At 56.2% G+C, this 108,189-nt stretch overlaps 6 protein-coding genes across 14 annotated transcripts; 2 read left to right on the top strand and 4 right to left on the bottom strand.

The window, feature by feature from the left end:
- The first annotated feature begins 5,006 nt into the window (after window positions 1-5,006).
- Window positions 5,007-45,989, top strand: ANK1 (ankyrin 1). Of its 7 annotated transcripts, XM_072845989.1 has the most exons (44): window positions 5,187-5,290; window positions 6,620-6,912; window positions 14,563-14,664; window positions 20,254-20,352; window positions 21,454-21,552; window positions 22,251-22,349; window positions 22,463-22,648; window positions 22,787-22,885; window positions 23,475-23,573; window positions 23,927-24,025; window positions 24,482-24,679; window positions 24,763-24,861; window positions 25,246-25,344; window positions 25,600-25,698; window positions 25,890-26,087; window positions 26,263-26,361; window positions 26,451-26,549; window positions 27,656-27,853; window positions 28,082-28,180; window positions 28,585-28,683; window positions 29,005-29,103; window positions 29,208-29,300; window positions 29,483-29,555; window positions 29,954-29,977; window positions 30,889-30,991; window positions 31,280-31,427; window positions 31,645-31,742; window positions 31,831-32,055; window positions 32,475-32,629; window positions 32,808-33,019; window positions 33,146-33,350; window positions 33,536-33,632; window positions 34,012-34,240; window positions 34,425-34,550; window positions 34,638-34,757; window positions 34,976-35,060; window positions 35,321-35,395; window positions 36,002-36,133; window positions 36,327-36,473; window positions 38,155-38,707; window positions 39,348-39,606; window positions 40,917-41,000; window positions 41,275-41,436; window positions 43,697-45,989. In XM_072845989.1, exons 4-44 carry the CDS (start codon window positions 20,302-20,304, stop codon window positions 43,721-43,723), a joined length of 5,550 nt encoding a protein of 1,849 aa, XP_072702090.1. In that variant the 5' UTR covers window positions 5,187-5,290; window positions 6,620-6,912; window positions 14,563-14,664; window positions 20,254-20,301; the 3' UTR covers window positions 43,724-45,989. The 7 variants fall into 7 exon arrangements, with proteins under 7 accessions (XP_072702091.1, XP_072702087.1, XP_072702090.1 ...); XM_072845990.1 differs by lacking the exons at window positions 5,187-5,290; window positions 6,620-6,912 and adding an exon at window positions 5,007-5,109; XM_072845986.1 differs by lacking the exon at window positions 6,620-6,912 and having other exon boundaries at window positions 5,136-5,290.
- Window positions 45,990-46,718: 729 nt separating this feature from the next.
- NKX6-3 (NK6 homeobox 3) lies at window positions 46,719-49,409 on the top strand. Its single transcript, XM_072846071.1, has 3 exons — window positions 46,719-47,390; window positions 48,424-48,593; window positions 48,670-49,409. The coding sequence occupies exons 1-3, from the start codon at window positions 47,009-47,011 to the stop codon at window positions 48,898-48,900; spliced, it is 783 nt and encodes a 260-aa protein (XP_072702172.1). The 5' UTR covers window positions 46,719-47,008; the 3' UTR covers window positions 48,901-49,409.
- Window positions 49,410-54,633: 5,224 nt separating this feature from the next.
- GPAT4 (glycerol-3-phosphate acyltransferase 4) lies at window positions 54,634-62,143 on the bottom strand. Its single transcript, XM_072846405.1, has 12 exons — window positions 61,979-62,143; window positions 59,106-59,175; window positions 58,471-58,768; window positions 58,215-58,289; window positions 57,681-57,770; window positions 57,469-57,562; window positions 56,858-56,973; window positions 56,563-56,618; window positions 56,140-56,225; window positions 55,793-55,921; window positions 55,632-55,711; window positions 54,634-55,017 (listed from the first exon to the last, which is right to left on the bottom strand). The coding sequence occupies exons 1-12, from the start codon at window positions 62,141-62,143 to the stop codon at window positions 54,909-54,911; spliced, it is 1,368 nt and encodes a 455-aa protein (XP_072702506.1). The 3' UTR covers window positions 54,634-54,908.
- A 2,988-nt stretch (window positions 62,144-65,131) lies between these two features.
- Window positions 65,132-66,650, bottom strand: LOC140643990 (protein phosphatase 1 regulatory subunit 3C-B-like). Its single transcript, XM_072846406.1, has one exon. The coding sequence runs from the start codon at window positions 66,648-66,650 to the stop codon at window positions 65,784-65,786; it is 867 nt and encodes a 288-aa protein (XP_072702507.1). The 3' UTR covers window positions 65,132-65,783.
- GINS4 (GINS complex subunit 4) lies at window positions 66,555-75,393 on the bottom strand. 2 transcript variants are annotated; one of them, XM_072846408.1, is made up of 8 exons: window positions 75,239-75,393; window positions 74,918-75,004; window positions 74,493-74,606; window positions 73,910-74,007; window positions 73,490-73,578; window positions 73,015-73,105; window positions 72,804-72,903; window positions 66,555-66,693 (listed from the first exon to the last, which is right to left on the bottom strand). In XM_072846408.1, exons 1-7 carry the CDS (start codon window positions 75,335-75,337, stop codon window positions 72,807-72,809), a joined length of 675 nt encoding a protein of 224 aa, XP_072702509.1. In that variant the 5' UTR covers window positions 75,338-75,393; the 3' UTR covers window positions 66,555-66,693; window positions 72,804-72,806. The 2 variants fall into 2 exon arrangements, with proteins under 2 accessions (XP_072702509.1, XP_072702508.1); XM_072846407.1 differs by lacking the exon at window positions 66,555-66,693 and having other exon boundaries at window positions 72,792-72,903.
- A 382-nt stretch (window positions 75,394-75,775) lies between these two features.
- Window positions 75,776-83,159, bottom strand: GOLGA7 (golgin A7). Of its 2 annotated transcripts, none has more exons than XM_072846180.1 (5): window positions 82,938-83,159; window positions 81,407-81,559; window positions 80,949-81,050; window positions 79,717-79,780; window positions 75,776-77,097 (listed from the first exon to the last, which is right to left on the bottom strand). In XM_072846180.1, the coding sequence occupies exons 1-4, from the start codon at window positions 83,046-83,048 to the stop codon at window positions 79,733-79,735; spliced, it is 414 nt and encodes a 137-aa protein (XP_072702281.1). In that variant the 5' UTR covers window positions 83,049-83,159; the 3' UTR covers window positions 75,776-77,097; window positions 79,717-79,732. The 2 variants fall into 2 exon arrangements, with proteins under 2 accessions (XP_072702281.1, XP_072702280.1); XM_072846179.1 differs by having other exon boundaries at window positions 75,777-77,100; window positions 82,938-83,157.
- Between the last annotated feature and the right edge of the window lie 25,030 nt (window positions 83,160-108,189).

Raw genomic sequence — 108,189 nt, 5'->3', positions numbered from 1 at the left:
GATGGAGAGGCAACTAGGGAGAGAGCAAGAGCTGGAAAATCTGTGCATAGCAAATCTTTGTCCCCCTCCCACCACATAGCATTGCACAGCTCCTCCTCTGACAGAAGGCTGAAGAGCAGGTGTCGGTGTGGACCTTTCACATGCCTCCTCTGTTGCTCATGGCTGATGATTCCAGCACTTTGGAAGCTGAGGGATTAGCCATCCGAGAGGTGAGGCACCAGCAGCTCCTATGGACTTCCTGTGAAATTATGGATTGCCGTGCCAGAAACTACAAATGCCACAGGAAAGCAAGCCTCAGCCTTGCTGTGCTCAGAGGACTGCCTGCTCTGAGCAGCAGAGTGTCTAGCTGAGCACTGCAGAGCATTGTTATCTGCTTATTTATGCCTACATCACTGCTGTTCTCTCTTAACAGGAGGAAGCAGCCTGACAGCGGCACTGTTTTTCATCCCAGCTCTCTCCTTGCGTGAATCTGAGTACCTTCTGATATCCGTGTCTGGGCAGCAGTCACAGAATTGCTAAGGATTTAAATTATTCAGCTTCTGTTGCTGACTCAGCTGTAAAACTGCATTCATGTTTCCTCAGATAACAGCTTGTTGACCAGAACCAGGGAGCCTGGCTGCTCCTTGGAGCCTCAGCAGGTGACAGGAGCACAGGGAACGTTTTCCTCTGTAAGCAGAAAGGGGACATGCTGGAGTAAGGTGAACCCCTCGCGTACCCTCGTCCTCGTGCCAGGAGGGCACAGTGAGCGCTCAGAGAGGAGCAGCTCTCCTTCAGTGACTTCAGCCCTGGACCCGTCCTGGCATCGTTTCTCAAACTGCTGAATGCAGGGAGGGCTGCACTTCATTCCCTGAGCAAAAGCACATGCAGTTTCCTCAAAATATTGAAGCCCACTGTTAAAGAAAGTTATTTACTCTTCTCCAAGGTAATGTGTTTAAGGTTCTATGCTGCACACACTACACTCCCCATTCCCTTAAATGAATGGAAAAGAACAGCTGAGGACAGACTAGCAGCAGCCAGCGAAGCGTCTGGTGCTGGGAGATCACTTCTCTAGTTACATGGAAGATAACAACACAGAGGAAGGAGCCTTGCATTCCTTCACAGCTACATCATAGTGCAGTTGAAGAATTTCTCCAAAGGTCAGAGGCAGAACTTTGTATCCTGAAAAACAAAACTCTTTGTAGCTGAAGGAATAGTTTTCTTTAGAGACCTCCTCTTCCTTCTAAATTTCTGACAGAGAGCTTCTCTCTGCCCCATGACTCTGTCTGCAGTCGCTGCTGGAATTCAATGTTTTTATCTCAGGTGTAAACCTGGAATGCAGTGACACTGAGGCACCAGGGCTGCTGAGTCTCATCCCAGGAGGATGAGACAGCAGAGGGCGAAATTATTTTTTCCTGTGGGTATGATGGATATCATAGCATCCAGGGAACAGCACTTAAAACAATACTGGAACCCTGGCTCACAGAAGTCCCCTGAAGCCCACCGGGGTGCACAGTGGCCTCAGTGGGAGTTGACAGCTATTATTCGCTGTAACTCTTGGCCACTTTTTCTCAACATGAATTTGCTCTTTCTTAGAGAGTATTCCTGCTGTGTCCATTGTAAATCATTTCCCTTTGCAGAGCTCCAATTTAACTCTGTGTTGGCTTTTGTGGGTGCAACATGACACTGACCTGTACAATCTCAGAGGCCTTTAAGGGGACATTCATATGCTCAGATGTCACTAAGGAGAGGACAGAGTATAAAATCTTAGGGAATGAGCAACCCAGCCAGTCTCAGTTCAGGGTCTGGAAACAGGTAAGTGTTAAGCAACTGCCTGAGACCTTAGTCTTTTGAGGTGTTTTGATGGAAATGGAAAGAGCTCTTGGGATTAAGAGCTATTAATTTGTTAGAGCTGTATTTGTTATTTTTCAAGCTCTCCCAGGCTCTGATTTCTCAGACAGGATTGTGCCCATACTGTTGGTTTCTCCAGAACTGCAAGCTGTGTTGAAGACATTACTGTTAGGTATAACAGGCAAGATGATGGTGACAAACTGCTAGTAAAGCAAGTTGCTCTAGGATATTAGTTTTCAGCACTGATACATGCAACTCACTTGTCTGCAGTTAGTTAGGGGGAACTTCAGAGATGCCTCAGGTGAGGTGGTAATGAGTGAATGAGACCTAGTAGAGGGATCAGTGGGAAGTGTTCCGAAAAATATGATTAACAAGGGACAGCAATTAATGTAGCAAAGAGACCAGTTCCCCTAGAGATGGAGCCTGCACCAGCTCCACAAACAGCCAAGGAAATAAATGGTTATTAGTGTATTACATACTTCAAGGCAAAGTGCTCTGTTCTCCCCCTTCTTCAGGGAAGGGAGGAAGCGGGCATGTACCTGTCACCTCACAGGACCCTGTTCACTCATGTTCCTGCAATCGCCTTCACTTCTAGAGCTATAGCAAAGTGACTGATAGTAGAGTTAACCCTGTGAGCTCCATACAGTTGCCTCAAGACAGGTATCTAGTGCCCTGGGATATGCCCATCTGCCTCAGCTGCTGCTCCATGCGTCTGCTACCATCCAGTACCTGCCAGCCCATGTGGATGTCACCGATAGCCTGGGGTACCTCAGTGACCTGAGCTCTTGCTGCCTCCAAGCACCTCCTCTGAGGCATGGAGGAGGCACTGGAGGGCTGTTTGCAGGCAAAACTCCAGGTCTCAGTGGGGGAGCAAAGGCTTCGTGGCTTGGCCAGGCTTGCCAGGACCATGCCTGGTGGTAATGTTTCTCTGTCCCTCAGAGGAGCTCTGACCTGCAAACATCCCTGTTGGGGGCTCTTGAATTTAGGCACTTTTCTCATTTCTCATGGCTGCAGAAAGGCTCTGCCTCAGTGGTAGGGACCTGGGGCAATTCCTTCTTACCGCCCACCACATGGCCTGTAGGCATGTGCCAAAGCACCCTGCGGTTACCATTACAGTACCCCACAGTAACCACAGCTATTTCCTGCTCTGTACACAGTCACGGGGTTTCCCTCCCTCAGCCATGCCGTGGCTGTCGGCATATGATGTGCAAGAGGGAATCCTGGGCTGCAGCCAAAAGGTGAGCACCATGTCCCCTCCTGCACTGTGCAGGGCTCACCTCTCCACCCTCATGGGGAGGACGTGGCATCACTGGATAGCTAGAAATCTGGAAGACTGAGCCAATCTGAGACTGCTCATCCCTTGCAGCCAAAGGGTTTGCCACCCCAGAGATTATCCCGTCCCTGAGTTTGCCTGTAATGGGTTTGTGAAAGTCACCGCTGCTGGTGCTCACCGGTGCCAGAGGCTGCACAAATCAAATCAACACAAATCCTAGTCCCTGCCAGAGAGAGCTCTTGCAATAGAAGTGGGGGGGAACCCATTCGGGAAACAGGTGGATCAATCTCATGGGCACTTTTATACCGCTTTTCCCTGAGGTGTAGTAGGAGGTAACCCCAAATGGATTGGAGGGCACAGGTCTTGTTTCTAGGGCTTTGTCAAGTGTGTCTGTTATCCTGGTGGCTGCAGGACTTGGAGAAAGTTTGCATTATGCTGAGGCAGCAACCCTGAATAGGCTTATAAGCTCTGGCTGGTAAGGTCCTGTCTTCAGGGTGCAGAGGACTCATATTTGCATTCATGACATGCAGTTTTGCGGGGGGGGAAGCAGGATCTGAGACATTGATGATGTTGCTCTGTAGGTTCAGAGCAGAACGCTTTTTAGAGCAAATGTAGTGTGCCAGCCAGCAGTGGCAATGCTCATCCTTTTGACAACGTTTGAGCTCTACCTGAACTGGAGGTGCAGTCTATTATAGCTTAAATACCAGAGGGATCCCAGACTTCCAGGGAAGTGCTGAATTGCACCGGACAAGGGGAAGGTGTTTTCCTTAGACTGAGGTAAGGACTCCGCTTTGCTCTAATGCTTCAACATGGCCTTTGCTCAGTATAAAAATCTCAATTTCTATGTAATGCAAAGCATTTTTCCATCCTAACAGGTTCTCTTGATCTACTTTTCCTGCCTCTCAGCTGATATAAGCTTTCCCAGTGGTGGGCTGGGCTGTTTTATAGGAATTCCCTGGGGAGATACAGCTGGCAGAGCGGTTGTTTTTTCTCTCTGAAGCTGCAAGTGTCACAAGCCGTATTTATCTGTATGCTGCCCAAGCCTTTCCAGGTGTGATCACCTCACGGCCTTGCATTCACTGGTTTGGCCCCAGTGCCTGGGAGGAAGTGCCTTGGCCTTCTTGAACCTGTAATTGGCAAAAAGGGCCAGGTGAATGGTAGCTAGAAATAGAAACCGAGCCGTGCGGCTCCCCTGCAGTCCCCCAGTGCTTTCTCAAGATGGCCCCAGCTTAGCGTCTGATCCAAGATAGGGTTAGCAAAACACAGGCAGAAGGATGCCTCCTGCCAGCCGGGAGTGCAGGCGAGCATGGCTCTGCGGTGTGTCACCCGGAGCCTGAGCACGAGGAGAGGGTGGGACGGGAGCGGTCTCCAGGAGGTCTGTTCCTTTGAACAATCGGTGTGACTCCCTTGCGTGTCTTTCAGAGAGGGCATGCACCAACCACTGTGGACCCCTTGCCTTCTTGCTGCAAGCAAGGATCTCCTGAAGGGATGCTGGAGCAGGAGTCTGCTGTGCAGGTAGAAGGGGGGAAGGGGCGCGTTCATTGTATTGCAGTAGGCTCCAGGCCCTACAAAGGGCCAGGAGCCACTGTCACTAGACCTCATTTGCCACTTCAGTTCCATCTCGGTGTCCTTCATTTGGGACTGTGCCCAGCCAGGTTCTGCAGACACCAGTGAACAATCTGGGGTCTTCTGCTGACTGCCTCTGGCCCAGCCTGCTTTGTGCAGCACAAACCAAGAGACAGCGTGGTTCTGGCCACAGAGCTGTTTCATTTTGCTTTGTGTTTCTGAAGTTTCGTCTTCCCTGGTTCTGTTTGAAGAGCAGGGTTCACGCACGTGGGCTCCTCCCTGTTTACAGCTCACAGATATGTTTATTAAGCGTGCCTCGGGCATGACACTCACTAAACACTTCGTGTCCAGCCTGGCAGCTCTCCCCAAGCCCCTGACGTGGGACAACCTGTAATCACCAGACTCCAGGCAGGAGCCTCCCCGTCGTGCCGCCATGCAGGCAGGCAAGTGTGAGTGGTGATAGGGTGCAGTCCTGCTGCTGATAAACCCTCTTCCAGGCTGGCTGCGCACATTTGGTTTGGCTGCAGCATTCAGCGTAAGTAGGCTGATCAGAGCTGCAGACCCTGGCTGTCCAGGGTGAGCTGACTTTCTCCTGCAGCAATGCCATGCCTGCATTGCTTGAGGGTGAGTACTTGGGCATGGTAAGGGGCTCGCTGGGCAGCACTGGGGGAGAGGAATCAGGTCAGTTCTCAGGGTGTTGGTTTGCACGCAGGAGTTTAGGTATATCCTAGCCAGTAACATGGACTTAAGTCTGGTCCAGAGAAAATGGCCCTTGTCCCCAAAAGATTGCAGATAAATGGACCATAGAATGGCAGGAAGGGTTTGCTGCCCTTCTCAGGTCACTGCGAGCTTGCCTAAGGTCATGCTGGGAGCCAGTGGCAGAGCCTGGCGTTGAATGCAGAATGGCTAGGACCCCTGGTGCTGTACTCACCTCATCCTTCTCACCACTGCTTTGTGGGCAGAAGGGAGGTGCCCCCAAGTGTTGGGGTTTTGTGCTATTGTAATGGTACATGTTGATTTCTGTGTTATCTTTCTTATTTTACCCACCCGAAGCGCTGGGACAGGTGCACAGGATGACGTTTCTTTCCAGGCACAGTGCTGCACTAGCTCTGCTGAGGAGCAGGTGGCTGTGCTGCTATGGCTTTGCTTGCGTGTCCTCACCAGGGATCAGCTGGCAGAGATATATTGCCAGGCCTGTGCTTCAGGTGCTTTCCTGTCAATGCTTTCTTCCCTGCATGGCTTCTGGAGGCTGCACCCCGAGCGCTGGCCAGGCCAGGCTGGCTGAACGCTGCTAGCAGTACGTCTGTTGCAGCCAGGGCGCAGGGACTGTACTGCGATTCCTCGCTGCGTGCAGATCCTAGCAGAAAGCCCCCCTCGCAGCGCTTTTGCTCGTGCAGGCAGGCAAAGCAGGTGTGGACTAGCCCTGCTGAAGCAGAAGTAGAGAATGAGTCAGAACAGACTGCAGAAATTAGGAGCAGTTTATAAGCACCACTAGAAAAGAGAAGGAAGTTTCTCCACAAGGCACCGGGCAGACCCTGATGGCACGGTCTGGACTCCAGCACATCTCCTGAGTGCAAGGGCACTGCCCAGAGCCCACAGCAGGCTGGAGGCTGGTCTGCAAGGTACGCCTCAATCCCTGGCTTGCATCAGGCAGGCTCAGAGCATGTCTCTGCTTTCCCCCTTGCACTGGCAACCTGCTAGAGCCCTCTCAGCTCCCCAGTGTTCATTGCACATACCTGCCTGAGCCATGTCATGGTCCAAGGGAGGAAGTGCATTAGGAAATGCATTAGGAGATAAAAAGCAGTTACAGTGCTGCTGCATCTCTCTCAGCAGCTGTAAGCCCTGTTATGTTGTTAGAAGAGGTGTAGTGCCTGAGTGAAAAGCTCTCATGTATTGTCTTCAGTCACAGTCTATATATTTTCTGGTGAGGTAAAAATAGCTTTTCTTTTTCAGGATATGCAGAGAGCAGAGGCTCCTGCTAACATCAAAGGAGAGTGACAGCTTTCCCCTGGGTGTGCGTGGCCTCAGCTGTCAGGAGCAGTGGCTGTGTTAATTCTTGCCTTGCTTTGGCTCTGTGTGAAAGGAACAATGTCCTGGTCTCCAGCTCCCTGTTCAGACCTCTGGACCAGCCCCTATTCCTCTCTCCACTCATTGCTGCTGGACCAAGCACTGTACTTCATTGGGGAAGTGATGGTTTGCAAATGACAGAACAAGACGCTACTACTTAGAAAATCCATTAGTAGCAGGTGGGAACTGGCAGAGGCAAGCTTTCATAGAGCTGTAGGCTGTAGCACCGGGGGATCCTTATCAGAAGGATCAGTCTGCTGTGTAGGGCAGCTCCCAAGTCCTTGTTCAATGCAGATTAAGCTGCTTCTGATATCTACCCTCCTCAGAGTCCTGAACCTGTTCCAGCTTCAGCAGCTAGCAAAGGGGACCTGTGAGGGGGGAAGAAAGGAGCCAAGAGGCAATGCAGGTGCTGTCTGTATCTGAATATGCTCAGCAGGGACCGAGTTCACCTTGGCCCTGAACTGCACCACCAGTGACAGTCCAGAACTACCTCTCCTGTTAAGAGTGCATAAAAATGGGCTTTCCGAAAGCTAGTTACTCGTGTAATGATGGAGGATTGTGCATGATGGAGGGGCCAGTCTGGTGCCTGTGCCTGAAAGCTTGCCCCCTCTTCAGTACTTTCAAAATGCTAATTGACAAGTTGCTTCCTTTCCCACAAACCTGCCGGGGCCCTCCTTCTTTTGCTTCCGGATTTCTCCTCTGCCAGTTGTGCTGAGTTCTCTTCCAGTTCTAACAGCCCCTTGCTGCCGGAACATGAGCAGATCTTTCATTTCCTGCATGCTCCAGTTCACCTGCTGCAAGGTGGTTGGGCTCCCCCCTGCACTGGGGATCTCTGCTGGGCATATAAGCCATTAGCCTCTGTGGTACATACCCTGGGGAGGCCTGGGGCTATTGTGAAATCTCCACTCAGCAGAAGGGAGCATGGACAAAGGATTTACTCAGGCTGGTGCATGAAATGAGAACAAACTCACTTGGCAGATGCCTTCCAGAGATGACCTCTTGTGCCTTGACTCTCATCAGTCCTATTAAGATCTGTGGACCTATCCTAAATCGTGTGGGCAGGGGTGAGGATGATTAGAGAATAGAACTTGGGCATATGGATTTGTCCTTTGATCTGATGAATTTTCCCGATGCTTTTGCTTTTCTCTTTCATCTGGGTTTGCAGTATGTGCCTGGTAGCCTGTTCTCTGTGCTCCGCTGGCTGCCTGCCTGAGGCTTTGCTACTATGGCCTCTCTGGAGATGCTGTGCTCTGCTGAATGCTGTCTTCTACTCAGAAGGCAGAAACCTGCCGGTAGGTTTTGTTTCCACTGTGGGGACCACTGGGAGTGTCAAGTTTCTGTGAATACAGATAGGAGAGAAAGTCCCTGTAAGGCAGACAGTGAGATTTCTGTTTCTGGGCAGTTTGAGTTGAATCTCCAATTCAATTCTCCTGATCTTCCCTGATCATCTTAGAGAGACCCTAGGTGCCATCTTTGCTCTTAATCTTAGCAGCTGTTTTGGTGTGTTTCCAGGACTGACATATTCTTCTCATCTGATGAGAAAGGATCCAGGTTATTACCTGCATACCGGGGCACTTGATGTCTGCAAGGCAGGGAGGTCCAAATGAGCTCTGGCTCCAGAGAAATCCCTATGTTGGGCAATTGCTTAAAAGTAAACCACTACACTGATGTAAGGTTTTGCTGTCTCTGCTGGAAATAATGCCTCAAAAGTGAGGATCATGCCCACTACTGGACACAAGCCCATGTGAGCAGAGAAATGTCAAAGCAAATGTCAAGGGCTGTTGCAAGGTTTATTGCACTACCTCCCCAGCCGGCAGCACTGACCTTAGGGTCCAGCACCCTGGCACTAGCAGCTGGAAGTGCCTGGATGACCTCCTAGATGTGAGCTAGACCTTTCCACACTGTCTAGGTAGGATACCCATAACAATACATGGCTTTGGTGCCAGGATTCAGGTTTGCATCTCACCGCCGGTCCTGGTGCTCTTTGGTTGTTGGGGTGATTGTGTGCTGCCCAGCCTGCCAGGTGTTTCCTTGCTGGACCTCCTCTGTCCTCTGCTCCATGAGCCCATGTCAGTCTGGCTCTGTTTCCCCCTGTTCACTGGCAGACTGGACACGTACAGGAGGAAGTGTGTCTGCTTGGCAAGGCCGAAAGCCACTGCTGCCTGCCCCAGGTAGGGCCAGGTAAAACTGTGCCTTTCCCCTAGCAGCAGCACATGACGTTCGGCAGGGATTGTGGCCCTCCTGTTGCCGTTTCTCTGCTGTTCACACAGTTTTTACATCCCAGTTTGCAAGATGCCTCGACTGACTTTGCTCCTAATGCATCCCAGAGAAAGGGTGGCACATGTTGCTCCTGATAAGGGGTTTCAAGCGAGTGTTAGAACAAAGGAGCTGCAAACAGATGCCTGCAGTGGAGCAGGAGCTGCTAAGCTCCTTGCTGGAAGGAGCGCATGGCTTCCAAAGAATACAAAAGAGACAAAAGAGTTTGAAGATGCAGAGTTATCATTAGTGGCAAAACTCGTGAGATAGCAAGAAACCCGTGTAGGGGTGTAATTGCTTTCAAGATCTTTGCTATAGAGCAGCCATAGGAAGCTTTTCATGCAGCAAAGCCTGCTGCTCCTCACTGGCAATGTTTTCCAGGAGCTAGGCCTGGAAGAAACAAAACTCAACGAGTGCCAGGGCTGGCAGGAGGGTGCCTGCCCCAAGGACGGTGTACATGGGCCTGGTTTGCATCCTTCTGCCTCTGGCATGCAGGGACTAAGGCAAAACCGCCACACAGCCAGCTTCCCTCTCTTCCCATGTAGACGTCAGCCGTGTGGCTCAGCAGCAGAGCAGACCCAAACTTCCTGGCCACTGGGTCTGACTGCTGTTTGGCAGAAAGCGTTTTGCTCCCCAAGGCGTGGGAAGTAATTTGTTATTTGAAAGTTTGCATTGCAATTCCTCTGTTCTGGTGTAAGAGCAGCACTGTTCCTCAGTGAGGCCAGAGACTCTGAAGATATGCAGCAGAGACCAGGGAAGGGGAAAGGCAGGGGCTGAGTGATGTGACTGACAATTGAGACTCTGGGAATTCCCTGTAGCACTGCGTGTTTCAATTGCAGCACAGCTCTGGCTGTGTGATACCTCTGGGTAGAGAGTGAAGAAAATACAGCCCATTTCAAAAAAACTCACAGTGACCGCAGGCTCCCCTACTCATCCCTCTCTGTAACTAGTCCTTGCGGCTCTTCCAATGGAGCAGGGAATCAGCTGGTTTCAAGCGTCAAAGCACTTTGTTTCTGCAGGCAGTGAGAACGTCTAGTGGATGCTCGCAGCCTCGGACTGGGGGTGCTGCCCCTCACCTGCCTGTACTGTGGCCTGGTGGTCGTGCGGCATGGGCAGGGCTGCTCTCCAGGGACTGCTGGAGTCAGAGACTTGTTTGGAAAGGGCACCCAGTCCCTTTCTTCTGGCATCTTTGGCCCTGTCCATAGCAGGACATGTTCCCAGGCAGTCCCACAGACCTGTGTGCGCATCCTTGCAGTGAAGGGGTCCCACCTCCTCTGGACCTCCTCGGCAAGAAGACAGTGCAGCCCTTCCTCATGCCGGGTGCTGTATAAACAACGATGGAGTTGCAGTCCCTGCTCAGGCTGCCTCATCATTCCAGATAGAAGAGACAAGTGAGCAGATAGGGTAAAGAGGGCAGTGTAGCAGGATGCACGTGTGCCTTTTGCCAGTCTGGAACAGTGTAGCAACTTGCTTCTTGCCTGTCTTTGTGTCCCAGAAAACACTGTGAGATCAGCACAAGCCCCTGAACTCATTTGCACTTGGGAATCATCTACTTGCAGCATTTAGCAGCTTGTATGGAGTGGGCTCCTGACAAATGTGGCCACCTTTCACAGAAGGAGGCAACGTTGAGGCCCTCCCTTCCTTTATCAGTGATGTGCAGAAGGAGCTGGTGGGAGCTCCTCCCTGGGTGGGAGTGAGAGCAGGGCACTGCCAGAAGAGATTAGAGGAGGACTCCGACCATGGCCAGAAGACAGAGCAGGATTACTGAACCTCTGACTGAGCCTCTGGTTTGGCAGAACTTCCCCTTTGCTTATTGCCTTAGCCACGGCTACAATGCAACGGGCTTGGTCAGGTCCAGGCTTCTCATGTTGTGGTGAAGGGGCTGGGACATTCATCCAGCGGAGTAATGCTTTGAGGGGTGAGGCTGTGAGGGCAGGAAGACACCTGTGAACAGGAACAGAGGAAGCCACTAATCAGGGCCAGGAGAGGGAAAGGGGAAAATTTAGATTGTCAGCAGACAAGGGGAGCTTTTTCCTGAAAGAAAAGAAGGAAGGAGAATAGAAGCACAGTCTGATGTGCTGTGGTATGTTTTTTACTTTAGAAGGTCTTGGAGCACTTTGCAAAGTCCAGATCTGAGGCTTCTCTCTCGGGGAACTGCCGGCAGCAGCCTCCTGACACTTCACAGCTTGAATGTTCACAAGTCTGTGGAGCACGACACCTGTGTGTAGGATTTAGCAGCCGTGTAAGAGTGCAAGCGGTACACAATGGCAAGTGAGGCAGTTTATTTTCTCCCCTGGAATAGCTCCTTCCTGGAAAATTGCTAGGAAGGCAAAGGAGAATGGAAAGAAACAATACAAACTCCCCAAAGAAAGGAAAACCAGTAGAGGCAGTCTCTGCATCTGGAAGCAGTTGCTGTATATCCTGGGGCCCATGGATAGCGAGTGACTGCGTGTGCATCTGTGTACAAATACCGGGGGGTGCATGTAGCATGCCCACGCTACGCTTTGTGCTTATTAGTGGATGGTAACTGTGCAATGTGCGTGTGCCTGTGTTTAGGTACGTTGGTGTTGTGCTGACTGGGATGTGTGTGTGTATCTTTTTGATACGTACATCTGCTTGTGTCCATAGGGTCTCTGCATTTCTTGCTGTCACTGCTCCCTTTTGCTGAAATTCAGGAGATGGCAGTGAACCAATCCATACTTCAGTTCCCTGGCTAATCTAAAGTTGTCTTGATCTCCGTGACACCCCAAAGTAAAGCGAGCTCTTGTGAACAAATGCCCTCTGAGTGATAGGTAGGCAGTCCCAACATGCACGCATCAGAAGGGCAATATGACTGCAGATCTATTTCCTCTGCTTTTACCATTTGAGCTGAGCTATCCCTTCTTCTCTGGCTGCATGTGTTGTCTGACTGCTGGTGTCTGATGTCCTCCATCTCTCTATGCATCTCTGAAAGGTGCATGCTGAGCACAGGGAGCAGAAGGGCAGTACCTCTGAAGCCCTCAAGCCTCAGCACGTTCTCCAAGGCCCTGGCCCCCAGCATCCGGAGGGCTGGGAGGGAAGCAGGACCCCTCTCCTCTGTGGCAGGTGTTACCTGTGAAATGCCAGGCTCCTGGGCATGTCTGTGGGGCTGTCCTTTCTCTGCTGTTCCCGAGGTGGTACCTGCAGCTCTGACCCGCTCCCTGCCCTTGGCAGCAGTCATCTGCTTTCCAGAGGCGGCTTGGTATTAAATATCCTGTCTGACACAATAATGGAGAGAAAATGAACAAATTCCATTAGCGGCTGGCGATCCCTGCAGGGTCTGCGTTGGAGCGAGGAGGGAGCCTGTATTTTTAGATAGAATGCAATGTAACTTACTGGCTCTCTCAAAGCTGGGGAGTAGATAACCAAGGAGGGAGAGAGGGGACACCAGGCTCAGGTTTCAGCTGAAGTGCCGGACTATGGCAGCACGAAAGGGCAGGTCCGGTCCAGACGTGGCTGTGAGTATACAATGCACTTCTCCTTCGTGCCCACAGAGACCTCTGCTTTGCTTTTGTGCTTGCTTTGTGCCTGTAGTCTCTGCTGCTGGGCGTGCTGGGGCCTCGGGAGCCCCTTTGCTGCTGGAGCCTGTAGAGTTTTACCATTTTAATCTTCACAGCTCCATGTGTGTCCCATGGGTGGTAGAGGCTGGCTGAGCTGTGCTTTGATTTTCCAAGGGGTTTGCTGTCAAAGGTCTGTGCTGTGGCTGGCATGCCGGCAGCATAGCTGAGGTGCTGCCCTGTCATTGATCCTGACCTGAGATGCAGAGGCTTCTAGCAGGGTCTGGAGTTGGAAAAGCTCTTTGCATTCAACCTGTTGCTTGAAGCTGTCAGTGTTTCCTCGCTAGACCCCAGACAGCACACAGGGCTCAGAGCACAAACATGCACTTCTAAGCACAGCGCTGGTGCTGCCTTCTGCCTCTTACAGTAGATCGTCCTGTATGAGCAGAGCACTGAGGTGCCACGTCGTGTCTCCTCTGTGCTCACAGCCCTCCACAAAGCCGGCAGCTCTGCCGTGAATCTGGGGGCTCTTCCCAGATGGACAGGGCTCTCCTCTGAGGTGGCAGCAAGCGGAGCCAGCTGGCACAGGCGGTCATGCGATCAGCACGTGTTCCCCCCACACGCGGAGGCTGCGCACCGGGACAGGGCATGGTGGTGCTGCCCTCCACCACCTGTCCCTCTGACGCTGTGGGCTGCCCCAGAAGGGGCCGTGGCACCCGGCCACTGCTGCGGGAGCCCGGGCTGAGTTCTGCGGGGCATGCCCGGCACCGTGGGGGCCAGGACACTGTGTCTGTGGGCCTTCCTTCTGCAGGGGGTAGCAGGGAAGTGGGCCCGGGACGTGGCTACGTTTCTCTGGGGTAGGAGGGTCGGGCAGAAGGGATGGGCTGGGGGAGGCAGATGGTTGAGAGCAGAAGGCAGCCAAGTTGTGCTGCTCCAAAGTCCAAATTCGAATGGCTGAGGCTGCAAAGAGAAGGGAATAGAGGAGCCCTGAACCCGTGTGGTGCATCACCCTGCCTAGGTCTGCCTCCCGCTCTGTCCTCTGTGGCCGTGCTACTTCCGGCTCCTGTCCAGGAGCTTCCTCATCCTGGGTGCTCCTCTGCAGCCAGGCTGTGGGCACTACAGGATGGCCTGGGATGGCAGGACGTAGGGTCTCGTAGCACAGGAGGTCCCTTGGTCAGTCCCGACGTGAGTGGTACAAGAGGGGTTCCAATTTTCTATTGGAGCTGAAGGCAGAGCAGTGTGTCCTGCGCCCTTGCCATGGATGTCTCACGGCTCTTTGCTGCAGAGAGCCCTTTGGGCTGGACCTAGCGGGCAGGCACCAGCTCGTAGTTGCTGGTCCAAGGTCCCAGCCTCACAGAGCCACATCACTGCATTTCCGCCCTGTTGTTCTCCAGCTTCTGGTGAGCCATCCCATGGTCCTCATTTGCTGCCTTACACTGCTAAATAGTGTTGCTCGAAGCATTGCTGTGCCTTGCCTGGGGTGGCTGTGTTTTAGTGGTGCAGGGAGGCACTGCCTTGTTTCCGTCGGAAAAGAGAGTTGCGACTTTCCTGGCTGCAGGGCGCTCGGCCGGGGTAATTGTCCCTGGAGCCAGTACTGGAACTCGCTGCTGCGGCTACCCAGCGGTTTCTGGAGGACGGCAGGGGTGGGCTCACCACAGCCGTAGTGTAGGCCTCGTCCATCGCTGCAGTCTCTCAGCCAGGACACAGAGGCGTTTCCTGGGCCAGGGGAGGCGGCCATGGTTGCAGGAGTGCCCTTAGAGCTTCTTCCCTGCCCCACCCGCAGTGCTGGGATGAGCTGCAGGCCTCACGTGGCTCTCCTGCCCCATCATCTGGATGCTCTTCCCTCTAAGTCCAGGTCCCAGCCCTGCGTCTTCCTCTCTGATTTGGGGCACCTCAGTCTGTCCCAGCAGTTCCCACCTTGACCTGCCCAGCCTCTGCCTTTTCTGCCTGGTCTCTGTAGTCATGTTCTCTGCAACCGAGTGAAGAGCTGGCCCTGCGCTGGTGATGGGGGAGAACAGGGGGACTCTGAGTCTCATGTTTTTCCTTTTTTTCCCCAAGGCCGATGCTGCAACCAGTTTCTTGAGAGCTGCAAGATCTGGGAATCTGGACAAAGCCTTGGATCACCTCAGGAATGGGGTAGATATTAACACCTGTAACCAGGTAGGTGAAACCCACAGGGCTTCTGGTACCATCTCTAGTTCATGTCAAAATGTGCCACGCGGTGGCTCCCCCAGGCCCGGTGACAGTCCCTGCACCCCTTCCTTACACTGCTCCCTAGGATGGGATGGAGGCAGGGAGGTTCCCGTGGCTGCTCGCTTGCTCTGCTCTGCGTAGCTGATTGGGAGGACCTGCCCTGATCCCACCGTCCTGCCTGCCCTGGAGCAGAGTATAACTTGGTTGGTAATAAATTGCCTGGCAGAGGAAGTTTAAAAACTTTATGGGAGAGGCTGCCTGTCCTGGCCCCCCTCCCCTCCTGCTCCTGATGAAGCGTCTGGGCGTGAGACACAAGCGGTGCTGCGTTAGGTGGAGTGCAACGGCAGCTTTGCTGTGGGGAGGTGATTTCCTGGGGATGATCTGCCCTGCAAAGGCATCGTGCAGTCTCCAGGCACGTGTCTCCAGAGCTGTGGCATGCCCAGCCAAGGGGTAGGTGCGCACCGCCCTGGCAGAGCATGGAGCCGTGACTGCCAGCGTGGTGGGGGCATCCCTGGGGTGCGGAGTTGAGTGTCCTGGCAGACGCCATCCTCCTCTCACCACCTCCACCACCCCCTACCAGGCTCCAGGCAACCTGCAGCCCCTTGTCCCTGCCTGTGCCAGGCAGCTGGCCTAGGAGCTCCTAACCAGAATTGAGCTCAGGAGAGAGGCCACGCAGGACAGACTGCAGCATGGGAGCAGTCCCTTGCTGGGAGGCGTCCCCAGCTGAGCTGGGTGGAAACAGGTCCTCTGCTGGGGAGGAAAAGGGCTGACCAGAAGGCAGATCTGGACCAGTTGTCTTTCTTAGGGGCAGGAAGGGCAGCAATAGCTATAAAGATCTGGGGAGCCTGGCAGTACTGCCTGAGGCGTAGCAAAGGGCATTAACAGGTAAGCAGAGAGGGAGATCTGAGGCTCCTTTAGGGTCACGAGCAACTGGGACAGCTGGAAGGGGCTCAGCTGCTTATCAGAGAGCAGAGCCGATAGCTGTGAAGTGCAGCTCAGTGGCTGGGATGTCGCAGTAATCACTCTTGGGGGTATTCCCCTTGCCTGCAATGCTCAGGCTTTCAGATTCCCAGAAGCTGCAGCTTAACACAAGGAGGGGGTGTTTGCAAAATGCTGGTCTTGGTGGCTTGGGAGGTGTTGGGCAGGTGGAGCCCCTCCTAGCCCAGAGCAGAGACAGGTCTGCCCCAGGAAAGGAAGGCTGCAGGCACAGAGGAACTGTTTGCATATAATCGACAGAACATTTTGTATCTGTGTAGCTGCCAAATGCAAGTGGCTCAGCCTGAATCAGGGTAGGTGCTATAGGGAGAGACTCAGGGGGCTTGGGCTGAGCAGGGGGGTTGGACAGACGGCACTGTCGGCTGCTTTCCAGAGCAGCAGTGATGCTGGGAAAGCTGACTCAGCAGGTAGCACAAATGTGTATTCACCTGGTTCAGTATCAAGTCCCCAAACCAGGCGTAGTTCAGACCTGCTGATTTGTGCACTGCAGTGGCCAGTGCAGTTACTGCAGACAGGTTCCCCCAGGAAATGTCACCGTCTCCTTTTCTTTTCTGACTGATGGTACCGCGGAGGGATGGTGGGCTTCTGCAGGCCCCTGGGGCATACTGCAGCTTGCATTCTCCTCTCTGGGACACTAGATGAGGTTTGGGGAAAGCTCAGGAGATGCTCATTTTGTTCATCACTGTATTATCTGGATTATTAGTTCATAATCAGCTTGCAGATACTCTCAAAGACTTCTGTCCTGAGGCTGTGTGGGGACATATGGGATTTAGATCAGAAGGGTCTTGTAGGGAGAAGAGGTAGAAAATTTTCAGTTTCAGAATCCTTTGAAGATGAGCTTTTCCATGGGGTCCTGTTGGTGGGTTAGAGACTCTGACCCCATAACCATTTTGGAGATGTACAGGGCTTGAAAAAGGAAAGGCTGTGTGGCAAGCTCTTAGCACCAGGCTGCAGGACTTGGCTTGCACTCGGCACTGAGCAGATCGCGTGCTTGCACCTGGCAGGATCTTCCAAGTTGCTGTGCTTCATTTCAGAATTTGGACCAGTCATTAAACCAACTGCTGCTCCTTTAGTCTCTCTTGGGGGAGCAGAAGCCCCTGTAATTGAGCCACAGCAGCGGGCCAGTCGCTGGAAGCAGTCACACTGCTCCCGCTTCTAAACACTTAGCTGCAAATGAGCAGAGACTAATAGGTGTTTAATGCACCCACTGCTCCCTTACAGAGCTCTGGGAAAGCAAGTCACAAGGAGCAGGGAGATCCTGCTGCTGATGTCTGTGCCGCTCTCCTCTCCAGGAGGGACTGGGGATGCTGCCATGTGTGGCACATTCGTGTATGCCCTGTGTGTGCAGAGCCTGGAGCAGAGCCTGGCAGGGAAAAATCGTCTTTCTTTGCTTGTTCACCAGTGTCTCAGAGAATTCCCTCCTGCCGGTTTCTGTGGGTGTCTGGAGGAGAGGGGCAAGCGTAGGCGGGGGCTGTGTTTGGCCACGCTGGCCCATGTCTTCTGAGATGGGAGACTCCACAAGCAGAGCGCGCCACGGATGTTCACTCATTTCCGATGACAAGCCTAAAAGCAGAGGGAAGATTTCTACGTCTGCTGCTCCTGTACCGCTCTAGTGCAGAGGAATATGTGGTTCTGGAGAGGGCTCTGCAAAGAATTAACACAGGGAGACCCAACCACAAGCTAAAGACAATGGCTTTGAACTTCTTCCTCACCCGGAGAGACAGTCAGTCATCAGCTGTCTCCACTGACTGGCTGCAAGTCCTGTTTCCAGCCAGATTTCTGGTGCTGGTGAGGAGATTTAACACCTTGATGGGGAGCATGTGGCTACAACAGTATGAGGCACTTCTTTCAGTGATGTCTTTGCGCTGATTCCTGCCATCTCCCTGAGGTTAGATGGCACTTTGGGGTTTACTTCTGAGGAATATCAGACCTGTGGGAAAGGTCCAACCTCACATGTCCTGTATAGAATAAAGAGGGATATATGTGGTCAGACCTATCCCACAGGCCCTGTATTCTTACTCAAGTGCAGAGACCTTGACATGCCATCTGATCTTCATCCCGCCGATTTCATCCCCTTCATTGCTGCCATCCGCATCAGTGTCTTCATCATCCGCTTCTCTCGTGTTTCAAATTCCTGCATGCTCCCATCTCATCCACGAGCAGCTGGAGGCCTGAGGATGAGCGCACCTTGGCCCCTCACCAGCAGGGAAGAGTGCTGTGCTAGCACAGGGTGCCAGGAGATAGTCTCTGTTGGGGTGGCCAGTCACAGTCCTGGTGGGCAGTCCAGGGCAGGGCCCTGCTTTGGTACAGCCTAAGTGCAAAGTCCCAGCTTTTGTGTTTTTCTGTACAGCTGCATTTGTCGCATTGACAGCCAGCGACTGGGATTTCTGGGAAGCGTTTGCGGCATTTAGTGAGGGGAATACAGCACCTTTCAAATTAAGCACATCCTGTGGTGGTTTTGGGTCAGATGAGCTGTCAAGCCAAAGCAAATGTGCAGAACAGCCTGTATTGTTCCTGGAGCAGAAATACTGATGGGCCACTGGGAAACGATCTTCTGCAAACATTGTGCTTATTGCTGTAAAGCCAGAGAATAATGATTCCTCGCAGGTTTTCAGCACTGAAAAGGTTATTTATGAATCCCTTGCATAAAAGGGCATATGTGCTGAGGAGAGCAACTGAGCATCTGTGGTCTTGCACTCCAGGCGTTTGTTGCATGAGTGTAACTGAGAAAAAGCGTGTGTGTCTGTGGCCACATATCCAACTTGTGAGCTCACGAAGGTAAGGGTGTCAGTGACCATCTGTATGGGGTTGTGTAGGTGTGTCTCACTTAAAGAAGCTGGGCTTGACCGAGGCGATGGGCTCAGTGTACCCAGGCCTGGTTGGGGAGCGTTTCCTTTCGGTGGCTCTGTTCTGTGGGTGTTGCAGCATTCCCACGTCGTTTTCTCTTGGAAGCAGGCCTTTTGTGCTTGAGGCTGTAGGGGACTTTGGAGTTGGTGTGCTGAGGAAGCCCTTGGATTTTTAGGTTTTTGCTCTTTGTGCTGTAATCAGAGTTGAGCAAAAGAATCTGTGACTCTTTGACTATGATCCTGGATAGCTGGTGCTTTGAGAGAGAGAGGGTGGAAAACCTTTTTCCAGTATGATAACGCTCTTGAAGCTGTTCTAAGTTTAACTGGAGTGTTGAGGGCTGGAACTGGAGCCTCCCCAGGCATTTTCTGCTCCCCTACCTATATTCAGATGGGGATGAAGCAATTCTGTGAAGTGACCTTCCAGTGCTCTACAGAGGCCGAAACAGATGGTTGGGAGGTGGAGTGCTTGGGCAGGACTGTGTGCTCCCAGGGAGCTGGCGTCTCCCTGCCACATGACAGCATTGCGTAGGGGTGAGTGAACGCAGTGCATCCACCTGGGAGAAGAGAGGGACAAGGAAAGTTTGCCTTATGGGGAAAATGTGACATCTGAAATTGCCTGCAAGTATTTAACCTCTTTGCCAGCAAATATTCCAGCCCTTTTGTTCACATCTGGGAAGCTGAAGAGGGTGTCAGAAATAATGGAGCAGAAGCTGTCTTAGGAGCCTCTAGGGTGCTGACTGGCCTGACACCTCCTTCTGACAGCCCAGGGATGCTAAAAGGGCGCTGGCCATCCCTTTGCTCCTAGTCCTCAGGTTCCATGTGTAGCAAAAAGATGAGCTAAACTGGGGCACACGCAGAGATGTTACTGAGAAGTCACTTCAGTTGTTTGGGAGCTTCCTGGAACCAGTAGAGCTTAGCAGTGGCACAGCCGACACTTTCTCTGCACCCTTTGCTGCAGCTAAACTCAGAGGGATCAAAGCCAGCCCTCTGCTGAGCATGAGCTGCAGGATGGGGCTGTTGGTGGGCAGTCTGCAAAGCCAGAAAGAAGCCAGCTGCTGGACTGGAAGCTCCTGAATTGTTGTAAATTAAATTTGGCTGCTGCTTGATACAATCATTGTCCCAGGCAGAGCTTCTCACTGCACTTCTGTTGGTGTAAATGTTAAAGTTTAAGGTTTATATGCACACTTACACAGCAGCTCTGGTGCATCCTCACTCTGGGCCATACACAAAGCTCAGTTCTGTGCTTTAGGTTTGAAAAGCCTGACTGCGGGCAGGTGATTGCAGGGAGAGGCACCCCCAGAAAAGTCACTTGAGCAGAGACGGGATTTGACATGAGGGATGTGTCATGAGCACTGAAACAGTGCCTGTGGCACCAAACACACGCTGAGCTGTGGTGCCACCCATCCGTAGGAAATCATCTATGGGGGCTGCATGTTTTGCTCATGGAGAAACCCCCAGCATTAGTCAGCAACTCAACATTCAGCTGCATGCAGTTGCCCTGGCAGCACAGAGACAACCACGGCTGTCGTGCTGGACACCAGCGCAGGACTCGAGGGCAAGGCAACGGCTCCTGCTCCCACCAGCCTGGACTTTCTCCAGCATGGGCCAAATGCCCACAGTTGTGTCTGCACAGGAGCTCCGAGTAGGGGGTTCCCCGGAGAGCCCCAGCCCCAGCAGGTGACTAATGCCTCTCTCCCACCTTTGCTCCCTCCAGAATGGACTGAACGCCTTGCACCTGGCCTCCAAGGAGGGCCATGTGAAAATGGTGGTGGAGCTGCTGCACAAGGAGATCGTTTTGGAGACAACGACCAAGGTGAGGAGAAGGGAGTCTGGTCGCATTAGTCATAACTCCGCACCCTGCCATTGCTGCCAGACACACCAGCAGCAGCGGAGCAGTGAATCACGCTGTTTGCTTTTGGCCCCTGGAAAGGCTGTGCTGGTGGCAGTGCTGCTGGGCTGGGGCCTGGGGACCAGGCTCTGATTTCAGCGCAGTCGAAGCCATGCTGGGCACCTCCAGGTGGGTGGGAGGTTCCTCTCCACCCATGCGTCTCCCCGTGGGGGCCATGGGGGCCACTGTGAGCTCAAGAGGGGAGTAAGAGAAGCCACAACATGTGCTAGTGATGTCTTTAGTCATGTCTCCTGCCAGCACTGGCTGATGGCTCAAGTCAGCCCTTGCTGCCCCAGGGCAGCCCCTGCATGCTGCAACACTGAAGATGGCCTTGGTACCATTATTGCAAGCCTGGAGAGCTCTGGTGCTCCGTAAATAACCTATAATTCTCTCCTTGCATCACCACGGTGGGGTGTGGTTCTTGCTCGGTGGCAAGCGAGACAATGGCACAAGCAAGCAGGGCTGACAAATGAGCAGCCTCCAGCACGGTCTGAAGGGCTGTGAGAGCAGGAGGGGGCCTGGCTTGCCACCTCCCCAGTGCTCTGGCAGGGCTTGGGGTGCGGAGCAGAGTCTGGTGTTCTGCCACACTGCCCAAAGGCACAAGTCGGAAGAGCCTGTGTCTGCATTTTCCAGCCTGCTTATCATCCCTTAGCTCTGCTGGGATGCCTTGGCTACCAGGGCGCACACTGCAGTTTTGCCTGAAGACTGCCAGCTCAGCTCCCCCATCCTCCCTCCCCTCCTCATCTCTTGGTGCTGGAGATACACAGAGCCTGACAATGCCTACAGCTTTTGCTGCCAGTAACTTCATGGGAAAGATGAAATCACTCTCTTCCCTGGCCAGCAAATGTGAAGGGTAGCTGCCTGGTCCACAGCAGGGATGGGGCATGGAGCAAAGGCTGCATGGCCCCACAGGCTTCCCCTGGCCAGCTGCTCTGTTTGCATGTGTGTTAGCACACGTCAGGCCCATCTTTCCCCAGCATCCTGGGCTGCTCCAGCCCCTGAGTGCTGCCCTGTGGTGTCTTTCAGAAGGGAAACACAGCCCTGCACATTGCTGCCCTGGCTGGACAACAGGACGTGGTCCGGGAACTGGTGAACTACGGGGCCAATGTCAATGCACAGTCACAGGTAGAGTGACCTGGGCTGGGGTGGGAGAAGCACCCAGCATGCATGATGGCGGTGTCCTCATGGCGGGAACTGTGCCCAGCATGGGCCCTTCAGCAGTTTCTCTCTAGTCCTCTAGTCCAGGGGCAAGGACTGCTCTGCCAGAGTCCTGAAAGAAGACGAGTGTGCGAGTGGTGGGGAGGGAGTCTTGAGGGATATGGCGAGACCAGCATGGTCTCTCTGCTGAGGGAGTCCATGGCAGCACACACAAGCACGCTGAACTCATCCTGGGAAGACTCATGGCCAATGCCTCCCTAGCACAGCCATGAGGTCTCCAGCAACCCCTGCAGCTCTGCACACTGTGCCTCCTTCGTTCTCTCTTTCTTGGGCCTGGTGGGGCTGCAAGCTCTTCAGCTTTTGCCTGATGGGAGAAATGTCCCCGAAGCAAGGGAGAGTAGTGGCAGTGAGTGGAAGGCAATGTCTCCTGGGTTGACTGTTGTGAAGCATCCCCTGGTTCCTTCTGGACATGGGGAGCCTTGGGCTCCAGCACTCTGTGATTGCTTCACCGTTGCCAGTTTTTTCCTTTTTCCCACCCCCACTGTGTATGCTTTTGCCCCAGTTCAATGAGCTGGGGGTGTGGGTGTTGATGGAGTGTAGGTCTGCAAGGAGCTTGAGGAACTCAAGAAAGAGTTGCGTTGATGTGCATGGCCCTGTGTTTGCAGAAAGGCTTCACACCCCTCTACATGGCAGCGCAGGAAAACCACCTGGAAGTTGTCAAGTTCTTGCTGGAAAATGGAGCCAACCAGAATGTAGCCACAGAGGTGAGATCCTCGGGGAGGACCCTAGGGCCTTGCTTGTTGGGGCTGCTGCTGGATGTGCCAGGTGCTGCCATGGCTCCTCGGCTCTCCCGCTCTCACCTGCCTCTCCTTGGCAGGACGGCTTCACGCCACTAGCTGTGGCTCTGCAGCAAGGGCATGAGAACGTGGTTGCTCACCTTATCAACTATGGGACAAAGGGTAAGGTCCGCCTGCCTGCCCTGCACATTGCAGCCCGCAACGATGACACTCGCACAGCTGCTGTGCTGCTGCAGAATGACCCCAATGCTGACGTCCTCTCCAAGGTGTGTGGCTTTCCCATCCTGTCTCTGGGAGCTTTCCCACATCCCCAGGGAGAACAGCAGCTTGGTATGCTGTATTTATCCATCCTTTCAGCAGGGAGCATGTGTCTGGCTGGGCTGATCCCTCCTTCTTTCCCCTAGACTGGATTTACCCCCTTGCACATTGCAGCCCACTACGAGAATCTCAGTGTGGCCCAATTACTGCTGAACCGTGGAGCCAGTGTCAACTTCACACCCCAGGTGAGTGCAAAGTGGGAAGGCTGCTGGGACTGGTACTGCTCCAGCACCAGAGGAGGGTGCTGTGCCTCCTTTCCATGTAGGTGCAGCAGCAGCTGCCAGGGTACACCGGTGAGGTGGGCCCATGCAGAAGGTAGCACACTGATGCATGTCTGGGGAGTTGCCATTAGTAACCAGCGTGGGCCTTTTCTGCTATGTCTCCGCTCTGCCGGATGCAGCCATGCATCCCTGGAAACTCTTGGGACGTTGTGTCCAGGCTGAGGGAAAGCTGGTGCTGTCACTGCAGGGCAGAGCTTATAGCCCCTGCAGTTGGCATGGCTCTTCCCGTCCCATGGGTGCAGCCAAATCCATGAGCTGGTGCTTTCCTGCAAGCTCTGTGCAGCTTCTGTCCACAGCCTTTAGCTGCAGGCAGGAGCAGATGCCCGCCCTCTCTCCCAGCCCTGTTAAACAAGCTGTTCCCCTGCGCTGCTCCTGGGCAGGGATTTAGCTCTCCCCTGCCCTCTGTCCTTTGTTCACCCCATGCCTCCCTGCAGCCCCAGCAGGGAAAGAAAAGGGATTGCTCCCTCTAACAGACTGCCGTTCCTTCTGTCAGAATGGGATCACTCCCCTGCACATAGCCTCCCGCCGGGGCAACATCATCATGGTACGGCTGCTGCTGGACCGCGGGGCCCAGATAGAAACGAGGACCAAGGTGAGACCGTTTTTGAATCACCAGCAAGTAAATGGGCTGTCTCCTTCCCCGAGCTCCTTGCGTCCAGGGAGCACTGCCGTGCTGCACTGCCCAGTGCATACCCTGTGAACATCTTGCTGGGTGTGTGAGGGAAGGTCCCTGGTGCACTAAGGGGATGGTCCAGGTTTTTCGTTGGTGCATGTAGAGGTGAGAGGAGGCTGCATGGCTACAGTGGATGTGCCCTGGGGGCTGAGGGCAGGCTCAGTTTTGCCTTATTTTGCAAACAAGCCCCAAGTCCCTGTTACTCTCCTGCCTGAGGGGAGCCCTGCCCTTCCTTGCCCACGCTGAGCCTTTGAGCTCTTCTCTCTCCTCAGGATGAGCTGACCCCTCTCCACTGTGCAGCTCGCAATGGACATGTGCGAATTGCAGAGATCCTGCTAGACCACGGGGCTCCCATTCAAGCCAAAACCAAGGTACCCATGGGACTCTGTGGGGCTGTGCTTGGTGCCAGGTCCCAGGGCAGCACAGAGGGGTAACAAGCTGTGCGCGGTTGCTGGATGCCACCCATGGCTGGGCTGGGGCTCAGGTTTTGGCCTGCCAAGGGGCAAAGACCTTCCTGACCTCCTCCTTGGCCCTAGCTGGAGCCCTTTGCCCGAGGGCTGCATGCTTCTAAGGGACCAGCCCTGAGAAGGGGATGGCCTGGGGACAGCCTGCCCCATGGCAGCAAGTTCTTCAGACCCTGCCCTCTGCTCAGCATTGCTCCCCTGTAAGTCTCGGTGAGGAATGTCGGGGCTCCTCTCTGGTAGCACCCTGGGGAATATGCCATCTCTTCTGCCCCAGAGCTGTGGCCAGGGGAGCGAGGCAGGGGCTGGGTGGGATGCCTGGTCCCCCTCCTGGCCCAGCCCTGAGGCCCCGCTCTGTGGTCACAGAACGGCTTGTCGCCGATCCACATGGCAGCGCAGGGCGACCACCTGGACTGCGTGCGCCTGCTCCTGCAGTACAGTGCTGAGATCGACGACATCACCCTGGACCACCTAACGCCGCTGCACGTGGCCGCGCACTGCGGGCACCACCGGGTGGCCAAGCTGCTGGTGGAGAAGGGGGCCAAGCCCAACTCCCGAGCCCTGGTGAGTGAGGAGGGGCAGGCAGGGCTGGGGCGGGGGAGATGGAGAGTGTTCTCGCAAATGACTGTCCATCTGTCCGCCTGCAGAATGGCTTCACCCCTCTCCATATCGCCTGCAAGAAGAACCACATTCGGGTGATGGAGCTGCTGTTGAAGACGGGTGCCTCCATTGACGCCGTCACGGAGGTGGGTGGGCTGCAGCCCAGCCCCAGCTCTCCTGCTGCTGCCTGTGCAGAGCAGGCAGTGCTGCAGGGGTTGATGGCCCTGTTGCCTCTGCTGGTCCCCAGGCACCTTCTTCGTTGTGGCTTAGGGCTCTTTGCAGCTCAGGACCTGTTGAACCTGGCAGCATCTCCCCACAGCCTGCTCCCTACAGGGCAGGGGGACTGCAGGGGAGGCAGCAGCTCTCCGTGTTCCCCTCAGCTCACCTGCCAGGCTGCTGGGGCCAGGCTGGGGACCCAGAGTTTGCCTCTGTGCTGGAGCGTGCCCTGGGGAGGGGGAGGAGGGGGCAGGAAGAGATGTTGGCAAGGCCATCAGACCCCATCTTGGATCCTGGTCCCTTTCTCTCCACAGTCCGGCCTGACCCCCCTGCATGTGGCCGCCTTCATGGGGCACCTGCCCATCGTCAAGACCCTGCTGCAGCGTGGAGCCTCTCCTAATGTGTCCAATGTGGTGAGTCCCACCCTGGCTGGGGCTGTGGGAACTCAGCATGGTGGGGTCCAGCAGGAGGTGGGGATTGCCCAAATCCTGCTCTCTCTGCTCTCCTGAGCAATCCCTGGTGCCCCTCCGCTTTGTGCTGGCAGGAGGAACCGGTAGGGGCCAGAAAAGGTTGTGGGCACTGCTCTCCTGTGCTCAGACCAGAGGAGCGACTTCAGGAAGGCATATCCCCTCCTACGGCCTCACCACTTTGTCCTGTCCTTGGTGCAGAAAGTGGAGACGCCCCTACACATGGCAGCCAGAGCTGGGCACATGGATGTGGCAAAGTACCTGCTGCAGAACAAAGCCAAAGCCAACGCCAAGGCCAAGGTAGGCACAGAGAACCTGTGTGATAGTCCAGCTCTGGGAACAGCCGGTGCTGGTTTCTTCACTCTCACCTGCCCCAGAGCCTGGCCTGCCAGGGGCCATGCAACAGCAGGAGCAGGGCCAGGGCCCCTTCGGCATGGCAAGCAAGGGACCGGTCCACATCTGCCAAAACATCTTCTCTGCCTCCCTCGCAGGATGACCAGACTCCTCTGCACTGTGCTGCACGCATTGGCCACACCGGCATGGTCAAACTCCTGCTGGAGAACAACGCCAACCCCAACCTGGCCACAACAGCGGGGCACACGCCCCTGCACATCACTGCCAGAGAGGGGCATGTGGACACGGCCCTGGCCCTGCTGGAGAAGGGGGCCTCACAGACCTGCATGACCAAGGTAGGCTGCTGTAGCCACTGCCGCTGAAGGCGTGACCTGGCTGGGCCAAGGCCGGGCAGGCTGGTGGCACAGTGTCCCTGTCACAGGAGGGACAGCCTCCTCCTGTGCTGCAGCATGTGCCAGTGCTCTCCTCCTCATCCCTGTACACCCTGTGATGGGCTGCCTTTCTCCTCAGAAAGGATTTACCCCTCTCCACGTTGCAGCCAAGTACGGGAAGGTGGATGTGGCAGAGTTGCTGCTGGCACGTGACGCTCACCCCAATGCAGCAGGGAAGGTGAGTGCTGCTCCTGTGGCAGTGGGAGGAGTGGTGTGGTACGGGGAGAGGCTCTGTCTTACCTGTCTGTGCCCTCTCCCCCTCCCCAGAATGGCCTGACCCCGCTGCACGTGGCTGTGCACCACAACAACCTGGAGATCGTCAAGGTGCTGCTTCCCAAGGGGAGCTCCCCACACAGCTCAGCCTGGGTAAGGCTGGACTGGGTGTCCCTGGGGATGTGGGGATGTGTCATGTGTCCAATGCATGCCAGCTTGGGGCCTGCATTGCCCCTCAACCCCGACGCTCAGGGAGTGCACAAGGAACCGATCACCACCAGCCACTCTCCACGCCTGCTGCTCGTGCCTGCCGGTCCCTCGCACCAGCACGTGGGGCAGGCAGGGGAGCCGGGCAGCCGGTCTGCTATGCCAGGGATAGTCCCCACTGGCAGCCTTGTGGCTGTTGCCTGGGGACGTGTTTCCATGGCAAGCCCTGCAGAGCAGCGCTGCAGTCTGGCAGTTTGGGAAACCACACACGAATGTTTACATGCAGCTATGAAGCAGTGAGCCAGAAAACCCAAGAGCTTGTGAGAGTCGCCTCGCTGTGCCTGAGCATGGGGAACATCTCCCCAAAGAGCAGAGCAGCAGCCTCGGTTTCCACATTGTTTGCAGAAGCTGCATCCTCAGAACAGACAAGTGGCTGCTGGTGCTGGCCCTCCCCATCTGGCACTCTCCTCTCCCCCTGCGCAGGCTGCCAGCAGACTTGCTGGGCAGGCATCGGGAGCAGCCGGTACCGGTGCCAATCCCCCGTTGGTCTGCGTCACTGACAGCCTGCGCGTCACCCCGGGCAGAGGGTGTCTGCCAGCTGCTTTGCTCCTGCAGCGTGGCAGCAAAGGCAGAGCTCGAGGCCCTGCAGTCGCTGCCTGAATACTAATCCTGCATATTGGGAGTTTTGCTCCACACCTCAGCCAGACACGTTCTAGGAGGTGTCTGTCTGCCCTGGCCTCTTACAGCTCCAGGTGGCTGAATACTGCTGTAGAAATTCATGTGTAGAAAACTCCAGGACAGCCAATGCCAGTCAAACCTGAAGCAGGTGGTCTTTGAAACCCCTGTGCTGACTTGGCTGGAAGAGTGGGATTTGGCCTCGGGGTCAGGGCTGGATGCTGTCAGGGAGATGGTTCGTGCGTGAGCCTGCATCCCTGAGCTCTGGAGATGACTAGGAAGGGCAGGCCTGGCCTGGAGAGGCAAGGTGGCACCTTCTGTCCCCGCTGGCCTGCTCGGCAGGGGCTGAACACTGCAATGAGCCTCTCTCCCTGCAGAATGGGTACACACCCCTGCACATTGCTGCCAAGCAGAACCAGATGGAGGTGGCCAGCAGCTTGCTGCAGTACGGGGCTTCTGCAAATGCGGAATCTGTGCAGGGAGTCACCCCCCTACACCTGGCTTCCCAGGAGGGGCATGCAGACATGGTGGCACTGCTTTTCTCCAAACAAGCCAACGGCGACCTAGGCAACAAGGTAAGTTGTCCCAGCGTGTCCTGCCAGGCTGGAGGCGAACACCCCAGCAGGGAGTAGCAGACAGGGTGGTAGTCCAGGCCCCAGTGCCTCCCTTCATTCGGGCAGCAGTGCGCTGGCCAACAGCCCAGTGTTGGTCGGTTTGCCAGGTTGGAGACCTGACTTAGGGTCTCTGCTGGTAGAGCTGCAGTGGTGGCATTGCCACTGTGCTGAGACCTCCTCTCTTTGCAGAGTGGCCTGACTCCTCTCCATCTCGTGGCCCAAGAGGGGCATGTGCTGGTTGCTGATGTTCTGGTGAAACACGGAGTCACGGTGGATGCAATGACCAGGGTAAAGTAGTGCATTGACCATGGCTGTGGTGAAAAACCTGCGGGGGAACTACCTCTAGGCCTGCTCCAGGAGGAGCATTGCTTTTCTTTTCCTTTGTGCAAGAGTCTCCCCTCTCGCAGGCATCCTTACCAGCTTGTCTGTGTCTTGGGGACTCTTCCTCCTCTTCCCCCCACCTCCCTGGAGGGATGATTCTTGCCTGCTCCCACAGCTCACCCCTGTACACCCGGGCACAACGTGGTGTGCTCTGCAGTGTACCCTCTGCCCTGGTCCTGGGCTCTCAGGCAGCACCCGCACGCGTGCCCCATCCTTCAGCCATGGGGGTTTGCCCATGGGATGAGCATACACAAGCCAGAAGGGCAGGAAGCACCACTGAGGGCAGGCTGAGACCTGATTTCGTCTTTCAGATGGGCTATACCCCGCTGCATGTGGCCAGCCACTATGGGAACATCAAGCTGGTGAAGTTTTTGCTGCAGCACCACGCTGATGTCAATGCCAAGACTAAGGTACAGAGATGTCCTGTGCTCCAAGGACCCTTCTGCCCTGGGCAGCAGCATGCAGGTTGATGGAGAAGGCTTAGCCTCCCTCCCTGCTTCCACTTCTCCCCCCAACATTGCCCCAAGCCCTCCTGTCTCCGTGGCTGGAGGTTGCTGTAGTCTAGCTACAGCCCTGGGCAAGCGCTGGGTTCTGCAGAGCCCTTTGCTTACCCGGGAAAGGAGGGAGCTGCCCTCGTGCTCCAGGCATGAAGCACAGTGTGAGGCCTGGGGACACTTCTGGGGCAGCAGACTCCCAGAGCTGATGGCAGCACCCTCTGTCCTCCCCTGCAGCTGGGCTACACCCCTCTGCACCAAGCGGCACAGCAGGGCCACACGGACGTTGTGACACTGCTGCTGAAGCACGGTGCCTCTCCCAATGAGATCAGCACAGTGAGTACGGCGCTCGCCTGCACCTCCTCGCCCCATGGCAAGCTCAGGCGCCTGCCCAGGCTTCCCTGTGGCTGCTGCTGACGCAGTCCTTCCTCCTTGCACAGAACGGCACCACTCCCCTGGCCATCGCAAAGCGGCTTGGCTACATTTCTGTCACAGACGTGCTCAAGATCGTCACAGAGGAAACCGACATCCCGGTGAGCCCCTGGGGACTGGGACCAGGACCCTGTGGAGGAGGGCTGGGAGCAGCCAGGCAAAGGTCCGCTGAGCACAGCTGGGCAGGGCCAGCGCTGGGTGCCCAGCCCGGGCGTGAGGAGGGGGCTGCAGGTGACTGCACAGCGAAGGGCTGGCCTCCTCTGACTCCGCTCTGCTCCCGCAGTCAGTCGGTGACAAGCACCGCATGAGCTTCCCGGAGACTGTAGACGAGATTCTGGACGTGTCAGAAGATGAAGGTGAGGGGCCGGAGCTGGGTCACACCATCCCAGAGATCTGCCGGCTGGGCCAGTGTGGCAAGCAGCAGCCCCGGGGACGGGCACTGGCGTTCCTGCCGGCCAGGGTGGGGGAGCTGTGTGGCCCCACAGTGGTCTTGCGGAGAGGAGTAGGGGAGCCCACCAGACTCCTGGGGTGGCACCTCCTGGCTCGGGCGCTTCCCTGTGCTATGCAGGAGGGATATGCCTGGACCTCTCATGGTCCCATGCCCCAGGGACAGTGCACAGAGAGCCCTTGGGCATGCAGAGCCCCCCACCGTGCCCTGCTCCGCAGAGCGGTACCAGCTCCCAGCGCAACTGCAGCTGGTCCACTCCTGCTCCCTCCCACCGAGACCTCACCTTTGCCTCTTCTTACTTTGCAGGCACTGCTCATGTCACAGTAATGGGTATGAAATGTGTCCCCCTGCCCCAGCTCAATGGCCCATTTCACCCCATGGCCACTAACCATCCGCACGCCACATCCATCTGCTGAGCCTTGCTGCTGGGCTGGTGCTATCCAGCGCAGGCCCTGCCATCCTGCCCTGCCCATCTGTGTCCGTGCTGCTTGCTGTGGTGTGACTGCATGAATGGGGCCGTCCCCTGCTGGGGGGGAGCCCTGGCTCCCTGTCGGCCCCAGGCCCTGACCCCTGTAGGCGGAAGAGCCTGGTTCTGTGACAAACTCCGGTGCCCTTCCACAACTGCCCCGTGCTGTCCTGGCCAGGACAGGGATGAACCTGAGTGCTCGAGGGTCTCCATGCTGCTACAGTCCCCTCCCCATCACTGGGGCTCTCTCCCTGCTGTGGGAGGTGCTGGACTTCCTCAGGGCATTGGCGAGAGCCGAACCCTGGTGGACTCTTTAGCAGGCGTTAATTGGGCCAGCAAGCAGTGCTGGCTGGGCTTGTGCCTCCAAGGGGTGTGCGCGGATGCACTCAGCAGTGTTAGGGTGTCCTTCCCATGTCCCCAGCCCTGCCCATACTCCTGTCCCCAGCATCAAATGGCAGGGTGTCCCCGGCAGGCTCTGCTCTGTGCTTGGTGCTGTGGGAAAGGGGTCGGCTAGCAGCCGAGGCTCCTGACAGCTACCACAGCTTCTGTCCCACTGACCCGCAGCACGGGCCTTGCCCCTGCCAGCAGACCCCATCTGGCAGAGGGCAAAGCCGTCCTGTGGCTGGCTGAGACCCAGGGGACAAGTGTGTGTGGCCAGCAATGGGAGCAGAGATGGGCCCTGGCTCCAGCCCTGAGGAGGGACAGGGGCAAGGGCTGGGCATCTGTGCTCCCTTGCCCTTCTGCTTCTGCACGCTGAGCCAGCTCTCGCTTTCAGAGGAGGAGCTGATCGCACCAAAGCCCAGGACACCCGATCCCAGGGACCAGGAGGGCAAGAGGGACATGCTGGCATTTGTGACCACGACGACACTGGAGCAAACGTAAGAGGCACTGGATCATGGGGAGGGACCGGGTACAGGGCACGGGGCCAGCCTCGTGCTGGGCTGGGATGCCAGCAGGGCAGGGACAGCTCTGGGCGAGGAATGGATCACTGAGCCCCCACCAGCTAGCATAGCAGGCAAAGCTAGTGGGTGTTGTTCCTGCACCAGGACATGGGTCTGCTGCTGAGTTTGCCTTTGTCCAGTGGCCCTGGGACTCCCTGGGAATGGCCGGGGGCTCAGGGGCCCAGGCCTGCCACTTCAGTGGCTATCACCGCCCTCTCCTGCCAGGGTGGAGTCTCCAGCTGTCCTGCAGGTCCCCTGCGTCCCACCTGAGACTGTGGTGACCCGAGCGGAGGAGACTGAGCAGGTAGGACCTGTGGAGACAGAAGCTGAGCAAGTCAGCCTGCTGCATGCGCCCTCGGTGTCCCCACAGGAGGTGAGCATGAGACACAGCCTGCCACGTCCCCCCAGGCATTCCCTGTCAGGGGGGAGCCCCCCATCACCACAGAGCCAAAACGTCGGGTGGGTGGTGGGGATGGACCTGGTGGTACGGGACTGCCCAGGGAGGGTTGTGAGACTGCGGAGGAGTGGGCAGGCTCAGCACCCCCAAATAGGACCCTGTGCCCATGGGGGCTCTTCCCTGCCTTACGCAGCCCTCCAAGGAGTTCGACGAGGACTCCCTGATCCCCAGCAGCCCTGCCACTGAGACCTCGGATAACATCAGCCCAGTGGCCAGCCCCGTGCACACAGGGTGAGTGTCCAGCCCACGCGGCATGCGCACGCTCTGCGCATGAGCTGGCTGCAAGGTGCCCACCTGCCCGTGCCTCTGCCCGCTCCAGGTTCCTGGTGAGCTTCATGGTGGACGCCCGTGGCGGCTCCATGCGGGGCAGCCGGCACCACGGGCTGCGCGTGGTCATCCCGCCCCGCGCCTGCGCTGCACCGACCCGCATCACCTGCCGCCTGGTGAAGCCCCAAAAGCTGTCTGCACCCCCACCGCTGGCTGAGGAGGAGGGTCTGGCCAGCCGGATCATCGCCCTGGGGCCCGCCGGCGCCCAGTTCCTCAGGTGAGCACAGCTGGAAGCAAAGCGGGTGCGGCTGCCCACACCGGGGCCATGCCTCAGGACTGAGGATGGATCCAAGCTCCTGTAGAGTCTCTGCCAGCTGGGGCAAGACCTCTGCCCATCTCTGCTTCTGGGGGTCTGGTGCAGGAGAGATCCTGCCTCCGGACAGGTGCAGCATGTTTCTGGGGTGGGTCATTCCAGCATAACGGAGCAGTGGCTGTGCTGTGCTAGGAAAAGCCCTGACCAGCACAGTCCTGCTGGGCACAGAGCTCCATTTCCCAGAGAGAGGGGTGTGAGCAGGCCTGCCTTCCTCCTCTGGCAGCTGTACAGCATGGGCAGGCACTCTGCCCATGGCCACCTTGCTGCCTGCGTGTCCCAGCGGCAGTGAGTGGGTGCAAGCACCCTTCCTCTGCTGTCTGCAGCCCCGTCATTGTGGAGATCCCACACTTTGCCTCGTATGGGCGCGGAGACCGCGAGCTGGTGGTGTTGCGCAGCGAGAATGGCTCTGTCTGGAAGGAGCACCACAACCGCTATGAGGAGAGCTACATGGACCAGCTGCTCAATGGGATGGATGAGGGTGAGCGTGCTGGGCAGGCGGGGGCTCAGCACCATGCCGCTCCCCATAGGCAGGGCTGCGGCTGGCCTGGGTGGTGGGATGGGGCTGAGCGTGGCATGGTCGGTGCAGCTCGGAGTGGGTGGTGGGTGACAGCCACAGACTTGCTGTGTGCACATTGATGGCTGTGCTGCCCTTGCAGAGCTGGAGAGCCTGGAGGAGCTGGAGAAGAAGAGGGTCTGCCGCATCATCACCACTGACTTCCCTCTCTACTTTGTGGTCGTGTCCCGGATTTGCCAGGACTGTGATCTGATTGGCCCCGAGGGAGGGTGTTTGAAAAGCACACTGGTGCCCATGGTACAGGCCACCTTCCCAGACACTGCTGTCACCAAGAGAGTAAGGCTGGCCCTGCAGGTGAGCCCCAGAGAGCCTGGCCCAGGGCCCAGCTGGGCTCCTGCAGGCAGGGGTGGGCAGCCGGCCCAGGCTGTGCCCCAGCCCGGGGGAAACCAGCCCTGATGTCCGCGGTTGTGCTGCCTGCAGGCGCAGCCCGTGCCCGACGAGCTGGTGACTAAGCTGCTGGGGAACCAGGCAACTTTCAGCCCCATCGTCACGGTGGAGCCGCGCCGGAGGAAGTTCCACCGCCCCATTGGCCTCCGCATCCCGCTGCCACCGTCCTGGAAGGACAATCCCCGAGACAGCGGCGAGGGTGACACCACCAGCCTGCGCCTGCTCTGCAGTGTGATCGGTGAGGCTGCCAGCCCTGCCACGCAGGCGAGCGTGCTCTCTGGTGGGGTCGGGCTGGGCCGAACCTGTGGGATGCAGCTCCTGGGAGCTAAGGACAGGTCACGGCGGTGGAGAGAGCAAATGCCTGGGGGATGCAGAGCCCAGGCTTATGGAAGGCAGCACGCTCACCATTGCTTTCTGCTGCAGGAGGGACAGCCCAGGCCCAGTGGGAAGACATAACAGGCACCACAAAGCTGGTCTATGAAAACGAGTGTGCTAACTTTACCACCAATGTGTCTGCCAGGTGAGTCCTGGGCGAGCATGTGCTCGTCAGGGGACATCTGCTGCTCCTCAGACCCTCTTGGGGTGCAGCATGTGCCAGGAGGAACCTCCCACCCCTGTGCTTGTCGTGGTGCTGCCCCATTCCCACATGCAGGGCAGTTGCCTCCAGCCTTGAGACCCCCATGCTGCCTCGGCATGCGTCAGGAAACACTCCCAACAACTGAGCGTGCAGACGGAAGGGGCCATTCTTTGTGCTTGGGTGGGTCCCCATCACGGATGGGGCTGCTCCTGTACCCAGAGCTCTTGGGGCACCCTCTGTGGTGCAGTTTGCTGTGGGGGGGAGCTCTCCTGGTGCCACTGGGGAACCTGCCCGGCAGCGCCCTGACCCAGCCCTCCCGCAGGTTCTGGCTGGCCGACTGCCCGCGCACAGCCGAGGCTGTGGACTTTGCCACAATGCTGTACAAGGAGCTGACGGCTGTGCCCTACATGGCCAAATTCGTGGTGTTTGCCAAGATGAATGATGCACGGGAAGGCCGGCTGCGCTGCTACTGCATGACTGATGACAAGGTTGACAAGACTTTAGAGCAGCATGAAAACTTCACTGAGGTGGCCCGCAGCAGGGACATTGAGGTTTGTCCCCAGCAGCATGCCTGGGGGGCAGGAGGGAGAAGGCTGCCCAATCGAGGGGAGACTGTTGCCAGTGGAGGGGCCTGGCCCTCTGGCCCAGGGAGGAGCGCTGGGGTTACCTGTCCTGTCCAGGGGCAGGAGAAGCAGCTCTGGACAGGGTCTGAGTCTGTTTTCTGCTCCCTGCTAGGTGGTAGAGGGGATGCCTTTGCACGTCGAGCTCTCAGGGAACCTGGTGCCTGTCAAGAAGGCCACTCAGCCCCGCACCTTCCTCTTCCAGTCCTTCCGGGAGAATCGTCTCGCCATCCCCATCAAGGTAACGGCAGAGTGGAGGGCTGGGCTGCAGTTGGAGCCCCTGCACCTGCCCTGTGCCAGGCCACCTAACCGAGCTCTCGGTGCTCAGGTTCGGGACAGCAGCCGGGAAGCCAGCGGCTCCCTGTCTTTCTTGCGCAAGGCCATGAAATACGAGGACCTCCAGCACGTGCTCTGCCACCTGAACATCAGCATACCACCCTGCACCAAGGTCAGTGCCGGGTCTCTGGCACCTCTGGGAGGGGGAGGCAGGGGCCCATCCCTCCCCCAGCTGCAGGAGACAGCCCTTGCTGTTGGCTTTTCTTCCTCAGCTGCTCCACATGGCTGTGCCACGCTGCTCTGGGGCTGCGGGAGAAGCGGTGGTGCCAGGGCAGAGCTGCTGCCCTCTTTTCAAGCTGGTGACCCCTTGGTTTGTCCCCACTCTCACAGGGAAGTGGCAGTGAGGAGCGGAGGAGGACACTGACGCCATTGTCTCTGCGGGAGCGATACAGCATCCTAAGCGAGACCAGTTTCGGTATGCAGCCTGCTGGGACTGTTCAAGCCCGCTCACCCCCTGCACTTGCGGTGCCCAAGCCCGGAGGAAAGGCTGGGCTGACCCTGTCATACTCATGCTCGTGGCAGCTTCCCTTTCCCTGAGGGTTTCCTTGGTCCTGCCTGCAGGGCAGTGTCATGCCTACAGGGCTGCGCGACCCCCGCAGCCAGCACCCCTTTCCCCTCCCCACCCCGGTGCAGGGCCCTGCGCAGCTGCAGCTGTGACTCCCTCTTCTCCTCCAGGCTCTCTGAGCAGCACGGACAAGGCAGACCAGAAGATGGTGGACATAGCAGAACAGCTGGGCCTCAGCTGGGCCGGTGAGTCCACACCTGACAGCTCTGAGGATGCACAACACTCCTTGGAAAGCTGACACTTAGGAAGGCTGGAAACATGCTGCAGGGTGGAGTGAATATGCTTAACACTGTCCAGACAGCTGGGCCCTGATGCAGTTGGTATGCATGCAGTCCGCCCTAGCTCCTCTGGCAAGCTGGCCTTGCCTCCCAGCACTTCTGCTAAACTGTGAGCGTACCATGGCACTGAAACGAACCTTCTTGCAGCTGTGCATGCGTTCACACGCATGCGCGCAGATACCAGCCTAGGGTTTTGTTCCAAGTCGTACGTATTGCTGCTGTTTGTGGAGTCCCAGCACTGTCATTGCAGCCACACACCCAATGGCAGTACCCACGCTTCTCCTTAGCATGAGACACTGCTACGCTGGCCACAGCCAGCCTGGGCAGAGGGGCTTCAACCTCTGCCTGTCCCAGCTCCTGCTCCTGCATGTTCTGCCGTATTCAGTTGTATGTGATGTGGGGGACTCTGTGCTGGATCTGACTGAGCCCTTCACAACATCCCTAGCCTTTTTGGCACGGGACCTGGCGGTGGGTGCCGGAGGGTGTGATGCTGAGATGTGGTGTCTCCCCCAGAGCTGGCACGTGAGCTGCAGTTTGGGGTGGATGACATCAGCAGGATACGTGCGGAGAACCCCAAGTCCCTGCTGGAGCAGAGCATAGCCTTACTCAACCTCTGGGTCAGCCGTGAGGGCAAGAGTGTCAAGAGTGAGTATCTGCGGTGCCCTGTTGCAGGCATGGAGGTGGCAGGGCTGGCTGCACAGAGAAGCATGTGCAGGCTCAGGGGTCACTGGCTGGCTTCACGCCGCTGGTTCACGCACACCTGCCCACCTGGAGCGTGTCTGGGGCATGGCCATGTTCCCCCAGTGACCAGTTTGCTGACACTGGCTTCCCCCTGCAGTTGAGAGTCTGTACACAGCGCTGAGGAACATCGACCGCAGCGAGATTGTCAACACACTGGAGGGCTCCGGCCGGCAGAGCCGCAGCCTGAAGGGCAGCTGGCGGTACACAGACAGAGACTACTCCCTCTCACCGTCCCAGATGAATGGTGAGTCCCGGCTCCTGGCAGGGACTGCAGGAGGGCCCTGGGGGCAGAGTCCGTGCAGACAGATCGAGGCTGATATCCTGCCTGACCAGGGTGCGCCAGTGGCCCGCTGGGAGCTCAGTGGGCACAAGGCATTGCCGACAGACGTGGCCTCTTCACTGGGGCTTATGCTGCAGGAAGCTTGGCCCTGCCATACTGCCTTCTCAGAAGCTCTCCAGGTGGGGTGGACGCACGTTCCTTATCCCGACATGCCAGTGAGAGGTGCCTCTGGCCGTGTGAGCTGAGCGGTGGCCGGGAAGCTCACAGAGTCCTGGCTGTCCAGCTGTGGTGGTGCACCCGGGCTGGGTCCCAGGCAGAGCGTGCCTGGGCGCGGGGACACAGCCAGGGTCCGCTGCAGCGTGTGCCGTCGGAGAGCCGGCACACCGTAGGGACAGGGCTTTGTGCTGCTGCAGCCCTGCACCGTGGCGCTGCCCCTGCAGCCCTGGCTCATTGCTCTCTCCCTCTCTGTCTCTCCCCTTGTTCTGCTCTCTCAAACATGCCACCTAGCGCCATCAGGTGTGGGCACTCCTGTGGGTCACTTCTTGTCACCTCTCTTCTCTGAGCTCATCCTGGCCTCTCCTTCTCTCATCTTCCTCCACTGCCTGTCTCCACTGTCTCCACCTCAGCTGAGCCCGCCGGGAGCCGCGTCCTGCTCCAGCGACTGCATGTCACCAGGGACTGCCCCTCTCGTGGCTGTCGTGCTTGCAGGCGGCCACCCCAGGCCTTCTCCTCTTGCACTGCCCTGCCCTCCTTCCCTCGCTGGCCCTGCACTGCTTGCCCCCGGCCAGGCATCCGCACAGGGGAGAGGTGTCCTTTCTGTGCTGGGGGGTCCCAGCTGTCCCCCATGCCTTGGCTGTGGCTAGGCAATCCCTGGCTGCCTGGGGAGCAGAGGAGGTTCTCTGCTGATCTCCGGGGGTGGAAAAGGGGCTAGTGGCTCAGAGCTGAAAAAGGCTGAGCAAAGCCACCTGCATGGGTGGGAGTGCCTGGCTTGGCTGTAGTCCTTATCAGTGTGACTGGGCTGTGCACATGGCCCTGGATGACAAGGACATGACAACTGCTTGTAGCCCCGGAGATGCCAACAGGGTTGTAGGGCCCTGGCTGCATTCCGCAGGGCCTTGGGGTTGCATGACATGTACCCAGGGCCATCCTTCCCTGCTCATGGTACTACTTCCAGCCTGCTCATCTGTGCTGCAGAGAGGGGTTGACTTTGGGAGTCAGTGTGTGCCAGACTTGGCCACCTGAACTCCAGGCTGACCATCAGCCAGCTGATGCTGGATGGGGACTGTGGGCAGGGACCCGGAGGGCTGATGGAGCAGGGTAGCAAAGAGGGCACTGTGTCCTGCAGTGTGGATGGGGCATCGTGTGGACCCCAGGCCAGTCCTCCCCACAGGGAGCGGGCAGCCCCAGGGCCTGCCCGAACCAGCCCCAGGACTTGAAGGGAGGCATGGCAGCACTTGCAGGGACCGAGCAAAGGCAGCACTGCTGTGAGCGCAGCCCTGCTCAGCCCAGCCACTGGGGTCTGTGGCATGACCATTGCTGTCCCTGGGGCAGGCACCTTCCCGGAGGCTGTTTCCCTTCTCGCCCCACTGTGCTTGTGAGTGTGTGAGACGCCTGCTGGAGATGTTGCCTCTGTCTGCCCATATAGGTTATGCTTCGCTGCAGGACGAGCTGCTGTCCCCTGCCTCCCTGCATTACACACTGCCATCCCCGCTGCGTGCCGACCAGTACTGGAATGAGGTGGCCATCATGGATGCTATCCCCATGGCTGCCACTGAGCAGGACGCCCTGATGGAGATGTCCGACATGCAGGTGTGGTCCTCGGGGCTCACCCCCTCGCTGGTGACTGCTGAGGACTCCTCTCTGGAGTGCAGCAAGGCCGAGGACTCGGACGCCACAAGCGAAGGCCGGTTCCCGGGGCAGCTTCTAGCAGACGCGCATGGCCCGGACCACATGGGCTCTATGGACCTGGTTGAGGATGACACAGTGGACTCAGATGCCATGAATGGCCTGATTGACCTTCTAGAGCAGGAGGAGGGGCAGAGGCCAGAGGGGAAGATGCCAGCCATCGATCGCCAGCCAGGGACCGGGGAGCAGGACCAGGAGAGTGAAGTCTCTTTTGTTTCAGTTCAGCAGAAGGTGCAAGCCAGGATCACGGCATCACCTACTGTTAGCCACGTTGTGGAGAAGAGCGCAGACAGGTACTGCGGCCTGGGGCACCAGGGTGGCTGTGGGAGGGGAGCAGAACTGCTTCGCCAGCTATTGCCCTGTGCTGGGCCAGCTGCAATAATCTCCCAGCTTTGCTTGCTTCTCTGCTGGTCTCCAGCTCTGGAGCCTCGGCATCCCCGGCAGACAGAGCAGTGGCTTGGGCCAAGTGCCTTGCACCTCTCTGGAGGTGCTCTGGGGGGCTCCTCGCAGAGCACCTGGGAAGGGACCCCAGGCAGACAGCCAGGCCCTGCATGTAGGTTGTGCTTACCGGAGCCATCTCATCCTGGGCTGCGTCCTCCCGTGTTCCCAGTGGCACTGGTCCCGTGAGGGCCCTGGCAGAGCCCAGCTGTGCTCCACAGCGTTGCCTTAGACCCTTGCAAGGCCGCGAGGCTGTGGGGTGGGCAGGGAGCGTGGCAGGGAGGAGGCCTGTGCCCTTTGTGCATCTGCGTTTTGTGCTGCTTGTGCCGGGCGCCCAGCAGTGCCGTGAGCCGGGGAGCCCGGCACCTGGCGGGGTGCAGGCTGCGCTGGCGTGCCTGCCAGAGGTAGGCTGGTGCTGAGGGTGCAGCACTCCATGGCAAAGCTGACTGCCTCTTTCTCTCTGTCTCTCTCTCCCTGTCCCTTTCCGGTGCCCAGGCTGAGGGACTGGAATGCAGAAGGCTCCTTTATCTCCTGCCTACAGGACCTGACAGCGGGCTCCTGGCAGGAGGGGGTCACCCGAAGGCTGCTCCCAACGCACACCATGGCCTCCGAGGCACAGGACCAGGAACAAGAGCAGGTCCTGGTGCCAGCCATGGAGCTGATGCAGGTCAGCTCCGCAGAGGACAGCGACTGGCAGCCCCAGCACCCCACGGGCAGCTGGCAGGAGGAAGCAGACAGCCGCTTCTTTGGGCAGGTGAGGGTAAGAGCAAGGGGACCTGGCCCTGCAGGAGGTGGAGACTCTATGGACAGCCCTTTCCTGAGCTTGCCACAAGGCCAGCCAGGCAGACCGGGTGCTAGAGGAGGCACAAGTCTCCTGGCACACTTCCTGCCCCCTGCCCCTGGGGGTGCCTCTCAGCCCAGAATAGCCTGCTGTGCTTGATACCTGAGCTCTTGCTCTCCATTTATAACCCAGCCAGCCTCTCTGCCTGCTTCCTTATTGAGTATCTACCCTGGCCGCCAGCCCAACAGCCTGCTGCAGCCAGAAATAGAGGTGGTCTGGGGGCCAGGCTGGGTGGTGGGCATCCTGCCATGGCCACTTGGAGCCGGCAGGTACAAGATGAGGGCAAGCACCTTTCCCTGGCCAGGGCATGCCCAGCCACCCCGGCAGCATGGCCATGCTTGGAGGTGGTTGCTCAGCTCTGCAGTCCCTGTCTCCCGAGTCACGCGTGATTCCAGTGACACCCCAAACCCCTGGCTCCGGCCCGGGGTTCATTTGTCCCGTGACAGAGGACTGCACGCTGCCCTCCCACCACAGCCAGGAAGACAGGTTGTTGGCGAGCTGACGGAGAAAGGGGACAGGGCTGTCCCTGGCTGGGGACGGGTGGTGCTGTTGTAGTCGTGGCCTCATGACTTTGACAGAAGCTGTGAGCGCAAAGGACGCCCCACCTGCCTGCTCCCTTCTCGCCGCCCACAGCCAGCTGGGCTGCGGCAGCTAGGGTTACAGCAGTCCTCCTGCAGAGCCAGGGCACCGCACCGGGCAGGCTGCAGACCCGCAGGGCTGCTCCTGCCCCGGGGGCTTTGCCTGTCCCAGCCAGAGGGCATGGCCGGGCTCTGAGCAGCGGGCTCAGACCCACAGGGCAGAGGCGCAGCTGCGCACGCTGAGGCGGGATGTGGGCTTTCCTGGCCCAGTTGCTGATCGCCCTGGTGCTGCTGGCCTTCTTCCTGGTCAGCTGCCAGAATGTCATGCACATCGTCAGGGGCTCTGTCCGCTTCCTGCTCAAACACGCCCACCGCGAGCTGGACAAGGAGCTTGGGGAGAGCCAGGGGCTGGCGGACGACGAGGAGGCTCTCTCCACTAGGGTCGTCCGCCGGCGCGTCCTTGTGAAGGTAATGAGCAGGGAGCTGAGAGACCAGCCCCGGGGCAGGTGCAGAGGAGAGCAGTGAAGGGACGACGCAGGGTGGGAGACAGAGGCGGTGGGGTGTGTGTCAGGTGTACTGTTCTGCCTGCAAAGGGGTTCCCCTCACCCCCCCTGCAATGCCCTGATGTCCCTCCTGTCACTGCAGGGGAACGAAGTCCTTCATCTCCCTGGAGAGCAGGTGACTGAGGAGCACTTCACAGATGATCAAGGCAATATCATCACCAAGAAGGTGAGTGATCAAGGGCATGGTGTGGGCAAGGGCATGCCACGGCCTTTCTCCTCTCCCCTCTGCCCGGCTGCCCTGCTCTTCCCTGCAGCCCAGGGGCCCATGCAGGGCACCTGCGTCCTGCCGTCTTCGGTTACGGTCACGGCACTTCTCTGGACAGACCCTGCGTGTGGGACAGAGGCTGCACGCCACATGTGGTTCAGGGCCAGACTGGGCAAAGAGGGAGGCATGGTGCCTGGGGGCTAGTTGTGATGCCCGGCTGCGTGGGTCTCCACAGGTCATCCGGAAGGTGGTGCATCAGCTGGGTGACACGGATGACAGGCAGGAGCAGGAGGAGCTGATTCTGGAGGGCTCCCTGCAGGACCCCCAAGACCTGGAGGCTGAGGACGATCGCTTAATGAAATACTCCATCCTGCACCGGGATGGTCTGGGGGCCAAGGTACAGTGTGGCTTATAGCTAGCCCTGCCTTGCAGGCACCCTTCCCGGGGCCAGCACCACCTCTGCAGGACTCGCAGGCTCTGGGGCTCTGCCATCCTCTATCCGTTCTTCTGCCCTGCTCTCCTCTCCTGTTTCCCCTCTAAGGCTTCCAGGGGCAGCTCATGCCCACTGCACCAGTCTTCTTGCTCAGTGTCTTCTGCCAACTGACTCTGCCTTTCCCTCTCCTGTCCTCTTCTGTATGTCTGTCTGTTCACCTGGGTGATGTCCTGCTTTCTGCCCCTGCGGCTTCCTCAGGAGGAGGTGCGAGTGCGTGTCCCGAAACCGGAGGTCTCCGGGGGCAGGATGGGGGCTCAGATAGTGAAACGAGCCAGCCTGAAAAGGGGGAAGCAGTGACCCCTCAAATGGCCTCTTTTGAGGTAACCCCACCTTTGCTCTTCCTTCTATCCCAGCTCCCCATGCTGCTGCCTGCACTGAGCTGCTGGTCATGCACATCCTCCTGGGGAAAGTGTAACAGGGCTGTGCCCAGCTCTCGGCCTGCAGAGAGGGGTTGCTGTGCTGCAGCAAAATGCTGAGGGTGGGCAGTGGCGTGCCCCTGCTGCTAACCCGCTCCTGCACCCACGGCCTGGGTGCAATGGGCACAGGGCGCCCTGCTCTGCTCTGCAGCAGTGCTCCAGCCAGCTGCTGGCGCTGGGTCAGCCTCTGTGCTCAGCACTCCGCTGCGGCCACAGCATCCTGGGTACTCAGGGTCATGGTCCCCAGTGACAGGGCCACGGGGTTGTTACTCCCGGTTATGCTGGGCTACAGCGGAGGGATGATCGTTGTCCAAAACCGCTCCAGGGAGTGGACAGCATTTGCATGGCGTCTGAGCAGAGCTCTCCCCTTCATCCACGAGCACTGACTGTGCAGCCCTGTGGCAGACGAGACCAGCCCTTGGAGCCTGGTGCCCCTGCCTCCCCTTCCCACGGGGTGCAGCCGGGCACTGGCAGAGCCGTGAGCCAGATGAGGGGTGTCGGTTCTGCTGGGCCACGGCCTGCTGCCTCTGCTCGCAGCACTCCTGCTGGGAGCTGCCAGCGGCTGCCGCTGCCAGCCACGCATCGTGGCGCGAGAGGGCGGCAGCGAGGTCTGCTGAAGCTCCTGCGGCCAGCAAAGGGGGTGCAGGCCACGGCAGGATGCTGCTGGCGGACACCAGGGCAGCAGGGATGCAGGAGTGGCGGTGTGCAGGAACACGATGCTTGCAGGGGTTGAGGGCAGGGGACCCGTCTTTGGCCCAGGACATTTCTTCTATTGATCGCCAGCGTGAGCGCTGGATCATCCCTTGAGTCTTGTGCATTCCCTGCACCCTCTGCCCTCCCTGTTGGGTGGGACTAGACCAGGCTCAAGGCAGGGTGCTTGGCACAGCACACTTGGACCCAGCTGCATCATTGTTCTCTGCACGCTCGCTGCTGGGCTGGCAGTGCAGCACTTGGGGGAAGGTGCTGCAGGCGTGCTCCCCACCTGCCGGGCACCGCCTGAGCCAAGGAGGAGGCTGCCAAGCAGGGGCGGGCGGTCCTCTGGCCTCTGCTGTACATGCATGGCTGTGTCTGTCTGTCCTCCCTCTCCCTCCTCTCTCCACTGTGTTAGTGAGCTCTCTGTGGGTGCATGACAGTCAAGAGGCTTGTGCTTGTGGACACATGTTCATGCAGATCGTGTCCCCACACCTACTGCCTGCCCCACTCCCCAGACAGTCCTTGGGTCTGCCTCTCTCTGGGGCAGTGCTCCTGCTGCTTTGCTCTTGCTGTTTTCCGTAGCGTGCGAAAGTGGCCCAGGGTGTGCATTAGGAATGTATGGGGTCTTACCCACTGCTGTGAGAGTGAGGTGCAGTCGGTCACCCTAGCCGCGGCTGGGGGCTCAGGGCTGGCCTCCTCTATCCCAGAGCCTACAGCAGCCCTCCCAGCTCCTTCCCAGTGCCACATTGCCTTTGGTTCGGCTCAGCTCCTGCTTGTTGCTGCCCTCTGCAGCTGGGACAGCACCGATACTATCTATGCCATTGCTGCTGGTTTCAGGCAGGGCACTTATTGATGCTCTGTCGCTGTCTCTCTGACACCCCCAAAAACTTGTCTTGTGGTAGCTGGGCAGGATGGGTGCATGTGGGACAAGCTCAGGGTGCAAAAGGGGCTGGGACTGCCACGTACCTGGCTGCCCCCACCCTTTCTCCTGGCTGTGCCACCACGAATGCCTGGTAACCCTGTCTCTCTCTCTCTCTCTCTCTGTGTCTCTCCAGGATCTCACCTCAACACCAAACCACTGAACTCCACACACGTTCTGACACATACCTGAGAAGAGTGGAGAGGAAAACGGAGAGTGGAGGGGAGCAGGGCTGGCTGTACATGTTTCTATAGGCTAATGGCATGATTTCTGTATGAGACATAATTATCGTCCTATCCGCATGACTGACTGACTGCAAGACGCATGAGCTACAGTACTTAAAACTGACGGAGGGGCCTCCGTCCCTGCCCCGCTGCTGCCAGGAGCCCAGAGACAGCAGCACGCACGAGGGGCATCCTCTCAGCTCCTCTGGGAGGCAAGAGCTGGACTGGCAGAGAACGAGAGGGCAGGAGACTCCACCCTTGCGTGTTCACGTGTGTAAATGCATCCCCATGCCTGTGCTCCAGCTGCAAGAGGGAAGCTGGGGCAGCACGGTGCTGCTCACAATGGAAGGAGAGGGGCTCGACCCCCCATCGCCCATGCTGTCTCTGCTGGACTTCCTTCTCATCTCTCTCAGTGAGTGTTGGGTTATGGGGAGGGCAGCAGTTGCCAGGGGGTGGGCGAGATGAGGGCTGCAGGGAGCACAACTGCCCTGGGCAGAGGGGTTGGTGCAGGGCTGCCCTTCCTCTCCCCAGCACGTGCAACGTCTCCCGCCAGGGCAGGGCTCTGGGCTGAGCACTGAGCTCGTTGCTTGTGTTGAAAGTGTAAACTGTACAGCAATCAGCCTTGTGTATATGAACCAATAAATACTATGCAAACCCCTAGGGACACTCTTAGCAGTATGTACAAAGCACTAACAGCTCCGCTCCCAAATACCTCTTCAGGCCGCAGGACGGGCAAAACCTTTCGAGTACGTGAGCAGCTCTGGTGAATGGAGCTGGGAGGCTATAGGCATAGAAGGGCAGCAGACTGCCCCTGCCCTGTGCCCCTCCAGCTGAGCCCGGTCCCTTCCTGGCCTGAAGAGAGGGGTCCACAGGTGCAGTCCCATGGGCCTATCCATGGTGCAAGCCCCAGCTTGTGTTGGCTCCAGCTGGGGTGAAGCTGTAGGCCTGCACTGAGGTGCTTGGGGCCAGGGACGATGGGTAGTGAGACAGAGCGGGGGATGCTCGTGCCACACGTGGGGTTGTGCCTAGCTCTACTCAGCACAATATCTGCTCAGGAGATGAGCCAGGAGCTGGCAGGAGCCAGCAGCCCTGCACTACACACCCCATGCAAGGGCTTTGCAGGGTCCCCTGGCCTCCCTGCAAGGGCACAAATGAGCATAGCCCGTGGACCCTGTGGATGCCGACCCTCCCAGGACCAACCCCAGCGACATGGGGGGCTGCTCCCCTGGTGGCTGCACTTTGGCCAGGTGAAACGCCCTGCTGCAGCAGCCTGGACCAAGCAGCCACCCTGGGAGCTCGGGCAGCTCTGGGGCCAGCTGCTCTAGCAGGAGAGCAGTGATGGGCAGAGCTGCCCAGGCAACTCCGAGGTGTGCAGTAGGTTGAATCTGCTACAATACTTGACCCCAGGAGGGCCAGATGCAGGTAGTGGCAGTAGGTCCCACGTCCCCGACTCTGTCCTTTACCTAACCAATGTGGGGGCCTGGTCTTTGTAGCACAGTGGTGTGGGGACCCCCTGCTCTTTCCCCTGGAGGTGGCCATGGACCTGTTTCACAGGGCCAGAGTTTGCTCTCTGTGGCCACATGCAGAACAAGCCCACCTCCAGCTTCAGGCTGGTGGCCCTGGCAGGGCTGCCCTGTCTCGCAGTGGGTGCGCATCTGCCGGGAAAGCCCCTGGCTCCCCTGCAGTCAGGAAGGAGCCTAGCTGCAGCGAAGCAAATGACCCAGCTTAGCCTTGGAGAGCAAAGCAACCCCTTCCCCACCCCACCCCACCCCAAAGTTGAGCCATATAGGCACAGACTCTCCATCCATCACCCTTGCTGTGTACAATAACCTTCCTAGACCCACGGCGACAGCTGACTCCGTAGCATCACTGTAGAGTTGTGTGTGGGTCCTGTGCTTTGGCCTTGTATACGCCTTAGGGAATGTGCTGTGCCGCAACCGTGCCAGGCACCTGCAGTGACATTGCTTTGCGCTCAGATTGCTCGTAGGGCTGGTAGGGGGAGGCTGCACCCGACATTGAGCCTAGAGAATGCTGCAGTCTGCACACTAGAAGCTTTTTAGAAGTTTTAAAGATTACTTTTATTTCCTTTTTTTAATTGTTATGGAAACAAGCCTTTTGGATCTCCCTGTCTTAGCCCCTGATGTATAGATCATTTCCCTGTACACCAGCTATCAGACTATGAATTAATAAAGAAACCAACACGGACCGTGTCTCATCTCTGCTTTTGCAAGGGTGCGGGGGGGACTGAGGCTCCGGGGTGCGTGGCCGGGTGGGGTTCCCCTCTGCCCCTACCCCGTTGCCAGGAGGGCAGGGGGCTGTCCTGGGGGCTGGCAGCCGTTCGTGCTCTGCCGTTCGTGGGGGAGGCCGAAGGGTGCAGAAACGCGCGCACCGCCGGGCAGGTCTCGGGGCCGATCCGGCAGCAGCCGTTCCCCGGTGCCACCGGCGCCCCGTGCTGCTGCGGGGGGCGTCAGCGGGGGGTCTCGCAGCCGCACCGGGGGCAGCGGCGCTGCTGTGCTGTGCCGTGCCGTGCCGCGCCGCCCGCGGGGCCGCGCCGAGGGCCCCGGCCGGCGCCTTCCAGCGCCCGTGGCGCCCCCGCGCCCTCGCCCGGTCCGTCCTGTCCCTGCGCACTGTCCAGCGTCCGCGCCGCTCCGCTCCACTCCACTCCACTCCGTCCAGCGCCGCGCCGCGCCGTGCCGCTCCACTCTGTCCAGCGCCGCGCCGCGCCGTGCCGTGCCGTCCAGCGCCCGCCGCGTCCCCCCGCCGCCGGCTTTCAAAGCGCGATTTGTCTGGGCCGGGCCAATCCCGGGCTGGCCCTGCAGCGCAGCCAATGGCGGCCGCGGCCGCCGGAGGCCCGGCCAATGGGAGCGCCACCTGCGGCCGCCCGGCCAATGGGGGCCCCGTATTCTAATAGCCCTCAGCTTTATCAGAGAAATGTTGGCGCGCCCCGAGCCCGAGCCGGGCGGCCGGTGCCGGTGCCACCGCGGCGGGGTCAGCCGGGGCCGCTCGCCCTGGCCCTGCCCGTGGCCGCCTGCCCGCCCAGGACGCGGCCCTCACCCCACCCCACCCCACCCCACCCCGGCCGGCCCGCCGGGGTCCCGGGGCCAGGCGGGTGCCCGCCGGCCAGGGCGGACGCCGGGGCCCGGTAGCCCCTGGGCTGGTGGGGATGGGCCGGCTGTCGCACCCCCGGGGAGCCGGGCTCTGAGGGCCGCCTCGGCGCCGGAGCCATGGACACCAACCTGCCGGGCACCTTCCTGCTCAATGGCCCCTCGCTGGGCCCCTTCCCCGAGGCCAAGGCACCCGTCTGCCAGTACTCAGTGCAGAGCTCCTTCTACAAGCTGGGCCCTCCCGGGCTCGGCGCCCAGCTGGCCGCTGGCACCCCCCACGGCATCTCCGACATCCTCAGCCGGCCGGCAGCGACGCCGAGCAGCAGCCTCCTCCCCGGCTACCCCCACGCGGGCGGATTTAACGGACTGAGCTCCCCGGGCGTCTATTACGGGCCGCAGGTGGGGGCCCTCCCCAAGGCCGGCGGCGAGTACCTGCCGCGGGGCCGGAGCTGCTGGGCAGAGGCGGCCCCGGACTGGCGGGGCGGCCGGCAGTGCGGCGGCCGTAAGTACAGCGGGGCCGGGGCGGGAGGGCGGTGGGTGGGTGGGCGCCACAGGCAGCGGGCGCCCCGCAGAGCCGCCAGCCCTTGGCACCGGGGCAGCCGCCCAGGCCGCGTCTTCTCCGTTGCCCTGCACGAGGCCCGGCCGATCACCCCGCCTGCTGCCCCAGGACGGTGGGAATGGCCCCGGCACCAGAGCCGCCGGACCTCAACCTGCCGCAGAGGTTTCGGCTCAAGAGCAGGGGCAGCTCCAATGGCAGAGCTTAACTCTTTGTTTAGCCCCCAGGCAAGCCACAGCTGGCAAGGACAGGCAGAGCCCGCTGCCCTGGAGATCCCCCGTCCCTCCGGCCAGTGCCCGGCCCAGCTCGGGGCAGAGACAGGCAGGACGGCCGGCCCTGGGCTGGCAGCACTGCCTGCCTGGTGGAGAGCTGGCAGAGGGATTGCAGAGCATGTGGCTGCTGTGCCAGAGGGTGGGCGGGATGGGTGCACCCACTGTCCCATGGGGAGCCCCGTGAGGCTCTGGGCCAGGGGCTGGGTGCTGCTGCTCAGCACCTGCAGCCGCGGTTCCCTTCCCCCCTCTCCAGGTGATGGTCTTGGAGCAGACAGGTCAGGCAGCTTGGCCATCCGCTCCCGGCACAGCTACGAGCTGACCAGCTCTGCCTGCCTTCCCATCATGCATCCCGCAATGTGTGGGGCATGGGGGCACCGTGTTCCCGGTGCTGCGTGGCTCTGGGGTCATGCTAACGACCCTTCCCCTCTCAGCACAACAAATTAGTGCTGTCCCCGAGTCGGAGGTGTGCAGCCTGGCTCTGGCTCTGTGGGGCCCGCGCAGAGGGCAGCTCAGCCCTCCTGGGATGGGGCTGAAGCCTTGAGGCTAGAATGCGGTCTTAATTTGGAGGGGAGGCAGCGTAGAGGGAGTCTGTGGGTGCTGAGGTCTGGCGGGTGTGCTGGTGCCGTGTTCAGAAGGGGGGAGCTGCCCAGAGCCGTGCACTGCAGAGAGCCCAGGTGCTCACCCACCTCCCTCCTCCTCTCCCGCAGCCCCTGCTCACCTGGCCGACAGCATCCACAAGAAAAAGCACACGCGCCCAACCTTCACGGGGCACCAGATCTTCGCTCTGGAGAAGACTTTTGAGCAGACCAAGTACCTGGCGGGTCCGGAGAGAGCACGGCTGGCCTATTCCCTTGGCATGACCGAGTCCCAGGTGAAGGTGAGTGTGGGTCCCCGCATGGCACGGGGCGCGTGGCGTGGTGGCTGCTAACTGAGCCGGTCCTGCGGGGCGGCAGGTCTGGTTCCAGAACCGACGGACCAAATGGAGGAAGAAGAGTGCCCTGGAGCCCTCCTCATCCTCACAGCGGGCGGGGAGCTCTGGTGGAGAACGGGCGGCTTCTGAGACCGAGGATGATGAGTACAACAAGCCCCTGGACCCTGACTCAGATGATGAAAAGATCCGGCTGCTGCTGAGGAAGCACCGCGCAGCCTTCTCGGTGCTGGGCTTGGGCACGCACAGCGGCTGAGTGCCGGCACAGCCTGCCCCTCTGCGCCATGGGGCGCCCGGCCCGGCCACCTGCTTCCTGCCGGGGGAGTGACCCCCCCCAGCAGATGCCCGGCTGTGGGGATGGGGCGGCTGCCACCCCCCTCCTGGTGGCTCCTGCCCAGGGACCATGGCTCGCAGGGCTGGGAGCAGCACGCGTGCTGTCAGCATTGATGAAATAAAGGTCCCAGCCCCAGCCAAGTCCCAGTGCTTGCTTTGTGGGTGTGCGGTCCAGGGTGTCCCCATGAGGCTGGGCTGGAGAAGGGGCTGGGATAGCACGTATGGGGCAGGGTCTGCATGCCAGGCAGGGGAAGGGGCCGCGGCTGTGGGGCAGGAAGGGCCCACAGGAGCGGGGCAGCCCTGGGGACATTTCCCAGGGTTTTCCCCGGTTTGGGTGTGCACCGGCAGCAAGAGGTGCTGGTTCAAAAGTCACTCATTGGAGCCTCTTGTTGGAACCTATTAGCAGCAAATAAATATCATTTATCTTAACAGTGTGAGTGAGAGCCCATTCACCTGTCGGGGCTGCAGGATTGATGTGGCATCAATAGCCCTGGTGTGTTTGCTGCCAACCTGGTGGGCCTCCCCACTCTGCTGCACCCCTGTGCAGCAGGGGCTCTGTGCATGCACACGTGTGTGCATGTGGGTCTGTATGCCCCCTGCTCCCGCTCCCCATGGCTCAGCCCTTGCACACCAAAGGTGGGTGCCATAGGGCCATCTGTCCCCCATGGCTTGGGATGCCAAAGGGACTCCTGCTGGCACAGGCATACTGCTGGGGCCCAGCAAGCTCGGCAGTTGTTCCGCAGAGAGCCAAGTGCCAGCCAGGTGTGAGCAAACAGACCAGCCGTGTCCTGGGAGGAAATCAATAGGAGATAAGGTGCTGCTGACCCATCATATACTGATTAGCAGCGTGGCACAGGCACAGAGGAGGTGCTGGGGGCTGCAACCCAAGCAGCCCTGCCCTGCAGCTGCAGGCAGCATCGGAGGACAGGCCAGTGGCCAAGTCCACCCCTGGGTATGGCCAAAGCCCCCAAAGCACTGGGGCTTTGCAGCAGCCCCAAGCACCAGCCTTGTGGTAGGGAGCTGTGGCGTGGGGCTGCGGACCATCACTGCACAACCCGCCTGCCCGGGCCCCAAGGCCTGCATTTGGTTTTAAGTCCTCTCTGATCTGTCACTTTCCACCACGTGCTGGGCTGGGGGGACTTTGCAAGGAGCCCTGATCGCTTGGCAGCACTTTCCCAGGGCTTAGGGGAGACTGATCTCCCCCCATAGGTCCCTGTCCAGCTCCACAGTGAGCGTGGGGCTCGTAACGCTTCCCACTCAGATATGTAGCCCCTCTGCTGCCTCGATGGGACAAATTCTGGGGGTGGCAGAGCTGATGGACCCTTCGGAAGGACGTGGGAGGCCAGGTCCCACAGGCAGCTCAGTGCGCGGGGCTGGGGCGGAGGCTGCATGCCCCACACACCCCGACCCTGTGGCAGGGCTGGGAGAGCCACGTCAGCGTCCGTGGGCAGAGCCAGCGCTCAGCAGGAGCAGGCTCCGCACGACGGGAGAAGTGCGGGGCTGCTGTCGGGATATTTTTTTGACATTTTCTAAGCTGCCCAGCGTGGCTGACAATTTTTAATGTACTAACTGCCTGGTCCAGTGAGCTGATTAATTGGTGCTGTGGAGATCAATACAAAACAGAAAATTAAAACAATTTTAAAGTGATTAAGTAGTTTAACACCTGTCTGATGCCACGTCAGGGCCGGGAGACAAATAAAGCAGGTGGCAAAGGGCCTGCTGCAGCCGGGGAGAGTGACAAATTGCAGCCGCAGCCTGGCTGCCCCGTGCATCCCTGCAGCTGGATGGGTGCTCCGAGCAGTGCTGCTCCGCGCAGGGCCCCGGGGCAGCGGCCAGGACCACCCTCCTCCTCTCCTGCCCGCTCTGCCACCGCTGCTCCCGCGGTCCCGCTTCCCACGCAGATGGCACTGGCCACTTGCTGCTGTGGCTTGCAGCAGAGCGGTCCCCCACCAGCGCTGGGGTCTCGACAGGGAGCCCGGAGCCTGGCCAGCCCGCGGGGCCTGCCTGGGGCTGGGCAGCCCCGGGCCATAAGGGCAGGGCTCCGCCAAGCACGCGGCAGAGCTTGGGGCCGGCCGCTCCGGGGGGGCATGTGGGTGTGAGCGCAGGCAGGGCGGCCTGGCAGGCAGATGGATAGCAGCTCCGCTTCAATTCTGCATCCCTTTTCTCCCAGACAAACCCCGTCAGATTTTCATAAATCAAAGCGCCACACTGTTTAATAAAAATTTATTGACTTACAAGTGATTATTTATCAAAAGGCCATTAATAGCGGCTCTGGGAATGATGTGCTACTGGGTGGTGCGGGGAGACTAATAGCAAATCAATGCCAGCATCTGGGCAGAATGCATATGAGGGCCCCCAGCCCCAGCGGGCTGCATGGCTGCTGCAGCCAGAGCCAGCAGCCCCTACCCCATGGGCCGCCCAGCGCTCCCCCCAGTTATTTATCGCTTACAAATGAAATGATCGATACTTTTAATCTAGAGCTAAATTTATTAACTTTCCCATCGGAGAGAGACATATTGACTGGGGGTATGGGGAGGGTGAGCCGAGGCGAGATGGATGTGTGCCTCCTAACCTGTCCAGCCAGCTCCCTGCCTGCTGCGGAGCATCCCGGCAGCAGCGGGGCTGCCGGGGATGGGGCCCGAGCACAGCGGGGCGGTTGGCGGTCCCGCAGAGCTGGGGAGGCAGGCAGGGGCACATTCCTGCACATCACCACGGCACCCGTGACAAGGGGGAGCAAGCTGTGGGCAGCAGCCTTGTGGGCACCCGCAGCACGGTCCAAGCGCCTGGGGTGCTGCTGCAGGCACGCTGCGTGCGCGAGGCCTGCCCTGGGGAGCCCCTGCCCACGCTCGCAGGGGCTGTGGAGCGGTGTTTGTGGGGCCTGACGTCAATGCCCGCACCCCCAGCAGAGACGAGAGCTCTGGGTGCACAGCCCTGGAGGACGGGAAGGGTGTGGGTGAGTGCTCGGGAGCACGCTGCTGCTGGGGAAAGGCGAAGGAGAGCCTGGAGACCCTGCCCAGACCGGGGGGACAGGCAGGCAGCGATGCCCACATCCCCAGCCCAGTGCTGTGTCCCCTGCTGCAGCTCAGCACATGGGGAAGGGGCACCCACGGACCCAGCGAGTGCGGCACTGCCTGGGCACCCCACAGCTCTCTGGGGCCGGGGCACCCTCCAGAGCCGGCCAGCCCACGGCACGGTGCGGGGGGGCTCAGTCCAAACGGCCCCCTGAGCAAGGGAAAAGCTTTGGGGCCAGAGCAGCAAAGCTCAGTCAGGCAAAACTGGGGCCGGATCAGGCCACTGCCCCAGCCAGAGGCTGCCATGGAGGTCAGCAATAGCTTTTTGGGCAAGCATGTGACTCAAGCAGGAAGTGGAGCAAATACAGCTCGTAAAATGTTATGATTAAATGGTATAGGCAAGTACTACAGGGTTACACATGCCTGCTTGGTAACTGAAGCTTCACCATGCTACAGGTTAACAACTCCCACAAGGCATATGCTATACCCAGCACTTCTTATACAACTAAAAGATGATGGTCAAAAACTCTGCATAAATGTAACAACTGCCAAGGAGATAAGGGTTGTGCTTTTCTTTTCTTTTCTTTTTTTTTTTTTTTTTTTTAATGTAGCAAAGCAACAGCCCCATCAGTTAACAGACACGGATGGAGGCTTGGTGAACTGGTGATAGGTGCTGTACCTAATAAGTTGGGTGAAACAAGTAAACCAAAATGCTGGTGAATAGACCCTTACTGCCCTAACAAACTCCAAATGAAGGAGGGGTCCTAGCCCAGGTGACTGCAATATCTCTTAGTAATGAGCAGCTGTTTTGTCTTCTGTTGGCAGCCCAGGAGCGTAAGCAACACACTTCAACCCTGTAGATGTTAACTACCTCCTGCTTGGCTCCAGCTGCTTTTGTTTTGTTATCTTAGGTGGAAAAGAAAAGATACCAGGCTTTGCTTCTCTTTCTGTTTTTCCCCCTAGATCAATTGCCATAGCTGAAGTTGAGCAGAAGAGAAGAATAAGAAATTGGGGTAACAGTGAAAAGCATGGGGCCAATAAGGGTGCCTCCGAATCCACACAGGAACAGCCTGGTTTCTCTTGGAGAGGCTGGATGTTAACGGTGATCGTGTGCAACAGATCACCGATAACTGAATGCCATGTTTGTGTAGGTAATGTGTCTGTATGTGTATATTTATAAAGATCATATTTTCAGCAATACAAGAAGCAAAGGTAAATCAGTTCAGTATAGAAATATTTCCCATAACTGTACGTTACCAGAGCGTACGCTATTAAGTGTAGCTTTACATCACTGTGAGTAAGGAAGACTGTCCCCTCTCAGGTATCGTACTGGGAACAGTTTAGTTTGTTTGTGTGTAAGTGGACGGTCCTGGGGTAGGTGGAAAACGGCACGCCATGGAAAATGGGGTTCCTCAACTCTGAGGACAAGTTGTGCATACCCTGCTCGCACGTTGTCTGTGCGCAGGTAAAGACGACCAAACTGACCCAAAGAAGGGTTTTGAAGCCACTAACGTGAAGCAGGGAGGCCGCACAGAACTGAATAAGAGAAGTGAGGGTATGTGCATTATGTCTCTTGGGAAAGCTTAGGGGAGCTTCTGGACTCTCTTTCTCTCTGTTGCTTTCTTTTCTGTCTCTCTTTCTTGATATAATGGTGTTTCACCCAAACAAAACCAAGCAGGAAGTAAACTACCTTGAATCGGTGTTGGTAGCTAGTGCAGGGAAAGTCAAATTTAAGCACACTTACACAGAATAGCTGTCCTGACCTGGGGGGTAGCAGATGCCGTCCCCCAACAAACAACACTTGGGTACAAAGGAGGCACTTAAGTATTGCCTTCTCGAGTGTTCTAGAAAATGCAAGCAGGCTTCTGCAGGTAGCAGTGAAGCAGCATTTGCTTATACAAGCAGGCAGAGGACCCAATGAAAGTGCTAAAATTTGTGGGAACATCAGGAAAATTGGAAAGTACACGGGATGAATGCTCAAATGCAAGTTGTTTTACTGAATAATACACTTGCAGAGCTGACAGGGAAAGGTGTACCACCTCCAGCACAAGATTTCAGCTTCCTTGCAACAAGCTGAGATTATATATGTGCATGTTGGTGCGTAACAAGATCAGATCCCACCGTTTCCCTCAGGAGACATTTCAAAGGGGATCCCCTGCCCCAGCCACGGCGTCTCAGACTCTCCTACCCACCCTGGGCTCCCACCATCGCACATACGGATTCCTCAAGAGCCCCACCTACCACACCAGTGACAACTGCCTGGCAACTTGCAGTTCCAGGGGATGGAGGAGGCTTCCAAGGAGGCTGATCCTTACCGCTTGAGGAACCCCAGCAAAGAGGCTGTTACTCAGATGCTGGAGAAGCAATGGTCTGGGTCAGGCTATGACAGGAGGGTGGCAAAAGGAAAAAGGTTTCTCCTTCTGGAAGTAAAGCTGGAAATGGCCTGAGAGACCACATACTGCTCCTAACGGGTTTATGCCGCAGACAGGAGAGGCACAGGCTCATGAAGGCTCCTTTGGTTGTCAATGCAGTTAATTTCAGTGCAGCTCACCAGCTTCTGTGCTGTGGGAGACTTGTGACTGACACACATGCACATCAACATACCAGTCCTCCCCCTGGGCCTGTAAACACCATATGGAAGCATATGACACCATAAGTGTTTCATTTAATATTGCCCCTGCAAGAGGCTTCACTGTAACAGTAACAAGAAGGCATCTTTGCCAAGAGCTGCCCAGGGCCTAAAGACTCTCGGCAGTAATAGTGCCTCCGGGAAAGAGCAGCCAGAGGATGAAGGAGCAAGTCCAAGCAGCTCTGGAGTAGCCAAAGTCCAAAGATTTGGAGTTGCTTCAGACAAGCCCTGGCTCGTGCTGGAGGCAGAGGGCTCTGGCCAGGCCCAGTAACAGTGCTGGAGGCAGAGGGCTCAGGAGCGGCTCCGGTCTTCATGGTTGCCTACAATCATTTTGCTGTAGAGTTTCTGTTGCTCCTCCTTGAATGCATCTTTCACCTTCTCCCTCTTCAGTCCTCCATCCCTGGGGAGAGTCATATCATCAGAGGAGCTGCAGGCATGCACTGTCTGAAACTTCATCTGGGGCTGCTCAGGGCAGGTCAGAGCTCCCGCAACAGCCGGACAGCTACACTTGTTCCTTATGTTGCCAGGGCACACTGCAGACCAGCTGTCCCCAAGGGGAGTTACTTTCACAGCTTTCTCTGCCAGGAGCTGCACCCATGGCCCCGCACTGGGCTCATCACAGCAGTGTGAGCTGCTCTGATACCACTACAAGCAGACTGCCTGTAGAGTCCCTCTGCCTCCCAGGCTCTGAAGATCTCAGTGCCTGAAAGAGGAAGTTCCCAAGCCCAACCCACTTTGCTGAGCAGCATCAAGTCAGAACCAGGGCATCCCAGTGCAAGCTGGAATCACAGAATGAAGCCCTGGGGCCCAACACACCCAGCAGAAGCAAAGACTTTGGTCCCTGCTACAGAAGAGCAGTTTTGGAGGTCACAGGCAAGATGTATCTCCATTTCTCCATAGGCCTACTCTGCCCAACACAAGACACAAACTTAGCTCTACAGCCCACAAGCACACACCAGGACCCAGGAACAAGGAACCCTGGCACCAGGAAGAGAAAAGCCTGCCTGGACTCACCAGAGCAGATCCACAAGGCCCCCCTGCCTGGCAATGGCTGACTTCACTCGATTGGCAAACTGGACAGCGTCCTCTTTGGGCTGTGGCAAAATAACACTGTTCAGCAGGAGCAAAGGGCCAAACAAGTAGCAGATCAGACAGGCCAGGTTCACCTTACTTACCTGCCTGGTCATTGGGGGCAAGTACCAGACACTGCAGACAATGGCCCAGCTGGTCATCATCCTAAGGAGGTAGGTTACCATGCCATACTTGCTGCTGTTCCAGAAGGCATCTCCAAACTGCGGGTCATACTACAGAGGCAGAAGAGCTCATGAAAGTCAGGCAGTGGTTGCACCCTCCCCGAGGCTCCAAGTTCCACCCCAAGCCCAGCTACAGGCCAGCCCTCCCAGAGCACTACACGGAGTGACCTCAGCTTCCCCATGCCCTCAGACCAAGCTGTTCACCCAGCAGTGCCAAGATTCTCACGCTGAGAGCTCCTTGTGCTGTAAGAATGTTTGCCTTCTCATACCTTGATGGCTACAGGATAAACTGTGGCTCCAATTTCAAAGCTCCCCTTTTTGAACATCATCACAGACGTGTTGTTGATGCAGGTTCCTGTAAGAGGGAAGCACAATCTTCTCAACTTCCCTTTGCAAGTCAGTTCAGAAGTCTAAGCCATACACCTAACAGCTAGGCCACAGGCACCCAGCAACTGCCCCCTAACACGCACTCCAAACCCTGCTCTCTGTGTGCACAGGATGTGTCACCGGGACATCATATATCTGACTTCCACATTCTGGGTTCAGTCAGCTCTAAAGATGCAATGTCCCCTTTGTCTCACTGAAGGGTCTCAAGGCCCTTGGCTGCATAAGAAGGGAAGGAACAGAGATGCGGTGCCGTCCCAGGGTGCCCTCTCCACCAGGTGCTTGTCTGGCCTTGCTCCACAACTCACCTTCTGGAAAGATGAGAATAGGCAGTTTGCTCTTGTCCTGGACATGCTCCGTGAGCCTAAACAGAAGAGTGTCACCAATTAGCATGGGGCACAGAAGCTATCACTAGCAATCCACACAGCATACAGACTTTATCCTGCAGTCGCTGGGGACTATCTGGGTGCCAGCAATAGTGGCACAGTCTCCCAACACCCACAAGGCAAGGCAGCGTCCTCACCCAAGGGAAGCAGGCAGCCTCCCCTCCTTTTCCAGCCTCCAGACCTCCCCCTGCAGACCTCCCCCTAGCAACTGCCACACCTTTTGGCGACGAGGTGACGATCTTTGACCTCAGAACGTTCAAACCAGACGTGGGGGCAAGCTTTCACCATGGCTCTCTGTATCACACCCATGAGCCCTCCATGGATCTGACCCACCTGAACAGGGCAAGAATACACAAGTTACAAGACCTGAGGACATGTGGAAGGCCGAGGCAGCTCCTAGCTTCACAGACAAGTTGAGGTTCATCCTTCTACCCCTGCCCTGGAAAGGCTGAGAGGAAAAGTCCCAGGCTCTGACTGGAAGGACAGATGTAGCAAGCCCCAAGTGCTTTCCACGTTGCAGGAGATCCAGCTGGGGAAGTGCTTTTCTCTGCCATGAATAGCAAAGCCCAGAGCTCTACTTGCAAAGCAGTGCCCAGAGACCCCTGGTGCTCCTAGTCCCAGGCCAAGCTTGCTGGAAAGCCACGCACAACAGCGTATCTGTGCACAGGGTCTGAGAGTGCCCTGTGATGTCATGCAGGGAAAAGTAGTTCTGCATGCTCAAAAGCCTCTCGCTGCCTGCTCCTTGTCCCATGCAATATACTGGCTGCTCCCACCACACATGTGGCCAGGCCCTGGCAGGCAGAGCTGGGGCTGAGGTGCAGACCTTACCATCGCATAGTAGCCATCACTGGCCAGGATGATCACATCAATGGGAGATGTGTGATTGGCCACGCAGATGCCTCCATTTCGGGGTCTGTTTTCTCTAAATGCAAAACAAAGGTACAGATGGGGACAGAGGAACCAAGTGTGAGGCCTGCAAGAGGCATGGCATGTAGCAGCCAGTGGGAAGGGACACCCTGCAGCAGACAGTGCCTCCTTACCGGTCATGGTAGGTGATGATGGCTGTGAGGGCACGCACACAGATCCGGTAACACATCAGGTGGACGTGCTTGCTCAGGAACTCCTTACACCTGCAGCCCAGGACAGAGACCATCACCCCCTAGTTCTACAATCTCCCCTGTAACGGTGCCTCTCAGCCCAGCTGCCCCAGGCCATGAGACCCAACCAAGACTTCACATTTCTCCCATAGAAACATGTCTTGTCCTAGGTTTTGCCATCAGCTTATGACCGCTGATTCTTAACTCATGAGAACCAAACTTTGGCCTTTGCTCTTTTCTGTTCTTACTCCTTTCAGAGCCCAGGGTTGAGCGCTCTGCCACGGGCTTAGTGCTTACATCTAGGCCCTTTGTTTAAAATTAGAGGGTGTCTGTTCCTGAGAGGCTACAGACGCCAGGACCACCTGCCTCGTCTGCAGCAGGCAGAACAGACAGGCCTTGCAGGAAAGCTTCAGGATTATCAGGTCTCAAACTGCACCAGGGGCTCCCCATCCCCTCTTCCCTCAAAGACCAACTCACCTTCCATTTGGCAAATATCCCACCACTGTAGTACCAGTCACCAACAAGCTGATGCCAGTAAACGCCAGGGCTACCCTGCAGAAAGAGGGAACTACATGCTAGCAAAACCAGGCCACAGACCCTACTCATCAATTAGCCTGTCTCTCCTGATCACGTTGAACAGGGTCCAAGGGGCTTGGAGACCAGTTGCCCTTGCTGCAGTGGGAACAGGCCACCAGCAACCCCTCGGCAGGCAGGTTCCCACAGCAGCACTCACCTGAGGGGCAGAAGGAAGCAGTAGCGGATGAGCACACCCAGTCCCCAGAGTACAGTGAGGCGCAGGCTGATATACTGGAAGTTGTAGTTGGTCCTGCTGAGCAGGTTCCAGGACTCCAGCTCTTCAGCTGAGAACCTCTTGGTCACTTCATCATCCATGATGGTCTCGATGCCTTTGCGGCAGAAATAGAAGATGTCTGAGAGCTCAAACTCAGGGGTGTCCAGGGCTTTGCCACTGCCACTCCGGCGGATCTCCTTGATCTCCTCTTCCAGTGATGTTGGATCCTTTGCAATGATACCTGCAACATGCAGCAGGCAGCTCTGAGCAAAGTGCAACTTGCCCACTCAAAGAGAGCTGAGAACCAGGGTCCTTACTCGCCTGCCCTCCACAGGGCCCCCTTCCTTTCTCCAGTCCAGACAGGCATAAACTAGTCCTCCCAACTATAGAGAAATGAGGGACTCCCTGGGTGCTTCCCTCCCCTTCCTCACGAAATGGACCTCTCCGTATCTCCCTCTAATCCATCTACATGGAAAAGGCTTCCCAGCATACCTCAGCTGCTCAGAGACAGCACATTTACCCCATCTCCCATAAAGAATTTTGAACTTCATACGTACCCACGCAGGGCAGGATCTTACCATTGACATAGGGCTTGTATAATGGATGGTTCTTCTCCTTGGCACCACGCTCTATTCTCAGTGTCGCCCACTGCAAGAGACACACGACAAGCAAGATTCGCAGGGCCGGTAGCTCCACTTCATACTACCCTTGTTTTACAGTCGACTTCCAGGGAAGACCATGGTTAAGGGGAGAAGATGGGGCTAAAGCAGGAGGCTTCTGTACAGAACTGAAAGAGTGATGAACACAACTGAACCGAGGTGGAAGCAGAGACTGGCCTGGGAGGAACATTTTACAGCAGAGGTCTGCCTGCAATGGGACAAGAGGACTGACGGGGAGGTGACTAGCACAGGCACAGGACAGCCATGATGTGCACACATTTGTGTGCCACTCTCCACAGCAGAGCCCCAGCGGGAAGCAGGGAGTGCCAGAGGGAAGAAGAGTGCTCAGTAGCAAGATGGCACAGCAAGATTTTCTGCAGCCTCTGTGTCCTGTAGGCCCTGTTGCACCTGGCATGTGGTTGCCACTCCACAACTTCTGGGTGGACCGTGCATCCTGCTGGGGTGGTCCGCATCACAGCGCAGGAAGCCCATCATGGGACCAGTGCTATTTTTCAACCCTCATTTCTTCCAAGCTCAAAGCTTGGACTGTGTTTTCAGGCTGCTGCTAAGAACATCAGGCTGATGACAGGATGGGATCCTTCCCTCCCTGACTCAGCTAGCAGCTGCTGCTGCTTCTCAGCTCCACCAGGCAGTCCAAACCAGCAGCAGCAAGCACCCTCAGACAGCTCCCTGGCAGCTGGCTGCCAAATCCCATGCCCAGACTACCTGTTATCCGCAGAAATCTCTCTCATCTAATTCTCAAAGGCTCCAGTAAAAACTGCAAGCTGGATTTCTGGCCGGTCTTCCTGCCTGCCCTCCAGGCAACCCTCTCACCCTCACACTCTTGTTAGGAGAACAAGCTTGTTAGGAGGACTTGTGTACAACACGCTTATTGCTCCAAGCCAGCCTGCTCCACCAGGGATCTGTGAAGAAGGGGAAGCTGCTGGGAGCTCCTGGCATCCCCGTCTCAGCCCATGCCAGCATCAGATGAAGAGGCAGCGATGTGGGAATGTTAATTGCATATGGAGTGTCCGGCTCATCTAGCAGCCTCCTCTGCCAGCAGAAGGAACTGCAGGATTACAGAAGATTGTCTAGACAGTGCCATCCCAGGAGAAGTCAGAAGAGGAGCTCTGACCCAGCAGGAGCTGGGCAGCCTATGGAGAAGGCATTCCTCACAAGCCCAGCACATCTCTATCCTGACTGCAGTAGCAGAAAACCCAGACTCCCCCCTGGGAAGCACCAGGCAAGTCTCTCCCTCACCACCGACAGAGATGTGCAGCTGCCACCCCGGGCCCCGCAGCTCTGGCTGTGTCCCACAGGTTGCCAGGCTCGAGCGCTGCTCCTCTGGGCTAGGTTCGCAACACCGGCCTTTAGAGCTGGGAAAACCTTTCGGGTGAATAACGCTCCCCAAAAATACAATTCTGAATGACCAAACCTAGTGAGTGAATTTTCCACCAAATCTGTGAGCAGTTCTGCCAGAGTGCTCCTCTCTCTCGCCACAAAGATTCTTTGATAAAAGCTGAAATAGACTTCAAAGTCTTTCCAGAAAAATAGTTTCAAAATTAAACACCAAAATAGGTGTTGAGATTAAACGTTCCTGAATTGAAGAAAGAAAAAAAAGAAAACAAGGTGAAAAGTTCCATTTCAGATAAACCAAACTTCTTATTAATTTTTTTTCCCAGTTCAGTCACTAAATCTGAAGTCAGCTCTTCAGACATCTGTGTCAACGAAGCACCCCACAAAGCCCAAGGTCTTCCCATTCACACCTCAGGGTTTGGGAGGACTCAGAGTTTAAAGAGCTGAACATTGCAAGCTCCAGGGCTGCCTTCCCAAGCCAGCCAGTACAGAGATACTCCTGGGGAAGACCAGTCCTGTTCAAACAGCAGTTGCTATACCATAAATCCTTTAGCAGCTTGAACTCCACATTTAAGAGCCTAAAACCTCCCTATTGAGCACAGGGCATCCCTTTTCCTTTTGCTCAGGCTGCCAGGGTAGGTTGGTGTAGGCTTTATCTACTAGGAGTTTGGCAAAAATTCTGGTCTCACCAGGGACTTGCTTCAAGGAGAGGTGTTGGCTGTGAGACAGCCCATAAAATTCATCTGCCAACGGCAGGCAAGGGAACAGCGTGACCCCAAGTTGGAAAATTCCACTTGGCCTCTCTGTGCCAAGAGGGTCAGCAAGGGCTGCTGGTCGTTCTCAGAGGCTGCAGGTCCAGACATGGCTGCTGGGCTCAGCAGATAAGCAGCCAGCCCTCGGGGACAGAAGGGTTTTGAGAGCTCTGGGTTGTGCCAGACCACTCGGGGCTTGCAGTACAGAAAGTCCTGCCTTACCTCCTGCTTTTGCTTCATCCAAACACGTGCTGGAGGAGCAGCCTGCTGACTGCAGCCTTGTCCTTCCCCATTACACCCTACACCCCTTTTGGCTTCTTTCCACATTGAACTGCAACAGCACTCTGCCTTGCCTGGGACATTAACCCATCCAAGCGCACAGCTTCTCTCAGCACACCTACAGATCCTACTGTACTACTGCATACTTATGGGCCACACTATACTTGAAGACTTACTGGATTAATTACAGGGAGAAAACAGCCCACGAACAGAGGTCTAGTAAACTGCATTTGGCTGAGATGACCCAAAGAGGTCATCTGGCACCAGCACATGTCACCAACAAACCAACCTCCCACCCCAGTCATCTGCAATGCTCTGCTGAGGGCCAAAAGCCTCTCTTCCTAGCATGACCACGCTTGACAAGACCCCTGTAAACACAGAGAAAATTCTGAAAACATGACTTACCTGAAAAATCTTTAATAATGTTTTCATGTAAACCTTGCGGATGCCAAAGGAGACTCCAAAAATTGCTGGCACAATGATGAAAACCAGAAGCAGAGTGAAGAGGACAGTTATGGAAATCCCCAAGAGATTAACAACCAGGCTGTCAAAGGGGAGCAGGAGGAACATGGTGAAGGGCCCAGGCAAGGCTGGTGCCCTGCAGCCAGACAGAAAGGCTGCCCGCAGCGATTAACCAGTCCTCCTGTTATTCAGCAACAGTCTCACACATGCACTGAGTCCACAGCCTGCTAACAGACCCCATTCCAAAGTTCACATCCTTTTTGGGCTCTGCGAGAGAGGGAATGCAACAGGATCAGGGAGAGCAGTTGGGAAAACAACCAAGCAGCCTGCCAGGAGCCCAGGTGAGTTCAGACAGCGTGGGCTGAACAGCTCAAAGAAGATGGAACATGCACACAGGTTCCTCCATGGGCGTGCAGTGGGCACTGCGGTGACACAACTGCGTGAACAGATATCCTCCCCAGGCGCTGCTGAGCAAGTCCTGCTGTGGGGCAGCTTGTGAAGAAGCTGGCAGCAGAATACCCTTCTGGCTGCTGAGAGCATGCAGGGTCTCTTCACAGGGACAAGGTGGAGTCCATCCCTGAGCCTGCATTGGAGGAGATCGAGGGAGTTGGCACTTGCAGGAGCCTACCGTATGTGGAGCTATTATTGTTCTTTCCGTGAGGACACAGGCACTAGCGCAGATCCTCGCATGACGCCTGGAACAAGTTTAATTCCGGAGGCCCCTGGCATCCACTCACGCTGAAGGGTCGTTACAGACACAAATGATGCCTGCGTCCCTGGAAAGCTCTTCAAACAGCAAGTTGGCTTCTTGGCAGACAAGGCACTCGCATGCCACCAGCACTAGCGAAGGAAAGAGAAACCGAAGTCAGGCAAGTCACGCAGCTCAGTGAGACGTCAACTCAGAAAGGGTGGCAGGAGGCCAGGGACAGTGGGCTCTGAAACCTGGAAGGCAGTGCTTGGGCTGAGGTCACATCACTCAGAGCAGCTCCTGAGGCAGCAGACTCGGACTGGCACTCCAGCTACTGCCTGGCACTGTCACAGACTTGGGAATCACCCCCTGCTGCCACTCGTCCTGTGTTTTCATACCATTCGCACCTCAGATTGAGCAGACTCGTCCAGAACCACGCCTAGAGCACAGGACGCTGCAATCAGGTCCCAAGTACAGGAAAGGAGCCAATGGAATGACAGAAAACCCTTCCTCCTGACAAAGATCTTATTGCCTCTCTCATTTCACAGGCATCCGAGAGCACTGAGCCAGCCAGGTACCCAGATTCCTGGGAAGGAATCACTTCCTCTACTCCTGTACACACACCTCACCCCCAGCCACACAGGGCAGCTTCACAGGACAGGCAGTTAGCCCAAGGGGAGAATTACCGCTGATGATTAGACAAAGTGGAACTTGTTGGGGCATGGGGACCAGGCAAAGGTCAAAACCCAGCACTGCAGCCCTTCCGAGGGCTCTCCGCAGCACGGGTACACACAAGGCCAACTGAGGCTACTAAAGAGACGAGTCTGCTCGGGGGAGACTTCCCTCCGGATACCACCTTCACCTGGCTACGGAGTGTCAACTTGAGGATGGGATTTAACAGGTAGCTGACAAGCACAGAGGAGCAGAGGAGAGTCTGGGAAGATCCTCTTGCTGCCCTGTGCAGCATGTTCCAGCCGCTGGCTTAGCACTGCTACACCAGTAATGCTAAGAATATTGTCAGTGCCTCAAAGGACCACGCGCGCCTGCACAAACCATGTCCTGGGAGAGGCAGCTCTACAGCCACGTGCGTAACTGCCCATTACGCCAGAGCTGCCACCCATCAGAGCCAGGACTCGTGCTGGCAAACTGGTCAGACCGGCCGTCTGAGCTGGCAGCCGCTGCCCTTCGAGGGGCTCAGTTATCGCATTCCTTCACCGTGTCACCCAGCCGCGGCCCGGCAGGGCAGGCCACGCACCAGGCAGCACGCAGGGCCAGCAGCCGCGTGTGACGAGCCCTGGGCAAGCGCAGGCAGCCCTGCCTGCTGGCCACAGCCTCTGGGGCTCCCGCCAGGACGGTGCTGCTGACGCCCCCGGGCTGGCAGGTCGCCCGTCGGGCCCCGCCGCGGTAACGCCCCAGGGCAGAGCCAGAACCCGGCTGCCGGCGCCGCAGCGATCGCACCCCGCGCCGGCTGCCTCCGGGCGGCAGCTTCAGGTTCGGCACCCGGCGGCGGAAGCCCTTCCACCCGAGCCGGGGGACGCCCGAGGGCGCAGCCGGGGCCGGGCGCGGCGCGGCTGCAGCGAGGCCGGGGGCAGCGGCCAGCGCTGTTCGCAGCTTTGTTCACCGGGAGCGCGGCGCCGGCGCACCGGGACACGGCCCACCGGGACACGGCCCACGAGCGCGGCGAATCAGGGCAGGGCCGGGGCTCGGCCCGGCGACCTTCGGCCTCGGCGTGTGCGCGCCAGGCAGCGGGTGCTCGCCGGGGAGCGCGGGCGCAGCTCCCGCCGGCAGCGCGCGGCCCGCCGTGCCGGGAAGGCGCGAGGAGCGCCCCGGAGGCCCGGGCGGGGACGGCTGGCCCCGCCCCTCCGCCCGGGCCGGGCGGCGGGGACCGGGCTGCGGCAGCAGGGGCCGGGGTGCTGCGGCGCAGCCGCGCGGCGGGCCGGGCCGGGCCGGGCCGAGCCGATGGCCGGGCCACACCGCACCCGACGCGGGGGGGCGCTGCGGCGCGGCCCGCACCACGCCGGGGAGGCCGCGCTCCCCGAGGCGGGCGCCGGTTAACGGTCCGCGGCCGGGCCCCGCCCAGGCGCCCCGACCCCGCCGGTCGCGGCGGGAGGCGGTGGCCCGAAGCCCGTGCGCAGAGGCGGGGAAGAGGAGGGCGCGGCGCCGCGCGGGCCCGGGCCGGGCCGAACCGGGCCGGTCGCGCACTCACCTGCCGCCACTGCCGCCGGGCCCCGGCTCCGCCCCCGCCACGTGCCGTGCGCGCCTCCGCCCCGCGCTGCGTGCGCTGACGTCAGCACGCCGCCCGCGGGGCCGCGCCCGCAGGAGCGCACCGCCGCCTCGCGCCGCCGGCAGAGCGCGCCCGCCCAGCCCCGGCCCCGGCCCCCCGGTACAGGCAGCGGCACAGGCAGGACTCACGACGCGCCGTCACTTTATTAACTGCCCGTTACAACACCAACGCCGCGCGGTGCCCCCGCCGCCCCCGGCCCGGTAGCCTGCGCGCTCGGTCGTCCCCGTGGTGAGCTCTCCTCGGGACCGCGGCTCGGGGAGTGCCCGCAGCGGGAGGCCGGCAGGGCAGCGGGAGGCCGGCAGGGCAGCGGGCCCCACCGGTGGCTGCCGCCACGCCACCGTCGCAGCCTGGGAGCGCGAGCGCTGCTGAGGCCCGGGCCCTGCGCGCCCCTCGCCAGCAGCTCCACACAAGGCACTTGGGAGCAGCAGGACCCCGCAGCCCGCATGGCTGGCTCCCACCCAAAGCAGCCGACAGACCCGGGCACGGCCCGCAGGCCACGGCCGCTGCTTTGTCGCTCCCCTGCTGTCGCAATAGCATCGCCTCGAGAACCTGCGGGCAGGAGTGACAGCAAGCAGCAGCTGCCAGCCTCTGTGGCAGGAGCCAGCAGCGAAGAAGCTTCCACGGAGAACGGCAGCTGCTCGTACAGCAGCAGGCCAGACGCATGGAGGAGCTAACAAAACTGTGAGCAGCATCTTCTGCAGCTGACCCCTCCCCAAAGGCCCTTGTACCATAGTCGGGACGTGGAAGGGACCTACGCCTCTCCACACGCTGCTTTCCTACCAATAAGGAGCCTGGGTCTCTGAGCGATGCCGCGTCTGCAGGTGAGAAAGGACCAGGGTGGCAGCCCGAGAGGTGCCAAGATGCTCCCAGGCCCTGCTGGCACTCTTCACAGCACGGGAGGGAGGGCGGATCATGCCCACATGGCAGATCTTGTAGTTCCTCCCGTAGTTGTTGTCCCAGTGGGTCTTCTGTCCGCAATGGAAGGAGATGCAGAACTCTGTGGCCCTGTGGGAGACAGATGGCTTGGGCAGGGCAAGCTCAAAAGAGAAGGTGTCTGTGTCGGCTGAGCTGTACGTGCTGTGCATGTACTGGCAGGGGATGTCCCGGAAGCTCTTCCAGCCATCAAAGGTGATGCGGACCATCACTTTCTTCTCATACTCGATGTTTCTGACCTTCACTGTCCCTGACAGGGCACGATCCTGGATCAGGCAGTTCTCCAGGCAGACGTGGTCGCTGTGTAGGCGGCTGCGGAAAGTCATGTAGTCCACAGAGGGCTGTGGGAAGTCCAGCACATACCTGCACACTTCTGGGCGCGAGTCCCGCAGCCTAGGTCGGAAGCAGGCAAGGTCAGACAGGGCATGCTGCAAGTCACAGAGGTCCTCCTCAATCTTTGAGAAGAAACGGACAGCCGTCAGCGAGAGCCCCTTCATGTCAGCAAACACGACCCTCTTCTTTTTCTGGCCCTTGGAGCTCTTGGCGCTATCTCGCCGCTCGGGCTCGGGTTCTGCACTCAGCTTCTGGTTGAGACAGGATCGGAGGGGTTTGCGCCCCCGGTTGCCCCGCAGCTCCTCATAGGAGTTCAGCAGCTTGCGGATGGGGGGCGAGTGGCTCAGGCAGAGCCGCACGGCCAGGTCCACGGGCATGGCTGGGGGGGCGACGGCCCTCGCGCTATACACCTGGAAAAGCCTAGAGGCGAAGAAGGGTCAGGCGGTGTGCCCCAGGCGGTGTGCCCCAGGCTGCCGGGCCCCGGCCCCGGCGAGCGCCCCGCCCCCCTCCCCTCCCCGCCCCGCGCTCACTCGCCGCAGCTCATCGCCTCCCGCCCGGTCCCGTCCGGTCCCGCTGCCGGCGGCTCCGCGAAGTCAGTGGAGCCGTGGGAGCACCGGCGGCTCCGCGCGGTCAATGGAGCCGTGGGAGCGCCGGCGGCCGGGACACCCCGCGGCTGCGGCGGCAGCCAATCAGCGCCGGAGACGCGCCCCCGAGCGGCCAATAGGGGCCCGGGGCTGCCCCGCCCGCTCCCGCCCCGCGCCTCCCTGGGGGGCGGGGGCGAGGCCGAGCAGCCGGGCCGGGCCTGGCCGGCGGAGCCCGCGAGGGGAGGGGGCAGAGAGACCGAGCCAGCCCAGCGACGCGGGCACCGCAGCCCGTCCTCCCTCCCGCGGGTACCGCTCCTGGCTGCGGCCTCGCCCCCCGGCCCCGCTGCCTGCTGCTGAGCTCCGCTATGAAGCGGGCTAACAGGAGGAGCAGCGCAGGAGGAGCTCCTGACGCCAGAAAAACGCGAGTGCTTTTGGAAGATAAACGCTTCCTCAACTGCCGACGCCCGGAGGAAGCTGCAGGAAGAGGAGCGTGTTCCTCTGACACGGCCCTCAGCGCTCGGAGGTTTGAACTTTCATACGTGCCTTTCCGGGTGCTTGTTCAAAGACGGCTATTTCCACACAAAGAAAATCCCAGACTCTAGCCTCGTCCTCTACCGAAAGTGAATCTAATGCAACAGTTTCTTACCCCTGTTCCTTGCCCTGAAAAAGAAATTCACTCGCAGCTGAGCAGGCAAGAGCCACTGGGGCGTCCCTGACATTTACATTCAAAATCACCTTCACTCTTTAGCTCCCATGTGACTCCTTGACAGAAAAGGCTGTCGCCTAAATCAGATCTCCCCTGCCCCGTACTACCTGCTAATCCCTCCAGAGCTGTCCAGCCATTTATGTTAAGCAGCCCTGGCTGTTCCTGCTGACAGCACAGATTTTCATCAGCTCATGACACAACCTAGCTATCAGTATTTATACACGGCTTTCCATCGCCACTGTGTCTGAATGTCCCCAGCACAACGCCAGACACCTCTCGCAGGATGGCCAGAAGTGAGCTTGAACCCAGCGCTTGGCTGGCAAAAATCTGCACTTCAGCCCCAGCCTCAGTCAGCAAAAACAGATGAAAAAGAAGCAAGAGAGTCAAAGCAGCACCATCCCCTAGAAGGACGTGTGGCACTCGCGTCGCTGCTGGCCAGACACTCCCGCCTGGGGAGGAGCAGGACAGCGGTCTTTGTGGGTGACCAGGAGCCAGAGGCACTCGTCTGGCTGGGCCTGCAGGAGCCAGGTGTCTGCTGTTGCCCAGGGCTCCTGGGTACCGGCCCCCCCACCCGGCCAGCGCCAGAGCAGATCCATCTGCTGGGCCTAGGCCAGACCTCCTGCTGCCAGCACGCAGCCGACGCTGCACCAGGAGCCTCGAGCTGAAGCCCTGGCTGGTGACCATGCCCTGGCCCAAGCTGGAAGCAGCGCTCCCCGCTTCTGAGGCCAGCCTCGGAGACGGGCAGCGCCACATCCTTCCACAGAGCTCAGCTGGAGGATCGGCTACAGCGTACTCACCCCTACAAGGTCTAACTGTGGCTGCAACTGCCCAAGTTACAAACCCAAGCGACACCTCCCGAGGTCGTGACAGCAAACTGCCCCCCCTTTTCTCAGAACCATCTGCTTTTGAATCTTTGAATACTTGAAACTTTTTCCTGCAGAATTTCCAGTTGTTTCCCCACCGTGTAGGAAAGTTTGTGTAGGCAGTTATTGCTACGAAGGAATAATCGTCCTTACTGAATCACAGGCTATTTATTTGAGATTGTTTTCCTGTAGACAGCCAGGAAAAGACACAGAACCACCTTTGGATTACTTTTCCTAGATGGGACTTTCAGAAGAACAACTCCCTCGATACCAGCTCCAACGCGGGTATTTCTCAATTCTGGGAAAGCTGCTGTCACCCAGAAGCGCAGCAGCCTACAACCAGGGCAGTGGAAGAGAAAGCCCACAGAAAAATACCAGCGACAGGTTTTCCACACTCCACATTTCCCAGGTGACTGGGCCCCAGGGAAGACAGCTCCCCTGCACACCGTTGTGATGGGTGGCATACTAGACAACTCCACATGCTTACAAGCACAGATGCCCTCCAGCAGACACGATGCAGGCAACGAGTCAATTTGCAGCAGTTGCTTTCCGAGAACCATCCTTTCAGGCTGACAGTGCGTTTTCCCCACACACTTCAGTGACTCGGGGGAGTCAACACAGAGGTGAAAGAGGCTTCCTAGCAATGAAACCACTTGCCCCACCTTTCTCCTGCACTCAGGAGAGCAGATCCGGCTCAGGCTGGGAAATCACAGCTCACCATCAGTGCCCTCCTTTCGACCTCTTTCACCATCCACCTACTTTGCATTTAGAGCTAATCACTCAGTAAACCCAAGCTATCTCCACCTTGGAGGGAGCAGAGAACAGTATTTGAGCTCAAGCCTTACAGCAGACCCCATGGAAGCTGGAAAAGGTGCTCCCACTCTGCACATTCTCTTCCAGAGGCACAGATTAAGTGGATGGACTGCTGGGTCTCCTCCTCCATCTAAAAGTACAAGCCAAAAGCATCACTTCCTCAACAAAGTTGCGGACACTTCCCCTTCCTCCAACACAGACAGAACAGAGGCACAGTGTTAGCAGTGAGGCAGTATCCAGTCCCAGAAGTGTCCCAGTATTTAGTCATGGAAGGACACAAAAAGCAGACAGCAGCATTCTCAGGTATGCCAACACTGAATCTCACTATTAGCCTGAGTTCAGCCTACTAGCCATCTTCCAAATGATGTGGATGTGCCATCAGCCTGTGATGATGTTGCCATGTGCCAGCTGTCAGACTCCAGGGAGGAGCTGTACTGAAGGCACTCTGGAAGGGATCAGATCCAGTTTCGATTCAGCTGCTAGAAGAGGACAGGCACCCCTTATGCTCACATTGCTGCAGCCACGTGAGATGCAGCAGTGAGGCAAGTACTAGCTGTCTGGACAATTATCCAGTCAAACTTAATAGGGCCAAGGAGAAAGTCTGCCAGACGTGCCGCCTAGACATTCTCCAAGCAGCTTTTCTTTAGCACGCTTCTTCAGCAGCGGATTAGCAACGACTTTGCCTGGGAGCTTCAGTCACCTTTGTGAAGCTGCCTGGGCTGTAGATATGGGCAGGGCACAATCCACAGCCCTTCCTGGGGGGCTGTGTAGAGGTATGTGCTACTGATTCCTAAGGATTAAAACCAGACTCCTCTTAACATCTATACTTAAAAGAATCTTCTTTACCTAAATGGATTCATTAGGAACACTATAAACCACACATGCAAAGCCACTCACGCTACAAGATGCAATGTGTCACCCCCCGCCTGGCAGGGGAAGAGGAGTGTCAGAGGAGCACCAGGCTGTTCCTCACACAGACCACCATGCAGGGAAGACCCTGCCCTGAAGGAACACAAGCCACTGTCTGTCCACGCACCTGCCAGGCACTGAGCTGAGGTAGCACGGGACACCCTAGAAGAGGCACGCGTGGGTCAACAGGGCCAGAGGAGCTCTTCCTCCGTGTGACCAGCACAAAGGAATTGCTTGTCCCCCTTGCCCCAGCAGCTGTTTCAGCAGAAGGAGGTTTGACAGTTTCTACACCCACAACCGCAATCAGAAGCTGTACCAGAACCCCTCACTCTGAGGGAGGGTCTTCAGATCACACATAGCAGAAAGCTGCTTTCTCCTGAGCCCACAATTACAGTTGTTCCATTTTAGTGAAACTGGCTGCCACTGGTCTTAAATAAGAGCTGCATCCCAGCAGCTAAACACTGAAGCTTTCTAGAAAATGCCCCAACTCGTCACTTTGCATTTCTTCTATTGATCCAAGTCTCCCTGCACAGGGAGCTGAATGCTCTGCTGCAGAAATCAAATAGAGTGCTGGCCTGATAGGAAGCAGCACGAATAACACACAAAGCATAGAAGGTGAGGCAAAACCAAGACTCCTGTTCTTATCCTGCAGCAAGAGACCGTTCTAGGAAAGCTCTGCCAGCCTCATGCTCCAATATCTTTCTGAACATGAAGGCACCACAAGCCCCTACAAGCTTACAAAATTCCTCAGAACTCTTCCACGGTGCTCAGCTGCTGATCATGCAGACCATCCTGTACAAGGGCCCTACTTGCTCTGGAGTTCACTGACCAAGGCAGCCTTGAGCTTGAGGATTAGCTGTAATAGTGGTGCAATCTCCCTGAAGTCAGCCAGCCCAAGGAAGCAGGTCAGAAAAGGCTGGAAAAGCAGCAAGGCCTCTCACCCCCCTCGCTGGACTTGATCTACGTGCAGAATTTCAAGAGGTGAAATAGCAGCACTTAAATCCTCTGTGCAGGATCTGCTCTGGGGTTGGCTTCATGCAAAGTCTGTGCACTCAGCAGAACCGCAGATCGAAACAGTGTGAAGACCCCATGGCTCTGGCACAAACACCCTGAGCGTGAATCAGTTGCTCTGGTTAAGAAGAGGTTTGTGACAAATGCTGTCTGACATTTCCAAAGCTTTGATCGTGATTGCATCATTCACAATCTGACCAGAGAAAACACAGCTGCCTGTGCCTCCCAGAGGCGCTCACTCCTTGGCCCAGGGCAAGAAATGCCATTATCAGCACAAGGTCCAGGCAGCAATTCCAAATCCAGGCCTACTCTGCAGACAAATCTCAGATACCTGTAATGGCAAGGGTGGATATTTTACAAGGCTAGTGCTATTATTGCCAAAATGCCAGGAAAGAAAGCAGTGTAACTCCTCTCTGGCCATATTAGAAGGGGCTGTACTGACACAACTGGGATGCAGGCTGCCTAGGCAGAACAAAGGCAGGGCCTTTCCAAAGAAGGACAGACTTGCTGTTTGGCCCACATAACAATGCTTCAAGGGAGAAACTCGAGGCAAGTAGAAACCCTGAATTCATAAGCTCATGGCCATCTCCCAGCTGATATTGTCAAAAAGACAAAGGGAAGAAACTTGGTAAACTCTTCACTCTCCCTTCCCACTGCAGGTAAGGAGCCGGTGCTAAGCACCCCACGCAGGACCCTATGGCTCTCCCTTGCTTGCCCATGACATTCCTTTTGCTCCAAGGTGCAGTTTCCATCCTTAACGTGCTCCCAATCCCTCCTGCTCCTTCTGCAAGAACCAAGATTTGCTCTGCCACCAAATACCTTTATGTGTGGTGTTTTTTTCTCAATGGATCATGTGGCAAAGATGGTGCAGAAGTATCCCTCCGGTTCACCTCAGAGCAACTGGCCACTTGCACAACATCCAGGGTTGCACAGACCCTGTGATGAGATCAAAGCTGATGGGGGAAGGTGGAGTTTACATAGCTGGTTGCCACACCATTCGGTCAGTCAGTTTCCACCTGATAGCCTAATTTAAAGAACAGTGCTAAACTGTTCTTTAGGAACAGGAATGAACACACAGCTGAAGGTTTAAAACGACAGCACCCTGCTATTTACAAAGGCTGTATTCGCTTTTGAGGATAGATGTGCTCTGTCCAGATCTGCTGTCAAGCCAGCCTGGGATTTGGAGAGGCAGTAGCTACACTCGTCCCTCCCTCGGGACTCCAAGGGGACTGTGGCAAGGCTGCTGCAAAGCCTTGATGGAGTGAGTTCTGTGACACAGACCTCCCTCACTCAGGAGCACCAGAGAAAGGAGTCTGTATCTAGGCCTGTCATAAGCAATTAGGAGTTTGATGAGCTGTGGGGGCAATGAGCCCCTCTGCGCCAGCAGAGGGCAAGATGTCCTGCTGGTTTATTTGCTTGCTTTCAAGGGTACCCCTTCCACCACCGCTGCTGCCCTGCCCAGCCCCGCCACGTCCGAAGGGGACGTGGCCCGGGCGGCCCCACGGCCCGGGCAGCCCCACGGGCCCACTCTGCCGCGCCGCCCCGGCGCCACCTGCTGACGGTGGAACGGCACGGGGGGCACGGCAGCTGCGGCGGCTGCTCCCCCGGCCCCACCGCGGTCCTGGCCCTGCACTCACCGCTCACCCCTCAGATGAGCTGCACCGCTCCCGAGGCCACCAGCGGGGCAATGGTCTTGTAGCGGATCAGATGCTGCGAGCCCTCCTCCAGGTCGATGGTGTACTCTCTGCCAGAGACAGGCGTGAAGTTAAGCTGCCTCTCCTGTTCTGCTTTAACCCACACCGCTTTTGTGGAACCAGCTTATTTACGTGCACCGCATGGGGAAGGACCCACCTACCTCTGCTCATCTGCCTCTGGCTCGACCAGGATGTTCTCCTGACGCTCCAACACCCTCAGGAACACAAAGGAGTCCAGGTTGGGCTTTGGAACTGCAGACAATGGATTCAGAGCACAAGCTCAGCACTCGTTTACGTTCCTCTGCAGGACACTGAGCTAACAGAGGGGTACGAGGGACAGCAAACTCATGGCCAGTAAAGGGAATGCTAGACACTTCTGATCAGATGTAGCATGCACTGCTAAGACAAGACTCGACAGCAGGGGCCGGCATGATCCTGACAGCAGCGCCAAGGGACAGCAGCATCAAGCCACGTACCACACAGCAGAGCAGTGCTACGACACCGCCATCACATCACCTCAGCTTCTGCTGAGTGCCAGCTGGAGGACTAGCCCTTAACACCTCACGCTCCCCAGAGCTTTCCCCACACCCCTGCTGCTGTAATTTTCAGAGTACGCTGGAGTGTGGATGTACTCACCTGATTTCAGGAGAGACACTTTCTGCAGGTTGGGTGGCATGTGTTTCAGGGCCATGTTTTTCAGGTAAGTCTCTGTGTTTGCCATGTACCTGAAACAAACCATTAGAGCATTTACTGGTTGAATCAAATACAAATTTGCAGGGAGAGCATTGACTCAAAATGCCAGCAAGTGACATCTCGTGGTCCCACAGGCATGGCCAGAGACAAGCCTAATGGCTTGCCCTGGTAACTGGCTCAGAGTTACCAGGGTTACTTTATTTCACCTCTTTCCTTGTCCATGAGGAAACCTCCTGGTAAAACCCGGGATTCTTACTGCAAACCTGCCTAAGGATAACAGCCTAAGGCTGAACAGAGCTGTTGAGCATAACACATAGGCGAGTTCTATAAAAAGGGAGGGAGATGCATCCAAAACCTACTCACTCTTTGGCAAAGGCAAACTCCTCTGGTGATAGAATGGAAGGCTCCCCTTCGGCTCGAGACTTCTCCTTCTCCAGGACATGGGGGAAAAACTTCTCTATCTGATATTGGAACAAAATCCCAAAGACTGTAACGGACCTCTCCCGGTAGTTCAGTGCCTACAATACCCACTCCCCAGCGGCTTCCCCTACAGCAGCGGTGCACTGCTGTACAGGTGTATGCAGCAGCTGCAGGCCTGCCCAAATACCTGCTCCTGAATTAACAGCGATACGGTCAGCTGGGGTCTCCAAGCTGCACAACCATATGTGTACGTGACAGGGCCTAGGCAGAACGTGCAAGCATTCAGTTGTGCCATCCTGAGCTTAGATGAGGTAAGAAAACACTCGTAGCAATGCTGTGATCCTCCTTCATCACAACAGAAAAGCGTGTCCAAGGAACGAATTCCTTCAGGTTGCATTTCAGAGGACACACAGAGAGAGAACGCACTTTAACTAAGTGCCTTGCTGAACCAGGAGGCCTTGTATGGGTAAAAATCACTCCTGAAGTCACCCTTTCTCATCCCCTGAGCAGGACAAGCAAGTATTACCTTCACAAGCCTACATCGCAAGTAGCTGCTGAGCACGTAACGGATCCTTTCAATCTCCATACGGTGAACACTGACCTTCAAGTCTCCTCTCTTTGCCCGTTTCAGGTTTGCCTCCTGCAAGGAAAGGCGAAGATAAATTAAATGGTTGAAATGTCAAACTACAAGAAACAGAGAGGAAGATGCGTTTTGTACATAAGGCCCACAAAAACAGACCGTGGCTGCTCTTGATGACACAAAGCACACCGTTTCCTTGTATATCTCAGTCCCCTCTCCAAGACAAGCTCAAAGAAGGTACTCAGAACAGCCTTATCTCAGGGACAGAGGAGCAGACAATCCTGGCGATCCCAGAGGGACCCAAGCATGTGTCTGCCAGGCCAGGCAACCAGGGCCTGCCTGTAGCACCACCTGAGCCCAGCAGAACCTACCATATGATCCAGCTGCTCCACAACACACTCAATGATCTCAGGTTTGCTCTCCAGCAGCTCTGGGGCAAACTTCTCATTCAGCCAGGCCTGAAAAAAGGAGCACTGTAAGCAGAAGCGAGGAATGCACCTACTATACGCCCCAGCCCCGAGAGAGGCCAGAAACTCAGCCCTCCCCACCTCCTCCGGCGAGTCCAGGGGCCCGGCCCCCAGCCGCCCCACATCTCCCGCAGAGAGCCCAGGGCCCAGCTTTCAGTCATCCCCCAGATCTCCCCAGGGAGCCCAGGGGCCCGGCCCTCAGCCGCTCTCCCCAGCCCACGCTACCTGCTCCAGGCTGCGGATGAGCTGCGCCGGGGTGAGTACCAGTTCCTCACTGCCCCCATCCGAGTCTGCCTCCGTCCCTTCACCGCCCGCTGCCGCCATACCGCCACAGCCTCCCGCCAACAGCTACGGCCCTCCGCGCATGCACGGCCCAGCCCACTACGCAGGCGCCCTGCGTGGCCACCCACACACTCTACGCATGCGCGCGGCGTGGCCGCGATGAGCGCCCCCCCAATGGGCATGCACCCGTCGCGGCCTAGCTTGTACCCCGCACTGCGCAGGCGCGGGGCGCGGCCCAGGCGAGCCCCATCGCGCACGCGCCCCATGCCCAAGAAAGGAGAGAGGCGGCAGGGCCCTGGGACGCTGCTGCAACACAGAGCTGTATTAAAAGCTGAGAACACGGTTGCGGCTTAGGAACTGGTCTTGAAATGACGCTAGCTCTGTGTGTTCACAGCCAAGGGCCCGCTGCTGCAGGAGGAAAGATCTCGCCCATAGTGCTGCTTTATGCAAAGCCATGCTATCACATATGACACAGACACAGTTTAAGAAAAAATTTACTAATCCATTAGTACGTCTGCCAATATCGCAACAGATGTGAAAGGCAAACACTGTTACAGTTTAGAAAAAACAAGTCTTATACAATTAAAGTATTAAACAAATCTCAAAAAAAAAAGTCAGTGGCCAAGTAATAAGCCTGGAATTTCAGATCCAGTATTAGCACCTACAGTACCACCAAAAGCCAAAACACTCCCTCTGTTCTGCGTAAGTCTTCTTTTCTAAATTCTTGCATTCCTTCTACAACTGGACAATGAAGCTCAGAACCTAAACCAGGACATCCTTGCTTTGATAAGGGAAAAGGATATAAGAGAAAAATATTAAGCCAGCTTGGTTTGTAGGAACTTTACTTTTGCAGGTATTGCTGAGGAATGTTGATGCATGGGGGATACTAAATAATGCACAGTTCTACTTTTCAATAGTGTGCCAGCAGACAGAATTAAGAAACCATCTTACACAACATCTAACAGTTTGTCAAATCAATGTTTTCCTATAAATTATATATAATAAATCCATAAAGAAACAGTTTTACACTTCACATTAATCAGAGTAGGGTAGGAATTGTTATGTTTATTGGTTCAGCATCCATTTTATTGTACTTACTGTTTTATGAATGAATAAGACCCCCTCTTCTGGTGAGCATTGACAGATGCAATAACAGCACAGATACAGTAGTAAAAAAAACACCAGCATTAAAGTCCGGCTATTCCTCCCCCTTCTAGGAACAACCAAAACATTAAGACAAGTAACACTTTGCCTTCTGGTTTTCCATGAAAATCAGCACAGGAAACATAAAATGCTCGTTGCCTTGAGTCACTTCTCGCCAGGCAGAGGCACTGCGTATCCCCTCACTCCAATACTGAACTGGAGAGAAGGCCTTGTTTCTGGGAAATTCCCAACTCTGACTTGCCGCTTGCCAAAGCGGGACTGGTGTACAGAAGGGTTCAAGAACTAGGGAGGAACAGCACTGCACTTATGTGACTAAAACGAGACTTCCGTTGGGCCAAGTGCCCCATTTGTTTCAGAAGAGTACGTAGCTTTACCACTTCTGCTTTTTCCGGGGGGGGGGGGGGGGGGGGACACGACACGACACGGGACACCAAAACAAACCAACTAAAAAGTGACCTCATTGCTTAAAGGTTTGCCACAAAATGGATGCCGACCAGCTAGGTCACCCCATGTGGAGCAGTTTTAGGAAGTTAGTCCTTGTAGTAGATGGCACTGTGGATCTGGCAGCAGAGAAAGGAATGACGCTCTAAAGTAGGAGGTAGGGGAACTTTGATACAGCAAGTCCACTGTTGAGCTATCTGCTAGAAGAGAAGTTTCATATTATTAGAAACTATTACTAAATAAAACCAACAAAACCCTACACAAACTTTCACATCGCTATATTTTGTTATCTTGGGAGGCATGTAACAGGAAAGGTAGGGTTACCACATGCTGTGGTGAGAGTAGCAGGAACAGAAGCCAATGCTCTGGATTTCATTTGTCTAACGGGAAATAAAGACCTTTACTTCTTTGTTTCTTTCTGCATAACAGGCATAAATATTTCCACTCTCTTTTCTGCACACACTGCCAACAACCTAGACTTAGATTACCATCCCAGCATCTGCAGAGTACCTAAGACAAGGGAGCCAGTTCAAATTTGAGCTTTTCAAAAGCAAAGCTTAATGAAAGTTCAATAGGTATTTTGGAAACCCAGGGATAGTAATTTTGCAGTTCCATACTGCATTGCAATTAGCACGATCCTTTATTTTAGCCTCTCTCTTTCAAGTACTCGGAGCACTCTTTTCACTTTGTGACTGCCACACAGTATCATGAAAACTAAGTGTCCTTCAGCAACTTTTTCCAGTTAAAGCTACCAAAGCTAGAGGTTGCTCGCCACTCGTAACTGAAAGCATCACGAGTAAAGATACCGAAGTGAGAACTGGAACAGCATCCAGCTGAAAAACTGCAATTAAAAGTTTCTGTATGCTAGAATACACTCAGGGACAGAGTCACGCTAAGATTTTTCCACTTAAAAATATTGGGTAGGATAAGATCTCAAATACAGTAGCAGGTCTCAGAGTTCCTGTGAATTTACACAAATGTTGCAGAGACCATTAGAAGCCCCAAGATATGCCACCTTTTCCTAGCCAGAGTCATGTCCTCTACTCCTATACAGGATAGAAAGACAGCCCACATTTTGTAGAGCCCATGTAGGCTACATTCATGAACAGATCATCCAGGACAGTGTGCACGCTCCAGATGACTAGGTTACAGCTGAGGAGATGAATACCTCATAAAGCTCCAGCTCCAGATGAGGCTTACTTGGGTACTCATACTGCTTTCAAAACAGATGTTTACTGACCACAAATATTTGCAATTCATCAAACTATCCAGAACTTCATGATACAAGTCTTCCTTCATTTTAGAAATTTCAGTTGTTTGAAGACTGACAGAACTAGCTTTTATGTAATTGCTCAAAACCCACATCACCTACGAAAACATTCTGCAATAATTGCTGTGAAATGAGTCATGACAAATGGCTTGTGCCAAATATATGCAGATGCAGTTGATAAAACACAAACTTATTCCAACAGCAGAACACAAGTGCCATGCAATACAACAGATTCCCAAGTGCTAATAACCAGATAAAGAAGGGTATTTTGAGACAGAATTGGCATCTACAAGTGATGCCAAGTTGACAAGCCAGAGTTGTTTAGAAACAGGTATGCATCAGCAAGAATCTTCACCGTTTTGCTTTACCAGAACTTCTTGTCATGGTTTGCTCCAGCTTGCAGTAGATTGATCTGGTTTGTATGCACTGTAAATATGGGTCAATCATAAGCAGACTACCAAAAGAGAAATCCTAGAGACGTGTAGCAGAGGCAGGTTAGAAAAAGCACTGAAATAATTTAGTAATACTACCAAGTAAGTTACTCTCATTCTTCCTTTAGGCTGTGTAAGATTTGACTCTTAGAATATGCCATATTCCAAGATTCAGGACAGCACATAAGATATACTGTATTTATACAGTATCTTATCAGACGTTTCTGAGCAGAAGAGGTTTGGAAGAACCCCACTGCTCGGCATATGAAAGCAAAACGTCACCCCAGGCAACAGTAGTTCTCTGTTCTGTCCCTTCTGGAACTGAACAGCTGCCATTCAACAGTATAGAGAAGTGAATCTTCTATAAATGTAGAACCAGGAAGGTAAAATGTAACTACTGACATTGATTTGTTCAGGATTCTGGGGCTAACAACATTGACTTCTAGGCAAAATACAAGGCGATCCTTAACATGCTGTGGTTATGACCTTGATTTCACAAGTGCTCGAAACATGGAAGCTTTTAAAATAGACCCTGGTCTGAGGCACCACAGAAAACACTCAAAAGGAAAAGCTGTTTCTTTCACAGCAGTCTGGGAAAAGGGGGTGCTAGTATAGCACCATCAACAATTTTTCTTGACTATTTCTCTCTTATGCCATTAGTGATGGGTAGGATAAGATGAAAACTCTTTGGAGATCCAAAGTAAGCATTTAAGTAGTGACCTATTTTAAAGTTCAGATTTAAGGGTTAGTCTTAAGTTTGTCTGCTGGGAACCTTACAACAGAAAAGCTTCAAGAGACTAAAAGAGATTTTTATCTACAGAACAGAGAACAATTTTGGACAGAATACAGGTTTAATGCATATTTACACAATCAAGACCTGCATTTCTCTAAAGGTAAATCTGGTATCATCTGATCTGTGTTAACATTCAGTGGCATAATGCCAAGTATTGATACTTCTACTTATTCAGAAAACCTAGTCCACACAAGATATATGTGAACAGCCTTTGATTGCCATACAGTGGTGGGATAAATGTTCTGTCTCAGTATGACAGAATCTACCCCCTCTGAGCATAGAAAACAGGTTGAGATTGATCCAGTATAAGGTTAACAGTTACCTGAGACTCCACGGTTTTATCTTCCGCTGGTCATACCTCTGTCTTCATAAATGGTAATTTCAATCTGCACAAAAAAGCTGTTAAGGAAACATACTATAAAAAGATTAGGAAAACAAAAAAAGAAGTGGAAAAACATTACAACCTTTGATCTTTCCGCTTCCTACCTGCTGTTTCAAGGCTAGTTTCAGAGCTACAAAGCAACTGGAACAGTACAGCTAAGAGATGCCCCGTCAGGTCAGATCAGTGGTCTGTCCAGCCCAGGACTGTTCTGACAACAAGAACACAAGATGCTGCGCGTGGAGGGTTTGTGAGCCTTGCCACCTTCTGTGAAACCTCAGGAAAGGCTATGCACGAGACAAAAGTTAACACTTCTACGGTTCAGCTACTAAGTCATTAACCAAGCTGAAAATGCTTGTACTCAAGTTGAATGTTTTTTTTCAGGAGGTGTATGCATAGAAAAATGTGTAAAACATATTGATAATAATGAAGTCATGCAGGTGACAGCTGTAAGCTATTTAGACAAATACACAGATAACCCAACTGCAAGGAATTAGCCTTAGCATGCATTTAATTGGCATTCTGTGTTTCAAGTTGCTTCGGTTTCAACATTCTCAAAAAACAGTATGTGTTACTCATTCTAGCCCTACATTTGCTATGTGAGGTCTTTACAACTACTAAGGTAATAAATAGATAAAATGCCTGTAGTGTGGTTCAAAAGTTGAAGAAAAGAGGTTAAAATAAGCCATGCTAGAACCAAGAGCAAGTGCTAGGCTGCTATCAACTTACAGTGATGTCATATGGTGCAATCTTCCCCAGAACCTGAGCTGAGGGTTGCAAATTAAGCAACAGCCATCTCTTGCTTTCACATTATCAGCTTCTATCCTACCAGGTTGGTCACTTTTTTCCAATCGGACAAACTGCATATTTAGAGGTCACTGAAATAGAGGAAGCATCTAAAGCGTTGGAAGTACTTTGTTTACACATACTGCATTTTCAAGGAAGTCTCAAAGGACAGATTCCAATACTGCGTTTTCATTGTCTTTTGCTGTGACAAATCTTAATGTACTAAAATCTGACCAGAGAACAGCACACAATGGAGAGTAACAAGGCTAATCACATATTCTGCCCTATCACAGATCAAGTGTGACCAGAGGTTGCCATACTGAGATAAAGAGGTAGCACATCACAGACGGACAAACCAGGAGACAATCTAAGACACCCCAGAAGGATACAACTCGTAGTCCTCTTTCAATGGGGTCTGTCAGAAGGAGGCCCTGAGGAGCATAGATCTTCTCGTTCTGTTCCTGAATGAACTTGGCAATTTTCTTTAGAACCTGGTAATAGAACAGCACAGAAGTCACAGTTCCTTAATCAGGTTTCCCTACATTAGGGTCAGAGCCCCAGCAATATCACAGGTACAGCAACGTTAGGAGAGCCTAGCACACAACTACAGACAGAATTTGCGCAATTCCTCTGAAGTACAAGCGATCATTACGTTACTCAAATTGACTAACACAGACAAGTCTGTCTGACATATATGTGAAATCACTCTGCAGTAAGACCCAGAGTCTATAAAGAATTTGTACAACAACAGTGCAAGTCACAGAAATTCTACCACGAAATAAGTCTTTGACTGCAGTCTGTGAGGCACACTGCCTTCCAAGTAACAAGGTAAACAAAAGAAGCGCACCTTTTCATAATGCGTTTCCATGCACAAGAAGATGGTATAGGCAGTCAGACAGGCGAGACACCCTTCAAGGTAAGATTGGCCCCCAAGTTTTTCAGCTTCTGCATAGAGGTTATTCAGTGTTCGGACAGTCTCTTCAAACTGCTGCCTATCAATCTACAAGAGAAGTCAGGTTTAGCTGTCACGCCCTGCACATTTCAGAACTCACCGATATCTTCGGGTATCTACCTTCATTTATTGCTTACGTGCACTTCCACACTTTGCAGCCACTGTGTTTAGAGCCAAAGTCTGAAGGACACCGAGTTACAGACCTGTAGTTCTTTGTTAAATGCCAAGTGATTAGATCAAGTCTGAATTCCAACACAATGCGAACACAAAACAAGTAACATAACTAAACCAATGTGCAATTCGATTGGAAAAAAAAAAAGCTTAATTCACACACAAAGAGATCTGCTAGATTAAAAAGAGCAGTTAGGGAGTGGATTGACAGAGCTAACTCATAATATCGATAATGCCTTGCTGCTGCTGCAGTGCTGGTCAAACAGGCTCTCAATAAAACAATGCAAAACAAAACAAAGAAACAGGGAAGAGAAGTGCAGTGAGAAAAAGAAAAGACATTAGCAAAGAGTGTTTGTTTTGCTACCAGTTGAAGATATTACATCTGACAGCATTAAACAAAATGAAAGTACTCGAGACAGTACTTGTGAGGCTACTGAACAGGCTCAGCAGAACTGGCTGGTCTCCACAAGAGAGGACAGTGTTAAGGCACGGCAGTACAACAACGCAGGCTTTATTCCCACTGACATAATGAACACATTCTATTTTACTGCTGCAAAAGACAGCTGCCTTCCTCAGGATTAAAGAAAGCACAAAACACTAGCATTTCATAAACACCGAAGAGAAGCATTTTTAACTATTTTTCACGTGGCTCTTCACTGCAAATTAAAAGTATTTTCTTACCACAATTGATCAGAAATGCCATTTGGACAACAAACAACGCTTTTATGCCAAAAAATGAACAATATCCAAAGCACGATAGGCCTTTAAACTTTGAAATCATGCCTCTCTCACACTACGCATAGGGCTGTAAGAAAAAGAGAGGATTAGAAAGCGCTAGGATCCCTAAGCTTACAGACAGGAATGAGGCCTCAGCACAGCACCCCTGGGGCGCACCGGAGGACCCCCGCCTCCCCCCCACACCTAACAGGGCGGCTTGAGGTAAAGGAGCAGAGGTTTGTGCGAGAGACCGACCCCGCACTCCAGAAAGACGCGGAACGGGCTTGCGGCCGCGCGAGTCCGTCCGGTCACTCGTGAACGCCACCCGGGCGCCGGCCGGTCCCTCTCCGCACGCCCTTACACCCGACGGCCCGCGGGCCTACGCAGGGCCCAGCCCTTCCCCGCCGCACCGCGGGCTCGAAAGCGCCGCTCCCGCCGCGCACAGCGAGTTGCGAGCCGCAGCGGCCGCGGCGAGGCGGGCGGCGGGGGTCGGCCCCGTGCTGCCCGGAGGGCTCGGAGCGGGCCCGCCCCGCCTTACCCTGTTCTCCAGCTCGGCCGGGAACTTGCTCTGGAACTGGCACCGCGTCCCGCCGCTGTAGTCGCGCTGGATGAACACCTTGCCCGACACGGGCGCCTGCTGCGGCCTCATCGCGCCGCCGCCACTCGCGGCCGCCGCCGCCCACACCGCTCCGCTCCCCTCCGCTCCGCCGGGCGCCGCCGCTCACTTACGGCTGTCGCAAAAGCGTGAGGACGACTCCGGGCTGGGGAAAGGGCGGAAGTGCCGTCTGGCGCACGCGCCGCCGCCTCGCCGACCCGGGCGGCCGAGCGGCCGGGCCTGCGCATGTGTGCACATCGCCTGCCTCCCATTGGCTGCCTAGCGACTCCCCCCTCCCATCACAGCTATGGTTACCCCACGTGCGTACCGCGTGGTACAGCCCGCGTGACGCCCCCCTCCCGAACACATGGTACAGCCCTAACCCCGGTGTACCGAACCCCATGGTAACCCCTAACCTACACACACGGGGCAGTCCCGGCCCCCCCCGCACGCAGACATGGCACAGCCCAGCCCTGCCCCGCGCCGCGCCGCGCCCCGGCTGCCGGGCCCTGCCCGCGCTCCCGCGGGCCCCGCCGCCCCCCCTTCCCCGCCGCCCCTCTGGGCGTCTGCGGCCCGGCGCACGACCGGCCCCGGGGCCGCGCCGGTCCCGCCGTGTCCCCGAGCTGCCCCTGGCGGCGGCCGCGGCAGCGCGAGCCGCAGGGGCGCCTGTGAAGCGGGCACTGGGGCTGTCCGGCAGCCGCGGAGGTTCGCGCTCCCTCGGCCTTGCCTGCCGCCGGTGTTCGTTTCACGGCGTTTCCTCCGGAGCTGGGGCCGGCGGGAGCGGAGCGGCGTGCAGGCCCGCTGCACTCCCGGCCATTTTGCTGATGAGCGTACGCTCGTTTCCAGGCCCGTTGACCTCCGACCTCGGCAGTCCCGCTTCTGCAGGGCGCGAGCAAGGTCGAAGATCCCGTGGTTTAAGGAAAGCCTGAAAGCCGCTCCTGCCAAAACCAGGCGAGCAGCAGGGGGATTGCTGGCCGACTCCAGCCGGGATTTGGTGCCTTCTCTGTTCCCGGTGGGCGTGGGGGCAGTTGGCTGGGAAACGGCCCGGCGTGCGGCGGGGCTGGCGGCCCGTTGCCGATCCCTGCGCCCGCAGAGGCGGCTGCCGCCCCGCGCCCCTGTTGCGCCCGGCCCCGCCGGCCCTGGGCACGGGCAGGCTGAGGGCCCCTGCCCGGGTGCTCGCGGCTGCGCCTCGGGGAGGGGGCTGCGGGGCTGCACGGGAGCTGGCACGTTGCCTCCGGGCAAATGCTGCTTGGGGGGATGTCCTGCCCTTCGGGGCCCACCGTGGAGTTTCGCTGCCGCCTCCTGTTTGTCTCGGTGTGGTGCTACGTGAAGCTGCTTTGTCCTTCTGCCTGGGGACTGCGTGGGACAGGGCCGGACGCGTGGACCGAGGTGCTGAGCAGCAAGACGAGGACTCTGTGAGCAGCACCCCTCTGCTGAGGGCTTTTCCCGTTGCGCGTAGAGCATTGCGTCGCTGAGCGGCTTCAGAGCTGCAGTGATGGGCTTGAAAGGGCACCGTGCCGTTTTCCAGAGCCTTTGGCAGCCCGGCGGGGTGCGTTGTGGGCAACAGGACGTGAGATTTGCAAAGAGATAGCTTAGTTTGAAAACTCTTTAGACACTGGGAAAATTCACATGCTGCCTCCGGATGGCCTCTGGATCTAATGACATTATTTAAAAATATTTTAAATGAACAAAAACATAAAGCGAAGGTGAACGTCCTCGGGAGGTGGAATACTTCTGTTCAGTGTAACAAGTGCCATGGCCTCCACAAAACCCCTGAAAAATGACAGCACTCTTTCAGCTAATTCAGAAACCAGGGGAACTGGAGAATGATACAACTAATTGAAGACTTCTGAGGTCTCTATGGCAAGCTGTGCCCACGGGATTAAAAAAAAAAGCAGACACTAATTACGGGCACAATTACTGAGCCTGGGCTGCAGCACAGTCCCCAGCGAGTATTTTCTGAGGTCACACATGAGAGATACTAGGAGCAAGCCTTTCTGCAAAAGCCGTCAGTGAGTTGTTTAGTGTATGTCTGTGTTAATTAATGAAGTACTTCGCAGAAGTACTGCAGGAGCTTGAGTCCAGTGGCAGCAAAGTCTTACAGATGCACCATCAGCCAGAATTAGGAAACATGTCTTGGCTGGATCCTCCCTGTGTAATCCTTGTTCCTAATTCTGTGGCTTGTGCTAATGAAGCTGATCTCTTGCCTTCAGCATTCCTGAGCGTCTTTTTCTGATCTGGAAGTTGTGAAATCATAGATGATCAGAAGATACTGTTCCAAGGTTCAGAAGTTAGCTAATCAGTGACGTGTTTATTTAAGCAGTTATTGGAAACCATCACTTGGTGAACAAAAAGTAAAGGGAAGCAAAGCATTTGGGACATTCAATTTCATTATTTGTTTACTGCAGCTGCTCCTTCTCAGTCTGCTGAACCTTCCACTTAGAAGATGATACACAGGAGAAGAGTTCCCAGGCATCCCAAGGAGGAATGAACTCAAGCGCAGACACGCTGGCTTGGGCCACACTCCATCTCTACCGGGTCAGTGTCAGAGCAGACTGGAGGACCTGACCTCCTTCCCACGAACCCGGGCATCGAGGCTGCTGTGCCGGATGGGGAGGCGTCCCCGGACCTCAGCAAGGCTCACGGAGGGAGGACACGCTGCCAGGCCATGTGCCACGGCTGTGCAGGACCTGCCGGGATGCTGTGCGGGGAGGGAGGGGGGTTGCTGGGCTCGCTGGCTGCCGGACCGGGGCTGTGGGGCCAAGCCAGGCTGCAGACCATCCCCAGCGGGCTGCTCAGACACTGCTCTGCCGGCGTTTGTCTGCCTCTCCATGGAGGCAAACTCCTTTGCTGCCTTCGCAGCATTACCGGAAAAGTGTCTCGCTTCATATCATAACGGGACTTGCAGGGTGCTAGTGGGCGTGAGAGCCCTGCCTTTCTGGAGCCAAAGCTGTAGGGGAAGAAAGGGATGTGCATGGTGTCTTCCTTTGCCCAAGTGCCAAAAAGAAAACGATGCCCATGTTCTCCCTCGCTGAGCTGTCACCCGTCACTCTGCGGTGAAGTCTGTGGGTCACAGGCTCACCGCCTGTGCCCTTCATGCCCTTGCTGCGGTTTGTACAGATCACTTCTTCTCCCTAAACCTCTTTTCTCTTGCAAGAGGACGACAGAGTTCCCAGCCCTGGAGCACTAACCCTGAGCATAGCGAGAAAGCTGCAAACCCCGGGGATCTCCTCTCACAGGCTGTCTCAGTCCTCACGCAGCTTCGCCCCAACGCTCCCGCTGTCCGGCTGCCTCGGGGCTGGCATGTGAAGAAGAGGAGAGCCAAGGTCTCTCTGATGTCCAGGGCTCTCATAAGCCGCGGCACTTCTCTGCCTGCTCCTTCTCGCAGCAGTACTACCGGCTGCTGAGCGAGACAGAGCCGTGCCTGTGCCTGGTAAGGGATGGGGCACACCTCCAGAGAGCGATGCTTTGGGGTAAAGCAGGGGAGTAAGGCCTGGGAGAAAAGACATAATTTTACTGGTTAAATCAGTCTTACATTTTACCTCCAAAACTCTTGTTGTCTCAGTTGATGGGAGCTCTGTTAATAAGTCTCAGTGTGGGTCTGAAATTATTACAAATCGAGAAATCAATAAAAAATGTCCGACGTTTCAAAACTTGCTTGTGAGCCCCTCTTGAGCATGTGTGCGTGCGAGATGCACTTGGAGGCAACCCAGCCTGTACGGGTCCTGCAGCGGAGCAGGCGTGGGGCGTATTCTGCCATTCTGAACTGATGTGAGCCGAGATTTTATGAGGAATTGTTGGTGCACTTGTTGGCACATCTGCAAATGTACAGAGCCGAGTGCCACAAATGCAAAACTGAGTTGACCCACCTCTCTTGAGGAAATGCTCTGTCTTCATTAGTTCTTGGCATCATCCTGTTTAAAGCACTTTCTGTTTTTCCTGAATCTTTTTCATTCTTGTTGAGAAAAGGATTATGAAATTTTACAATGCAGTAATAAACTATTATTATTTATTAAATAAGAAGGCCCTGTAAAAAATAGAAGGAAAATTCAATCCAGATGCTATCTATTGCAAGGGCATTTGAAATTCCAGATGTTGGTAGTAAAATGTGGTCTCTAATTCATGCTCTTAGAGACAGAAAATGCTCCTGGCTGGGTAACCTGGCCCTGCTTAGTGTGGCTGTGTGTTTTTCCACAGGCCAGCCCATGTTTAGAAGCAGCCACAGTATCTAACTGTAGGGTTCAGCTTTATCCCTTTGCTGAACATACTTTTGTGCATTTTTATGGCTAAGACCAAGATTGTAAGCACATCACATCAATGTTGTACTTGTTTTATGAAGGTAGTAAACCAACGGCTTGCAGAACTGGGCAGCCGTGTGCACAGCAGAGCAAAGGGCTTGGGAGCCCTCAGGTGCAGGCACTTGCACAGATGTCTGTGGCCAGTGTCGAGGAAGAATAATGGCAGCATATTCAGGGCTCTTCTATCCCCTGCTATTCACCACTCGTTTCCTTTGTGTGCCTCAAGCAAGCCTTTTTCTCAAGGTGCCATTTCATGTTCAATACTACCACTAGTGCCCTGGCAGCCCGGAGGGATGCTGATGCCTTTTCAGCCCCAGACCAGCTGAAATGTTTCTCCCCCCACGGCGTGAGACAGCCTTTCCTGGCTCGGGGCCACAGACCTCAACACGGCTGCGAGAGGAAAATCCCTTGATCGTATTTACCTTCAGTGTCGGTGGCCTCTCATCTCCGCAACTGTTTGGAAAAGTTTCACCTAGCCCAGACTTTTGTCTGTGGCTTTCTCTGTAGCTGTAGCTGCTGTAAATCATCCCGAGGATAAGGGCTGAACATCCCCAGAAGGCACAGATTTGCTAAAGGCAGGCGAAGGCAGGTACTGTGGTGCAGGTGGTAGCAGCGCGTGGCTGTTGGAGGTGGCTGGCTGACGAGAAGAGATTAGCGTGGAGCATCGGCGGTGCCAGATCAATGGGTCAGAGGCATTTTGATGATGTGGGGAAACAACAGATAATAGGTCTCTCTGGGTGTGGAGGCTACGGAGATCCCAGACATCAGACTTGGACTAACCAGGACTAACTTTATTTCCTGTCAACGCAGATGGGTTTTGTCCTTACTGTGTGTCCCCTGGTGCCACCCCTGAACAGGGACTGCAGCCATTCCATGATGTGCAGGGAACTGACAGCTTCCCTGGACATCTTCTGGTTTTTCGTACCTGCCAAAAAACGCTTTGTCTTCCCGCAGGGTTTATGTAAACTGGTTACAAATTTGGACACGTAGTAATGGTAAATCTCGGGGTACGTGAGTTCAGCTTTTGCCTGCAGGACTACGGCACTGCAGCTTGTATTCATCGTTTAAAAATACAACAAAGCAGTGGGAGAAAGTGCGTTGCAACACAAGGTGAGTGTGTGCCGGGCTTTCTTACATTCATGGGGAGGCAGTGCTGTAAACGGCCTTGAGCTGCTGTCCTCATCCCTGCTAGGGGGATCGACCTCTGAACACCCCTCGCCAGGGCAGGAAGGAGCAAGAGAGGACTGTGCTTGGCCACGTGCTGGGAGCTGGGTTTGCGACGCTGGGGTTTGGAGAGACGAGCAGACAGTCCGGACTTTCTGTGGACATCCCCTTGGGAGCTTCATTTCCTTTAAACTCCCGAACATGCAGATGGCTGTTGCTAAACTTTGTGCTGGAAGTATCAGGGGAGCTGGATGCCTGAGCACTTGCACATTGGGTGCATAATAGCTGTACAATTAGCGAGGTCCGGACCAGCCCTCCCGAGGCCCATGGGAGTGTTTCTGGGGGGTCCTGGGACTCCGAGACCCCCCACCAGGGCACTCCGAGTGAGATGTATTGAGCCCAGAGCCGGTGGTGCTTGGATCCAGTTGCAGCGTGTCTGCCTTCCTGCCGGCAGCTCTCCGGGTACGGGACAGCAGCGGTTTGATTTCAGGGCAGAGTTCCTGCCGAGATGGACTTCTCTGCACAGTAATTGGAAAATGCTAATGCCTAATGCCCACCCTCCAGGGAATCGCTCTTCAAAGCCCTGGTGAGGCTGCGGCAGTGACTCCTCTGGGGAAGCTGCAGCTCCACGGGGGAATCACCCTTCTAGAGATCACACAAAGTGCCTTTTAAGTGGAAATGACTGTTTTTTCACAATTAGGTGGAGCAGAAATAATTAAGCAGGGCCACAGTCATTGTTATCTTGTACCTGATTGCCAGAGTTCAGTCTGGCAGGGATTACTTCATTGTGGTGTTCTGCTAGTTTTTCATTTTCTTTTGCTAAAAAGCTGATAATGTTTGCTCCCATCACAAGGGGTATAGAAATCTGTTTTCAGAGGAGCTGCTCTTGCACCCCAAGTCGGTCTGTGGAGTTTGTGGGCAAATGAATCCCAGGAGTGGCTGCAAGGTTAAACAGAGAATATACAGAGGGGTGGCAGACTGGGCCTGTGGGCGTCTGGGTGCCTGTGGAAAGGAAGCCACACAACACCATTTTAAAGATAGCTTTTTCTGTTTGCATTTAACCTTTGTCTTTTTGCTCTCGAAGTGGAAACTGCTCTAATTCATCTGGGAGGCTGGGAAGGCAACTGGGAGGGTATGCATCCAGCAAGGGTGGATATCGCCATCCCTCTCTGGTCATATGCTGAGCACGGCTTGAGAGAGCTGGGGGGCCCAGCCTGGGAGTTTCTAAGACTTCCATGATCCCTACGTTTTTAGCATTTGCAATTTCCCTTTGCACATTGGTCGAGCCGGGCTGCTTCATTCACATCACACCAGAGTCTGGTGCAGCATTGTCCTTCCTCTGCAAGAGGACTTTTGATGGCCAAGATGAATTCAATGCCAGTGGAGCAGCAAGAAACATTAACCCTTAATCCTCGGCTAGGGCGGCCACAGAGCAGTACGAGGACCCGGGTCGGGGTGGCAGGACTCCCTGTTGCCAGGTGGGGTCTGCAGCTTCCCCCTTGGCTGTCCATGTGTGAGGACTGGGACAGCCGGGCTGCATGGTCTCAGGCTCAGGGACACTTTTTCCAGATCTGCTGCCCCACCAGTACCCAGCACCAGGTGCTCAGAGAGATGCAAGCTGCAGCTGGGGGCGGACTACCCCCTGTTGTAAGCAAGGAAGAAGAATCTGGTCTTGTCCTTCTAGCAAAGCAATTCTGGGTTTGGATTTCTCTCTGCTGTTGCAAGTCGATTTCAGCCTTCCCTGGGAGAAGGGGTGGACTCTGGTATGCCTGGCTAAGAGTTGGCACAAGGGCTTGCAGGGGTCAGCATGGCATGGCTGGTTTGGATTTGTGAGGCTGCAAGGTACCTGTCTCCCACGGTCTGTAAGTATTTACAGAGGGAGCAGGTTTCTGATAAAAACAGACAAAAATGTCTGTATACTGAGGTCAGCTGGAAGCAGAAGCTAGATGAACTCAGGCTTTAATGGAAGGGTGATTAACTGTTCAAACAGCTTGCTGGTGGCTGGCAAGCATTCTCCATCACCCCTCGTCTCCCTGTTTCCAGGCTGAGAGGCCGTAAGTGGTGGGTTGGTGTGGGAGCCCTGTGTGAGCTCTCTGATCTGCAGGGGTTCAGCATCCTTACATCCCATCCGGTGCCGAGACTGATGAATCATTTGTTGTCCCCTGCACCACAATTCAACAAGGAAGAAATAAACACAAGAATGATTTATTTAGTTTAGTTTTTACAGAATATAATAAGCAGCTTCCATGTCATGCTCTGGCCAAAAACAGCAATTTTGCAATAATATAATATGATAAACAGTGCTGTCGGTGTCCCCACACACACGCTCCAGGGACGCAGCTGCGCCAGCCAGCTCCCTAGAAGGTCTCCCAGGCTTGTGCCCAGGCTGGGCTCGCTGCAAGCCAGGGAAGGGACACCTTCAAAGGATGCCCTGGTCGCTCAGGCGTCGCCTCTAGCAGAGGTACTTGCCATCCTCAAAGGTTGCCAGAAGTCGGCTGACCACAGCCATAGCCAGCTGGGCCCCGCGAGGTTTTCGGCAGCCAGCACCAGGCCCAAGCGCGCAGCCCTGTCGGGGACCCGTGCTGCCCTTGCTGCCCGCCCGCCTCCGGAGCGCCCCGGGGGCAGAGAGAGCCAGGCTGCCTCCCCGTCCCCCGCTCCCTGGCTCTGCAGAGGAGCTGGGCACCCCAGCCTCCTCTCGCCCAGCCGCTCTTTCTTGTGCTAAGCAGTTTGCAGATGTGATGATGACACACCCAGTCTGCTTAGGGAAGAGATAAAGAGGGGAAAAAAAGAAAAGAAAGAAACCAGGCTAAGTGGCGAGCTGCTGTAGGAACCTCGATATTGGCTGCTACTGATCCTGCCTCACCTTTCTGCCCCCCACCCGCTCCCACAGGAACAGCCTGAACTAATTAACCCTCTAGCACTCCATAATGAAGGCTAATAAACACCTAATGGGTTTGCTTGAACAAACAACCTCGGCACAGGCCATAGGAAACCCCCGGTCCCGAGGTGTGGTGTGGGGTAAGGCCGGGGGGCGCGGGGCTGGGGCTGCCCCCGGCTCTCCCCTCCTGCCCACCTGAGCTGGGGATCCCCCAGCCCGCTCCCGCCGCGCCTGGGCTGCTCGCAGCCGGGCTCCCCGCGCCGGCCGGGCTTCTCCTGCTCCCAAGCTCCCAAGGCTCCCGCTCCCGTCTTCTCCTGCTGCGCAGCTGGCCGTCGAGAGTGCTGCCAGCCCTGCAGACCTGCAGTTGCTCCCTTGCCAGCCTTGCCTGGTCCGGGGTTCCCGTGCTTGCCTCTCTGGTGCCTGTGGCTTTCTCCAGACCTTCTCCTTCCCGGCCCCGCTTACGGCCACCGGCCGCAGGGCTCGGTCCCCTTGCGGCGGGGGGACCTCCGCTCTGCCGGGCGCTGCCAGCCGGCCGGGTGGCAGCCAGCTCTCTCCGAAAGCCACGCGGCTTTGTTGGCAGGGCGCTGGGCTTTCAGCAGGACTTTTGCCCCTAGCACGAGCCGGGTTCTGCGCCGTGCAGACCTTCCCCGCTCTGCCCTGACCAGGAGCTGTTGGGGACAAGCTCCAGGCAGGCTGCAGGGCTGCGTGTTCCAGCGAGCGCAGCGTAGCGCAAGCTGCAGAAGCCCTGTCCCGCTGTCGGGTGTTGTCCCTTCTTTGGGGACCCGGGTCGTAAGCGTGGTGAAAACAAATGGGGCTCATTCTTCCTGCGAACGCTGAGATCAGCATCTTGGCCTGTGTGTCGCAACACGTGCGCAAGTCTGTCGTAGCTGGGTTTGTACAGTATTATGAACCCAGGGTCTGAAGGAAATGCGCTCAGAAATATTCTGCTTAAAACGCTGTACCAGATGGACTACGTTTTCCTAACCTTTAGCTGGTTCCAATGCGCAAACAGTTAAGATCATAATGTTAACATTTTCTCAGATGTTTTATGTGCATATGAAATATTCTCAAAGAATGTGCTTTTGAATGCAAGGTTTTATCCAATTACAATTTTACTAGAGTTTATAAAAACATAAAAATATGTTTTCAGGGTGTCTGAGATGCTGCTGGCCTTCATAGTAAACTCTGAAGCCCTTGCAGTGGAATATAATTGCTGCTACATGGGAGATGTCTCTGGAATTATTATGATTAGGTAAATGTACTAATTCTTCAGTCCTGTATCTGGTCACCTCTGACAACAGTTAACATAAGGACAGTTAATAATCAATATGTTCCATCTCTGCACCAAAACCTTATTTTGCTTTCTGTCGGGGCTAACGGCTTGGCTTCTGCAGACATGAATGGATTTGAATCAGATACTAAAAATACAACTTAAGAGCTCGGGGCAACTCTTCAATGGACTAAGTTGCTTAGCTTATCTCCCAGCAAGCATAAGAATAGATGCCTCTTATCCTGCATGGTGACTTCAGCCTCTTGTAGGCAGGCTTCCGGAGGTGTTGAGAATATATTTCTTCCCTGGCTTAAGTGAAAACCTGAATCAAGAAAGGAGATAAATGGAATTCAATGGATGTTCATTTAAAGACAGCTACTGTTGTGCTTTTGGAATAGAAGAGATGGCAAACACTGTAATCACTGGGAATCTTCTGGGTTTGCCATGTGAACATGAAGGCTAAGCATGGAAATGTTGATCATGCAATCTGTCCATTTCTGAAAGATCCATGTATTGCGTAACAGCATTTTATGATTCCATGCGTAAGTAGCTCATAATTTTAACAGGCTTATTCCTATTCAAAGATGGTGAATTAGAATAAGCCTGTTAAAATTATATAGCAAGCGTGCATGAAATCATAAAGAAAGGTAGTAAATTACTCCATTAAAGAGAGAGAACCAGGCTCTGTCTCCCAGCTGCACACCGTCAGCCGACCTGAAGTGGCTCAGCCCCTTCCAACAAAGCCACAGTGCTTTCGAGGGCTGCACCTTCGGGAACCCATCCTTGCCTGCACCGCTGCTGCAAGCAGAGGGAAGAGAAGCCCTGTCTTGCGCTTGTACCGAACCCAGGCCTTTCAGCCTGGACACCCCGTGAAGGTCACGCAGCAGTGTATTTGCAAGCTGGGAAACTTAAACACTCGTGTTAGCTCACACATCTGCCAGGAGAACAGCGATGCATAAAGCCAGGGGGTCTGGAAAGCCCACCTGCCCATACCGCTGTCTTGTGGCAGTGTTTTTCAGGGACTGCCCGCCCTCAGCCCCCCAGTGCCGTGGTGGTTGCTTCAAGGCCACCGAAACAGGGCAGCAGCTTATTCCCTGCGCTGGGGAGAGGTCGGGGAGCTGGCGGAAGCAAAGCGCCTCGGGAAGCATGCAGAGGTCAGCGACGCAAACCCACGCAGCCCCCAGCCCCGCTCAGGTCCCGAGAGCTGCAGGGTGTCCCCAGCCCCGCTGGCGGGAGCCCCTGGCCCCACTCCGGGAGGTTTCCCGCGGGACAGGTGGTGCAGGCAACAAGGCTGCTGCCGCGGCGCTGCCTGGGGAAGGTAATTTGAACCTGTGCCGGTGGGTATCTCGCTCAGTGTTTACAAAGAACAAACAAGCACCAAGAACAGGATTGTGTTTGTTATTTGTAAGTCAAACCAGCTGTGATCTGAGGGCTGCAGGTCCTGCCTCTGAGAAACACCGAACGTCACTGCTGCCTGCAGACGCTTTTCTCCTTGCGTCACCGCAGGCTGGGCTTCCCTCGCCCTAAGGCCCAGGTGCCCATTTGCTGGGTATCGCCGAACCCTGGCAGGACCGCTGCCGCAGGGAGCCCCGCATGCCGCAGTGCTGCCACGGGGAGCCAGCGGTACCTGCTCCAGGAGCAGCTCGGAGAAGGGGGAGGCTGCCAGCGCCTGTTTGCAGATGAGCTGGGACCCCAACAGCCCGAGGCTCAAAGAGCCCGGCTGACTCAGGCACTGACCGTAACCCTGCTCCTGCAGGGATCTCTCTGGGAAAAGCCAGCGATATGTGCTGGCTCCTCTGCAGCCGCTTTGACGCGTGGGGTGCTCGCGGTGAAGGTCCTGCGTGCCGCAGGGCTGCGCGGTCCCGCTCCTCTCCTGCCGAGGCCCGCGGGCGAAGCTGAGATGCCGGAGGGTCACCAAGTCCTCGCCGTTAATGAGCACAGAGTTTTCCAGCCTGATGTGACCAAACGCAGAAACTTGGGGCTCGTGGAGGAGACTGGAGGACTTTGAAACAAAGAGTCTTTCAGGCCACCTAAGGCAGTATAGATCCAAGAGGACAAATCGAATTTACAGGCATAGCTTAGATTGGGAGATAGGCTTGCAAAGCCAATTTGTTTCATTTTATAGGCTTGAAAGATTCTAAGTCAGGGCTCCCTGTATGGTTTGAATTAGGTTTGGATAGTGGTATTCTGGAAAGCTAGATCTGGAGAAGTTTTCACTCAGGGCATTTGTAATTGAGTAGGGGCCATCTAGCATTTCTGCAATGCTTTCAAATAAAATATTCCATGTCTGCCCAAAAATGAAGCTTCTGCATGGTTAAGAAAATGATGAATACCTGAAAATGGAGGTAACTCTCTTGCATTAAAAATTTAGGAATAAGATTCCACACGTGTATCAACAGGGATAGTGGGAATTTCAAAGGGTGCTGCTTTAAAAAGACCAAAAAAAAGGAAGCTCTAAGTAGCACCGAAAATGATTTTTTTTTTTCTCTACCAGTTTGCATCTGTGCTATTAACAAGGTTATCAGTTTTATTGTCTGTGACTATGCAAAACATAAAAGTTGTAGGGAGCTGCTGTGTGAAACCTCCACAGTGAAAAACCTTTATCGGGCAGACTGCAGGGTCCAGCAGAGGAGACGCTCCCCTGGGCCGCAGGAAGGGCGCAGCCGCTTCATTCTGAAGTTTCCTAGGGACTATGTTTTGGCTGCTCCTGTCTCTGTGCAATGCAGCCACTGTCCGAGAACCAGACCGTCTACCAGTTCATATAGCAAAAATACAGCGTGGCAGTGCAACGCACCCCAAGCTTTTCCGTTTCGGCCCTCGTCCCTTACGTTCCTCGCACGTCGGGGTGACTCTCCCAGCTCTGCTGCCGTTGTGGTTCTGGCACTTCACCGCTCCCGGGGCACGGGGCTGCTGCTCTGCCCGCGCAGCCTGCAGCTCCCCAGCGCGCTCGGTCCCCCGGGACCCGCTGCATCCGATGTGTCAGCGTGAGCCACACGCAGACCTGGTGACGGCTCGCGGTCATTTGGTTTCCACCATCTCCTGCGAGTCCCACTGAGCCGAGGCAGCGGTCCCTCCTCCTGTCGCCTGTGAGGAGGCGACAGCCCCGGAGCGTTTGTGAGGGGCCACAGCGTTTTGGTGGTGGTCTGAACAGGGGCTTGACCACAGGGCTCGGAGCCGGCGGGTCTGCGTGCTGACAGCGTCAGTCCTGGCTCAGGCGAACCCACTGAGATGCTCCCAGTGCCCTTCCCCGAGCCAGGACCGCCTGCGCGCTCCATCTCACGCTGCTCGGCCATGCGACTCAAGTGACCAGCGTCTTCCTCCTGGGCTGGTGGGAATCCATTTCACCCTTCCTCCAACGCGAGGAGCCACCATGGCTCCCAAGCCCATGAGCTCGGGGATGCATTTTGTGCCCCGCAAGCCGAAAGCAGCAAGGCCATTTCAGCAGAGGGATAAGCCCCTGGCTCCCACTGCTGAGCTCAGCTGCCAGAAAAGTTCCCCGGGAAGTAGCACAATCTTTGTTTGGTCATTAAAGCAGAAAAAGAGAGAGGGAATCTTAGGAAATGCTTGAAACGATTAGGTGATCTTAACTCTAAGGAGCTAAACAAATGCAAAGCAATTCCCCCCCAGCCCCTCGTGCTGCTGTAGAATGTAATCTCATTTCTAAACACACAATTACAGAAAATAAAAAGAAAAGAAAAGAATAATTAATTTCTGCTTCCTCATGCAAATCCTCTGACCAATCATTTAGGGATCAGGGGCAATTCAGCTTCTTGTGCAAATTCCAAACTGAAGGCCTGAAAAAAGCAAGTGAATGGATTTACTTTTCTAAGAACCAGAATTAACAAAGGTTCCATTTTCCATGGTTATGTGCCTGGCCAGACAGCCCTTGCTGACAAGCTCTCAAAAAACATGTGTTGGCCTGTTGAAAAGGCCCCAGTGTTGACTGACAGACAATTGAAGTGACAAATTGTTTCATTGTACTTGGCAGGGAGAGCGCTGTATTAGATAATTATGGCGAGGAGGGAAGCGACAGGTCACAGGTCAGAAGACACGTCTGACCCTGTTTTCTGAAAGCCCTGAAAGGAGCCTGCGCCCGGGAGAGCAGCGTGACACTGCTGGCGGTTTCTCTTTCCGTTGTGATGATTAAGAGCTAACGAAGACGGAGCGCTGACGGGCTTGCTCCCTGCTCGCCCCAGGAAGCGGGTGCCGGGATTCGACGGCGGCTCGGTGCCATGTGCTGGGATGCGGTGCCGCGAGGGTGAGCTCTCCCGCGGTGCCCGCTGCCCCTCGCCAGCTCCAGCGGTGCCCGATGCGTCGCCTGGCCGCCTTTGGCGGGGCGGATGGCCGCTGCTGCCCAAGCATGCGCGGCTGCGGCGGTGCGATCCTGGCAGCGGCTCCGTCCAACGATGGCGAAGGCAGGCAGTGGTCCCCGGCGCAGCGCTGGGCGTGCTTTGGGGTCAGCACAGGTGGAAAGGTGAGGATCCAATGGGAAAACGGAAAGCAAAGTGTAAACGGCTGAAACGGGCTGAGGAATGTGGTCCTCGGCTATGCGGTCTCACCGCTGCACCTCAGGCCTTCGCTTTGGACCAGGGGTTTGAGCATTTGGAGGCACAGCATCTCCCTAGGCAGGCACCACTGCAGTCAGCAAAGGCTGCAGCTGAAACGCCGTTACCATCCCTTGAATTGGGGGCCAACAGCTACCTCAGCCCGTGCAGGGCAGACCTGCCCCCAGCGCTCCCCAGCTCTGCCTGCTGCCAGCCTGGCCCCTGCCTGCGCAAACACAGTGGCTGTGCGAGCGCCTTTTAGGCAGTACCAGACCCATTCGCAGCGCACAACCCGCGAGCATCTCGGCAGGTCCGTGTTTTGAATTGGCAGCAAAATGCACCATGTCCAGCCCTGAGTTCTATCCCAGGCAGGTCTCGCTCGGGCACGGACACCTTCCTCCTCCAGCCCGTGCAGCTCAGCCTGCAAACACCAGCAGGACTAACCCACGCTCGCTGGGGCCTGTTTTTTTGCTGACTGCAACAGAGTACAACTAATAATTATTGAAGCCTCTCTCCCACCATAGAAATAAAATATGGCATGGAATCCCAGCACAGCTACTCCATTGAGAGCGCTGCTCAACTGAGTAATACCAATAATTCAAAACAGATGAGCCAAAGGCTCGAACACTATAGACTTAGTATCCCGATCTGCCCTGACCCCTGGAACTCGCTGAAAGTTACCTTGAGACTCGCCAGAGCTCTTTGTAACTTCTGTGAGGGTTATTTATTGCAAAGTCATAAATATTTGTTATGGATTTTCTCCATCAATCTCCAAAATGAATTAGGTTAGAAAAAATTTATGTACTTGGATTTTGGGCATGTGTTTCTCAGGCAGGGGAGAAAAAGTAGGATCTCCATTGTGCAAAGGACAGGCTGCTGCAGAGCTTTGGGCTCTGCTGCCTGCGTTAATTAATTCCCTTCTGCAAACGGTTTAAAATGCACAGTACAGTCGAGAAGGGGGGAGGGAGGGAAGAGGTTCTTTAAATCTCTCTTAAAATCTTCCATAAAATTATTTATGGGGGAAGGAAAAGTCTATTTCCCTCTCCTCCCTCCCACATGCCCTGCCAGCCCATTAAAAACCTGAAATTCAGGGCCTGTTGTGCCCCAGGAAATCAACCTCAAGCCAGCACCTCCCAGTCTCCCTCAGAAGCCGACACCAGCACCACCTGGGTGCAACAGGGATGGAGGAGGGTGCCCAGCCGCTTCCCTTCCCACCCCAAGGCACAGCTGCCTCTGGGCAAAGCCATCGCATCTTCCCACCCTTAAAGAGAGGACGTGGGAACAGGGCTGTTCCTGCCCTGCAGGCACTTTTCTGGTGAATTAAAAGGTTTTTATACAGGAAAGTGCTTAAGCAAGACCTTCACTTCACGGATGCTCTGGAAGTTCCCTGGTGCGGTAGGGTTTAGGCACTGGTGGACATTGCACCTGGGCAGCTGAGCGTGGTCGTGGCGGGGAGTGGGGCAGGTCCCGAGGCTCTGTGCGGGGGTCAGCAGGGTGGAAGGAGAGCGTGGGTGCGGGGGTGAGCCCGGTGGTCCTTCGTCCTTGTGCTCCCACCAGGCTGCAGAGAGCAGCTGAAAGCCTCGCGCCCTCCTGGGGCAGCTCCTCCGTCTCCAGGGCCTGGCGCCGTCACCGGCGCTGCAGGATCCTCCTTACCAGCTTCAAACGGCACAAAGGATCTGCCCTGTTTTGTGGTGTTGGCTGTTTCTGTACTGCCATCCCTGCAGCCCTTGAGATTCTGGGTTTGCAACAAAATGGCAGCCTACCATGTCTCAGAGCCGCTTTTTCATGTGCTAATGTGAAGCAAAATACATTTTTTTCTCTTCAGGACTCAGGGGCTGTGTTTCTTCTTTGCATTAGTTTTACAGGAACCCCAGAAAATCCCAGAAGACCCCACAGGATCCCACAAATCATGCCGACACTTTTAAGCTGTTTGCACTCGGGCTAATGAGCTGCTATTTTAAGAGGTTATTGCTAACAATTAAATCTGACTGCATTTTTTTGTTGTTGTTTTAAAATTGTTTGTAGCAGCTGTGCTTGTCCCATATGTAACTTCAACAAGCCCAGGAGAGAATCTGCCTCAGTTCTCCGTGCTGGCTTTTCCCGGTCCCCACGTTGCCCAGTGGCCGTGAGCACGGACTACGATGGGGAACGGGTACTTTGCCCGCAGGAGCGACCCAGGCAGGGTGGAAGCTGGCTAAATGCTTCTCCAGGCTGCGTCCCCCTTGGTCACCGCTCGCAGTGGGATGACGGCGGGGAACTCTCCCCTGCTTGCCTTCTGGGTCGCCTTCTCCGAGCTGCCCGCATGGGCTCTCCTCCCCTCCTTCTGCCTTCGCTCTGCGGTGATTCCCCCTTCCCTCACACGGTTCCCAGCGCCTGTAGCTGCCCGAGCCCTGGCAGACGCCCCGCTGGCCCTGCGAGCACCGGCCCGTGCTGCGCGGGGAGGGCTGGGCTGTCCTCGCAGCAGAGCGCGGGAGCTGCCCCGCAGGCGTGCAGGAGCGGGACTGGATGCAGTGCCTTTCGCTGCAGAAAGCCAGGTTTTTACTGTTCCCCCTGCTTTTCTGAGCTCTGTCTCTAGCGGGGAGCAGTCCCTGCACCCTCACTTTGCTTAGAAGCCCGCCGTGAGTGCAGGATCCTGCACCTCCTTTTCAGCTGCTGCAAAGTGACTGCACGGGGCCTGGCAGCCTGCGTGTCCCTATGGCGATTCACACACGGATGGTAAGTCCTGCTCTCCCATGTCTGTCTGTCCAGCCACCCAAAAGCTCTTGAAAAGGTTTGCGTGAATGAGCTGATCTAGCTTTGTTTCTGCTCCCGTGGTTTGCCCTTTACCCTTTGGCCTCTGCCCAGCTCCGTGGCCAGGGGAGTGAGGGTTTGGCCACAGATCACTGCGCAGCTGGCCAGATGCTCTCACAGAAGCACAATGAGCCGTGGTGGGGGCTCGCAGCTCCTCCCGCTCCCCAGCCCCGGGCACTGGCACGCTTGGTAAAACACCAAACGCAGCATTTTTCTCCCGCCGCAAGGAAGCCTTCCATGCGGGTCCTGTGCGTGGGCTGTGCTCAGTGCCGCCCCAGCGCCAGGGGGATGGGTGCTGCTTCCCCCCGCATCCTTGGCGCTGCGCCCCACCTCCATCCTGCTTTTCTTCCACCATGCCTGTGCTGCTGCAGCAAACCCAAGGCCCTGCCAGCCTGGGCTTTCACTCCTCGGTGCAAGCCCTTGGTGCCGGGGTGGATCTGGCAGCTCTCAGCCGGCGTGGGGGGACGGTGCCTGTGCTGCTGGTGCAGCCCGGCTCCGACAGGACGTTTGTGCATCGCTTGGCTGACGTGCGGCCGCAGGCGGAGAAGAGCTGTCCTCTTAGGTCTGGCTTCATCTAGGACCTTTCTCTTACCTGCTGGTGAGGCTCCGGGGTCTCGGTCTGCCTGCAGTCTCTCCAGTTGCAGGATTACTCTCCTGGTGCCTTGCACGTCCCCCTTGCCCCGCTGAGCTATGCCCGCCAGCCCAGCCTGAAGCCGGCTGGGGCACTGGCCAGTGCCGAGGAGCTGAGCGTGTCCTGCGTGCGGGCGCCGGCAAACGCTTGCCGTCTGGCCACCTTGCTGAAGGCAGCCGGCAGGCTGGCGGAGGCACTCCTGATTGCCTTCTCTCATGTGTATACCTAGGAAGAAACGGCCTCCTCTCTCATTTCTTGCCCATTGCGTAGCTAGCCGGGACTCTGTCCTGTGCAGGTGATACCGCTTTCCCTGCTCGTAGGTAAGGTATAGATCTGCTGGCTATGCCAAAGACCTGTGTGGGGGTTTTTTGTGTAGGTGTGTGTCCAACGGCATCTAGATCACAGTGGCAACCCAGGCTACACGTGCAAATCTGGGTATGTGCATGGCTGCTTGCTTGGGCACGTGCGCACACGCCTGCCTGCGGGCTGGCAGACGCCACAGAAAACAGGGTCTGGAGCAGATGATTCTGTGCTGGGTAACATAGTAGTGGAAAAAGTTGACAGAGGGAGCATGACACCAGGAGCTATTTGTTCAATCAATGATTTACCAGATGTGTACACTGTACTAAAGGCTTGTAAACATACTTTAATGGCCAGCTGTAAATCCAGGCAGTAGCAGTGCCAGCTTCATCTCCATCGGACGTGTTTTAGGAACAGCAGTGTAAGGGCTCTGAATCACTTCGTTATAGGCTCTGTCAACTCTGCAATTGTGCGTGTAAATCACAGAACCAATGTCCTTAGATCAAAATTATTTGAATGTCAGGAAAGGTTTTATGACCAGCAGCTTTTCCTTTTCTGGGTTCCCTGCAGTTTCTTGTCTTCCACAAACGGCATCTCCAGAACATTGGGTTTCTGTCCCAGTGCCCCAAGTGCGTGGCTGTGTTTTCACTGACTATGTTGGAAGTCTCTTTTGTTAATCACTGAAGCAAAGCATCATTAGTGAGAAGTGCAGAGTGTACACAAAGAGGAACTTGCCAAATTACTAATAAGCAGAAACTCCATCCATCTTAATGAGACAGGATTAAGAAAATAGCAACCTAGAATATACACAATGGAGCCTTTCCACGCTGTTTATTTATTCATGTTAGAAAGTAGTTCAGAACTCCGTCTCTCGTGCTGCTCGGAGATTGTCGCATGGTTTCCAAACCACAGGCTGCTTATGCTCTTGCAAATCAATAAGCATGAGAAAGATAAATAAATAAGTGGATGGGTGGCTCAAAAAATTATTTGAGGGAAGATAAATATCTGGCCTCCAAACAAATGAAACACCACCACAACAAAACGCTGGTTCCAGGCTCTCTTCACTGCTGCACAAGTCAAGCTTGCACCGGGCAGCAGATGCAGAGCGCACTGCTCGTGGCAGGACTAGAAATCGTCCCTGCAGGTCGGGGAAGGGATGCTGCGCGGTGCCGGTCAGGCAGCGCCTGGCACAGGCAGCCGGCGCTCCTGGGGTGCTGCCACGCCACCAGGTCCAGGCTTGTGCTCTGGACACCTGCACCAGTGCCATCTGCGCTTCATTACGCAGCACAGAGGAGGGCTGGGGAGAAGCAGAGAGGGGCTTTCATGTGGGGGAAGTCAGGGAAAAATTACAAATCCATTTATTTTCTGGTTTTTGTTACGGAGGGTCCAAAGAACTCCCAAGAAACCCCAGCCAACAGCCTGGCTTGCTTTTGAGGCCGAGAGACCCGGTGAGCTCACAGACCCGCCAGATAATTCACATACTTGCCCGGTGACCGATGCGCGTGCCTGTTAAGGAGCCTGTGGTCCCCTTGGGGTTTGGTCTGCCAGTTCTGCAGGACCAAAGGAAGAGCCGTGATGGGCTGGTCCCTCTGTGATTCCTGCTGATGTTGCAGGTTTCAGCCAGTGGAGAGGACCCCTCCGTGCGCAGCACTGCGGGGAGCTGCTGCCCAACTGCCACGTGCAGAGCAGGTCTTGGTGATCTCTGGTGATTTCGGGGTGCGGTAGGTTGGTTCCTTGGAGACAGAACCACAGAGCGAGAAGCGTGAGGAGACGTTTCCTCATGGTGGGCAGGTCTCCAGCTTCCTTCCTTTGAGGTCCTCACCAAAGCAGCCAACGGTCCCTGTGTGCTCAGTCGCCATGGGGCTGCTCCTGGGCTGAGGCCCCCATCACGTTGGCCCGGCAGTGTGATTTATAGCTCCCTGGTGACCTGCAGCCCTTCCCCAGGTTACTCTGGCAACACAGAAGGGGTTTGCACCCTCACCGAGGTGCCTGCACACCTGTGCTCCCCAGCCACATTTTTCTTTTGTTGGGTAAGAAATGACTTGCAGCGCATTTCATGCAAGCAGCTCAGCTGCTGGCTATTTTATTGAACGCCAGCGCTCGCTGTATGTTATTCAGACAAACTTTATATATGCTACAGACCCTCTCAGCGGCCTGCACCTGGTCCAGGGCAAAGCTGAGCCTCACAGAGAAGAATGTGCTGTAATGCAGCAAGTTATTACAGGATAAATATTTATAAGCCCCTGTAAATATTTGCCATCAGTTCCCTCCTGGGACTAGGGGCAGACGGTCAGAGTTTCAGCAGTGCTGAAGGCGTTAGCTGTTGTAGTTCTTTATATGTTATCTCAGCTAGTAAACCCTTTGTTGATTGTGTTTAGTTATAGCATTTAATGGTGCTAATTTCACACTAACGGGAGACATCGGCTGGAATTGTTGCGTGCCTTGATCCTGGCCCTGCTGCGGGCTGGCTCTCGGTGTGAGCATCCTCTGCAGCCCAGGCAGTGCCGGGCACCAGGCTGGGGCGGTGGAGCGGGGGCTGCAAAACCTCCCCGCGCAGATTCCCGTGTCGCGGGGCACGGGAGCATTCCCGGCTGCATCACTGTTATTGGAACCTCAGAGCTATCTGCTGAGAAAACCAGAAAACAAACACGGCAAAGCTAACATCCTCCTCCGCAGGCTGACCCCAGCAGGGGCTATCAGCTCTCAGCTGGCCGAGGGGGTGTCTAATCTAAAGCAAATATTCCCTGGGGGGTGTCCAGGAGCTGTCCTGCTGCAGGAGGTGGCACGGGGACTGCGTGCCACTGCAGGGGTGGCACGGAGGGCTCCCCGTGCAGGGACGTGGGGGGGGCTGCCTCCACCAGCGCTTTCTGTCCCCTCCACGGCGGAGGCACAGGCGCCGAGGGGCAGCGCAAGCCGTGGTGCAGAGCAGCTCTCGGTGGTTTTCGCGTCGCCCCGCTTGGGGCAGGGACAGCGGATGCCTGTGGCCGGCTGGTCCCAGCTCCCCCGTCACTGCTGCCTCTGTTGGGGCTGAGACGGGGCTAGAGCAGCGGTGGGAAACCGGGGAAGAAATGCCAGGGCGGGCAAGGCCGTGACTCCTCCATGCCCTCAAATGCAGCAGTAAAACAATGGGCCCTGGGCAATAGCGCTTGCTGGATTGTCGCATGGGACTATTTGGGGGCTCCACTTTGCTGCTCATGCACGAAAGCCAGTCATTTGGCAAAAATCAGCTCAGTTAGCAGGCATTGTTCGTAAAGAGCCCAGGGCTGAATGGGCTCAGGGCTAATATATTCTATTATCCCACGCCTGCCTGTTTCCCCGGGGCAGCATGGAGGGAAACGCACATTCCAGTGCCGGCGGCCAGGGCAGAGCGTGCCCTGCCAGCCCCGCGGTGCTGCCCAGCGGGCAATGCGGCCAGGGAGCCCGGGAAGGGGCGGGAGGGCACTGCTGCGAACAGGCGAGGTGGGTGTCAATGGCGCGGGGGCACGTCAGCCTTGAGCCACCCCTTCGACGCCGAGTGCCCGCCGTGGGTGGATGTGGAGGAGAGCGGCCGCAGCGAGCAGAGGAAGCTGCAGCGGGGGGCAGAGCGCGTGGTCCCGCAGGCTGCGGGGACAAACAATGGAGCCAGAAATAAGCACGGTTAATTGGGCTGGGCTTTTCAAAGGGTAGGAGAGGACTGGGGATAGCCGAGATTGTGCATGTTGCAAAGCATCTCATTATTCAATAAGAATATGTTAGCCCCTGTGGGAGAGGCAGCAATAAATGGCTATAAAGCAAAGTTAAATGATGACATTAGAGACTATGCAGAGACTTAAGAAGCAGTGGGCTACATAATTATGAACGGAAATGGCTGCACAGGCTTCACTCAGAAAAGTTAATGCCCAATTTGGAAGGGGTTTGTTGGAAGAGCAGCCCTTCTCGGGCAGCTGCTATTTAAGAGGCCTTATACTGTGTATTAAGCAATTTAGTGGTCTAGACCAGAGTTGTTGGCTTCTTTTTTTTTCCTTCTCCTTTTTTTTTTTTAAAAGAAAAAATGGTTTGCTGGGCAATTGTATTTCAGTTTACAATTCACTCTTGGATTCCCATACAGGCGCTGCTGCTGTGAATGTGGCTGCCAGATACAGAAGAGAGAAGGGAGCCAGCAAAGACCTTCCCCGGGCTGAGTTCAAGAACTGTCCAGGCTTTGAGTGTGGATGGATTTAGCGGCCAAGGCACGCTGTCTCGTAGCTTTCCTGCCTGATCAAGAGCGCTGAACTGTGGCGGACAGCCCTTCGAGCTCAGTGACTACTGTACGGTGTGTCAGGGTTGCAGCCAGCCCAGTAATCAGTGTGGGATGCTCCAGGTACGTGGTGACACACATCTCTGGACTGACCATGGCAGGACATTTACCTTGCTCCATGTGGCATTTGCTGAGCTGTGGATACCCAGAATCCTGACTGTAGTTTTATCGCAGTGTTACTGCTGTCGCCTTTGGAGAGCTCCCCAACTTTTGAACAAGAGTTTCCCAAGTCCCCATCTTGCCTGCCGAGCTATGATGTTTCTATCACACTGCTCAGCCCGGAATAGAAAGATTACAGCACTGCCAAGTAAAACACGCCCATTGCCACTCTGAAAACGGAGAGGCTCTGAGACTTTCTTATGATCTTGCAATCAAAAATTGGGAGTTACTTGCACAATTTGGTTCTGAGTGCCCCAGATGAGCAGGGGTCATGTTCTGGACCAGAGACTCATACCTGAGGATGTAACACTTGGGTGCAAATAAAGATTCTTGAGAGAAATTCAGCCCAACAGCCCTCGAGCAGGTCAGTGCCCTGTTCTGTGTACCACATTAGAGCATGCTACTGGGACAGTGCGGTATTTTCTACATTCTCAAAATGAGATGTTTCTAAACTGATTTTGGTAAAAGCAAATTCTAGGGTGTCAGAATTTCCCAAGGGATGAGATTCCCATTTTGCAGCTGTTTCGTGGTGCAAGCAGTGATCAGTGCTTTGCTACCATTTCCTGAGCCCAAGCAGCAGGAGAGGGCCTGCTCCATCCAATTGCCTCTTTCATTCAGCTACTGGCACCTTATGGCGAAGATTTCTCTTGTTTACTGCTGAATTCTCCACTTCATTAGCGGTGCTAACTGGCTTCTCTCTTCTGTTGGCCCTCAGGTGAAAGTGGCTCTTTCACGCTTCCAGGCTGCAGAGCCTCTTCCATTTACCTCTCAATGAGGTGTAGTTCCTGTATTAAATAGTACAAGCTGTTTAAGCAAAAAAGCAGCAGCAGTAACAGGAGCTTTGTACGAGTCCGGAGGAGGGAGCTCAGGAGAGGTCCCTCAGGTGTGGACGCATGGGCACACGGGGGCAGAGCTGCTCGATGACCAGATCTTGTGCACATGGGGACTGAGACAGCTCCTTCTGCCTGGCTTGCACCGAGGGGCACCCCGCTCTCCCCACAGAGTGGCTGTAGGACTCCACGCCTGTGCTGGCACCCGGGTAGGTTCATGGCCACCACCCTCGTGTCCAGCTCCTGGCTTTGGAGGGCAGCAAGTCTTTGCAGGCCCTCGGGAGCACAGCAGCCTGTGCCTGCCTGCTGCGGGGAACGGGGCTTGCCTGTGCTCCTGTCCTGTCTCCCCAGCAGAGCCGTGCCGTGCCAAGCATCTCCCGCTTGTCTCTAAGCAGGATGCGCGGCTGTGGCTGCAAGCTGTCAGGCTTGCTGTGGCCTAGCTCCCGCTCCAAGAAGCTGCTGGGAGCAGCCCCTCCACGGAGCTCCAGACCCGTGGCAGGCAGCGCTGCTGGTCTGCTTTACACGTGCCCTTTTCTTGCAAAGGGTGGTGAGGTAGAATCATAGAATCATTTAGGCTGGAAAAGACCTTTAAGATCATTGAGTCCCACCACTAACCTAGCACTGTCAAGTCCACCACTAAACCATGTCCCTAGGCACCTCATCTACACACCTTTTAAATACCTCCAGGGATGGTGACTCTACCACTTCCCTGGGCAGTCTGTTCCAGTGCTTGACAACCCTTTCGGTGAAGAGATTTTTCCTAATATCCAGTCTAAACCTCCCCTGGCGCAACTTGAGGCCATTTCCTCTCATCCTATCACTTGTTACTTGGGAGAAGAGACTGAGACCCGCCTTGCTACACCCTCCTTTCAGGCAGTTGTAGAGAGCGATGAGGTCTCCCCTCAGCCTCCTTTTCTCCAGGCTGAACAACCCCAGGTCCCTCAGCCGCTCCCCATCAGCCTTGTGCTCCAGACCCTTCCCCAGCTCCGTTGCCCTTCTCTGGACACGCTCCAGCCCCTCCATGTCTCTCTTGGAGTGAGGGGCCCAAAACTGCACACAGGATTCAAGGTGCGGCCTCACCAGTGCCGAATACAGGGGCACGATCACTGCCCCAGTCCTGCTGGCCACACTATTGCTGATACAAGCCAGGATGCCATTGGCTTTCTTGGCCACCTGGGCACACTGCTGGCTCACATTCATCTGGCTGTCGACCAACACCCCCAGGTCCTTTTCCGCCGGGCAGCTCTCCAGCCACTCTTCCCCACGCCTGTAGCGTTGCCTGGTACTGGCACCGCTGCTGGGGGAACAGTGGATGCTGCTGTTGCACGGCTTCTGCTTCCCTGGCAGGACTGGAGCCAGGTTTCCCAGGCGCGATACCTCTTTAAGAAACAGACCAACTCTTTCTCTCTCGTGTTGGTTTTTTTTTTTTTTTTTGCAAATACCATAGTTTTTGTTGGAATTTGTCCACAGGGAAATGAGGTCTGCACGGCCCAGTCCAGGTTCTCAGAAACATCTGCAACCTCGGAAGAGCCGCTCAGGAGCGCCCGGGCCTCCCTGAGCTGCCCCGGCTCCGGCGCCCGCGCTGCCAGGCGGCGGCGGGCTCCCCCGGCACGGCCCCACCGGGCTCGGGCCGCCCGGCGGGGAAGCAGCCGCGCGGGGCTGGGGGGGTGCGCTCCCGCGCCCGAGCCCGGGGGTCTCCCGCTGCCCCGAGCCCCCGCTCCCGCCCGCAGCCCGCGCCGCAGGTGGCGCGGGGAAGCGCCCGCGGCGGCGCCGGGGCGAGCCCGGCTGCGCAGCGCCGTCGGGGCCGCGCCGGGCGCTGTCCCGCAGCCCCCCGAGCCGCCGCGGGCCGCGAGCGCCCGCCCCGGGCCGCCCCCGGGCCGCGGAGCTCCGGGCCGGCCGCGGAGGCGCGGCGCCGTCGAGGCCCGCCCGGGCGGAGCGGGGCGGGCCGGGCCGGGCCGGGGCGGAGCGGGATTGGCTCCCGGGGCCGCTGACTGACACCGGCGGGCGAGCGCGCGGCGGGCGGCGCCGCTCTGATTGGCTGCCGGGGGCTCACAA

The sequence above is a fragment of the Ciconia boyciana genome, chromosome 25, assembly GCF_034638445.1.
Source record: "Ciconia boyciana chromosome 25, ASM3463844v1, whole genome shotgun sequence".
In the NCBI taxonomy this organism is placed as follows: Eukaryota; Metazoa; Chordata; class Aves; order Ciconiiformes; family Ciconiidae; genus Ciconia; species Ciconia boyciana.
This window is presented reverse-complemented; position numbering and strand designations above follow the sequence as displayed.

Excerpts from the sequence above, each read along its gene's own strand:
- ANK1 (XM_072845985.1), top strand. The coding sequence starts at position 12,427 with ATGGCAGCACGAAAGGGCAGGTCCGGTCCAGACGTGGCT. Across the intron at positions 24,026-24,481 it reads CCATTCAAGCCAAAACCAAG|AACGGCTTGTCGCCGATCCA; the intron begins GTACCCATGGGA and ends CTGTGGTCACAG. Across the intron at positions 29,556-29,953 it reads GGACGTGTCAGAAGATGAAG|GCACTGCTCATGTCACAGTA; the intron begins GTGAGGGGCCGG and ends CTTACTTTGCAG.
- NKX6-3 (XM_072846071.1), top strand. The coding sequence starts at position 47,009 with ATGGACACCAACCTGCCGGGCACCTTCCTGCTCAATGGCCCCTCGCTG. Across the intron at positions 47,391-48,423 it reads CGGCCGGCAGTGCGGCGGCC|CCCCTGCTCACCTGGCCGAC; the intron begins GTAAGTACAGCG and ends CCTCTCCCGCAG. Across the intron at positions 48,594-48,669 it reads TGACCGAGTCCCAGGTGAAG|GTCTGGTTCCAGAACCGACG; the intron begins GTGAGTGTGGGT and ends GCGGGGCGGCAG.
- GPAT4 (XM_072846405.1), bottom strand. The coding sequence starts at position 62,143 with ATGTTCCTCCTGCTCCCCTTTGACAGCCTGGTTGTTAATCTCTTGGGG. Across the intron at positions 56,619-56,857 it reads CGTCACCTCGTCGCCAAAAG|GCTCACGGAGCATGTCCAGG; the intron begins GTGTGGCAGTTG and ends TCTTCTGTTTAG. Across the intron at positions 55,922-56,139 it reads TTTATCCTGTAGCCATCAAG|TATGACCCGCAGTTTGGAGA; the intron begins GTATGAGAAGGC and ends CTGCCTCTGTAG.
- LOC140643990 (XM_072846406.1), bottom strand. The coding sequence starts at position 66,650 with ATGCCCGTGGACCTGGCCGTGCGGCTCTGCCTGAGCCACTCGCCCCCC.
- GINS4 (XM_072846408.1), bottom strand. The coding sequence starts at position 75,337 with ATGGCGGCAGCGGGCGGTGAAGGGACGGAGGCAGACTCGGATGGGGGC. Across the intron at positions 74,008-74,492 it reads TGCGATGTAGGCTTGTGAAG|ATAGAGAAGTTTTTCCCCCA; the intron begins GTAATACTTGCT and ends TTCCAATATCAG. Across the intron at positions 73,579-73,909 it reads GAGTTTGCCTTTGCCAAAGA|GTACATGGCAAACACAGAGA; the intron begins GTGAGTAGGTTT and ends GGTTTGTTTCAG.
- GOLGA7 (XM_072846180.1), bottom strand. The coding sequence starts at position 83,048 with ATGAGGCCGCAGCAGGCGCCCGTGTCGGGCAAGGTGTTCATCCAGCGC. Across the intron at positions 81,560-82,937 it reads CGGCCGAGCTGGAGAACAGG|ATTGATAGGCAGCAGTTTGA; the intron begins GTAAGGCGGGGC and ends CTTCTCTTGTAG. Across the intron at positions 81,051-81,406 it reads TGGAAACGCATTATGAAAAG|GTTCTAAAGAAAATTGCCAA; the intron begins GTGCGCTTCTTT and ends TTCTATTACCAG.